This window comes from Manis javanica, chromosome 9, assembly GCF_040802235.1.
Source record: "Manis javanica isolate MJ-LG chromosome 9, MJ_LKY, whole genome shotgun sequence".
Classification (NCBI taxonomy): Eukaryota; Metazoa; Chordata; class Mammalia; order Pholidota; family Manidae; genus Manis; species Manis javanica.
The window spans coordinates 82477981-82622159 of NC_133164.1; the positions used below are offsets into that span (position 1 = coordinate 82477981).

At 39.4% G+C, this 144179-nt stretch overlaps 1 protein-coding gene across 1 annotated transcript; it reads left to right on the top strand.

Annotated features, from left to right (window-relative positions):
- Positions 1-12744: 12744 nt before the first annotated feature.
- AKAIN1 (A-kinase anchor inhibitor 1) lies at positions 12745-60684 on the top strand. Its single transcript, XM_017674144.3, has 2 exons — positions 12745-13117; positions 58660-60684. The coding sequence occupies exons 1-2, from the start codon at positions 13102-13104 to the stop codon at positions 58851-58853; spliced, it is 210 nt and encodes a 69-aa protein (XP_017529633.2). The 5' UTR covers positions 12745-13101; the 3' UTR covers positions 58854-60684.
- The last annotated feature ends 83495 nt before the right edge of the window (positions 60685-144179 follow it).

A 144179-nucleotide genomic window follows, 5' to 3' on the forward strand; every position in this document is an offset into this window, starting at 1 on the left:
TTACATATATGTAGTAAGAATAGTGATTGACCATATAGGCCCTTTTAAATCTGCCTTGTTGGAAGTTTTTATAAGGAGTCTCAGATTGAAATTTTGAAAGCTTCTTGAGGCTAAGAAGTCAAACTGAGGACTTGCCATCAGAGTCTGCCTGCAGTATCTATAGTTTGGGTGAATTCCTCTCTTCCTGAGGTCCCCAGAATATTCTGAGGTTTCTTTGAATTCCGGTAAGTGACTTTCCTTTCTCCTCCAGTAAGGCTATCAGAAACCCTGTAAGAAAGATACCTGTTGATGATTCCGAGGGACTTCATTGGTTTCATAAAGTCAGTCTTAGTTCCTTAAAGCTGTCTGGTTGTATCTGAGTCTTTGCCTGTGTCTCAAATATGACATTCCAGTCATAGCCTTGGTAAAATAACTGGTTTCCATTTGTGTCCTGTTACAGGCAGAATAGGTGCTTGTTGACCTTATGAAAATAACTATATTGTGATGAAAATAAGAATACTTACTGAGAGTTTCTGAATTCCAGAAGGATCATATAAGGGGAAAAATATGTTTCATACTTGTTTACAAATGTAGATTTTACTAAAGTGGTATATGTCATAGATAATTTCCTTAAATCTGAAAAACCAAACATTAGAAACCAGCAACGTTCTAAACAAGAGTCAAAAATTATTAATCCTCCTCCTCAGTTCATTCAGTCTCATGTAATTCTTATTCTGCTTGAATGCAGTTTTCCCATTAGTTCTAGACATTTTTACTTAGTTCAGTTTTATGACCTTATGGTTTTCAGAAATCTGTATTTATCAAAAGTCATTTCAAAGAATCTCTCTAAAGATGCAATACCTCTGCAGCGATACTTTTGTAAAAGCATCTGAGTAAAACAGTAATTGTCAATGACAAAATACTTTAAAATGGCATGGTTAAAGAGCTGATGAGAGTTTATTATAATGCAACTGACAAGGAAATGTAGTTATTTCTATGACACAACATTTCAATAACTAGAAATATAAATGATAGCATACCAGGACATATCAAGTTTCATATAATTTCTAGAACACTGATTTTCATAACACATATCTACACAAATATAATCTAAGAAAATTAGCATCATTTATTTGACAATGCTTCCTGTGTAATGTAACATACAAAATAAGCCTAATTAGTTTAATATCTGGAGAACAAAGTTTGAAATGTTCCAGGGGTCCTTTGGAAAATCTCAAAGTTAGTTCAAGGTCAAAAAGATTTAATTTAGTATTTGATTTGGGGGAAGTTTGTTAAAAATAATAAGGTTTTAAAATACTTGGTCAAGTGGGATCATATGTCACTTTGAAATAATAAGGTGATAATGAAAGACTATAAAACAGGAGGTTACATAGTTATCAGCACAAGTTAGCTCTTTTAATATTGAGAGACCTGATAAAGACTGAACAAAGTGTCTTTGTTTTTCTAGCTCTATTACATTGATCATAAAGAAAAACCTTTGTTTACAAATTATTTTTGAGAGTAGTCTAAAAATCTAAGCAAACTTTGTCCTTTGAATGAGAAAAAGTCAAATTTTAGTACTGCAAGTTTACTTTTGATACTAAACTTTGTTCTTAAATAAACTCATTTTAATCTTAGCTTGATCATACATTAAAATTCCTTTCAAAATTCCTTTTTCTGCAAATTTGCTATAGCTATTTTTTTTACATTCGGATTTTGTCCAAAGTTTTTTCATAACCAGTTTTACTTTAGGACATTACTTTCTTTATCCTCAACAAAAATGCATTTTCATTCCTCATACCTTTGTTTACTGAAAGCAATTGTGAACTGTCTGTTACAACAGCATTTTTAGATTGGCAAATTTATTAATGTATTTCAAAACTTCTAGAAACAGAGGCTTCTTTATAGTACCTTCTTTCAGTAAAGCACAAAACATGTTTACCAACAGACCCAAATTTTTCTTTAGCTTCTCTGTAATAAGAAGACAAAAGTAGGTAAACTTAGACTTGTTTAGCAATTAATGTTTCAATATTTCATCTTATTTGGAAATGATCTAGATATTCAATGAATTCCCATTCATTTAATTTAACAGCAAAATTCTAAGGGTGGTGCATGAGTCACCTCCAATCACAAATCTGCTAATCTGTGACACCGGGCAGGTGCTACTGGAATGGGACTTTTCTATCACTAACAAAACAATAAAGACTGTCATGGACTAGGACCCTTCACAACAAACTCCCTTGAGAATCGGCATGACTAAACAAAGAGGGTGCTGCTTGGAACCCCAGTCTGTTGGACTGGTCACTTAGATGCACCCTTCTGGATGATAGTGACCAGAGAGAATATTCTCACTGGTCACAAAACCAAGTTCTTAGGACATGGAGCAAGATGAAAGGAAAACCTTATTGGGTTTTTCTTTTATGCACAACAGCTTTAGCTAAGCCTTGGGTTTCTCAAAATTAAACTAATCACTCTTGACCCATGCCCACTGGTTTTGTGGCTTTGACTTCTAAGATATCCTTAGCAACAACTTTTAGCTCATGTACACATCAATCCATAGCAAAGTTTGTCTAAACAGATGCTGGTCTGGTGAGAATTGTGAGCTCACCAGTCTGTGAGGCTGGTCCAATAGCAGGTGTACAGGGCCTGTGCCCAGGTTCTGCCCTGTTTCCCTCCTTATGAAAAATGACAAATAGACTGACACAAAGAAACATACTGACCATCTCTGGGAGAGAAAGGATCACCAGAGTTGCTAAGCCCAAGGAACTAGTTCCACATATATTTTCTCCTGGTAATCCAAATTTAGAAAAGAAAAAAAGAGGATTCTGACCACTGTCCTTCCACTGGAGTCTGCAGGTGGAGATCTGGGAGTCTGACCTGGTAAGGATCTTCCCTTCTGCTAGTGCTTGTCAGAGATCCCAGGATCTCTACTGCAGCAGCTTTGGGGTAAGCAATGCCCAGCCAGTGAGGTCTCCTGGCTGGCTCACCAAAACTGTTGAGAGAGGAAAGATTTTCCTCAACCCTTCAGAGATTCATCTGGCTGGCCTCAGAATGAAATTGACATGAGACAGATTAAAAGGAGAAAATAAAAAACCAAATTAATTTTCCTATGTATGGGAACCCCACAAACATTTAAGAAGTTCAAAGATAGAAAGGTAAAATGGGGTATATGCCATTCTGAGCTAAGGAGTGGGATAGGGGCCTGGGTCTTCAAAGGGAAGGAGTGCAATTCATAGGGCAATAAGAAGAGCAGATATTTGGTAGTAAGATGTTTGCCCTGCCCTACAGATGGGTCACTCAGATAAAATTTGTCTCTGGTAATGATGCTTCACAAACACTCAAGGTAGGAGAGCAAGGTACAGGCTTTTATTTAGAAATAAAGTGAGAGAATAGAGCTCCTGGCTCACACCAGGAGGGGACAAAAGAGCCTGTAGTGGTGCGTTATCTAGGGGGTTTTATAGGCAGTTGAGGATTTTTTGAGAACATGAAAAAAACGTAGGGGTGAGGACTTGTTAAGTGGTCCCTGAATATTTAGAATTAACTTAACACAAGCAACTTCCTCTGATGATTTCTCTCTGAGATACCAGTATCTTGGTCTGGGAGCATGTGAAACAAGGCCACCTGCTCAGTCCCCAAGGTGGGCTGAGGTATTGTTTGCTAAAGAGTAAGTTAGGAATTTTTCACATCTTGAGTATTAAAATGCAATCTTATCTTTAAGGTGGAATCCCTCTTGCCTTTTACTGTGTTGTTTATGCCTGGGCTTACTTGCTAAATTAGTTGCCCAGTTTGCGAAATCACTTCATCAGACCTGAAGGAGGAAAGACAGTGCATAGGCCTAGGCCTTTTAGTATACTAAAGTGAATCGTACACATGATTATAAATGGTTAGCATAATAAAACATTGCTACTCTTCTTTATCTGGGGAACATTAACTGATCTCACTGAAGAATGATTCTAGAGCTTAATGTTTGACATAGAGTTTTAGTAGGGGGGGTTCCTTGCATGCATTTACATTGCTCTGATTGCAAATATCCTGCCCTGTCCCCTTCAGAGGCCCTCACCCTACTTTGACTATATCCACGGTCCCTACCTCAGTAATAAGTCTTATTCTGGGGGAAAAAAACCCAATTTAGATTCTTCTAGGTAGTTAAGGTAGGGACAAAAGTTTCTCTTGAGGCTGTAGGGTCTCTACTGCCTTCAGCTCAAAATATTCCATATCTGAAGTGCATGTTTTCGGAGACTTGTCCTGAACCCCTTAGAAGTGGCCCTGAAGTTCATCTGCCCAGACAGCTCATCTGTTATTGGTATTTTATCCCTACCCCTTCAGCCTGGAATTTTTCTGAAGCTAGAGGTTTTTTTGAGATATATATACCCTTGGAAGTCAGATGAAGTCTTGGGATATCTCCAAATTCATCTGGGAACTCAGTCATTTCTCCTGTGGAGCCTCACCTCTCCATGGACTGATGAGGGCTGGGATGCAGCCATGGGTTACAGTCTCCTTTTTTGGAGGCTCTGCTTAATCTATAGTTTCTTATCTATCCTCATTAAAAAACAAAGCAAAACAAAAAAGACTTGTCTCCAAGCCTGGAATGAATTTTCAAACAAAACAAATGCAAAATATTTCCTTTGGGGTGGGAAAACTGGTTATGCTTTCTCCTGCTTTTCTCATACAACCTCTGCTTATCTTACAAACTTCAAAATTTGAGCCCTTCAGGCTAGGACTAAAAAAAAATTTTTGCCCTCCACTCTGACAATGATTGAAAGTCAACTTTTCATTTTAATCACTTATTTTAAAATTTAAATGCCAAGAGTTTATTTTCTGAATTCAGACAGTCTCTTTCTAAAGCAGTAAGATTCAGTTGAAATATCTACTATTATTATGTAAAGTGGTGGAAAAGGAATTACTATGAAGCATCAATTTCAATTTCCAAATGTTATCATGCTACTTAAGCATTATTAGCTTATTCAAAGACCTTTTAACTATTTTTTTTCCTTAGATGTATCTGGCAACATCTCAGCATTCCTAACTATCCACCCCGTCTGCCCCACTGAAAGAAGCCAAGTTGTGTAGGTCATTATCTTCTCCACCTCTGTGTCCACCCACCATCTGGCATGACATTTCACTCTCAGGGTTCTTTTACTTCCCGGCTGCTGATTGTTCAGGGGTCACTTACAGGGGCACTCTCAAGATCTTATCATCCAGAATGGCTCCATCTATTGTCTTGCCAATGGGTTTCAGCCTGGGCAAGTTCGCTATGGATTCAATGTGACCAAAGAAATTGACAGCAGAACGTTCTTTGGGGTGAAAGGGTTTATTGCCCAGCTTGTTCTCTGGTGGTAGGTTGAGTACTGGCATCTCTGCCTCTGCCCAGAGCACTGGGCCAAACTCTCTATATAGCACAATAATAGCTTATTGCCTAAAGGTGTGGAAGCGGTAGCCTAGCAACAGGCCAGTTACATCATCAGGTGGTTTAAGTTCAGTGAGGATTCCGGCCATAGGAATCCCAACTTCCCCACACTATGAAACTTTAAAGTCAGCAATCCTGCCTCCAGTTCTGCCAGTTTTCTTTCTTTGTGTTCATGGTGTTTAGTCTTTAAACCTCATAACTTCTAGTCCAGAATGACCTATTTTCCTCCTCCCTTAGCAAATTCTTTATGGCTTAATGTCTTTCCCTTTCCAATTTAGATTCTACTAGTTTAGTAATCTTGTATGTAAAACTGCAGTATTTCCAGAATCTCTCACCTGGCTTTAGTGCTTCTCCATATCAATACGTGTTTCAAAGGGCTGGAAAGAAGTAGTCCATCTCCATATCAATAGGTAATTACAAGGACCAGCAAGGGCCTCTGTGGGCTGGAGAGGTTAGGTGGGACCTCTTCTTCTGCAGCCCTGTTGAGAGAGAGACCTGGGACGACTGTTTGTAAGAAATAAATGGGTTTCTTCCACTTTATTTCTACAATTGACTGATTTCAGTTTCAAAGGTATTTTGCCCTGGGATTTCCCTCCCCGGAGTTACAAACCTTCTCTGCTGCTAAAAATGAATTCAACAGTCATAAATTTTGAAAAGATCTCATTGGCTTTCTTCAGTGATTCATGAGTTGGGCAGCATCCAATCTAATAGACAGAAAGGAGCGCTGAAGAGCTGTACAAGGTGAGAGATTCTTACAGGCCAAAGTGGTCAGGAACAAGGATATTATACTGGGCACTTGCTGGTGGGTTAAAGCAGGATTATTTTCCTTATATGGAGCCAAGCAAAGTCTTAGAGTCAGGTCAGGTAACTTGTGCTGAGCAGGCAAGCACCATTGGTTGACCTAGGCCCTTCTATTCTGGGAGAGATAAGTGCACAGAAACAGGTTTGCTGACGTGGTGGCTTAGCATGAGTGACTCTATCTTGGGCCTACTCTAGATATTTGAATACAATTTTAACCCTAACCCTAATGCTAAACATATGACCATGCCACCTGACACCTCTGCAAATAAATATGTGTAGACCTAAGCTGGGTCTCACATTCTTCCTTCCTTCCTCCTCTTCTCCCCTGCTGCTTTTTCTGTCTTTTTTTACTATCAGATTCTAAGCTACTCAAGAGTGTACCTGTGTTTTATGCCTATGGATCTACAATATCTAAACTGAAGTTCTTTTTTGATTCCTGTGATCAAAAAATGCTTGTTGAATAAATGAATGAATAAAAGAGTAATGCTTATTCTTAAAATAAATTGCAGCATTTTATGTCTATTTGCTCATTCTTCTATCATTCAGATAAACTAAAGACAATAATTCAATTCAAAAGCATTGACTAGAAAATGTGAAATTATCTTAGAATTAAAACATTTTTTAAAATTAGGAAAAATTGGGTAAGCATACTTTACAGTTAATTCTAGCTCTCAAAGTATTCTATTTTTAGGATATTCTCAACCATATTTCTATTTATTAGAAATATTCCATTGTTGCAAACTGATTTTCAGATGAACTTTATGGCAATATAATTTAAACTAAATATGCACATTATAAGCTTTGACACACTGTGTACACCTGTAAAGCCACCACTAACAGCAAAGATATAGAACATTTTCATCATTCCAGAAAGTTCTTTTGTGTCCCTTTTCAGTCAATCCTAGTCCACCTCCTCATACTACCAAGCCCTACATAATCACTCAGCTGCCTTCTGTCACTGTCGCTTGTACTTTTCCTAGGATTTCATATGAATAGAATCATACAGTATATACTCTGTTGTGTCTGCCATCTTTTGCTCAGTGTTCTTGAGATTTTTCCATGTTGTTGCCTCTATATGCCATAATTTGTGTCACCATATAATGTTGACGGACTTTGAGACTGCTTCATTTTCTGGCTATGATGAATAAAACTTGTCAATATCCAGCATAAGTCTTTGTGACAGTTTCATTTCTCTTGGGTCACTACCTACAAGTAGACTGGAAGGAACTTATGATAAGTATGTGTTTAATGTTTTAAGAAGTTATCAAATACATTCCCACCAGCAATGTGTGAGAGTTCTAGTTGCTCCATATCTTATCAATACTTGGCATTGTCAGTCTTTTTATCTTTCTCCATTCTGCTGAGTATGTAATAATACCTCACTGTGGTTTAAATTTATGTTTCTCTAATGAATAATGATGTTGAGAACTCTTCATGTGCTTATTAGTAATACATTAGTAATATATTAGTAATGATTCCTTTTGTGAAGTGTGTTTAAACATTTTGGCAAGTTTTAATTAAGTTGGGTTGCTGTCTTACTGAGTTGTAGGAATTATGAATATTAATGTCAAATATACATACTGTGAATATTTTCTTCTAGTCTGTAGCTTACATTTTCATTTTCTTAGCAGTGTATTTAGATAACAGAAAATATTAATTTTGATGAAGTTCCATTTATCAGTTATTTTCTTTTGACTCATGCTTTTTGTTTCTTGTCTAGGAAATATTTGCCTGCTCTAAGGTTGCAAAGAATCTCTCTGACTACAAGCTGATTTTTAAAATAAGCTAAAAGGTAACTAATGGGTCAGCACTGCTGTGATTTTAGTTACCATGATCTGAAGAATAATTCTTCTCTGATACTGAAAGTATACTGTGATTCTTAATTCTGAACTGAATTTTTAAATAGAAATGAAGAGGTTTACATGACTGTTTAAAAAAAATAACAAGTATTTCCAAAAGGCAATAATTAAATATATTTGCAAACATACAGACTAAGGGAGCAGGATATGAGAAAAGCACCTAATTTCTCAATTTGGACTATATTGAGGCTTGCCCCTTTGTCAACATACTTAAAAAAAAGGTTTATCATATATGTATATATATGTGTATGTGTGTGTGTGTGTGTATATATATATATATATATATATATGTATATACCTTCCCAAAGAGCTGTTTTCCTGCCATATTTCTTTCCTCTCCCCGTATTCCTTTCCTATCTCTTTTACTTCTCTTCCACCTGTATTTTTTCCAGTCTTTTTTTCTCATTGAGTTTTCTCTTCTGAAACTGATTCAGTGTGGAACCTATATACAAACAGATTTATACATGCAGAATTTATTGAGTAAAGTTTTATAGTGCATATTCACAATTTTGAAGAAGAGTTGAATGTTGAGTTGAATGCTTTATGCTTCTCCTCAAAAACTAAGATAGTTTTAATTTGAATGTTGTCCTTGACTGATCCTCCCTCTCCTATTATCTAGTAAAATCAACAATTTATTTTTTGCTTTGGAAGAACTTTTTATACAAAAATGAATATTGATACATAGTTCTTTGGGAGGAAAAAAGGTCTTCAAACAAAGGTAGTTTTTTTTTCAGGAAAATATTCATTTTGTATAAACATACTATAAGATTTTGGCTGTTCAAATGTGCTTTTTTTCAAATGAGAAAATTTTGGTGATATTTCATTTAAGAAAATATGGCTATTTCAATGTCTCTTTGAAAGCATTTCACAGGACTCATAAACTGCTTCATAAAATGCAAACCTACAGAGAGATTGTCCTGTACTCATAAAGCCTGCAAAGTTTAGTATTTCCCATTTCTTTTCTTAATGTAGTACAGTCATAATTTTTATTCTCCCTTCCCTTTATTACATCTTCTTTCTTCATTTTTTTCAGTTTATGCCATTTCCCTCTTCATATGTATCTTTACCTCGTTCTCTTTAAGCCTTTATAGTTTGAATGGCACAAAGATTAGTCTTTCAGTATCTTCTTCCTCATTCAGATTTTCTATTTTCCTGTCTCTTTATACCATATTCTTTCATTCCTTTTTTTATTTAATTTTTTTATTAATTAACCTCAATGCCCTTCCTTAGGCCCAATTCAATGACTGCTAGCAGCTCTTAGAAGAAGGAAAGAGTGCTTTTTTAGCACTTCATTTCTGTAATCATTTAAAACTTACAAGCCAAGACATTTGGAAACAATTATGGTTTAATGCTTCATGATGAAAATGATTCTTTTCAATCTATTTCAAGTGTCCTTAGAGATGTTAAAAATTATTTAAAAATTTAGCTGGTCGAATAATGCATTTAAAATGAGCATGGAGTGGGAAGAATTGGGGTATAGCTGGTGCCAAGGTGAGCTGCAAATAATGGAAACAATGGGAATATTTCAGAATGGGTTTTCAAACCTTTCTATTTATTAAAGCTCTAAGACAGAGTGGAATAAGTTAATGTTAAAGGGAATGGATAGGAACTTGGGGAAATCTGAAAGTTAAAGCCATTGTCTGCTTATGGTAGTTTCTTTGCAGTCTCCAATTTAATGTTTATATGTCACATGACCCACTACTTCACAATGAATCCATGTTCATTTTTGTATAAAATATTGTCAAATCTCCAAGTAAAACAAATGTTTCTATTAGGTGAATATGTTGTTTTTTTTTTTTCCTTTTGTGCCTTCTAGTTCATCCAGAACCTTGTTCAAATATCTATAGGGGTTTATAAGCTTAAAGCCAAAGCAGTAATATTGGGGCATGTAGTCCAACCTGTTTACTACCTTCCTTCCTATCACCAATCCCATCACTGACTGGAAATGAGGTGCCAGAGCAGGTATAGAGGTATTGGTGGCAGTGGCAGGTGCCTAAATGGTTATTTCATAATGCAATGCACTGTTTGAGTAGAGAGTGGTTTACCCTGAGTGGAGGTGTTTAAACAGAGACAAAGTGACACTATATTGAGAACTTAAGCCTTAGTTGTGAAGACTCTATAAATGATCAATTGAAAAATCTGGCTCTTATGAATAAATAGAACACAAAATAAATATTAAAAGAGTAAAAAATAAATAGAATAAGAGAATTTTTATTTTCCTACAAAATATGCTGTAATTAAATTGATCATTTACATTAAGAAATAAAAAAATCCAGTAGCATTACTAGGGTATTTAAGCAACAGAATAATAACTCCAGTATAGTAAAAACTGGAGATAATATCGCTGAAGATACAATCTGGCTGTAAATAAAAATTTATTGAAGTTCCTTGGTTTTATTGGGAAGAAAAGTAATTGTGTTTACTAAAATATAAACAATCAAGAACTGGGTTGGGGCTAAACTGTCCTCTGGCAGAGGTGTGTTGAGCAGAGAAAGTGAAGAGATGATGAGGGGAAGGACAGAGAACAGCTCAGGATGGGGCAGAAAAGAATTTTTCCTTCTGTTCTTGACCTGTTGCAGTGGTCTTTACTGGATCACATTACCTCCTATTGCCACAGCAGGCTAATCAAAGGAGCTCTGGAACAGTTTTCAGGCATTCTTTCTTTCTACTACTATCTTGGTCTCTGTAATACCTTGGCAGTTTGTGGGCATCCATTTGGGTTCCTTCCTTATTTAACATTTAGAAAGATGTGGTCTGAGGCAGGAGGAAATACAGCAATTTCTTTCTTTTTAAATGCTGACAAATATAATACTTGCTAATCAAAATATAGTCTTCAGGCCAGCAGCACCTATAGTATGGATGTCGCCTGGGAACTTGTTAGAAATGCAGAATATCAGGTGTCATACTGGTCTACTGAATTATAATCTGCATTTTTACAAGATTTCTGTAGAATTCATAGGCATATTCATGTTTGAGAAGTACTGATCTAAGATATTTTCTTTGCATTCCTATGGGGTGCCGGGGTGTCACCTATTCTCTGGATATCAGCAATTTCCTTGAATGGGTTTAACTGGGGCTGTGTGCTCTCTTAATTTGTCCATTAATCCATTATCACATTTTATCCTTACAAAAAACTGTAAAGATACCTTAATCCTCATATTGCAGATAAGACAGATAAGTAACTTACCCAACGTCATACAACTTTTAAATGGTGAAGATGTTCTTCTTCTTGGGCCTGACTGATTCCCAAGTCTTTTCTTTTCATACATTAAGTTGCTTTTTCTTGATCTTAATCATGAGTAATTGTTTATGAATAGGAGAATAAAGCCCACTAAGAAATATTGTAAAAGAGAGCCCTTTTGTGTTAAAAGAAAGAGGTCTTTCAGTTATCCAAAGATTGTTTCAAATAGTGTTTGACACTTCTGGCAAAAAGCAAAAAAGACAGACCAAAGCTTCATTGGTCCCTGGCTTCTGGTGTAACTTGGGGAAGTGAGAGGACTGCATTCTGTCATGCACACACTTCATCCTGCCCATCAGCTGACTTGCACCTTGTTGCTGCTGAGGCAGGCCCCGTCTGTTCAAGCCGTGTTGAGCCAGGTGCTGAGAGCAGTACTGATTGTGTTATGTTGAGGCTGCCCATATGCCTCCATGCAAACTGTGGTTCAAGAGCTGTAAGACTATTTGCAATTTTAATCTATCAGATGGCTTTGAACAAAACCAGTGCTAATAAGGCTATTTGAATGCTTCCTATTTGCCAAAAGAGTGTAGAACTTATGGCCACCAACCAAATTATTAAGAAATACTGTACTTTCAGAATATCTATTTTCCAGAAAAGTACAAGTGGAGAAACCATATGAAACACTGGAGATGACCTCGATCACCCTTTGTTCTTGGAAGACTCCATTTAGCTGCAAAAATCGAAGATACAACCCAAAGCAAATGACATTGCTTTTAGGCTGGAGTATCCTGTGTCACTTTAGCTCTGGGGTTGTAACCTAAATGGACTTGTTTCAAGCTGGGTAACATCAAGTGTTGGCTGTCCACACTGCACAAGCATTTCTTAGGGGAGGTAGATATTGCTTTAAAATTAGCACTGGATTAGAAACATGAAGTAAGTGTGGGGCATGCCCCAGTACCTTTATAGTGGAACTAGCTGTACCTGGGGGCACAGTTTTCATCTGGGTGAAGGCCTCTCGGTTGTTCTCACACTCCAAAGAGACTCTGTTGGGTCACCATTTTGTAGGGTGTGAATTTACAGTGGAGGTGACCTGCCTTACCAAGGTCTCTTTTCGCTGCCCTGGCTGGATCTCAAGGTCATCCAGGTGAAGGAGCTTTCAGAGTGAGATTGGAGGCCTGGGAGCCAGGCCTGATAGTGGTGCTTCCCTCACGTGTCCCATAATCATCCTGTCCTTCCCTCCAGCCCTCTTTCTGACTTTAGCAGAAGACTGGGACTCGGGCAAGAGAGGAGTCACGGACCCCATGGACTGATTAACTTTAAGGGCCCACTCACCCCTCTGCTGAGAGCCAGCGCAACTTGGAGAACTCAGAGTTACCTTCTAGAGTAAAACTCTCTGAGGTACATACATATGCATATATATAAAAGGGCAAACCCATCCTAAATGTCAGTCCAATATCCACGGGAGCGAGCGACAGCAGGTAATTAGAAGCAATTAGCCGTCCCCCTGCCGGGAAGCCAGACAATTACCTTTTTCTCTCTTTCTCTTCCGATCTTCCTTCTCCCGCGGAAGCGGCAGAAGAATTCTGCTCCCCAAGCAGCAGGGTACGCTGAGCTGGCACGGGAGTGAGGGATGAACTGAGCAGGGGTTTCGGTCTCCTCCTCCCGCCGCGGCTGTGGCCGCCGGCGGAGCAGTGCATTGTGGAGACGGCGCGCGCGGCGGCGGCTGGAGCTGCGGCCCTGGGATCGCAGGGCGGGGAGCTGTCCGACGTGCTGACCGTCCCGACCCGCGGAGGGGGCGCCCAGCACCTTCCTTCCAACCTGCGTCTGTCCGTCTCTCTCTCTCTCTCTGCCTAGGGGCGTAGCGGCTGGAGGAAATCATGGTGTTCGCTCCAGGTACACCTGCACCTTGCTGTTTCACCAAGTGCCTGGGAGGGGGGCGGGGAAGAAGGGTGAGGTTAGGGAGAAAAGGCCTTCACCTTACGGCCTGTCTGCCCGTTTTGAAGTTACTGTCTGTGAGAGAGACGCAGGAGAGTGCCTCTGTGCGACGTCTTCGTCCTTCCCCAGTCCCGCCCCATCTGTCTCCTAACAATCTCCAGCTATCGTCCCGCCGCTGCTCCTCCGCCTGGTTCCTCCACATCCCATCGAAGCTCATGCACCGTGAGAACTGGGACCTCCGCCAGCAGCAGAAAACGCCTACGTGGGCAGGAGGGTGGAGGGGTGGGGCAAAGAGTAGTGGGCTTAGGGCTACTTTGGTGGGAATCTCCTTCGCTGCCACTCGCCGTTCCGCAGAAGTGGCAAAGTGACCCGGTTCCTCCTGACCTCGTGAGGAGAGAAGCGGATGAAGACCAGGAGTGAGGGACAAAGGGCAGAGGAGCAATACTCCTTAAGGGATTAGAGCGGAAACTCCGGCCGAAGGCTGCAGCACAGAGGCTGCTACTGCGGCGCCGCTGGCAGGGGTTGCGGTGTCTTTTTGGAGCTGGCGATGAAGGACTTTGGTTCCTTCGCTGCTATCCGTGACTGTAAATTGGCGAAGAGTCAGATTTGTCTGCGGGTTGATGGGCTTACTTGAGTGTGCTCGTGTGTACATTTGTGTGAGCATCCCCATGCCCCACCCTCTCAACAGCAAGGACGTGGGTGTGTTTCAGGTGGGGTCAGAAACAGGGAGCAGAGGGGGAATGCGTGGTGATTGTAAATGGAGGTAGTTGTCCTAGGGATTAATACAAAGTTGGTTTTTTTTTCTTGACTTAAACTCCAGACTCTGCTTTGATTATAGACTGCTGTAGAAAAACGGGAGTAAGGAAGAGAGTACAGGAGCCTCAAACTCTTTGACTTTGTTGTGGTTCTTTAACCTGAAAGGTTGGTTTTCATTTGCTGTGACCATGGACCTCAGATAGCTGGAGGAAAGGTATATATTGCATTTTTAAAAGGGAAGAATTTAGTCTGGGCTTCAAAAAATTCGAATAGCCAAACTTGAGAAGAGGAAGTCCCCACCACAATTCCACCCCAAAATCAGCATGCTAGCTGAGAAGGCAGGAATGAGTTTCTGTCAGTTCTGTTACTCACCTGAGTTCTGACTCAGACTGCCTTAGAGGAAAGACCAGGAGCCCTGCTTCCCACCCCAAATAATCCAAGGGGAAAAACTGTTCCATACAGTGGCTATTCAATCAGCACAAGATCTGTGAAGTTGTAAAACAACAGCTCTTTGTTGCATTTATAAACTACTAAGCGCTTTATAAAGCACTTTTATGCGGTTATCTCATTTGATCTTCAAATTACCCTCTGAGGTAAGCAATATCATCTCTTTCACCACCCACAGGGAGGCTGATTCCAGATAGTCTTGCCAGCCTCAGGTGGAGTTTTGTGACCTCTGATTCTCTCTTCTGTAACCCCAGAGCCTATCTTCCTGACAAATGCCTCACCAGTTTTAGGAGTAGCTGCTTTTTGGTCCGAAGTCAGATGTAGCCAAAAGGCAAGTAAGTGTCCTTCCACTTCCAAGGTGGGGGATGGACTGGTGTTGTCCCGAGTTAAGGTGATATTAACTAGGCATTTTCTAAATTGTGTGTGAAAGATTGTGCAGTGAGCAGTAAGGAATTTCTGGAGTGGATTGACTTGGTGTAAGCAGCCCACTATGTGGACAGGGATTTACAATTCCATTTTGCTTCCAGGTTTTATATTAGTTTAGTTAAGTTTATTTCCTATGGGAAGAATATAAGTAATTCATAACTGTCAGAGATGGCATAAAATGACCTGGATAGGATATGTCCAGAAACCTGTGGGGAAACACTTTTTTAGGTAATTTCTTTAATTTTGCATTTCTCTTGAACAATAATAAGCATTTTGGTGTAATAAGAACAGGGTGCTAAAAATATTATGTCATCTCATCTTCTTATCTACTGATTTATATGACTTCTAACTCATTTAGTGTTATTCTTCTAAAAGAAAATCAAAATAATGGAATGGTTCTGAACTCTGCCAGATTTTCAGCTTTACAACCTCATTTCTAGGACAATTACTCTTCTAAATCTCTATAATCTAGGGACCCAGATGCTTTGTACCAGTCAAGGGAAATACTCCCCCACCCCTTTGTCCAGGTCCATCTAACACTCAGGAAGTGAGGGAACAGAGGCATTCACTATGATCTTCCCAAAATTAATAAAATAAAATAATAATTAAAAATGAATATAGCAATAAATTAACAACGAGCTGTTCACAAATTGGGTCAGTTGTACCATGCTCTTCAAAACCCATTATAACTTTTGGATTTTACCAAAAGAATACAAGATTCCTGGGGTCCAGTTCTGGCCATGCCTCTGTGGATTGGCTTGCCTTTGAATGGTTCTGCTGCCTCTTTTGCTTACTTTAATAGCAAAGGTAAAAAGTGACAGAAGTTCATGAAGCAAATTTCAGTCCATAAGTACAATGAAATGAGGGAGAAATGGAGTGGGGCTTTAGATAATTCTAGTTAGGATTTGCTTTTATCATATGGTATAAAATATGCATTGTCTTGTTTCATTTAGTCTATAATTACAAGGAACAGGGCTTAAGTTGGATAGAGTCATTGGGTGGTTTCTCAGTTTACATAGGGCAGACAATTCAGTTCTACACTTTTCCTCCTTATTATACCATTCATAGACTTTGTAAGTTAGGAGGGTCTTAATTTTGTGCATACCAATTTTTAAACCCCTTAGAGATAAGGGGCCATGACTATTAATTATTTAAGGATTTAGTTACTTGAAGCCTATCAGTCATTTCTTCTTCCTTCTAAAGGAATTATACAGAATTAATAACATTTAAATGATGAATAAAGTATAAATATATTAATTTATCTGTATTTATCATATATCCCTAAATAAAAGTTGAACTAAGTTAGAGCAAATGGCAGAGACAAAAGGCAAAAATGTGGCTTCTTGTTTTTCCTAAATCTCTTATTTATTCCTCCTCCTTTATTGCCCTTAAACTGAGAGTGCAATCTTTGTACAGCAATGTGAGAAGATTTAGAAGCATACAACCAGTGCCAAAGGAAAGACGGTGACACAACCAATAGGGGAAAACACTTTGGCTCCTGTGGATGATACTAAACTGACCCTGGCACTTAGTCTGTGGCTATAGCAACAGCTTCCATTGGGAGGAAAAGGAGTTCTGAGAGGAGTTGTCTGGACTTCTGATATGGTGCTCTGCTGGGTTTGTGGGGGAATATCAAGGCATTCTTACCAATTTGTGGACAGAGTCAAAGTGGAAGAAAGAAGAAGACCATTGGACATTGGTGTTGGAAGTGAAAAAGGGCACAGAGAATATCAGTATATTTCTTGGCCTATTCCAGGATGAGAAAGACAGTAAGTTCACAAATTCATGTTTTTTTAATGCCATCATTTCACCCAAAAAATTCCAGACTCTGAAACATCAGATTAGCAACTCCTCTTCCCTTGAGAAAGAGCTAATAAAGAATAGGTGGAAAGTAAGGACAGAGGTTTCTTTATCCTTGGGCCATTCCCTATTTCCCCCAATGATTAGTATGTACTATAGGGATTAATGCACTTCTCTTTTGTGGGTGGGCCTGGTATATACTTGACTTGCTTGGACTGTGTTCAAATAAGTTGAACTCTCAACAAAAAGTTCTTTCTTCTTTTGCACCTGAATTAGCAAGCTATGATTACAAGGATGCCAAAGCAGAGTAAAAATGGTATAATTTAAGCAATTAGACAGCCAGACCCTTAACTTTTGAGATTAGTATGAAATATATTTAGCAAAGTAGTTCTAAAGAAAGCTATCCAAAATATTTAAGAAAATATTTATTGCAAGGTAGTTATAGCTTTTATTTATATAAACTTCTTACCAATTCCTGAAAGATCAATGAATAAATACATTATATGGTATTCTGTCTTAACTGTAAGGTTTACAATCTGCCAACCCAAATAAATTCTTTTTTTAGCATAAATTTACTTATATTAATTTTTTATTTTAAAAATTTACATACAGCTAAATTGACATTTTGGTGTACAGCTCTAAGAGTTATAACACATGCACAGAGTTTTGTAATGACCACAGAACAGTTCCATTGTACTAAAAAATCTTCTACCTTTTAGTCAAGCCCTCTCCCCAATCCCTAACCCCTAGTGATGACTGATCTGTTTTCTACCCCTAGAGATTTGCCTTTTCCAGAATGTCATATAAATGGACTCATACAATATATAACCTGTTGAAACTGTCTCATTTCACTCAGTTTAATGCCACTGAGATTCATCCATGTGGTCCTGTTTATCAAGAATTTGTTCCTTTTGTTGTTGAGTAGTATTCCATTGTATGGATGTATCTACAGTTGTTTATCCCTTTCCCACTGAAAGATATGTAGGTTGTTTTCAATCTTTGGTGATTATGAATAAGGATGTGGTAAACACTCCTGTATGTGTATATGTGAACATAGGTTTTCATTTGTCTAGGGTAAATACCTAGGCTTGGGAATACTGGATCTTATAGTAAGTATATGCTTCACTGTTTACCAGGAAGGTTGTACCATTTTGCATTATCACCAGCAATGTATGAGACTCCAGTTACTATTCATTTTTGTCCTTCTGATAGGTATGCAATGGTATTCTTTGTCATTTTATTTTGCATTTCCTTAATGACTAATGATTTGGATAACTTTTTTCAGGAACTTATTTGCCACATGTATATCTTCTTTGATAAAGTGTTTATTCAAAACTTTTGCCCATCTTTTGGGCATTATGTTTGTTTTCTTATCGTTGAGTTTTGAGTTCTTTATATATTCTGGATACAAATCTGTTGTTGGATATGTGATTTGCAAATATTTTCTTCCAGTTTGTAGATGACTTTTCATCCTTTTAAGACTGATGTTTTTCAGGGCAAAAGTTTTTAATTTTGGTGCAGTCTAATTTATCATTTTCTTTTCCTCTATAGATTTTGCTTTTGCTGTCATAAACATTTAAGAGCTTTTTGTATAACTCAAGGTCAGGAAGATGTTCTGCCATGTTTTTTTCTGAAAGTTTTATAAATTTACATTTAGATTCAATTGTAATCTAGATGCCAACCCTCATGATTTCATCTAAACCTAATTGTTTCCCAAAGGCCCAAACTCCTAATACCATTACATTGTATGTTAGGGTTTCAACATATGAATTTTGGAGGGACACACACATGCTGTCCTCAACAAGCCGACTTCCGGATGTAGTGTGATTACAGGTCAAGGTTTATTTTTTTCGTATGAATGTCCAATTGTTCTAATACCATTTGTTGGAAAGATATCTCTCCACTGAATTTTGCAACTTGTACAAATTAATTAGGTGTATTTGTGTGGGTCTATTTTTGGGGCTTTTCTTTCTATTTTTTTTATCTGTATGTCTATGCACCCACTAACACCATGCCATTTTGATTACTACACCTTTACTGTAAGTCTTAAAATCAAGTAGTGGAAGACATAATACCCATTCTCCTTAAAGTTTTCCAAAAAATAGAAGATGAGGGAATTCTTCCAAACTCATTCTATGAAGCCAGCCATAGTCTAATACCAAAACCAGGCAAAGACCCCACCAAAAAAGTAAATGACAGACCAATATCCCTGATGAACATAGATGCAAAAATAATCAACAAAATATTAGCAAACCAAATTAAAAAATACGTCAAAAGGATCATACACCATGATCAAGTGGGATTCATCCCAGGGATGCAAGGATGGTACAACATTTGAAAATTCATGAACATCATCCACCACATAAACAAAAAGAAGGACAAAAACCACATGATCATCTCCATAGATGCTGAAAAAGCATTTGACAAAATTCAACATCCATTCATGATAAAAACTCTCAGCAAAATGGGTATAGAGGGCAAGTACCTCAACATAATAAAGGCCATATATGATAAGCCTACAGCTGACATCATACTAAACAGTGAGAAGCTGAAAGCTCTTCCTCTGAGATTGGGAACAAGACAGGGATGCCCACTCTCCCCACTGTTATTCAACATAGTACTGGAGGTCCTAGCCACAGCAATCAGGCAAAACAAAGAAATACAAGGCATTCAGATTGGTAAAGAAGAAGTCAAACTGTCACTATTTGCAGATCACATGATAGTGTACACAAAAAACCCTAAAGACTCCATTCCAAAACTACTACAACTAATATCTGAATTCAGCAAAGTTGCAGGATACAAAATTAATACAGAGAAATATGTTGCCTTCCTATACACTAATGATGAACTAACGGAAAGAGAAATCAGGAAAACAATTCTATAAATGGAAACTCATTCTATGCTCTTTTCTAAGAAGAATTAATATTGTCAAAATGGCCATCCTGCCTAAAGCAATCTACAGAGTCAATGCGATGCCTATCAAAATATCAACATTCTTCAATGAACTGGAACAAATAGTTTTAAAATTCATATGGAACCACAAAAGACCCTGAATAGCCAAAGCAATCCTAAGAAGGAAGAATAAAGCAGGGGGCATCTTGCTTCCCAACTTTAAGCTCTACTACAAAGCCACAGTAATCAAGACAATTTGGTACTGGCACAAGAACAGAGCCACAGACCAGTGGAACAGAACAGATAATCCAGATATTAACCCAAACATATATGGTCAATTAATATATGATAATGGAGCCATGGACATACAATGGGGAAATGACAGCCTCTTCAACAGCTGGTGTTGGCAAAACTGGACCACTACATGTAAGCGAATGAAACTGGATCATTGTCTAACCCCATACACAAAAGTAAATTTGAAATGGATCAAACACCTGAATGTAAGTCATGAAACCATAAAACTCTTAGAAAAAAACATAGGCAAAAATCTCTTGGACATAAACATGAGTGACTTCTTCATGAACATATCTCCCCAAGCAAGGGGAACAAAAGCAAAAATGAACAAGTGGGACTATATCGAGCTGAAAAGCTTCTGTACAGCAAAGGACACCACCAATAGAACAAAAAGGCATCCTACAGTATGAGAGAATATATTCATAAATGACAGATGTGATAAAGGGTTGACATCCAAAATATATAAAGACCTCACACAACTCAACAAACAAAAAGCAAATAATCCAATTAAAAAATGGGCAGAGGAGCTGAACAGACAGTTCTTCAAAGAAGAAATTCAGATGGCCAACAGGCACATGAAAAGATGCTCCAATCACTAGTCATCAGAGAAATGCAAATTAAAACCACAATGAGATATCACCTCACATGAGTAAGGATCACCACCATCCAAAAGACAAACAACAACAAATGTTGGCAAGGATGTGGAGAAAGGGGAACCCTCCTACAGTGCTGGTGGGAATGTAAACTAGTTCAACCATTGTGGAAAGCAGTATGGAGGTTCCTCAAAAAGCTCAAAATAGAAATACCATTTGACCCAGGAATTCCACTCCTAGGAATTTACCCTAAGAATGCAGCACTCCAGTTTGAAAAAGACAGATGCACCCCTATGTTTATCACAGCACTATTTACAATAGCCAAGAAATGGAAGCCACCTAAGTGTCCATCAGTAGATGAATGGATAAAGAAGACGTGGTACATATACATAATGGAATATTATTCAGCCATAAGAAGAAAGCAAATCCTACCATTTGCAACAACATGGATGGAGCTAGAGGGTATTTTGCTCAGTGAAATAAGCCAGGTGGAGAAAGACAAGTACCAAATGATTTCACTTCATAAGAACAAAGAAAAAACTGAAGAAACAAAACAGCAGCAAACTCACAGAACCCAAGAATGGACTAACAGTTACCAAAGGGAAAGGGACTGGGGAGGATCGGTTGGAAGGGAGGGATAAGGGGCATGGGGAAAGAAAGGGGGCATTATGATTAGCATGTATAATGTTGGTCGGGGGCACAGGGAGGGCTCTGCAACAAAGAAGACAAGTAGTGATTCTATAGCATCTTACTACACTGATGGACATTGACTGTGATGGGGGAAGTCTAGTAAACATAATGTTCCTCATGTAATTGTAGATTAATGATACCAAGAAAAGAAGAATCAAGTAGTGGGAATCCTCCAACTTTTTTCTTCTCTTCAAAATCATTTTGGCTGTAGTAGTTCCTTTCCATTTAAATTTTGAAATCATTTTATCTAAATCTATATAACATCCTGCCAAGATTTTGACTGGAGTTCCATAAAATCTATAGATCAGTTTATGGAAAATTAGTATCTTAACTATGTTGTGTCTCCAATCCATTAACATGATCTGTCTATTCATTTATTTAGCTCTTCTTTGGTTTGTTTCATCAGCATTTGTAGTTTGTAGCATATAAATCTGCAAATATTTTGATAGATTTCTACCTAAGTATTTCTTTTGAGAGGAGCATTTAAAAAGTAGCATTTAAAAAGAATTTCCAACATTCATTGCTAGGATAGAAATATTATTTTTGTATGTTCAGCTTGTTTCTTATAATCTTGCTTAACTCTCTTGTAGGAGCAACAATAACTGCTGATCATTGTCAGTTTTTTTCCTTATTAAAATGATATGATCTTGTAGGTAACCTTCTTTAGACTGTTTATATGGTGGATTACATTGATTGATTTTTAAATGTTGAACCAGCCTTGGATTCCTGAGATAACACTCATTTGGTCATAATATATTATTCTTTTTGTATACTGAAGGATTCAGTTTATTAATGTTTTGTTGAAGATTTTGTTGGTCAATGTTGAGGAGAGACATTGGTCTGTAGTTTGCTATTCATGGGCCATTCTTGTCTGGTTTTGGCATCAATGTAATGCTGTCCTCAAAAATGAGATGGGAAGTATTCCCTCCTCCTTGATTTTCTGAAAGAGATGATGTAGAGTGGTATAATTGCTTCCTTAAATGTTTGGTAGAATCCATCAGTGAGACCATTTGGGCCTAGAAATTTGTTTGTAGGGAGTTCTTTAAACATGAATTTCTTTAATATAGGATCATTCTGTATATCTTGGGTGAGTTTTGGTAGTTTTTAAAGGAATTGGTCCATTTCATCTAATTTGTTGAATTTCTGTGAATAAATTTGTAGTATTCTCTTGTTATCTGTTTAATATGTGTGTGGTCTGTACTGATATCTGCCTTTTGTTCTTGATACTGGAAATTTGTGTTTTTTATTTATTTATTTGTCAGTTTAGCTACAGGTTTGTTAGTTGTTTTTATCTTTTCAAAGAAACATTTTTTTGCTTTCATTGATTTTCTTTATTGTTTTTCCTGTTTTCAATATCATTGATTTCTCCTCTTTATTGCTTTTTCTCTATTTGCTCTAATTTTATTTTTCTTAGACTTCAGATTAGAAGTAGGTTGTTTGAGATCTTTCTTTCTTCTAATATAAAAAATCTGATGCTGTAAATTTCCATCTAAGCATTGCACTGGCATATCTTACAAATTTTACCATTGTATTTTCATTTTCATTCAATTCAAAATTTTTTTCTAATTTCCCTTGATACTTCCTCTTTTCCCATGGATTGTTTAGAATTGTGTTAGTTTTCTATTATTTTGGGATTCCCTACATATCTTTCTGTTACTGATTTCTAGTTAAATTTCATTATGGTTGGAGACTAGACTATATTATTTCAATTATTTTTAATTTGGTAAGGTATGTTTATAAAGCAGAATATGGTCTATCTTGGTGAATGTTTCATGTACACTAAAAAGAATGTATACTCTGCTCTTTTGTGTGGAGTACTCCATAAATGTCAGTTTGATATAGTTGGTTGATAGTGTTTTTCATTTCTTCTATATCCTAGCTCATGTACAGCCTATTGGTTTATTGGTTAAGAGAAGAATGCTGAAACATCTAGGCAAAAAAAAATTGAATTTCATTGTTGTTTATCACTTTTTGTTTCATGTATTTTGTAACTCTCTTATTAGGTGCATACACATTTAGAATTGGTATGTCTTTTTGGTGAACTGACCCTTTTATCATTAAGCGGTGCCCCTCATTATCTCTGGTAGTTTTTCTTACTCTGGAGTCTATCTATCTCTGCACTGATAATAACATAGTCATTCCAACTTTTTTTGGATGAGTATTTGCGAGGTACAAATGAGTTGATCCTCATTATCACAGATTCCATACTTGCAAATTTTCCTACTCACTGAAATCCATTTGTAAGATAGATCAATCAAAGTCAATACTTGCAGCACTTTCTCTGTCATTCGGGAACATGCACAGAGTGGCAAAAATTTGAGTTGCCTGACATGAGTCTTGCTAGCTGAGGTTGATCAAGGCAATATACTGTCTTCTTGTTTGAGCTCTCATACCAAACAAATGTGCTTTTAGTGGCCTATTTCATTTTCACACGTTTGTGCTTTTGTTGATGATTTTACTTTTTGATATGGTCCTTACTTGCTGAGGTGTTGTCTAGTGCCCTGAGTGCAAGAAGGTTGTGATATGCATTATGCAAGTAATTGTTAGATAAACTTCATTTAGGCTTGAAATATAGTGCTGTTGGCTATGACATCAATGTTAATGAATCAACAATATTTATTAAAGGAAGTGTCTTTAAACAAAACACACATAAAAAACAAAGTACATAACCTTGAGGTTATGTATTGACCAGTTGACAAAAACATTTTGACCAGAGGCTTACTGGAACCTACCTAACCCTGTATTTCCCTTAGAAGCATGATTCCATATTTGCTAATTCAGTGTTTGCAGCTACTTTGTAGAATATAACTATGTAAATAATGAGAATAGACTGTATATTGTTTCCCATCCATTTATGTTTTAATTACATTTATCATTACATTAAATGTGGGTTTCTTGTAGGCAGCATCTTTTTGGGTGTTGCTTTTTAATCAAATGCAGAGTTTTAAAGGTTTAAGTTAGCATTAAGTTGGCTACTGACTCTCTAGATGTCTTTCTTCTGTAATTACTGTATTTTCCAATTCCCCATTATCATTTAAAATTAAATAATATTTCATTTGAGAAATTTTGTTGTTACAGTTTTAGAAATTTTAGTAAGTGTAATAAAAAAGAAAATAAAAATCACAATATTATCCAGAAGTGACACTGTTAATATTTCATATAAAACTTCTCAGACCTTATTTATATGAATATATGTCCCACTTTTTAAAACAAAAATGTTATCCTGACAAGCATGTTATTTGGTGACATGATTGTTTACAGAATGGACTATTATCATCTCATGCCACTCAGTTGTCTTCTACATATCATTAAAAAAATGACATAGAACACAAGGTCTCATTATCCCTATTTTTACAGGTGATAAAAGTAAGGTTGAGAATGTCTGGCCAATTTTAGGTTCAGAACTGAGATTTGACTTTGGATCCACCTATTTTCTATGTAAAACATAGTTTTTAAATAATAGCAAGCAACAAACGATTTGTACACTAGAATTAGAGACAAAGAAAAGAGATAGGACTGGTCTCCTTTGGAGAAAATCTTACATTGAGCACCTCTTCTTCTATGTTAGAGTATGCATGGTGTTCTCTAAACCACACAGAAAAGGGCTCTGTCCCTTCACACTTCTTGGATTCTTCATCTTCTCCAGCCTGCTGTGCTTAGTGATGAAAAGTGTGAAAAAATAGACAGCTTGGATTACCAAAAATTGATCAGGAGACTAAAAAGATCCAATAAATTGACACAGCACTTTGTAATTTTCAAAGCATTTATGTTAACTAAGTGCCATCAGCAAGGTATTTGTTGAGTTGAGAGTGAATGGCATTGGGCTAAATAGAGTCTCTCTTTCTCTGTATAACTGGTGAGAATATTTCAGTTATTCCACAGCAATTCAAATATGAGGCAAAGTTGATTGCTGTAGAAGCTTGAGTTTGGTGGGAGATAGGCCTGGGTTCCAACAGCTCACATCTGCCATGTCCACACTTAGTGGCATTGGGTAAGTCACCCAGTCTTGCTGATTCACTTGTTTGTAAAATAAAGCTCATAATATCTATTTCCAGAACAGTAATGAAGATAAAGATGAAGGGCCTGGCCCACAGTAGGCTAAATGGTAGCTATTACTGATGATATTATTTTAAAAGGGAATGATTAATAATGTGCTCTTTGTGTACATTATGTAGGTATATGATTTCAAGATTGGACCATCAGTCATGGGGAGCTATATGGTTGATTCTTTCTGTGGAAGACTGACTTACTGGTTCATTATGTTACCTCGGTAGAGGTTATGAAACTTTAAAGCAAAATGCTATGACAAGCTGAACTGATGATAAAGCAGATGTCTGAGTACATCCTGGGATGAATAAGTTATGAATCATGGAAGGCTGCTGTTTAAAGGCTAGCAGCTGCATGCTTAAAAGCAGATGGCCATCTTGCTGATCTGAATAATCCTGATCCTGTCTAAATTTAAAAGCTGAATGATGATTTTCTGGTGAGGGTATAATGCATCATGTTTTATATATTTCACTATTTAGGGTAAATTTCTATTTGGGGATTTGAGAAATTGTCATTCTTTGTGCCTTTTTAAAATACATTTTTTATTGAAATATAGTTGATATACAATATTGGTTTCAAGTGTACAGCATAGTGATTTGACAGTTATCTGTATTGTTAGTTGCAAACCCCAACTAATGTAGTTACTATCTGTCAACATAAAGAGATTTTACACAACTATTGACTATTTCTCTATGCTGCACTTTCATCCCCATGACTATTTGATATTATAATTGTTATTTTGTGCCTGTATTCTTTGAATGTTATCTTTGATTCTACATGAATCTTCTTACGAAGGAAGCTTTTTTTGTTGTTGTTTTCTTCTTATGAAGAAATGTTGTTGCTAAACAACCACACAGTCATTCACTAGAGATGAGGAGAGGGGTTGGAGTTTTCCTTCAAAAGTTTTCCTGACTTGCTATGTCACTTGGAGATATTTAATCTGCTTCCTCTGCCTCTTTCTCGGTCATTTTATAAATAGTTGTCCTCAGCATCTTAGAGGTCTAGTATCTTAGTTCTCAGCACAGATGTTTATCAGCAGAGGAGATAAATGTAAGAAAAGGGAAGGGAGCTACATTTGTAGAAGACCTACTGTGTGCTAGGTATGCCACATGCATTTTTCTTAAAGGAACAACTTTATAAAGTAAATGCCAAATGAGAACTGTATTTCCTTAACTTGTGGCTAAAATGCTGTTTCATGTTCCAAATAGTCACAGATAATCTATTTGCTGAAACTAATAGACAAAAATGAAATGCCTTCTTCAATTCCTTAAACATTTTTTTTCTTTAAAATGAGAGAAATTAGTCATTACGGTACTCAAGAAATACATTCAAATTTTGAATGTAATATCTCTGTTCTGGACACCTCTCATTAACCACATATGTTGGGTCTATTTAGTATTTAGACAGGAGGCCACCATGGAATCCACATCGTGTGTTGCCTGGCAGAAGTTGTTAATTTTTATCTCCATGGAATTAATTTCTAACTTTCTCATATACCTATTTCTGCCCTTACATTTGCATTTTACATTTGCAGTAATAAAAAATGAAATTTTATGTTTATTGCAGTACTGTAGATGAGATTTGATCACCCAAAACCATGGTATTTAGAATGAAGTTCCTATAGTCTTAATTGCAAATTGACTCATGCCTCAGAATAGATTATCTCATCACATCATCAGGCCATGCTGTATAAGTCAATAAATAATAGTTGTCTTGCTCTCAAAATAACTTCTGTCAAGAAGTACAGCCTCTTAAGTTTCATTTACATTGCCATTCTTTCTTGTGCCTGTAGGGCGATGCTAGTTGGGTGGAAGTGTTGATCACTAGATTGGACTCAGTACAAAGAATAAGACCACTCTTCCATCCAACACCTTAGACTAGAGCAGATCTCTCAGTGAGGGTCCCATGCAGCCTGGCCTGGGGAAAGAGATGGTAGTAGCCTTGGTGGAATTGGAGCTGGGACACTGGGGAGGGCCATACGTAGGTGAGTGGGACTGAGGTATAAACACTTTGATTATTTTCATTCATTTCTTCAACAAACATTCATTGCCTCTCTTCTCTGTGCCAGGTACTTTGCTTAGTGGTGAGTATGTGGACTTTAATATAAAGATATACCCTAAAGGGTTAGGGTTCTATATTGAAGGGCAGAGAGTAGATGGGGGTGAAGAAGAGGGATGAACCAACTCTGTGGGGAAAGAAGTGACTGTCTCATCTGAATCTGATTCCTTTTGGAAAGCCTGCTTCAGAAGAAAGGAAAGCCTTTCTTCAGTAGAGAAACCCTCTTTTACCCCAACTGTTCCTTAGTACCACTGGGCCATGAAGAAGGGCTCTGTTGGTGAGTGCTGGGGTGGGAGATGGGAAAGCAGTGACTCCCAAGGGAGGAAAGAGAGTCTGTTTGTCCCTTTTAGGTCCAGAAGTGTACCTTATAAAGAAAGTCTCTGTTACCTTTAGACAAAGATGCCCTGAAGGCAGAAGTATACTGAAGTCCTGAAATGAGACTCTCCAAGAGGAGTAGATGTATTTGATCTGGGCCTGATTCTGGCTACTGAAGCTTACTTATCTTTGCTTGAGATCATCTGCTTTTAATGACCACTGTGACCACCAGGCCTGGATGGGGGTGTGCTATGCTTCCTTTAAAGAATTGCCTTGACCATGGGTAGACATGTCTTTTCCTGTTTCTCCACTCATAGCTAAGGTGGACTTTGATTAAACACGGGAGAACCCAAAGGAAATTAGCATATGAATACATTAAGAGGGTCAGGATTTTGATCTTATCATAGATATTTTACTTCTTGGTCCCTTCAGCCCATCCCATTACTATCTGTCCTGTAGCTCAGGGGTTCTCAGTGGTGGCTACACATAGAAATACCTTGAAAATTTAGTTTATTAATGCTCTAAGTCCAGCCCTTGGGGTAAAAGAAAAATCTCTTATGGCATTTCTTAAGTATAAGTGTTTGTTAAAAGTTCTCCTGGTGGTTGAGTGTGCTTTTGGTCTTGACAATCACCAGTCTAACTTCAAAGGGCAACTACAACAGGCAGGCAGGTGGCCTGACTCTTCTCCTGTTCCTCTTGTGTCTTCTCTTCTCAGAACAGGGTACATACAAGTGCTTGGTATATGTTGAATAAATGAATGAATGAATGAACAAATGCTCACCTTTCTTTTTACCTCATAGTCATCCCATTAAAGTAAAATCAAGAGAGGGTCCTAACTCTGCTGCCCACATGGGGCCTTTCCACCCAAACCCTGCTCTGGTCATTGGCAGGATTGACATTCTTTAGAAACTGGGAGTGGTCTTGTCTACTTGTTCATGATGGGACTGTCACTCACTGGCCATTGCAGTCATATAGCCAGGATTACACTCATCAGTTAGCAGGAGGATCCATATAATTATAGACAGATGAGTCCTACTATGTTTAGGGTAAGGGTCAGAACCTAGTTGGTGCAGTCCTCCAATGAAAGGCAGAAGGCAGAAGCACATGGTCCTAGAGGGACATGAATCAGGAATTTTTACCGAGGGTGGTTTGCCCACAGGCATGAATCTTAGACAGGTACAAAGTCACAGATGAGGAAGAAATAAGGCAGAACCCATGATATCTGCAGGAACTCTATATCTGCTCCAATGACATTCTAAGTCTTTTGTGTTCCTACAATAATTTGGATCAAATAGAGAAATAGTAACAGTTTTCTTGGTTTCACATTGCAGAAGGGCATATTACTGCAAATTTCAAACATAAAAGAAAAGAATCTAGGTAAGTATATAATCAAATCAGTTTTCCCTTAAACCTAAGACTTTTTATCGTTATACAATTTAACTTAGAAGCAAAGCAGTGTTATATGGTGAGATAAGAATAACGTATTTATTATTTATAGGGTATTCTATGCAATGCATGAGCCTGAAAATAAATATTTAATGCTATGTCACATACTAAGTGTTCCACTTTGTTTTGGAAATCCTGAGATTGAGTTGCCCCATGGTTTGTTATATTGCCATAAAAGGTAATTATACATATTTAGTTTTTAAAATGATTAGTCTTCAAATCTTTAAAAAAAGAATTCTAAGTTAATGTGCGAATCATACAGGCAACATGGCTTTGGAAAACATTACTTAGCTTGTCATTAAAGTACTAAATGTGTAAGGCTTTGTCCTTTCTCCTTTGGTCTTCCTCTCCTCCCTCCCCCTCTCCCTGGGCCTCTCTCTCTTAACTTGACATAGTGTTTACGATTTGCTGCATAATGTTTTCGTAAGTCAAGAAAAATTGAAATTTTAAATGATTAGCATGAATTTTACCATTTATTTTAGTTCCTTGCAATATTAGTTTTAAAAACTCATACGCAGAATCGATGAAACCACGCAATTCAAAGTTCATAGGTTGTACGTGCATATGTATTTCTGCACAAAATTTATTGAATTGTTTTATTTTATATAGCAAAATACATATAGTAATTATTATATAGGAATTATAAAGTAATTTATAATTATATAGTGATTATTTATTTATTTTTGGGAAATAGTTGATAAAATTATATAGGAATTTATTTATTTATTTTTGGAAAATAGCTGATACACTATATTGGTTTCTGGTGTACAATCTAGCAATTTGGTAATTACTAAGTGCTCACCATGGTAAGTGTAGTTACCCCTTGTTACTGTACCAACATTATTGGTTATATCCTCTATGCTGTACTTCCATTTCTGTGACTAACTTATTTTATAATTTGAAGTTTATGCCTTTGTATCCCCTTCACCTATTTCACCTGTCCTCCCACCCTCCTCCTCTGTGGGAACCAATGGTCTGTTGTGAGTATTTAGGTGTCCATTTCCTTTTTGCGTCTTTGTTTTGTTTTTTAGATTTGACATATAAGTGGTTTCTTTTGGTATTCATCTTTCTCTGATTTTTTTCACTTAGCACGATATCCTCTAGGTCCAGCCATGTTGTCACCATCGGCAAGATTTCCTTTTTAATGGCTGACTTGCTATCTGACTTGGAGTTAGTTAATCTGCTTCCTGTGCCTCTTACATTATATTATTCATTGTGTATATATGTACCACATCTTCTTTACCCATTCATCTACTGATGGGCACTTGGGTTGCTTCCATATCTTGGCTATTGTAAATAAGTAATATAACATAGCACTGTTGTCTAACTTTTAGAATATGAGCCCAAAAGTTGGTATTATAGAAATCTATAAATACAGTTTTTTCAATTAAGCTTTACTTTTAATCTAATGATATAAATTCTTGTTAAAAGCAAACCATTATGACAATACTGTTAATGAAAAACCAGCATTCCCTACCCCATGCTCCCCATTGTTATGTCTCACTCTCCAGATAAGATAACCATTGTTTATTCTGATATTTACTTCCATCTTTCTAAGTACTATTCTTATTCTGTTGTTTCTTCAATTTTTAGTTTCAGATTTTATCTCTTGACTTTATTTATTTTTTATCTTTTATTGAAGTATCATTGATATTCAGTCTTACTTGATTTCAAATGTACAACACAGTGGTTCAACAGATATTGAAGGTTTTTATTTCAGTTCTTGAAGCACACATGTTCTGCCAACACGCTCTACCTTTGTCTTGCTGGTATGTTAGGAAGGACTGAAAGTAAAGCAATTAAGGATCACCCTATCTTTCCCTTTCCTGCTTTGTCATTTTCAATGTAAATGGTTAGTTAATTCAAGGAAGTAACAAGAGCAAGAAAGAATATGATAGTGTCCCTTGGTCGTTTATGTTCCTTAGAATGCCATTCCTTCTTTCTGTGTTCTAAGTTATGGTTCTAACAGCATGTATGGCCTCTCCCCAGCCCCTCACTCAAGTGTAGACATAGCACACTTGCCTTGAGTACTCACACACACACATCATGATCCACTGGGATTCTGTGTTCACGGGGCACCGCTATAGTGATAGGCATATGCAAATGGGGTGGCAAGCAATGACACACTCTGTGCAGCTTCCCTGTGCAGGCTGCATGCCATACTCCCACTAACCTTCACTCACAAAACACAAGTTCAGATTGAAGGTTATTGAGAATGTCAAGAGGGCAACAGCAGAGCATTAAACCCAGTGCAGGGTCCTGTGATTGCACCAGTCATAGAGCATAAAACTGGCCTGGCTACTGGTATTTAGTCACTAGAGCCTAGGTATGCTGCTGAACCTCCTGCAGGGCCCAGAACAGACCTGCACATCAAAGACACTGCTGGAAAGGCTGGCCTTCTGCCTCTGAAGAGCATCTAAGGCCCGCACACAGGTCAGTTCTCTCCTTTGCAGTGGAGTTGCTTCCCTGGTGGGACTTGCTCTGTGTTTTACAGCGTCATGGTCATGCAACCTAAGACACTGCTTTCTGTTCTTTGAGGGGCTGTTTACTCTGCAATGATCAGGCCCTCAGTGCTGCATCTGAGGGGGCAGTTTTGCTCACTGCTCTTTTCTGTCAATTTGCTGGTGAGGCCAGGCAAGGTCTCCAAGGTGGACCTTGACCACTCCTGGGTGTGGAACATGGACCTCAGCATCACTGTAGGCAGTGACCCCTGGTAAGGGGACCCTCAGGAGCACTGGCTCTCCCACAGGACAGGGCACTTGGAGAGGTAGCCCTCAAGAACTTGGGCCCCTTTCTGTGTTGGTTGCTGGGTTGTCTTAGTCCAGCCACATCATCTCCAATGCCAGGGTACACAGCACTATTATAACTTCCCTGCAAGTCCGAAAGTATTAAAAAAAAGTATCATGGGAGAAAAGCAGGCAGAGACAGCCAGAGAACCCAGAGCAAGGAGCAAAGGGCAGGTGTGGAATAAATGGAGTTGGAGGGCTCCGGGTAAGTGCTCAGAGCATCCTTTTTAGATTGTAGTTTTCATGTGTCATGAAGAATGTTGGGAGTGGGTGAGCCAAGAGCTCAGCCAGCCTAATTTTAATCCATCCTCTTTATGTGGCTGTAATTCCATTTCTAGGTTTCTAAACATGCACAGCAGATGGCAGAGGGGGGATCATGCCCAAGAAGGCCAGGGGCTTTGACAGCCCTTGCTGCTGCTCACCACCATCAATGCCATCAAGTGTTTAATGGTTGCCAACCCCACTGTGCTTCTGCACTACTATAGTTCAAGATTATTCTTTGTGCCTGATCTCTGAATTCCCAGCATCTATAACAGAGCTTGGTTCATATTAATTATTTATTAGGCAAATATTATGTGCCAGGGCTGGGCTATTGCTAAAGAGATGTAACCCTTGCTCTCAGGGGGCTTAGCATGTTTAGGCATAGAGTCTAGGAAAACAACACCACCTGCCAGTTGTCTTGACTATGTTTTCTCCTCCAAAAGAAATTACATATTACAATATCAACTTGCAGGATTTTAAGGATTAGGTATTTTTAACCAATTGTGAAATAAAACATTTTTTCATTCATTATAGCTCAATGTTTACATAAGACTTTTTACCAAATCATTTATCTTACCTCAAAATATCTAATATGCTATAAACTTTAGAACAAAAATTGCATAATTTAGGTGCTACCCGTATTTTCTTCCACCATAACTCTTTTCTTCATAGGCAGGAACCTGATCTTTATAGTCTTAATATATTCCTCAGAGGGATTTTATAGATATAGTATAAATGAATTGAGTGAGACTTCTTAGAAATTGCTTCTCCCAGCAGTAAAATTTTAATATGTTATATTCTTGGGAAGCATAAATAGAAGATGCCAAGAAAAACTCTTCTGATATAGGGTTTTCTTCCCCCTAAAGTATGTTATCAATGATTTTAGCTTTTGGTAACATGATTTCTTTGGGGAAAATACATAAAATTATATATAAATTATTTAAAATATATAATATATTAAACAATTTGGTTAGGTAAGATACATTATGAAATATCACAAGGAATAAGTAGGGCTATGAATCAATGACTAATCATTCTTTCAATAATGATTTATTAAGTGAAAGTAAGCAAAGTGTCTTTGAGCCCAGCCTGTGGAGTCAGACTGCCTAAGTTCAGATTTTTCTTACATGCTGTGTGGCCTGGGCATTTTCCCTAGTCTCTCTTTGCCTCAGTTTCTTCATCTGTAAAATATTGATAAAACATCATCAGCCTTGTTCTAATTATCTATTGCTGCATAACAAACCACCATAAAACTTAGTGGCTTAACAGTAATGAATCATTTGTTTTGGTCATGAGTCTTCAGTTTGGGGTGGCAGGGAAAGGCTTGGCTCTGCTCCTCGGCTCAGATGACTCAAATTCTGGGGTCTGGAATCATCCGAAGGTGCATTCACTTCCATGACTGAGGTTGATGCTGGCTGTCAGCCAGCATTTTAGCTGGGTGCTCTTGGTTGGAACACCTATATGAGCCCTCTCCATGCATCATGGTGACTGGGTTCCTATTCAATCATCCCAAGGGAGGAAATGCCATGTGGAAGCTGTATCAGCCTAACCTTGGAAGTCATGCCATGTACCTTCTACCATATTCTATTAATTGAGGTAGTCACAAATGCCCACACAAGTTCAAGGGGAATGGAAATAGATTTAATCTCTTGATGACTGATGGCAAGGTTCTGAAGAAGACTGGGTGGGGGCAGAGATATTGATGTGTTTGGAAAACACAAAGTTCTAATTATTTAACCTGGTTTTCATGAGGATTCAATGAGTCAATTCATACATAATATGTTTAGTTTATATTAACTAGTGAATATGAATGTGTTTGTGTTATTATGGAGCATATAAAATGTGCTAGGGGACTGTATAAATTCTTTGGTTAGCAGGGACTCAGAATTCTGGAGTAACTAGTCTAACCCCTAATTTAAACATAAGAAAATGGAAGCTCAGAGGTTAAGTTGCTCAGCCATCCAGGAAAATGAGACCAACCTTCTGAGGGCTTATTACCTCAGGCCAGACTGTGAGTTTGGAGGTGGACAGAGCTGGCAGTTCTGGGATTAGAACTCTGAGTATTTAACTAAGACAAGTAATGAATGCTCTGTCTCTAGACATCCTTGGAATCAAAGATAGGCCTGATTATAAAAGGAATAGGTCTTCTCTGTAACTTTCAGTATATTTGTGTTCAGTGCAAAGTAGGTTTTTTGCTTTTATTTTGTGATTGATAAGATCAGATGAATTTTAGCCAAAATTGTTAGTACCATGTATTTTGCTATATAATGCATAATAGCAGTATTTTTGTAAAGAATCAGAATATTTTTTGAATATCCCCCAAGTGTGAATTAGTAATACAGGAGGTATGCTAATCATATACACATATAATTGTACCCAGGGTAAAAACTCAAATGGTTGCAGTTATTAAAACTTGAGGTTGGTACAGGCCTGAAAGGATGCAGGTGAAAAGTAACTGTAAGTGCTGGGCATTGGCTATGATGGTAGATAGTTAGCTTATTTCCTAGAGAATTATGTAGGTAGTTCATTATAAAGCTTTATTTTTTCAATCAGAAATATGTTAATTTGGAAAAAGTGCTTTTCTCACTTTTCATTTATCTTGATTTTCTTAATCTGTCTGTTAGAGCCCCTAGTGACCTCAGAGGAGACTGGAGGTGCCCTGTTAGTTGGTAGTAGGCACGTGGAACATGATCTATGCTCATGGTGCTGGCGTGGGAAGGATCCTACCTACACTCCCTCGTAGGCCATTGACAGCTAGTCAATTCCATTTCATAGTTCAGTTCTGCCTGGCTTCCTGGAGCTGAGCTGTGTGGAACTCACTGGGGAAGAGGGCCTTGGCTCATGAATGTGTCTATTAGGGTCACAGGCAGAAGGCATGGCTGCATTGACAAGCTGTGTCCATGCTGTCCTTGCTGTGAATTTCACCCAAACCCTCCTGTGATGAGTTCTATATGTCAGTTGGCCAGGCAGTGGTACCCAGATTTTGGTCAAATACCCACCTAGATGATGCTAGGAAGGTGTTTTTCAGATGTAATTAACACCTAAATCATCAGACTTTGAGTAGAGCAAATGACCCTCCATATGTTCAGGAGACCTCATCCAGTCCATAAAGGGCCTTAAGAGAAAAGACAGAGGTTCCCTGAGGAAGGAGTGCTTCCTCCAGACTGCCTTTGGACTCCAGACTGCAGCAGCAACTGCCAGCATCTCTCGTCTGCCAGCCTGTCTTCTCACCTGCCGGCCTGTCCCGCAGGCTTTGGACATGCCAGCTCCCACACTGTGAGAGCCAGCTCTGTAAAATCTTTCCGTCTCCCTCTCTCTCACTTCTTCTCTCTGTCCCTCCCTCCCTCCCTTCCCTGTTGGTGCAGTTTCTCTGGAGAACCCTGACTAATACACCTCCTTTAGGTCCCATTTGCATTCACTACTCCCAATCCTCATTTTGGAGAATTGCCTCATATGGAAACATGAGCAAGTTTATTATCCATGTCATCCAAATGCCACGTTTCTAGGATTCTAGACTTGGAGGCAGCAGCCACATGCAGGGGAAGTAGTATTTGGCTTGGGCTGGGGGCAGGGCAAGCGAACAGCGTCTCCCTCCGTGGCAGGCAGCTGCACGGTGACCCTATCGTTCTGCCTGCATGCAGGGAAGCAGCGCTGCTCCTTACGGGTAGGTGGTTAGAGGGGAAAATGAGACAATTCACAAGATGTGCTTAGCTGTGCCAGCAACATAAGCAAGTGTTCAATAAAAGGGAGCTAGAAACAGCAGCAGCAGTGGCAAGGGCAGTAATTTTATTGCCGAGATTGGCCCAGAGCCCTTTAGGGGGTCATGTATAAAGATGCTTCGTGGGAGAATAAATGTGGTGTGTATTCTGGTGCCAACTAGACTGTAGAAAAAGTTTGCCCTGGGGATTAGTGAAAAACAAAATATTAAAGGTAAACCCAAAACGCTGCCATAAACTCAAAACACTGTTCTGTGGCTATTTTTTACCACAGTTTGGTAATGGTTTATGAGAATCTGCCCTGTAAAACATACTTCTGTTGTCAATTCAAGTGTTATAAACTCTTAAGGGCATGATGTTGCCTGGTATTTCTGCAAAGCTAACAGCATTGATGTGACAAACACTGATACTTGCAGACACTATAGCAACTTCTCCATTTGTGTAAAAGAGTCCAGGTGTCCACCTTTCACCATCTGACTCAGGTGAGTGCTCACTGGGCTGGGCTACAGTGGCAGTTCCATTACTGCTGTCAGTAGTTGGTTCAGTGGTGGCCAGACGCCAAAGAGATTATAAAGGAAGCCTGCTGGTTGAGATGTGTGTGGAGGGTGGCAAGGGGGGAAGGCATCTAGTAAAACTTTCCTAGCTCTCACAAATAGCCAAAAGGAGGAAGCGGTCCACTTTCTGCCTGCAATGTTGCTTTTTGAGAATCTGATACCAGGATCTATTGCAGCCATCTTGTGGACGTGAGAGGGAGAATGGCCATCATTTGTTCGTTATTATTGGCTGGCTTTTGCCTGGGGTGAAAAGCATGCTATCATGTTTCTCTGACTGAGGACAGGACTGAAGGATGAATGCACATTACTTTGTTTTCAAACCTTCTGCCTGCCATGAATTCTACTTCTTACTTCTGCCTCCACGATGCTAAGGATTCTGATCCCACAGTTTCTTTCTTCCTGTGTCTACTCAGTATCATATGCTTTCCTTCTTCCAAAGATTTCTAGAGCTTTCTCTTCATTGGTGCATACTGTTCCATTCTCCTTTCTTTTCATGGTTGTGGGTTTATTCCTTTTTGGATTTTTATACATTGGAATGTACACAGGCTAATGCTTGTGCTTAGTTGATCATTTTGACTATTTATTTTGTAAACTGTTCATTATCATTAACTCGTATTTCTATCAGGATTGTTTCAATTTGTTAGACCTATTTACATATTAAGATATCAACCTCTTTTTGCATAGCAAATATTTTCCTTAGTTTATTGCCTTTTAAAGTCGTTATTTATGATTTTCTTGACTTAAAGAAGATTTTATTGTAATATTACAAACTTATCATTCTTCTTTTTTCTTTGTTTTTATTCTTAGCAGGACTTTTTCTTCCCAAGATCAGATATATATTATATATTCACTACATACTCTCTCTTTCTTTCTTTCTTTCTTTCTTTCTTTCTTTCTTTCTTTCTTTCTTTCTTTCTTTCTTTCTTTCTTTCTTTCTTTCTTTCTTTCCTTCCTTCCTTCCTTCCTTCCTTCCTTCCTTCCTTCCTTCCTTCCTTCCTTCCTTCCTTCCTTCCTTCCTTCCTTCCTTCCTTCCTTCCTTCCTTCCTTCCTTCCTTCCTTCCTTTCTTTCTTTTTCTTTTTTTGATCTCAGATGTGCTGAACTTAACTGATCACATTTAACTGATGACACACTGTCTTCACTGGTCCTGCAGAGGCCCTGTGTGTTACTTTATTATTTTTTGTTCTTCCATCCTCCATCCTCAGGGCCATTTCTCTCCATTTCATTTCTCCAACCATATGCAACCATATGCATATGTGTCTATATTACATAGTCTTCATTTTTAAAAACTCACCATTCTTTTCTTCATCTGGAGTTATAGATTTAAAAAAATTTTTTTTAATTATCTAGTTTCCTCAGTATCTTTCTCTGGTTCATTTGAAGTGCCATCATTACCAAATTGTAGGTCTGGGCTTTCTAACCTGTTTCATTTACCCATCTGTCTATTTTGGTGCTAGGACCACACTGCTTTAATTATATTAAAATTAAAAAAATATTTCAAATCACTTACAATGTCCTTCCTATACCACTTCATTCTTTTCTCTTTTTAATATGAGACAGAAGCAGGGCCATTCTTTAATAATTAGCACATCCAGCATGTTAGCATAGCGAATTGCTAGTCACTGTCACCTAAGCCAGTTACATGCTATGTTTTGCAGATGGTGGAAAACAAGGGAGATGTGACTTTAGGAGCAGAAACATATTCTAAAGTGCCTATAACTGATTCAAAAGGAAACAGATGCTCACATGTTTTTGTGAACTGTGGTTTACAGTAATTAAAGATGCTCACTGTGATTAACATTCTTGCAACTTTAAATCATGCTCCGTCAACTTCTGTGAAAACAATTTCAAATGTCTTTTTGAGCAATGGTGAAATAGGAACCAAGAACAAAATCAGGTTCTGACTTTTTCTTTATTTATGTTGAACAGACCCTTCTAGCTGGACTTGACTTTATCAACAACTGTCATCTTTCCTACGTGCTTATCATTGAGATGTGGTTTAAATATAGCTCTTATTCCATGAATTATGTAGAAAGGTGGTGACCCTGAAAATCAATTTTCTGCTTTTGGACACAAAATGGTGCCTTTTTCCATGAAATAGCACTGGATAAGGGAAATGCTGGCAATTCAGTAGTGCTTGAAGAGTCAAATTTATTGATTCAGAAAAGTAATACTGTAGTATTTTGTTGTGACAACAGAGCAAAAACCAAATGCATTGTTACAAGATGTGAGCATTTGAATTCCTACCAGTAGTCAGTAATATAATAATGAATCAGATGGTGGCTTACAGATAAACAACATGACACTTTAAGTAACTTGTTATTTAGGTTGGAGAACCTTCTCACTAATAGGTGCGTATAATCTTTCTAGATACTTTCTAGATACTATTAATAATTTGTTAAGAACAGTTTAAAAGCAATGATAATCATCATCACAATAATTGCGCAGCTTGTTTTAGAATGTTGAAAATCAGAGAAATTTTCCTTTTTAGAAAAGGAAGCTTGAAGGCACACAGGTCAAGTGAATGTCCGAGTTGTTTAGCAGCTTCTGGTGAGGCTGGCTATGAGTCTGGACCTTGAATGTCCATTCTCTGCATGGGTTCTTCTTTCTAGGGACTGCAAACTGCCTTCTGCAAGAATCAGCTGGCAAAGGCCATTTGGAGCACTGTGGGAGAAGGTTCCTGAGGGTTAGCCAAGCTCACTTTTAACAGCTGACATGAAGGGTTGGCAGTGCTTGCCTTAGAAGGAGGTGAGACTCAGCTTATATCTTCTCTTCCTGTATTACACCTTCCACGTAGGCCACGTGGGACCTGTGGATGAAGCTCCCTATTACCTGACTTAAGGGCAGCATGAAGGTAGAGCAAGTACTCAGATCCAAACAATTTCATCTTCAAAAACTCTCATCACTACTCTTTCTGAAAATAGGGCATGGCCCAAGAGTGTTTTATTCTGACACAATCTGAGGGGTCTCAGTTCATGCTATAATTCCAGAGAGGAGATGGAGCACAAGGAAGTGGATGCTTTGTCGCTGCTGTTCTTTCTGCACATTCCTCCTCATTTCCACCACCCTCAGAGTGTTGACAGGCATCTGCCAGAAAGGCCTTCCAATTACGAGCTGAGCATGGGATAGAGCCAGAAGCTGATGGCCCATTTTATCTGCATTTATTAGTTACCAGTTAAAGTTTTGGATGACATCTGCCCTTGATAAGCAGAACACAGAATTTGAAACATTTCAATAGAGTATTTTGCTAGGTTTATCTTTCTTTTTTAATGGCACTTGTACTGATCCATATTTCCTCAGTTAGTTTTCATGCTTTACAACCTATTTGGCAGATTGGAATAAACATAGGAGAGACACCAGTTGTATACAGCAGGAAATGATATAATGAGTTGAAAATTAATTCAATTTTCATAATTAATGGTCTAGAAAGGTGGGAATTAATTCAAATAATTGAGGCTAAAGTTACTTAAAAATTTTGTTGTCTTTAGGTATAATGGAATAAAAATTCGTGTTTTTACACTCCAACTCTTTAATATACATTCAAAAAGACCAGTCAATGTGGCAATCCCCTTACCATCCTCACTGGGAATATGTTATTGTGCCAGTTTATTATGTTATATGTGAGTGACATAAAATGTTACGAGCTGCCCTTTGTATAAAGGATGACACTAATTTACTATGTATTAGTTGTAAGGCAGGTGCTATAAATGTTTCAAATGTTGTGATGAAGCTACTCACTTTCAACAACTTCCCCCATGACCATTGTGGATACACTGAAGGGAGCTTACATGACTAAAAGATGCTATCTGTATTCTGGAAGGGAATGGAGCCTTCTGGCTCATCTCAGATTATCGGCATGATCTTGACCTTCTCAGTTCCATGCAAAGTAGTTAAGTTCATTAGAATAGAGATAATGAAGTAGAAGTTAGATACAGACTTTTTTACTTGATTTTCCAGAGGTAATTTTTTTTCAGTAAATGAAAATTTATTTTGGTAAAATACATACAGAATTGTCATATACCTGCAATATATCTGTGGCTTTATTTTGTGTTACTCATACCCCAAATCATAAGCAGTGAACTGCTTATTCCTCGGAGCCTGTTAAAGCAAGTGAACTTTGTAATAAGAACAGGCACTAATAATGTATATGTCATTATCACTTTGCTATGAAGTAATTTATCCCTCCCTGTGTGGTAACATGATTTTATACAAAATCACTTCCATGTGCACCTTAAATTAAAATATAAGCTGTTTTTTCTTTTTTCACTGTCCTTTCTTCATCTTGCTCTGGAATTTTTGCATGAGGTTAGAGAATGTTTTCCAAATACAGTGGTACCCTCTTATCCATGGGGGATGTGTTCCAAGACCCCAGTAGATGACTGAAATGGCAGATAGTACATATATATATATATATGTATATATATATATGTACTATGTTATATCCTATGCATGCAGATCTGTGATAAAGTTTAGTTTGTGAATTAGGCATTGTAAGAGATTAGCAACAATAATAATAACATAGGGCAATTATAATAATACACTGCACAAAAATTAGGTGAATGTGATCTCTTGCTCTCTCAAACTATCTTATTGTACTTTACTCACCCTTCTTCTTGGGATAATGTGAGATGATAAAATGCCTACATGATGAGATGAACTGACATGAATGTTGTAGGCATTGTGACATGGCTTTGAGCTACTGGTGACCTTTGACTGTGGTAAGGGGGCTACTGTACAGGCACAGTATTGGCCTATGATATATATTCATATGTGTATTGATCTTTTCTGTTCATCTGCTAGTTAGAGTTACAACCCCTCTCCCACAGTTTAAAAAAAAACAAAAACAATTGTTGTACTGTTAGATTTTTAAAATAAACTGCCCAGTACATTATGTGACTCATAAGTATACCAGATGGATCCAAAGGATACTGAGTCATATTGTTCAGCTTTCTGAACCCACATATTGATAATATTATCTGCCAGCATTCCTCTTTTATTATTTGCAAATGTTCTTCATTGATTCACCTGTTAATGCTTCATGAAATTTGGAAGTGTGTCTTCTAATTTTCTTACTTCTTGGAAACCATTTTAATTTTTGGTTGTTAACTCCAATTAAGTGTTGAGGGAAATAACTTGAAGGTTGCCAAAAAGATGTGACATTAGTTCAACATGTAAAGACTTTAAAGCATATATATGAGAGGCAATTTTTCCATAGATAAGAGCTTCTAATTTGAGGGTATTTCTGGTCAATGTCTTTGTCCTCACAACAAAGTAGAATATGAATATTTTCCACTTGGTTTGTTTCCATCTCCCAATGATCCAAAAATTATTGTGGAAGCAGTGCCACTTCCACCCAACAAAAGGTTGTTTCTGTATTGTCCATGAACATGAGGGCTCTGACAAATTTATCTCTAATGAAAGAGAAAAGCCCAGTGATACTGATCTCCATAATGCCAGTTTGGGACTGAGAGATGGGATAGATGAAGTAACAGTCAGAATTTTGAAATTAATGGTCAAAATCTGGTTGAAGATTAAGGGAATCTTAATCTTCAATTATTAAGTGGAAAAGGCCCACCTTGTACTTTAGGGCTTGAGTCATCTGCTTGGCTCTTGTTAATTAAATAAACTGTTAAATGGGCACTTATCCAGTGAACTTCTTCATGCTCTCTATAGACTAAATGTGAGCCTCCAATAACAGGGTGGCCCATCTGAAACCTGCATCAGAATTACCTGTGGTCACTGCTAAATATGTAAATTCCTAAGCTATACCCCATACAATTTTCACTGTAGCTCTCAATCCTAGGGGTTCTTGGGATACAGGTTTTGAGAACCACAAAGGAACAAGAAGTCCAGTGACCTGCCTGAGGTCTGGCCTGTAGATCTTTCATTTCCTGTAACAGATTGCTCTTCGTGACTTCTTTGCTTTCTAACACCTGTGCTGTGATGGGATAAGCCCTTCTTTACACTCTAGTGGTGCTAACGTTAGGTCTTTCCAAAGAGAAATCTATGCAAAATCACAATTTTAAACTCATGGAAGAATTTGAAAGAAATTCATCATATATATATATGTATATATGTATCACATATATATGTATATATGTGTATATGTACACATATATATGTATACATATATATATATATGTATCACATTCAACTCTTCATACCATTTGATGTTTATTATAGCTCTTTATCTTCATATTTATCCTATGAAATAAACCTGGGAAAGCATTTCTAGTGTGATTTGAAAGATGAGTTAAACTAGGCTATGAACATCTTGAGGACCAGGGAATGTTGCATTATCTCAATATCCTTAATGTCTAGCAAATTACCTGGATCTTAGTAGATGCTCAATAAATGTTTGACTGCCTCCATGTATCATTTCTCTCCTCTGGCAGCCCCAGCCCTCTAGGGCAAGAGCAGAGAAGGCCATCAGAGCTGCGAATCTTTATACAGGGGACCAGTAAATGAGATCCTCCTGTCTTGGCCCTGCATTCCTGATCTGAGGTTTCTTTTCAAGAGAAGATGCTTTCTTAAATAGCTGAGGTGAGACACTGTGGCCATGAAACTCCATATTTTGTTATTTTCACTGACTTTGACCTGAGTCCCTAGAATTTCTTTAGAGTGCATGGACTCAAGTTAGCCCTTTTATATGTAAATCCTTTTCTTATTGGTTATAACATAATTTTATTTTTTATCTGTTGTGCATGCTCATCCCAAACTGTTAACAAGGAAGGAACCCAGCTCGGTGTCACAGGGAAGTCAGATATAGTGAGAAGAGAAACCAAAGTCAAGAAAGCAAGGTCAGTTTTAATGCATTCTGCAGAGAGTAACAGAGCTGACCTGCCTAAGGTGAGACAGGCACGGTTGCTCATTCTGAGGCTTTGATGTAGTTTTGTCAGGGCAGAGAGGTCCTTGATTGACAGCTGTCAGCCCTTTAGGCTTGTTCTGACTGGTAAAATGAGGACGGTCCATGCCGTGCCTGTGCCTCTGATGTTCCTTCTCTGGGGGGACCCTGGACATTTCCTGAGTCATTCTAAGACCCTGTGGCTTCATCTGATTAACTCTCTGAGTCATTTATGGCTCTCTGGCTCTATCTGATCAACTCCCTGAATCATTTTTTGGGGCCCTCTCTCCTTTTCCTCCCGTGCATTTATTTCTGCCTAACAAAACCTCCCCAGAACTTGAAGAGCTCCATTTTTTATTGTTATTCCCATCATTTGCATGTACTATCCCCATAAGTTGGTTACAATATATTGGAGTCCCATCAGTACTACAGGGTCAGTCTGCTCTGATGTTTTAGTCACCTTTGGTGGATTCCTTTTGAGTTCCTGGCTACTGTCACTCTTGTGGTTAAAATAATATCAATAATCCACAATTCTCTCTGTTTTCTTGCCTTGTTTTTCTGCCACACTTATTTTTCTGGCTCACTTTTCAAGATATGGCTGAACTGTGCAATTTCTCCAGCTTTTACTTTTTATACCTGTCCTTTATCCTGTTTTCTAGAACCCAACCAATGACAAAATCAAAATGAAATGCTTGTGCCTCTTTCCTCTAATGCAGTAATAAATACTTACATTTTTAATAAAAGCTCTGGCTTCTCACTCATGTTGCCTTTCATCAAGTTAACTTTATTTATCTTCTCTTCCAAAAATCATATTCCTCTTGCCCTCAAAATCCCCAGGATGCTCAGATTTTACTTTGAAAGGATTATAGTCTGAGAATGAGGAGATTTGAGTTTGTGTTGTAACATGGCACATTACTTTGGACAAGCAACTGCCTTATTTGGGCTTCAGAGTCCTTGTAAAATGAAGAATTGGAATAGATGTTCTCTACAGTATTTTTGTTCTTCATTCCCAAGACTCTCCTATTTCCCTGATCTCAGCAAACTAAGATGGAGATTTACTTGCTGTTTCAGTGATAGCATTTAAGGCAGAGAAATTCGTGCAAGTCAAATAGTCCAGTGGGAAAGAATAAATAACCAAATAACAGCTCCCCAAATATGTGGACACTTGATTTATGAGGAAGGTGCCATGGCAAGTCAGGAGGGAAAGGACAGACTTTTCAAAACAATTCTACGGCGATTCACTATCCATGTGAAAATATATTAAATCACATCCCTTTCTCACACCAACCACAAAAATCAATTCCAAGTGGCTTAAAATCCTAAATGTAAAAGCAAAATTATAAAAAATTTCAGAAGACTATAGAGGAGAATAACTTCATAAACTCAGGAGAGAAAGCTCAACCACAAAAATATTACTGACGAGAAATGGAAAAAAATGGTAGATTTGACTACATTGAAATAAACAACTTCTGTTCCTTAAGAGTATTAACAATATAAATGCACAGTAAAATATTAAAGAAAAGCAAGAGAATGATTATAAGAAAATTCAGAAGGTTGTTTACCTTTTTCAGGAAAGACAGGGTGTGATTGGAGAGGGACTTTTGGGTGGGTTCTGAGAGCCTGCCAGTGTCTAGTTCCTATATGGAGTGGTGATCAAACTATTCAACAGGAAACATTTAAAAAGTATGGTAGAAGAGTTTGTGGCTGTGAAACTTGAGATTTCATGAAAAAAAATGAAGATGAAAAGTACTGTAGACTATCTGTGCAAACCCATGAAAATACATTATTTTCACTAAATAAAGCAAAAATGACAGCATTTAAGGAGTATATCAATAGAAACTGATGCATCTTAAACTTATTATAATGTGTCTTATACAATTAATTTCTGCTTACCATAGTAGTGCTCTTGCTAGAAACTTCTTAAGGCACCATCTACAATTTTGATTAGATGCATGTAGTTTATGTGGTAGCTAATTTGCATCCTCAGAGATATTGTTTCTCTTTTCCTCCCTGCCTCCATCTCTCCCCCACTTCCTTCCACGTTTTTTCCATATCTGGTTCTTGAACCAGATGCTCAGTACATTTGCTGTGCTCTGACTTGGAATTTTTGATGTTGGTAGCCAAAGCTCCTTGAGACACAGGATAAGACACGTGAACTAGCCTCCTGTCCCATAGCTCTAACAACACTGCTGAGGTCTGGGTTTATTTTCTTTCAGCTTCTTTTTCCTTCTGAAATATCACTAAAAAAAAAAAAGACATAAAACATCTGATCTTGTTCTTTACTTCCTTTTCTATTTCCAGCCACCTGTTCTCTTTTTCTAATTAACCCCAACACAGCAGAGAGAGCCAAGATTCTGGTAATATATAAAAGGTAAATTAAATTAAAGCCACGATACTAGAATCTTGCCCAAGGAAACTCATGGCTAAAGAAGGAGTTTTGTATTTCTTTGTCCAAGATGTAGATAAAGCAATGGTGACTTGTCTTCTCATTCCTCTACCTTAATAAACTCAGTGTTATGTGACTTTATGAGAAAGCTGAGACTTGTTCAGGTGAACTCAGGAAGGCCCAGAGACGGGATTCACACTCAGTGCCTCTAGGACTGGGGCTTTCTTTGCACTGGCTGATGGCTCTAGAGCCTCCAAGTCAGCAGGACCTACTTCATCATATGTGGGTGTGTGCAGGGTTCAGGGAGTTTATAAACATGTGGAGAGTGTACATGGCAAACAGTTGGCCCATGGGAACAAAATCACCTGGGGATGTGACTGAATCCACTGCCGGGAGCTTGTTTTCACTCTGCCTTGTTCTGAAATCTAATGAGGGAGTTGAGAACTAACCCAGAGAGGCACATAGGGATGCAAAAGGAGGAGAGGATGGAGACAACTGGGAAGACAGCATGTGAGAGATATGACCTTCTTGTAAAATTTCAAAAATGCTAATTGGCTGAGTTACATATAGCCTGGAAATGGGGGCAGCCTTTGTGATGCTCTTGCTCCAGGGCACTTTCTGTGCTGTTTTCATGCCGAGGCTCTGAGCTGGGGCACATGTGCGTCTCTGCAGCTCTTTGCTCCTGTGCTTGAACCCTAATTGTTGCAGAGCAGCAAAAGGTACCAAAGGATGCCAAGAGCAGCAGGAACAGAGAGACAGACAGAGATGGGTGGGTGGGTGGGAGAGGAAAGGACAGACTAGAAAAGGGAGACTGGAAAACCAGTGCAGCATCATTTTTTGAGCAAACACTGAATGTCTAATGTGAGCCAGGGCTGGGCTAGGTCCAGGGCACAGTGCTGAGCAAGGCAGATGGGATTGCTCCCTGGGGACCCAATTGCCCTGGTGAGGTAAGATGGCCAGCGGGCTCAGGCCATGCTGAGACTAGCCAATGTGCATGTTACGTTCATTTCTGACAGCTACACATTTATTCTCTTTTGCGGAGAAACAGACAAAGAGGTGTTGACATGTAAGGCTTCCCTCTTGGTACTTGTGCTGGGAAGCTACCGGCCATACTGCTGCAGGTGGTGGGAGGCCAGCAGAAAGGTTTTACACTTTGGACAAAGTTAGACTGCTTGGAATCCATGTAGATACAAACTCTTTATTTTTATTTTTTATACTTAACAGACACTTAGGTACCACTTTAAGTCACAGCTCTATGCACTTTACAAATCGTCACTTATTTAATCTTCATAACAATGAAGGGAGGTGCTATTATTGTGACCATTTGATAGGTAAGGAAACTGGCCTGCTCAGGGTCCTGCTGTGGCAGGGACTGAATGTTTATGTCCTTCCAAAGTGCATGTGTTAAAGTCCTGACCCCCATGGTGTTAGGAGCTGGGGCTTTTGGAAAATGATGAGGTCATGAGGGTGGAACCCTCATGAATGGGCTTAGTGCCCTTATGAAAGAGATCCAGTGAGAGCTCTCAATCCTTCTACCCTGTGAGGACACAGCAAGAAGAGTGTCATCTGTGAACCAAGAATCGGGTTCTACCAGACACCCTATCTGTAGGCACCTTGATCTTGGACTTAGAGCCTCCAGACCGTAAGAAATAAATGTTTGATGTTTAAGCCACTTGGTCTATGATTTATGTTACACTAGCCTGAAAAGTCTAAGACAAATAGTAAGTGCTAACAGGCTATTTATCATTCAAAACTGGATCTTATCTCTGATGAATTGAATCCAAGTGAGAGAGGGAAGAAGGCAGGAAACTGGACCAGAGGCAGGTGCCTGGCCAGCCCTGAAGGCCAAGCAAGAGGCTGAGTTTTCATTCCAGCTGCGATGGGAGGCCCAGGAAGATTTTGAACAGCGGAGTGACATATTGGATTTCCATTTAAAAAGGTTACTCTGGCTGATGTCAGGGGAGCAAGCAGAAGGTCGAATAGAAGGCTTAGTAAGAAGACAGGGGTTTGAGAAGAAAAAAAAAAAACAATTAGGAAGTGAGCAAGGGCACATGTCCCATGTTTTCCACTTTGTACAAAGAAGGAAATGCTCTTGCTGCTAACCTCCTTGCCTTCCTGAAGACGAGGCAGCAGCAAGGAGGAGTCATACATAGGAGATCTCTGGAGCATGCACTTCTGATCCCAGCTCTGAGACTTACAGGGTGGGGCCCCAAGTGACTCCACATGCTATCTGGGCCTCCATTTTTCCTGTTAAACAATTGAGAGAATTTATTATCTCTGTTCACCTTTTAAATTAAGTCTTAAAATATTTTTTGGTATTTAAAAGCTCTGAGAAATCTTAGAGATCACTTCCACTGTGGAGGTGAAAACTTGGCCTGTTTTGTACAAACCTGGCACATTTAGACATTTAACCAATGTTTCATGAGTGACTAAGAGAGGGTAGAAGTTGAGGATAGCTGGTGGGGAAGGCTTCTAATTTCATGCCATGCCCTGGCCCCTAACCGCATCCCATCATTAGGGATTAGTTTATAATATCTGTCTGCTTTTAACTTCTAACATCTCCAGCCTGGTGTGGGAGCAAGAAAGACCCTAGGGCCATGGGGCTGTTTCAAGGGACAAGGATGCTGTGTTCTTACTTCACACATTCTGTGGTTGGAACACACTCACTTCAATCCTGCAGTTTTTGAGAATTACTTGTAGGCTATTGGGATAACATTCAGATTCATCTAAAAACGTCACTGAACTCATCTCTTCTTGTCATTGTGTCATGAGGGGATATGTGAAATATTTTGACACTATAAAGGAATTGCCTTCAGAAGGTTGGGAGCTGTTCCTTCAAGAAGAGTAGAAGATTTTACTTTATGTCAGAGCATCATCTCCCTCTGGTTAGCCTCCTGAGATACTTGCTATATATGTACATCCTCCAGGGATGAAGAATCACTTTTGGGAGATTATTTAGCTAAACTGTAGGTTTTTACTTTCTATGATTTGTCACAGCTGAGAATTTGATTCCTTCTATAGTAGAAAAATGGTGACTGTGAGGACTGTGTTGTTCCTTTTAGGAAGGAAAGTGTGAGAGGGTTTTCTGTTTTTGTTTCTTAAGGATTCCTTTAAAATCACTCAGACAGCTAAGTTCAGTTCCTTCCCTCCCTCTCTCTCTCCCTTCTTTCCTTTCTTCCTTTCTCTCTTTCCACGATGGGTAGGAAAGGAGAGCATGTGGCTAGTTTTGCCTAGGAACTCAGAATCTTTCATTAAATATTTAAGAGATCTGGTAATTCATTCAAGCAATTTTCATCTGAATGAGGACAGGCAACCTCGGGACTGGATTTCCAGCCTCCAGGGAGGACGAACCTATAAATGGGCTTGCAGGAGTTCTTGTGGTTAGAAAGCGCCATGGACCTGCTCCCTATTCTAAGTGTGTTTGCTAAACTAACCACACCTTTGTCTCACGAATCAAGGATTTCCCCACCACCACTCACCACTCACACATTTACACACTGACACTCCCACACGCTCCCACATTTGTACAGGCACGTGCACAAACTGTCCAGCAGGAACCAGGGCAGACAGCTCCCTGCCAAAGGACAGCCGGTCCCACATCTGCGGCGCTCTACAAGTCACCACCAGGGGGCAGCAGAGGCTGCAGCGTGGGCGGTGGCCCAGGGTGGAGGTGGTCTGGAGGGGGGTCTGTGCAGAGGGCATGAGTTCTGGCTGGGCAAAGACCCAGATTTGAGGCAGGGAAGACAGTATGTAAACCTCAGGATTCCAAGTTTGTCCTGCTTTTCATCCGGGTCTCAAATTGTCACTTTCTTTACTACACAGGCTCGCATGGCTCCTCCTTTTTCTGTGCCCTGGACACCTGACTCCTGTGTTTCGAGAGTGGTGTCCTCACATCCCGGACGGGAACACAGGGAACCGGCGGGATTTGGGCCGGGTTTGTTTGGTGGCTCTGGGACGGGAGGACAGGCACTGGGGGACACGGCCACTCTGGAGAAGCGAGCAAGTTAGAGAGGGTGAGATGCTGGGCAGCGGCTGTCACAGGGTGGCTGGTCCCCATCCTCCCCCTGTTGATTGACGTGGGTATGGTCATCTCATCAGTCCTGTGTGAGGTGCCCTGCACGCCCTAGCTTCGGGACAAGCTCCTGGTTTCCCCTTTCCTCTGGATTGCCATTCCTAAATCCTTCCATCACAGAAATAACAGAGCTGCTACTGACTGTAAGAAACTAGGAGCTGGGGAGGAATGTGATTTGCTTAGTCTTTGGGATTGAAAGGAGGGAAACCTATAGCTAAATTTTACAGAAATCAAGTGGTGGTCAGAGCAGCCTTTTGGGGCTCTCTGAACTCGTAACCCAGTCTTGGTTGAGTTATTTGTTATCCAAGAAATAATAACTTATTTTATTAAATTAAATTATTTACTAAATAAATAATTCAGAAAATTAAATACTTATAGCATTTCCAAGTGGCATTTCACAAGCATTTTCCCTGCCTCAACTTCCTGAAGTGAAAAGCCTTTTTCTCTGTGTTTGCATGACAAAATCCACTTAGTTTAATACAGTCCAATTAATCAATTTTTTCCTTTATATGGTTGTTTTTCGTGTTCTATTTAAGAAATTGTTGTCTTCTTGCAGGTCATAAAGATATTCTCTTTTATTTTCTTCTGAAAGCTTGATTGTCTTTTAAAGGCAGTTTTATTTCAGAGCAGTTTTAGGTTCACAATGTAATCAAGGGGAGGGTACAGGGCTTTTCCACAGGCCCCTCCACTTCCCACATGCACAGCCTCCCCCATGATCACATCCCCACCAGGGGGGGGCATTGTTACAGCTGATGAACACACATGGATGCACCATTGTACCCCAAAGCCCACAGTTTTCCTTAGAGTCACTGTTGGTGCTGTACAGTCCATGGGTTTGGGCAAGTGTCCAAAGACATGTATCCCCCCTTATAGTATCATACAGAGTATTTTCACTATCCTAAAAATTCTTTGTGCCCCAGATTGTTTTATTTATTTATTTCAAATAAAGATAAGAAATCCACCTGGAATAGGTTTTTATGTATATTTTGAGGTAGTCGAATTTCCTTATTCTTCTGTATAAGTATCTACTTGTCTCCACCCCATTGTACGAAAATGCTGTCCTTTCCCCGTGGTGCTACAGTGTCAGGGTTTTCATAAACCAGGTGACCACGAGTGTGTAGGGCTATTTCTGGATGCTCCATTCTATTTTCCTCTTCCTATGTCAGCAGCACACTCTCTTAATGACTACAGCTTTATGACTGGCACTGATAGCTGCTAAATTAGGTCTTCCCTATTTGTTGTTCTTTTTCAAAATTTGTCTGCTCTTCTTGGCCAGAATACTCAAATTTGATTTCTAGATTGTCTTTTCCTTATCAGGCTTTGTTGGCACTATTCTTTATGGCTTTCCTAAAAATAACACATTGCAGCCCAGTGGTACAGTTTAAGTCCAATTATGTCCTAAAATAATTAGGTAGCTCTACAAGGTAAACACTTTTTAGGACACTGTGAGTCAGTGAGTTCCATGTCTGTCCTGCCCTCTGTGGCCAGGGAAAGATTTCCCTTGCTTTTCCCATTGGCTTTTCCAAATACTGTCTGTCTTTCAAGACCTGCTGTAAATCCTGCATGTTCTCACCTCCATAATGATTCCCTCAGACTTCTCCACCACCCTGTGTGGCACAGATTTGATGATACGCGGCAGCTTTACTCTCAGAAACAAACCCTCCCAAGCTCCCAGAGCCTTCCCTGTCTGGACTGGCCTGGCCTGCCTTCCACAGTGTATTCCCCCTTCCCCAGCTCCCACAGACACTTTCCACTCAGGGTTTGAACTCCTTGCCTGACATGTTCTTCCCTTCCTGCTCCCACCTTCCCCTTACTGGTTAATGCCTTGTTAACCTATAAGCCCTCTGTCCAGGCTTCCCTCCCCAACCCCCAGACCAGGTCCCCTTGTAGTGTACAACCTGTGCCCCCTCCATGACATGTGGTGCAGCTCAAAATCACAAACCTGTTTGATTATTTGACCAACACCAGACTCTGCCCCTGCATTGTAAACTCAAATAAGACAGGATCCATGACTGCTCTGCTCCACATTTTAGTCTCTAATACCTGGCCTAGTGTTTGTCATACAATAAGTGCTCTAATTCTTTTATGAATGAATGAAATGCTTTGGCCTAGTGGCCTATGTTACTCTTCCACAGTTCCCTACATAGAGATGTTCAAGAAATATCTTTCTGATTGAGCTCATCTTTTTCTATAGGACATTTTAATAAAGAACTGTGTATAGTTTATGAGAGAAACTTGCCACATTTTGAAATGATGGGCCTGGCCATTGCAGGCAGAGTCAGGGGTGATTCTTAATGCGCTGTCCCGGATTTGCTAGGGGCAGGGTGATAATAGTGGGGCATCACTCCAACTTAAAGTATCCTACACCTGCCAGGACCTGTCTTGCCTTGTCTATCTCCGATCTACCATTTGTGAACTCTAAAATGTCACTTTTGGTTTGGCTATGGTGCGTGCGGATGCAACATGGCTTGGTGTGGTGCACAGCACACTGAAACTCAGAAGGTGTGGCTTTCTGTCACTGGGAAGTCACACAACCAGCTTGTTCAGTGGCAAAGCAGGACAGCCAGAGCTGCTTCATTAGCAGTTGGCATTCATGAGTGAGTGCTAACATCTGGTACTTCATGGAAAATTCCTGTAGTTATGGAGATGGAAAATAAGACTATCATCCCATTAATAATGGACCAGAATTAGTTCTTGGTCTCTGTGTTCTATATCCTAGTCATTGATGAATGACAATACTGTCTTTATAGTCTCAAGTAATCAGAGGGGAAAAGAAACACTGTGTTCTGTGGTCACCATTAGCAGCACTGTACCCAGGAGAGTTTGGGCAGCAGTGATGGCAGAACCCTAGCAGCCCTGGTAGGGCCTCTGTAGTCTGCATATGCAGTGACCCAGAGCAGAGGCATGAGAGGTAGAAATGCTCCTTACCATGTAGCCTCTGCCACACTCTCTGTGTAATCCAGGGAAAATTGTTAATCAGATTCTGCCTCAAAATGGGAACACAGACGTTTCCTAAAACCACCTCACTGGAATATAATAGGGTTATAATGTAAGAGAGGCAAATGGCACTCAGGTTCTTAGGGGAAAACAATGTTCATTTTTATCAGGAGGATCTTCCTATGGTCATTAGAAGCATAATTTTCAAGGATATAAATAAGGAATTAAGATCAATTATTAACCATATTGCAACTGAGTTCCTCAGACACCTTCTCCTTGGGCAGGTGGGTACCATCTGAGTTAGGGAGGCCGCAGAGCTCAGTGTAATTTTTGGAAGGCTGGCCCCATGGGATGGGCTGGGCTGGTGTCACAGGGAAGTGTAACCACAGGAATGCCTGAGTGTGTGTGCATGAGGAGAGGCAGGTAACGATTCAAGGTGGGAAGATACTAAAGACATATTTGGTTATATCACATTCTTGATTTCACTGTATTTATGTTTAAAGATAATTAAATTGATTTATCATCTCTTGTGAAATACCAAAATGGTTTTGTAAATGCTAATTAGGCTAGGGGACATTTGCACCATTTAAAAGTAGGAAATTGGCCACCTACAACATGTAGGTGATTCATTCATTTCAAGTAAATTTAAGGCACATTTCTATATACGTAAATGGCAGAACTCTGAGGATTTCTGTGGCTGGCTCTGCATTCTGTCAGGTCATCATCTCTTTGCACTGTACTTACATTAAAGGTCTCCGCCAGGATGTTCTCAAATACCCTATCCTTTCAAGTGAATGCTGTAGGAGCACCGCTCGGTTATTATACTGGATGAAGCCACTCCAGTGAATACCTGCTCTGCCCGCAGTGCCTTGCCAAGGCAAGGAGCCTGGGTGGTGGCTTCCTCCCAAGTAACCATGTTCTCACCTCTTCATCCTACCTGTCAGGCCACAGCTGATTTGGCTGCAGTGAGCCGTGGGCATTCACACTATGGCTGGCCTGAGGGTGGCCTGGCATGAAGGTGCTGTTTTTCAGGGATAATGGAGGTTTGCTGAGATGCTTAGGGTCTCTCGCAGGAATTTCAACTGAAGATACGTTAACAGCATATGCAAGGAGAGCCTTGGCTGAAATGCCCTTAGAGAGAAGGCAGTATGTATGTAAAATCCTGAAGCACAAAAGTCAAAAATAAGGAGAAATAAGGGTAAGTAAATGCCTTGAAGTCAGGAAGACTCTGGAAGAAAACAGGAGTTATTAGTTGGTAGTAGCTCATGAAGAGTTGAAACTCTACTGGCAGAGAACAATCTGCATAATCCAATTATTGGAGCTATATTGTATTATTCTAATTTATGAACGGTAATGTGAGATTCAGCCAAATATTTCCATGATATCTGGCTATGACATATATATCTCCATAGCAACTACACCCCCCACCCGCAAAAAAACTTAAGGTAACAAACAATAGGAAACTTAAGGTAACCAAACAAAGAAAGAGTATCTTTCTTTGCATGCCAAAATGCCTAACACACAGTAGGCAGCTATGGTCTTTAAACCTTTTTCTCTTTCATTTTTATTGGGATATAATTGACTATATATAATACAGTATACAGTATATAGTCTCAATATATGTAATTGTAAAATTTTAAGGTATAAGCAAAATGACTTGATTTACATATTGTGAAATGATTACCATGATATATTTAGTTAACATCCATTATCTCATATAGATAGAAGACAAAACACACACACACACACTACATTTTCTTTATCCATTCATTTGTTGAGGGACACTTGGGTTGTTTCCATGTCTTGGCTCTCGTGAATAATGCTGCAATGAATGTGTGTATACAGCTATCTCTTCAAGACAATGATTTTGTTTCCTATGAATATATATCCAGAAGTGGAATTGCTGGATCAAATGGTAGTTCCATTTTTAATTTTTGGAGGAACTCCACACTGTTTTCTATAATAGCTACACAAATATATTATCCCACCAATAGTGCACCAAGGTTCCCTTTCCTCCATATCCTTGTCAGCATTTATTTCTTGTCTTAGTCCTCCTAACAGGTGTGAGGTGATTTCTCACTGTGGTGTTGATATGCATTTTCCTGATGAGTGATGTGGAGCATCTTTCCATGTACCTGTTGACCATCTATATTTCCTCTTTGGGAAAATGTATATTCAGGTCTTCTGCCCATTTTTTAATTGGATTATTTGTTTCTCTCTTATTAAGTTGTGAAAGTTCTTTCTTTATACATTTGGGATATTAATCTTTTTTTGATATATATTTGCAAATATTTTCTCTCATTCTGTAGGTTTCTTTTTCATTTTATTGATCATTTCTTTTGCTGTGCAGAAGCTTTTTAAATTGATGTAGTACCTCCTGCTTTATTTGTTATTTTCCTGCTTCTACGTGACATGACATATTATATCCAAAAACTCCTTGCCAAGACACATATCAAGGAGCCTTTTTCCTATGTTTTCTTTTATGAATTTGATGGTTTCAGGTCTTATATTTAACTCTGGAATCCACTTTGAATTAATTTTTGTGACTGGTGTAAGATAGGGGTGTAGTTTCATTTTTTACCTGTGAATATCCAACTGCTTTTTCTCCATTCAGTATTCCTGGTTCCCTTGTCAAACATTAGTTGACTGTGCATGCTTGGATTATTTCTGGGCTCTTGATTCCATGCCACTAATCTATGTGTCTGTTTTTATGCCAGTGCCATACTGTTTTGATTACTGTAGCTTTATAATATAGCTTGAAATCAGGAAGTGTGATACCTCCAGCTTTATTCTTTCTTTGCTTTGGCTATTCAGGGTCTTTTGTGGGTCCACATACAACTTTTTGTTTTAGTCTTATTGTCTCAACACTCTCAGTAGCTTTTACCCCCATCTTTATTCCTCTTTCTGTTCCAGCTAGTTTTGTCTCAGTTCCTCCAATGCAGATAGATATTCATGACCCAGAGGAAAGTGGTAATGAAGGAAGTGAGGGTTAAACCAACCTTGTGAGTCACTAAAATGATCCTCCAGACACAACATGACATAGACTGCCTTTGACTTTAATCAATTTATCTTCATAATGGATGGATGAGGCTCAGATATTAGGTCACAGCAAAATTAGGAGTAGATTTTTGTTTTTTCTCTCTAAGAAATCAACTTACTCTCATCCTAGATTCTTCTTTGCCCCATCCAGACAGAAAAGTAGTTGCAAAAGCAAGGATGTTTGAGTTAACACATATCTAGTTTCACTAAGACAGTCTTTCCAGGACCAGACATTGACCTTTTGAACTTTCTTTGTTTGTCTACACACCTATGCTATGTAGTGGTAGTAGAGCTCCCTGAATTATCAAATTTGACCTGCTACAAATATATACCCTCCCTTTTTGATTTAGCCTTGGCCCTTGCATGGAAGTAAGTTTTAAAGAATCTTTAATTGCCTCTTTGTTTTTGCGTTAGAACCTTCCAGAGTTTAGTAGGGCATATGGCTACACAGTTTGCAATTCTATCTATTAGTATCCCCTGTGGCTTCCTGTTGTAGCTAGGTGTGACCATGTGACTAAGTTTCCCCAATAGAATGTGAGCAGAGTATTTGTAACTTCTGTGATAATTCTTTGAGAGCAAATTGCTTGCCCTTTAAAAGAAAATTTAATTTTCTCTTTGGCTACCTTCCAGGTCTAAATAGAATACTGGTTAACCAGCTCCACTAAGCAGTTGAATGCAGTATAGTAGAAAATGACACAACCATTAAGATGGAAGGAAGTAGACTCCTTCCATAGCCTGGTGGAGCAGAGCCGCCTATACACTGGAGTACCTCTGGACTATTACAGGAGACAGCAATAAATAGCTCTTGTGTGAGCTCATCTATTTTCTCTGAGTTTCTCTGTTACAGCAGCCTAATCCATACCCTAAACAATACACAGTGGTAGACACTGGGTGCTCAGAAACCACACTGAGTGTTGAGTAGATGTTATGTCATTTAATATTCCAACAACTCTTCTAAAAGAGGTCCTACTTGCCCATTTCATAGCTGTGCAAACAAACTTAGAGAGGTGGGGTGACTCTGCCCAAGATGGCATACGTATTAGTGGTGGAAAGAACTTGGACACAGCTCTGAAGTGCTTCAAAACACATGTTCTTAATTGTTGTGCCCTTGTGCCTCTTAATATTACTGTTCACTCTTTTTCTACAGAGACTATCTAAAGTATTCTTCTCTACCAATTTAAAGGTTCAGTCTGTTACACATTGTAGCTCCTGACTCCTTCTTTGATTGGTTTAGTGTTGATTGCTCATTTTGTTTTGCTCTTTTAGAGGGAAGGGAGCTGAGAATTTTAGTCCTTTAATTTTGAATAGATTCATCTTGCCTTATTTGCTAGACTGTAAATCCCTCAGGGGATAGTGCTGGTGACACAAATGCTGCATAAATGACGATTATTTCTCTAAAGAGATAAGAGCTGTCTAGTGTTCCAGAATGACTCAGTATTCCTTTGGGTGATGAAAACCCAGATTTTCTCATGGGTTTATATATTCTGCAGTTAATCAGTCCTGGTTGAAAGCCACCCCCATTTTAAATATATTTTCATGGTAGCAGCATATTTGAATAGAGGAGACACCTGAAAATATTATTTTGAATAAGGAATGATGCCTATTCTATTTATCACTCTAAATATAAGCAGATGGAATTTAAAATTTTCACAATTGCACTTTAGTCAAATGTTAGATTCATGATGTTCTGCCATGTATGAGTTAGTAATAACTTTGCTGCATAATAAAAGAAAGTTCAAATAACATTGTGTCTAATAATATATTTTTTCTAACATGAAAGAGGCCTGGAGGTGAGCAGCTGAGGAATAATCTGGTGGGTTCTTAGTCACTGGGTTCTCAAGCTCCCTCTTTTCCTTCCAAATCCCTGAAAATGATTTCCATTATAAAGTTTCCCTCATGGTTAGTAAGAACCCCTGTAGTGCCCTTCATGGTGTCAGAGTTACTGGCAGTGGGATGGAGAGAGGGCAAGGGGGCTTTATCTGCCTATTCCCTTTTTAAGACATTTTCCAGAATTTTCTGTAAGTGAACTTCCACATCACTGGTCAGAATTAGCTATACCTAGTTATGTAGCTGCCCAAGAAAATCAAGGTTTTGTTTTGTTTTCAACTAAGCAAGAAGGGGAAGAATCAATATTGGGTAGACTACCTGCATTCTACCTAGAAAATTCCCACCACTCTAGATTAGGTGTTGACAAACTATGGCCTATGGGCCAAATCTGGCCTGTAGCCTTTTTTTATATATGTGAATAGTTATTGCAACAAAACCATACATATTTATTTTTGTACTGTCTATAGTTGATTTCATGCTACAGCAGCAGAGTTGAGTAGTTGTTACAGAGATTGTAAGACCCAAAAGTCTAAAATATTTCCTATCTGATCCTCTATAGAAAAAGATTGCCCATCCCTATTCTATATTACAGAGGATGAATGAATGACTTCTTTCCTTGGGATGCTATTCCAGGAGTAGGTTGAGGTTAATATGAATTCAGTAACAATGTATTCTTTTCCAGCCCCATGAAGACATTTCTGTTAGGCATATGTTTGGTTATAAGTAACATAAAATCTGATTAATGGTGGATTAAATAAACAGGAGTTTATTTATATCTCAGATAGAAAGAAGTCCAGAGATACATGGTCCATGGCTGGCACAGATGCTGAATGATTTCAAAACTGGGCTCTTTTTTTCTCCCCAACCATGCCCAGAATGCTGGCTTCCAAATCCATGCTTTTTGTCAGAGAGCTATAGTACCAAATGGCAATTATGTCTGCATCCCACACAGAAAGAAGGGACCAGTGCCAAAGTCCAAAGAAGGTGCATGACTCTGTCCCTTTCCAAAAATTTTCCCAGAGGTCTTCATTGGGCAGGACTATGTCTCATGACCACTGCTAGCAGCCGAGGATTCTGGGTTAGTGAGAATATAAATTGGAATGCCCCATATTCCCGGGGCAAACAAATGGAGATTCTGTTGGAAAGGGTGAAGGGGAGGTGGTAATGATATGGGCTCTATAGGTTCCTCATGGTTAACTGAGCCACTCTAGCATGTTCCATAGTCTCCCTCCCTCCCCGATTCCTCTTGCCCCTTCCTGTCATGGTTCCCAAAATTAATTTCGTTCTTTTCACTTCCCTTTCGTATTTTGGGCTAGGTGAGAAACCTGGAAATGAGCCTGAAGAGGGGAAGCTGCAGAGTGCCAGCAAACAGATTGTGCAGAATGCCATCCTGCAAGCTGTGCGGCAGGTCTCCCAGGAGAGGCGGCAGAGGGAAGAGGCAACTGCGGACAAGCGGGGCAGCTTCCAGCTGGGCGTGGGGGAACTAACCAAGAAACATGAAAAGAAGTAACACAGTGGATTTGGCTCCTGCCATATGCTTGGTTTCTGGCCTTCCTCTTAGTATAGGATGTGTTGCCAAAATGTTGCCAGTAGAGCGAAACCAAAGTGTCATCGGCACCTAGCAGTAGAATGAACTTGCGCTAGCCCTTGGCTGAGAAGCACTGTTTTCAAAGAGTGCATTAGAAGATTGTTTGTTTTAATGCGTGCCTCTGCAACATAGTGAAGCCAAACACGACGTTGTAATTGCAAAAGTAGTTTTGCAGCACAATTTACTTTTAAAGTTCTTTATTAAAAAATGACCTGTCATGTTTATTTACTTTTGTCTTTTATGCATTTGTGCTGTGAATTCAACCAGCAGCCCCTTTTTTGCTGAAATGCTGAGTTCTTTAAAACACTTTAAAAGACATGCTGGAAAGGTGAGGGAATGGAGTTTGTCACCTTTGATTATGGAATTGAAGTTTTTTATAAACCAGGGTCAGGTCCAAGATCGAATTAAGCAAAACTAAATTCTAAGACTGGATCCCTCAAGATCTTAACAAGGCATGCATTTATATTACTCTTTTAAAAGGAGGTGGTTTGTTGTGCAAGAACTTAATTTCAGTTTCAATTCTCTCAATTGTTTGACAGTTAGTTGTGTTTACTCTCTGTGTAGAAATCTTTTGGAAATACTATGGATTTCTTTTTCCTTCTCCAGATTAAAATATGACAGGTGAATTTATATGCATGAGTTCCCAATAACTCTTTAGCAGCCCCATGAAGAGCAACTGGAATCGTAGATTCCATCTTGGAGATACACCAGGGAATGAGTATGGTATCGAGTGTCCTTGGGAGGAGCTCTGGGGCCTAATAAATGTTCTGTTGTCATTAGGTTCTGCATTTGCACTAGTACCTCCTAAAAGAAACTTTTCTTATCCACAAGGTAGAATTATTTTTGTTGAGATTAGAAAATCACATTTATCAGGAATAAGTTACACTTACAATGGGAAAACCATTTTTTCAACTCTTTGAAGCATGAAAATACAGTAGAAACAAAAAAGTGGCAGTGTTTTGAATGCAGTTATGAAAACACATGTGTGTGTGTATGAAAACATCATCTCTATTATAGCAGTATGAGCTCTCCTCCATCCCCATGGGATAACCCACATCTGTCTGGAGTCTTTAGAGCCCCATTTCCCAGACTTCACCAAAGTTACCAAGTTGGTGCTGTTGGGGACAGAAGAAGAATTAGACCTTTATTAAAAAAACTTTTGGCTTTAGAGTATCAATATCTATATAGTTTTCTTGAAAAGCAAAGTATTAGCATAAAGTGTGACTGATATTAAGATACACTTTTAGAATTCCAATATATTACACTTTTCAGAATGGATAGTGTTGATAATAATAGATGAGTGAAAACAATCTCTTTTCAGCTCTTTAGACTAGCTCATGTGATGGAAAATTGACAGGGAGAATGGCTGCAGGAGGGCACAGGGGGGTTAAAACTTAAATATGGTTTATTCATAAATTCTTTTAGCAATTGAAGAATGAATTTCAGTTGACCTGAAGTCACAATGTGATGTAGTTACACAGTGTAGATAGTGGAATGAAGGTATTAAGGGAAGCTATTCAGAAATTTCCACAAGTGAAAAAATAAACCCAATGCTTGTAGTTTGTAAGTGATATGTCACCAGGTCTTCTAAAATATCTGGACATAACCAGCCCTGGATTTTACTATCATATGGCAGAAACACATAAATGCACAATCTTTCCTCTCTGGCATGTCTGTGCAAATACATTTGGGATCTTTGAAAACATCTGATTAATCTCTGTATCTGAATGTTGTTTATAAATAAAATATATCAGCTTCCAAATTCTGTTGTCATTTTAAGGAAATATTTCTATGCCCTACTGTTAAGGCTCATTGTATATTTGGACAATGAGACATCCTAAGGCTGTTTTCCTACATATCATGACCCTGAAAGGGCTTGCACTGCACTGTCTGAGGAAATGTGGGATGATGGTTCTTGAGGCTTGAAAAGAAAAAGAGGTGTGCTAAGAAGTGACCTTTTGATCTCAGGAAGTAAAGGTAAGTGGATCTGGAAAGTTGAGTGTCTTTCATGACCTTTCTGAGATAGGACATCCACAGCAAGCAACAGAGATATTGATAAGTTCTTGGAAGCAATCCCTGCACTTCATAAATTGGTGCTATGTTGGCAGAATTCTAAGAAGACTAAGCCATAAAAATAAATGTGTCTGTTAAACTCTTAATTACCTCTCTCTCAGAACAAAGATAAAGTTATTGGGTGTTCAAGGGGCCTACAGAACTTCATGAGTTTTTGCTTGGTTATTATCATAAGCCAGTACATAGCTTTTGCTTTTAGGAATTAGTAGGAACATGTATTTAATGTCCTTTATCTTTCTGATTTACTCCATGGCAAGGCATATGTGGGCTTCCCACTCCAGGCGTTCAGCTGTTCATCTTTTGCCTTGCCTGTCCCTGGAGTAGACTGAAGAGAGGAATCCTTTTATGTGACTTTGCTCTTTTGTAATCATCTCTCTGGTGTTAACAGTATTGTAAAGAGAAGCAAAACAACTTACTACTTCCTGGGCTTTCCATACACACAAACACACACCTTCTTTTTTTTTTAGCTGCTTAGTCTTCCCTTAGGGTAGCATTTCAGGTCATGAATAAATGAATCAACCAAATAAAAATAATCATTGTATTTATGCCATCAGGAATGAATAACTGGCTAATTTCAAGGTTTTACAGTCTCTATGAAAAAAAAATATACAGAGGGGGAACTTTGAGTTTATCCACTGTAACAATTCTAGCAAAATAGTGAATAAAATATCTGGAAAATCAGGTAACTAGACACTATAGTGCCCAAATACATGTAAAGAGTAAACACTTGAGCAGATTCTTCAGTTTACGTAAGGAGAATGTGAAAACTACAATAATGATATTGTCATTATAATGATATCTCTCAAGTACGAGAAAGCTTTCTGAAGTATATTACTACACATTAGCTCATGTATCTCATTGCCACAACCTCACAATAAGGTGCAGCCAGGAGGATCTTATTTTCCTTTTGCATGTAAAGTCATACTCTCGGAGAGGGCAAGTATACCTAGGTGATGAAAAGTGAGTATTGTGGGCACAAGAATACATGAATAACTTACCTTGAACTTTGTGAGCATCTTCTTTAGCTAGGGAGCTGAAGAATATAAATTCTGGGGGGTATCTATGTTAAGATGGAAGAATAAAACTGCCTTACAGAATAACTTTCTGAATAAGAAATGTAACAAAAATTTTAAAGGGCCAACAAAAATCATCATTATTGGAAGTAGTCCAATGCTATTAACCTGAATAGGTGAAGTGAAAAAAAAAACTGGAAAGAGGGAATAAAAAAGATCATAACAGAGCTGGGCAAGTTCATCCATCTTTCGTCTATTCCTCAGAAGCCACAGTGGTTAAGTCCACAGATCCTGATGCACATGTGGAGAAAGGTGAATGAAGTAGTGACTTTATCATTTGTCTGTTGTCTATAGTGCAGTAGAAATGGCCTTTGGATGGAATCACAGACCTCAAATAGCCAAAGCAATTCTGAGAAGGAAGAATAGAGCTCAGGGGACTACTCTCCCTGACTTCAATCTCTATTACAAAGCCACAGTAATTAAGACAATTTGGTACTGACAGAAGAACAGACCCATAGGTCAATGGAACAGAATAGAGAACCCAGATATAAACCCACACATATAGGTCAATTAATATACAATAAAGGAGTCATGGATATATAATGACAAAATGACAGCCTCTTCAACAACTCATGTTGTCAAAACTGGACAGCTACATGTAAGAGAATGGAAGTGGCTTATGGTCTAACTCTATACACAAAAGTATACTCAAAATATCAAAGGCCTGAATGTGTCATGAAATCATAAAACTCTTAGAAGGAAATATAGGCAAAAATCTCTTGAATATAAACATGAGCAACTTTTTCCTGAACACATTTCCTCAGGCAAGGGAAACAAAAGTAAAAATGAACAAATGGGACTACACCAAACTAAAATGCTTCTGTACAGCAAAGGACACCATCAGCAGAACAAAAACGTATCCTACAGTATGGGAGAATATTCGTACATGACATATCCAATAAAGGGTTAGCATCCAAATATATAAAGAGCTCACATGCCTTAACACCCAAAAAGCAAATAACCTGATTAAAAAATTGGTGGACTATATGAACAGACACTTCTCCAAAGAAGAAATTCAGATGGCCAACAGGCACATGAAAAGATGCTCAACATCACTAATTATCAGGGAAAAATCAAATTAAAACCACAGTGAGATAATACCTCACATCAGTTAGGATGGCCAACACCCAAAAGACAAGGAACAACAAATGCTGGCAAGGATGCAGAGAAAGGGGAACTCTCCTATGCTGTTGGTGGGGATATAAATTAGTTCAACCATTTTGGAAAACAATATGGGGGTTCCTCCAAAAACTAAAAATAGAAATACCATTTGACACAGTAATTCCACTCCTAGGAATTTACCCGAAGAAAACAAGATCTCAGATTCAAAAAGACATATGCACCCCTGTGTTTATTGCAGCACTATTTACAATAGCCAAGATACAGAAGCAACCTAAAAGTCCATCAGTAGATGCATGGATAAAGAAGAGGTGGTACATATTCACTATGAAATATTATTCAGCCATGAGAAAACAAGTCCTGCCATTTGCAACAACATGGATGGAGCTAGAGGGTATTATGCTCAGTGAAAGAAACCAGGCAGAGAAAGCCAAGTACTAAATGATTTCACTCATCTGTAGAACACAACAAAACAAAACTGAAGGAGCAAACAGCAGCAGACTCATAGGCTTCAAGGAGGGACTAGCTGTTACCAAAGGGAAGGGGTTAGGGAGGGTGGGTGGGGAGGGAGAGAGATGGGGGTTAAGGGGCATATGATTAACACACATAATGTAGGTGGGTCACAGGGAAAGCAATATAGCACAGAAAAGACAAGTAGTGACTCTCTAGCATCTTACTATGCTGATGGACAGTGACTGCAATGGGTTGTGGGGGGAAACTTGATAACATGGGTTAATGTTGTAACCACAATTTCACTCATGTGAAACCTTCATAAGATTGTATGTGAATGATGCCTTGATAACAAAAATATGTATTTTCATGGGTTACTGGTTATCAAGGCCATTCCTGGAAAAATTTTTTGACCATGGATTTCAAACAACTAGAAGATAAAGCAAAATAAAGAATCTAGGAATGGGAGAGCTGCAGGGAAAGGATTGGTGGGAGCAGTACCTTCACTTAAATACCAAGTAACTATTACATAATTGTGAAAATTAGGCTAAACAAAAAATGTTCCAAATTGTCATATGTTGGCAATATAAAAATATAACTAATAAAAACCAGGAGGTGAGGCAAGGGAAGTGATGTCATGCTAATGACTTCATCTATTAGAGAAAAAAGAGAATTGACAAGATCTTAGTTGAATGATGTAGTTTAAAAAACCCAAGAATACAAACCTCTTAATCAATTTCATAATTCCTTTTATTATCCTTAGAGGAATGTATTAGAAAATATCTTCTGCAGTGAGAGATTTGCTTAAGGCTGAGAAAATTCATTTAGTTTCTCTTTCATTGAATTAAAAATAAATTACATGATGTATGCAAAATTGAAGTTCCAATGGCCAGGATCCTCACCTGACCCTAAACTACTTGATGTTGTAATTGGCCTCCTGCCAGGCTAATGCTTTCACACCTGTAGGCAATAAGGTATTATTGACTGAGTCACTATGTAAGAGCTCTGCCCAGTGCTCTGGGCAGAGATAGAGATGGAGGAGGGTTACGTACCTCCAGACTGCTGGATGCAGACATGATTCTAGTGCTCAATCTACCACCATGAGAATAAAGTCAGGTATAAACTCTTTTAACCCAAGAATGTTCTGCTGTCATTTCTTAGTCTCACTGCATCCATAGCAAACTTGCCCAGGGCTGAAATCCTCAGGCAAGACATAAATATTACCTATCTGTACCATGCATGACCACTATCCATTTATTCTTCCGCTGAAGCTAAACAGGAACACTCTAGCAGCATTTGAAGCAAGTTACTGTGGTGTAGTAGATCCTCTCCTACCTGATTTCTACTTAGCTAATTAAGTGGTGCTTTCCCTCCATGCATGACACTTGTGTCTAAGAGTCAACTCTCTTGTACACATCTGCATGAACGCTCAACTAATAGAGTTATATGTGTAGCTGTTACTGTTGGTGACCATCCATATGCCCTCAGCACTTGCCGCTTCCCTATGCACAGATGACTTCTTATTGCAAATAGTAGTAGTTTTTTACTCGTGGGATTTTTCTGGCTATAGCTATGTGCTCAGCCCACACAGGTGGCAGCTGGATACACCAAGGAGCTATGGTCCTGAGAGGAGCCTTCTAATGATGATGGTTGGGAGCTGGTGCATAAATATCTCAGCTTCCTTGCCCCTCAGGTGGGCTAACTTTAGGGCATATTCCAGTTTCCTAGAGGTTGCCAGTCTGACGAGTCCCAGGTGTGCACAACCCTTGCCTCCCTTCTCTCACTTTGCTCTCTTCCCACTGGCACTTCCTCAGGTGAGTTTCCACATGAACCACTTTCCCTCAAATCCTTGTTTCAGGGTCTACTACTAAGGGAGCCAAACTTAAGTTGACGGTGTTATGATTGTTTCTTACCAAAGATAACGGGGGTTACTAATGACTTGTGTTTTGTTGTAGGAAAATTGGACCAGCTTTTCTGCAGAGGCAATCTCTCCCGGCTAGATACTGAGCAGTTGCTGGCATCTTCCAAAACAAATCCCCAAAGTAATAGACTATGAGTTTGTTAAGAAATTAGATGTGTATTTTAATTTTATTACCAGTGTCTTTGTTGTCTTGAGATTGATTTATCTCAGTTGTTTTATAAGGTAGCTAATTTATAACCAATGCATCCACATAAATATCAAATAAAGAGGCACCAGAGGCTGCTCTGCTGAAGGAAAGTGATTGAGAGGCCGTTGCCAGGCCAAATGCCTTATAAATCTGAAGCACTGAGGTTTAGAAAACAGGAAACAAATTTCAAGTCCAATAATTTTAGCAGTGTCTTGTCTGCTGACATTAAGTCTTTTTTTGGCAAGTTCGGGGAGGCAGTCATCCCTTTAGGTTTTCTTTTGCTTCTCTTTAAATGTATTTACTGTTTTGCTTAAGTTTTACACTTAAAGGTTGCTCTTTGAAATTGGGAGAAATAAATTCATGTAGATTTATAATCTGCTCCTAGTTTTTAAAAAGATCAGTGTGTGGAAAAAGGAGTGTTGTTGGAGGCAAGACAGTAATAACCCGTCAGCCAGATGAGCTGAGTTCCAGCTTCAGGTGCAATCACTAAAAACACCCTGGGCCCGTCTTTCACGGCATTTATCACAATGTGATTGATGTTTCTTTTTTGGTTATCTGTTTAGTTTCTGATTCAACAGCTAAGCCATAGGCTTCATGAAAGCAGGTCGTTTGTCTGTCTTGTTTAACCTGTATTTTAGTACATTCTCAGCAAAGAGTAACCACCCAGTATTTATTGAACAAATGAAGATATTATTTGTATGACATTAATAAGCATCTTCAGTTTTCTGAAACTCAGTCACCTCATATGTAAGACAGAAGTTGGCCAGGGTGGTCACTAAGCACCTTCTAGTTCTAAAATTAAGTTATTCTTTGTTTTTTGTGTGTTTTAATGAGGTTACATGTGAGTGTGTAGCTTTCATGGATTTTTATAAGTGAACACAGCCAAGTCAGTGCCATTAGATTGATATAGAAAATTTCTAGCTCTGCAGCATGTTCCCCAGGCCTCTGCCAGTTGATGACTCCCAAAGCTAACAACTGCTGTGACGTATATAATCATAGATTCATTGTGTTCATTTTTGAACTACATATACATGGAATTATGCCACATACACTCTTTTTTGGTAGTTTTCTCAACATTTTGTCTGTGAGATTCACTTGTGTTGGTGCAAAGAGTGTTAATTTGTTTTTATTTACTATGTTTTATATTATATAAATGTACCACTACTTATTAATTCTCCCAGGGTTTCCCCTCAATTTTGGCTATTACACATAAAACTGCTATAAATATTTTTGGATTTATTTTTGGGTAGGTATGTATCATCTCCCTTGGGTAAATGGCCAGGAGTGGAATTGCTGGGTCATATTGTATGTGTGTTTACTTCACTCGAGTCTGCAAGGAGGTTTCGAACATAGTAGAACTCATTTATCCTCCTAGTAATATGTAAGAATTTCAATGTTTCATATGTTTGAGGCAGACACCATTCTTCTAATGAACTTCATTTCCTAAGCATCATGAGATATGGGAAATTTCACTCTGCCTTTTGAAGTCCTTGGTTCCCCAGTTTCCTATTTGTAGTGTCAGAATTCAGCAAGAGTTCCTTTGGGGGAAAACTGGCCTCATTTTGGATACTTCAGTTTCCATTCAGTCCACGCGACTGCCCAAATCCTTGCAGGTTTCATTTTCCCTAGTCTTCACCCCTATTTAGCTAACACCCTCTCCCTTCTTCCCCTTAGAAGAAAATAGTTGGTAGTGGCCCACCCTGAAAAGACTGCCCCGATCTGGAATTCCAGCTCTTCCGGTTCTCATGGCGCCCACACTGCTCTGCTTTATTTAGTTTATGCACTTTTTGCAATTTATCCACTCTTTTCTAGTTGCTGTACTGACAGCATTAGGCTATGCCCTTCCCAGAAGTGGAAATCCTCTGGTTCTATGAATTATTAATGCAGACATGTCGGTATCAGTAGTAACGTACCAGTTACAGATCACATTTATGGCACTGGGATCAAGCATAAGAACGAAAACCCAGTGTTCACCTTGTTTTCGAATGACAACATTGGAACAACCTTGAGTTCCTGCTTTCTCAGTTAGTGTGCTTTCTGATGCACAGTGGTTCACGGGGAGGACAGATTGACAGGCTCCTCATGATTATGCTTGTGGAGGGCGGGGCGGAACCTCTGCTACGAGGTAACGACTCTTTTCACCTCATCTTTTTTGTCCAACTTTCTGCAAACTGTTGTGCCCCTCTATAAATCTCTTCCCTATGTGCACCAAGCTTCTGCCTCATCACCCCCTTAACACTGAATCCAACCATGAAAGGAAGAGGTAAAAGAGGAAAGAAGGATGAAATGAATCAGGGAAGGAGTGAGATGTAAGCTCAATGTAGAGATGTGCATTGTGCACGTCCATGTGCAGGCAGCTGTCTATGCGTGTATGTTAGGGCACATTTGTGTCCTGCATCCAAACATGTATGTTTAGGATGAAATTAAACATTTTTTGTCTTTGTTACAAATTAAAAATAGACCTCTCTTGTAACAATTCACCTAAGAATTAAAAAGAAATAATTTGCATAAAAAAGTAGGTACTTACAGACTTTTACTCTTTTCAGAAACTGGCCTCTGTAGCTTCAGGACAATAAAAAGTGCTTTGTTTCAGACATAGGACCTCTTGATCTCCTGGAAATTTGCCAGCCTAGCTTCCAAAAAGAATTCTTTCATTCAAATTGGGTGATAAACTCAGAGTCCTGCTATTGTTTTAGATAAATAAAATGAGACAAAAACACTACACAACAGAAATGTTCTCCATCATCTTTGTAAAACAGTTTTCTTTTGGAGTACCTTAATATCCTGTCTCAAATAACTTATTTTTATTAAAAGTTTATTATTTGTTCAAAACTATTAAATTTGTGACCCTAAACAAATGAGTTTATCTTTCTGGTGCTTCTTTTTATTGTTATTAATCAGAGAAAGAGGATCATTATATCCCTTCCACTTGCTAGTCATGGCGGTATGTGATGGGTATCCGAATGTTGCTATCATTAAATTCAATCCTGTGGGAGTCCCAAGAACTAAATGAGTGGAAAGTTCTGGAGTCAAATGCATTCTTAATACTACCTAGACGTCAGTGCCAAGACCGCTATGTGGTTACTTAACCTGGGGAAACAAGCAAATCTTTTCAGCTACACTAGTAGAAGGACTAAGCATCCTGCTGTTCACGTGCTGCGTGTGTGTGTGTTTTCTGAGCCCTCCTCATTCTCTCCTGGGTCCCAAGGATGGGGGTAATCCTTGGTAAAGCCTTTTCATCCCCTGTGCAGTACAGGCTGAGAACCACCAAGAGTTTGTGTCCATGTGGAAAAAAGTTCCAAGAAAATATTTGTCTTCAATTCTATTTATACCACCCATAAAAGCTACAACCAGTCTCCTAAAAGCTATATCCTGTGGTTAACGATCTAGTTATTTATTTATCTATGAGGATTCCCTTTTGTCCTTGACCCACAAAATAATAATTCTTTGTAGAGGGAAAGGAAGTTCCTCGTGCGCCCTCTGGAGGGAAAAGTGAGCTATTAACCTTATTCAGAGGATTAGTTCAAGAAAACGTGTGAATGAATGTGCTCAGCTAAAGAAGTTGTCTAAGTAGCACACAAATTCACTCAGAGGAGAACCTATGATCCTAGGCACTGTGTGAAAAGCCTAATTTGCAAATGGATTTAAGATGTAGGGAAAGGAGGTAAAATATTATTTTGCTAATGTGTATAATAGAAAAACTAACAGGTTTATTAGGATAGAAAATGGAGGAGAACAGGAACAGTTCCATGGAAGAAAGGAGAGTTCAGTGGAAATCTCTATAAACTAGAGAAATGGAAGACAAGAAGAGAAAAACCATTGTTTTCAATAAAATTTCTAAACTATTACCTTTTTTATTTCAAAAGTACATTTTTGGTATATCAAAAATATTTTGTCAATTGTAACTGCCTTCTAGCTGTTTAGTTTTATCTGCCACTTTATAACTAGCACTTTATACTTTAGTTATTCTAAAATACTTGTAGTTTCTTTTTGATTTTACACCTTAGTGTCTGTGATCATGCAATCCCCTCTGCCTGGGATGCTTTCCCCAGCCTCTATCTTGAAATCTTTATTCACTTTTAGGAATGAGCTTGAACATCTTATCTTCCTGAAAGTATTACTCACACATCTCCAACGTCATTCATTCAACCAGTGAGATTAGTCTAAATACCATCTTCATTGCCCTAAATTCCCAAGAATGCCTCCACCTTTGTATCCACCACATATGCTTGTGATTGTGTACTGAAGTATCCATCTGCCCTGTGGTGATGAGTCCTAGGGCAGGTCTTATACCCATATGATAAAAGTGCAGTGCCTTGAATACAGTTTGTACTCAGCCAACGTAGAATTTTTAGTTGTACTTTTAGACTTTCCAACATCTCTTCTGAGCTGTGCTGCATATTAGGGGTGGGGCACAGATGACAGTGTATCCCACTCAGTCCAGCCTTTCTTTAGTTTGCTTGTGTGATGAAATGGGAGAGGGAATTTTATTACATCAAATTATGGTGATCTTTGGCAGCTACTAAGAGGTGTAGGAGGATGAAGATTTATGTAATCTTGTGACAAGAGTTACTTACATGAAAGGAGTATTCACTCAAGTCCCTGAATCAGAGAACTCAAAAGGCTAATATCTATTGCATATTGAAAAAATGTTGAAAAAAAATCACTTTTATGTGTTGTTACAGTTGAGAGTGATCTGACTACAGTTCTTCAGTGGCCACATAGAGAGGTTTCTAGAGATCCTCAGATCTCATAAGGATTCTAGTTCTTGGTATCATCTCCCATAATGTCAGCCTCCCTATATTGCTCATACCTACCCCCATCTCTTCTGCTGTCATTAAATAGCACCCCTCGAGTGTACTGAGAGCATTACCAGACCAAAGACAAGAACATGACTGCTGAGCAGAAGGCAAGAAGTGCTCAGGAGGCAGAGTCTTAATTGTGATTTGTAAAGACCCCTCAAGGTAGAAGCCAACCAAAGTCTGAATTAAAATGGGTTTGCTCAGTCCTTCAGAGAAACTATTTCTGTGCAGTCAAGATGTAAAGACTACCTGCAATTTCCACAGGGTATTTTCCCAAACGTTAGGATGTCCCTTGAGTTTTTTTCCTCTATTCAACTGAACATTTAAGATAGTGGTTTAAGTAACTTATTCTTTAAACCTACAATTCTGCTACCAAGAAATCAGTTTGAAGAGATGAATGGAAGTTTTAGAAAATAGAGGTATGACTACTATTAGAAAAATGAAAATCCTAATTTTTCTGATTTTTACTATTATTTTCAAATACTGTGGCCTACCTAGGTATATTCCATCCCCCTACCATGGGGTACTACTTTTCATGGGGTACAGCTCTTCTCTAGTCTTCAGTTTTCTGGTCTTTTCATCTGTTAAATGCTAGTGGTGCTCATGTAAATCATAATAATTATAATAAAATAGCTACAGAATCCATGTGGGCAGTGACTGCAACTCCTTTGCCTGGTACAGAGTGATTGTTCAGTGTACATGATTTAGATGAATAAATGATTTAAGTAATTATTAGAACCTTTAATAAGCATTCATTACATACCAAAATCCATGGTTAAAAATCCATGGTTAATCTCTTGTGTGCACTAACCAGTTTCATCCTTATCTCTCTATAAATTGTGCACCACAATATGCCATTTTAAGTTTGGGAAACTGAGATGTGCAGAACTTATGTAACTTGACCAAAGCCATCCTCTTACAAATGGTGAGATCAGAAATGGAAGGAGAACACCCTGCTTGTGCAAGTCGTGGCCACAGCCTGCCATGTACCCTGCCATGTACACAAGTAGGAAGCACCACAGGAACAGCTAGAAAACAAGGTCTAATTTTTCCCACCACTGGACATATGACCTTTCCCTTTCCCAGCCTGAGTGTCTTCAATTGTAAACCTGGAGGGTAATAACTCATCCCTGTTTTTTTTTTTTGCCAGATTATGAGGATTAGATTTAGAACAAAGTGATTAGAAAATGTCTGTCTGGCAAAGAATAAGTATATTTTTGAAATGCTAGGTAAATAGAGATGTGGAGCTGAGAATATAGGCAGGGAAAAGGTGGAGATGTTACCTTCTCTCATGTTTACTGAAATTGAGGGCCTGGGGGAGTCTCATATTTCCCTGAAAATCTTGGTCAGAGTCAAGGGCACTGGGACTGGGATGTGGGAAGAAGAGGAATCCTTTGTTTTTTTAAAATAGATTGATTTTTGCAGAATCTATATACATATATAGAGCATAGATGTTAATTGGCCCTATGTTAATTGATCAATGCCATAAAGTATTTTGTTAATAAGCCTTAAAGTGCATATTAATGATTTAAATGTGGTTAGATAATGTTTTTATAGCATGATGTCTAAAGTTTATTCCTATTCCTTTTGTGCTGCATATCTGGAACATATCTCTGGGTTCCTTTCAAATGTGGAATAAAGTTAAAAGGCTTTTCTTATCGAATTAAGGATGCAGGATTACCTAACTGAATTATAAACAGGCTGATCACTCCCCACCCCCCACCCCCCACCCCATCCTCCTGCTTCTTTTTGTAAGTGAATTACCACACAATTTAAATTGAATGAATTATAGCCTACCAGGAGATACACTTTAAAAGCTCCTGCAACAAAAACTAATAGGAAAATAAGCTTAACTGAATCTAAATTTGCCTTCAAATTTAGTTTGAAATTGGGTTTTGAATCACTTGATATATAAGTTTCAGAGTTCAAAAATATGACGTATTTTGGTTTTTATTATTTATGTGTTATGTGTGAGAAAATTTGACACAGCCTTTTTAAACTATGGGATTTAGTTGTAGCGATAGTGAATTTGACTTTAATGGGTTATAATTAGCCATGTATAGTCATAAAACGTTAGAACTGAAAGGGACTTTCAGCATAGCATTTCTCAGTGTTCTGTAGAAGCCTAGTCCTATAAGATGCTCTGGAAAAAAATTCTCTGTGAGACCAAGTTGGGAAGCACAGTACACCACAGCACACTTTCTGGAAACTGACAATGCACATGAAATTTTTAAAGACTCTGAGAAGTTCTGCAGTAATGAAACCTGTTGATCATTAACCACCTGTTCTTGTAGATATTTCATAACGGAACCTTTCTAGACAAATAGCTGTTAGTGACTTGCAGGAAAAACTCTGGAATATTTAGTCCCAGGTGAAATGATTTGCCCGCAGCCACACACACCCAAGGTTCTTGAATCCCAATCTCCTAAAGCTAGCTGATGTCCTTACTAACAAGAAAAGGAAAGGTGGTTGTTATGACCTATTTTTAGAGTACATAGGGTTACAAACTAGTAATTGCTTTTTTTTGAAATGTTCACAAACCATCTCTTTAATAACCTGTTCTGAAATGTGGCTGGCTATTGATATCCAGTTCATCAATCTGTAATACTTTTTGAAACTTGAAAATTTGTCAATTTTTTACTCCTCTGATAAATTTTTCATTTGTTTTGGTTTCTGAAAGATTATTGATAATCATTCTATAAACATATATTCAAGTCTCATGATAAAATTTTTCTGGTTTGGATATTTAAAATCTCTTGAGGCAACAAATTGCATACAATTACCTTACATATCTTGGTTTCTTTTCCCCTTTAACCTTTGTTTTGCTTTTTCTAATTCTTCTTCTAAGGGAAAAAAAAGAGTGTTAGCTTTGTTTCTGTTTACTTTCAATTCTATGCAACAATATTGTGTGTAATTTAATCTATTATATAATACTTGTTTTCTGGCTTTTAGAACTTTAGATTAAAAATCATTAAATATTTGAATATTTTGCTCATCATATATTTATAATCTGACTTTAACCCTGTAATAGTTGTAGACCTTAGCCAGAAAAAATAACTCCTACATTTGGATTAATTTCTGATTTGTTAAACATGTTAGTGTCCCCACCCTACAACAAAAAGGAAAATTAATATAATGCTGAATATCACCTGATTTAAAAGCAGAAAATATCTCTTATTTAAAATACTAGCAGGTTCATACCTAGGATACTTGTGAAATTCTTAAGGTAAGGCTTTCCTAGGGCTTATCAGAGCTAAGAGAGTCCACAGGCTGGCAATACAAAGTAAGAGAATTTGGAGGGGCCCACCTCAAATGACATTAAATAGCGAGAAGCCGTGGAACCTCAAGCCTAGAGGGGGTATGTATAGTTCAAAAGTCATGTAGCTTTGAGAAGGCAGAGGTCCAGAATGGTGCCCCCTACAGTAAGAATTCTGTTACTGTACTAATTATTGATTGATGGTCAACCATTGAGAGAACTTTTCTTTTAGACAAGTTAAGAGCTTGGTATCACAGAGGGCTCCATTTTAAATGTGAAATGATGAGGCATGTGGGAGTGGGTAAGGAGCCTGATGAACCTGAGAGAGAAGCCAGTGGGAGAGTTGAGAGGTAAGAGGTGAGTGGTCCCCAGATTTCAGGCAGGAATTGCTGGAGACCTACTGATGTAAGTGTTAAGGCCGATGCAAGGCCAGGCACCAGGTGCAAGCAGCAGAGCCATTGGTAATAAGTAACACTGTCTAAGCTTCTGCCCCTCTAAACATTTTCAAAGTATAATTTCATTTAATCCTCAGCCCTGCCACATTAAATATTACCTTCACCCTTATGGTACACATTTGAAAGCTCAGGCTTAGAGGTTAAGGAATTTGTTGAAGATTCTAGAAAGTAGCAGAGCCAGAGTGTAGGTCTGAGTCTGTTGCCTCTAGAGTCCAAAAGCTTAGCCGGGTCCTGGCTATGCTGTCAGCTGATAAACCATCAAGGCAAGCAGTTGACCCTGACTGCCCAGGGTATCTAGACAGAACAAATGTAGCAGCAGGGCCATTTGACAAAACATTCATTCAGGTACTGTGTTCTGAACTTTAAAGGTGGTGCTAAGCAACAGGACTATAATGAATGAAACATAGTATTTTGCTCTGGGCAGGTGTCAATCTAATGCCTGAGACAATACATACCTTCAGTGCACTTGGATAGCAGGGAGAGAAGATGTTAACGCATGTGATTTGGCCGGTCTTCTTATGAGACACGCCCTTCTCAGACCCTGAAGCCTTCCCCACTTCCTACCATGCTTCGATTCACCCATTTTCAGTAGGGCCCCGACTCCTAAGACTTTTGAGCTGGCAATTTGGCCTCAGGATTTGCTGCACGGAGGAGGGAGGGGCAGCATTTAATTAGTTCTGGTGCAGTGAGGTGGTGAATAGATGAGCAGGAAATAATGCAGCACATTTTCTAAATGTTTATGAATATTTTCTTCCTATGCAATTTTATGTATGATTTCTCCACCTTTGGCAAAACATCAGTCATGCTTTATTTATCTAATTTATGACAATTTAGTGTCTTCCAGTCCAGTCATGCTTTATGTCTCTAATTTATGACAATTTAGTGTCTCCCAGGTTTCTTCTTATATAGATTTTGCCTTTGGTCAACAAATTTTTAATTGCAGGTTTATTGCAAAAGCAACATATGTTTACAAAAAAGAGGAAAAAGTTACCTTTGGTTCTATTGCTCTGAGGCAAACACTGTTATTGTAGACTTCTGGTGTTTTATGTGCAGATGTACACATTTTTAAGGTCTTTACAGAATCTTACATTTTTTATATGTTGTTTTGTAACTCATTTTTTTCCCACTTACGAGATCATAAATATTTTCCCTGTATCATTAAACATTCTAGATTTAGAGTAACATACAGTTTGGTTGAAAGGCTATGTCATAATCATTTTCTATTAATTAACCACTTCTATTACAGGATATTTCTTGACCTTTATAGTAATGATTTTATCGACTTTGAACCTGAATTTGCAAATAAATATCCAATATGCATTGTCTGATTGTTAAGAAAGAGTGAAGTTTCTCCATGATTGTTAACATTGTCAGTGATGGTGACTTCTTGTTAATGTCTCTGAGATGAAAGGAGCCAAAGGGAGTCCATTTCAACTCACCCTTGACAGAAAACCATGTGCAAAAGTGAAGACGTCTTCAGGCAACTGAACTTGAGAACTGCCTCACTTCCCCTGCTTGGCACTAGGTGTCACTTTCGTCACAGAAAAGCAGAATCAAGTCATCTTTAGAAACAGTTTTACAGAGCAGACATTTAGGTTTAGTTTCTGCCTAATCTTCACAGTGATAATTTTTTGACCTTCTTTCATCTTTTTTGAGTTTCCTCCTCTATGGCAACCCTGCAGTAGCACCACTCAGCTGGCTTAATCAGACGAGCACATTGCTGCCTGATTTTGTCTTTTAATTTCTGAAATAAGAGTTTTCCTCTCCCTCTTACCTTGTTAGTCTGAGCTGAAAAGCAAGAACAAAACCCAAAATGAACAAAAACCACCCCACCACACAACCTCATTGAACGTGCTAGAGGATCTTAAGTTTGAAAAGACTCAATTCAGTTGTAACATTTAGCATAAATAAATTTTTCTTTTAGTTTTCTATTAAATAATGAACATGAACTTTCAAAAACCATGCTTATGAATTATCCATGTGTTTAAGGATTTGTGGGATGGGGTGGACTAGGTTAAGTTGCTTTTTCATCATTAAATATTATGTCTCTGGGTGACTTTTGTATAAATGGAAGAAAGCTTGCTTCAGGGACACAATACAAGTCACATGCTACATTAAACTTTTAAAATATAACTTATTAAATGACTTTATGATTTAATGATTTTCCAAGTGGTTAATTTCTTGGGTTACCATATGATTAGAATGGTATTGAGTCTCCTTTGCAAAAGGACAGATCAATGGTAACTGACCTATATATTAGTTAGGTTAAGTTTGGTATTGATGGACACACCAATTCCCAACCAGCTCGCTTATCTCTCTTGTTGGGACAATGAGATTAGTTCTGATTGGTCAGGGAAATGAGTGTCTTTGTGCGTAAAGTTTTATTTTTTCCTATTTTTCAACTTATTTGCCAAGGATAAAGTCCAATAAATGTAGTTAACAGGTCAAAAGGTATGCAAATTCTTAAAGATCTTAATATATATTACATAACTGATTTTGAAACAGACCAGCTGATTCATAATGTAGAAGGGCCATAAATTTGTTCTTCCCTGGTAGATTCTTAATTTAGCTGTGGTTTAATTACTCACGACATGACCATTTTAGAGATGTTTGAAGGTTTCTCTCTTTCAGTGCAGATTTATGGGACTCTCTTCTTTCTTTCAGAGAAAATTAGATTTCTCTCTTTTTTGCAACCTACCGTTTTAGATCCAATGTGACTGCAATAAATTACAAGGCTTTGGTAGACCCATTTGCTAGTTCCCTCATTATCTTGGGTTTGTGCTGTAGGGACTGCTGCTTTTATGGATAGATTGTATTTTTCAAACATCCTTGTATACTTTTCTTGACAAGATTTTTCCAGCCTTGACTTCTATGAGGTAAAAAGCAGGCTTTAAATATTAATAAGAGGACAGATCTTTAAATTAATTTAGTCTGCTTCTTTCCTTACTTGATTTGTAGAAGTTGAACCTCAGATATTCTTGGCTTCCTGAAAATCTTTTTGGATAAGCTCTGGGGTTGACATCTATGATACCTGAAAAAAAACACTCTACCGCTTCAAAGGTCAATGGGACTGGGATGAGTCAGACAATCCCTTAGACTCTGTATCATGTAATGGGTCTCACTGACTTGCAGAGTTCCATCCCCTGGCTGATAAGGAAAATCTGGTTTATTCTTTTGATGCTTTCAAGCTGCTTATAAAAGATATACTAACATGATACTATAGCCTAGAAGTAAGAAAAAGATGTAGTAGACTTGTTAGAATTTGCTGACAGTTTGTACAACTCTAACCAGAATCTTAGAATTGCCTATGTAATTCTCTTTAAAAAAATAAGCATTTATCTATCTATCTATCTACATCTATCTATATCTATAATAAAATAATCCGGTTACAAAAATAATATATATCTGTAATAAAAATTGGAGAAATGAAAAAAGTACATAAAAGATGTATTAGGCAAGAATCTCTTGTATTGTGACAGAAACCCATCCAAAATAATATGCTAACAGGAGAAATGTATTGCTCACATGCATAGAAAGCTATGAGGTTGATGAAGTTTCAGAAAAATCTGGATCTAATGGTAATGTTGGAGCTAACAATATTCTTTCTAGAGAAAATATTTCTCCAGGAAAACATTCTCTCTTTTTGTCTCTCTCCCTGTTTGTTTCTACTTACCTATGTCTTGGCTTCATGTCAGAAGGCTGTCTTATAAGGAGGCAGAACTACAACAAGAAAAGGTCACACTGGCAGCTCTAGGTTAACAGTGACTTTGCCAGCTAGTTGTGATCTCTGGAGACACCGCTTCTTTCCTGATGGGTCCAGCGAAGGTGCTGATAGGCCGAGTTCAGAGCCTGTGCACTTCCCTGAATTAATCGCAGCGGCCAGGGATTTATGGGCTTTCTCTGGCTGAGCCTGGGTCATGTGCCTTCCTCTGCATTAGTGATGGGAAAGGTGAAGCCACCTAATGCTGGCAGAAGAGTTACCCACAAAATAGAGGGGTGGTGTCCCATTAAGAAGTGGGAAAGCATGTGTGCTGGGTAGGGGGAACAATAGTCCTCCACTTACCTACAAGAGAAGAAGTTATAATGATACCACTGAGACTTAATCAGCAGTCACATTTTTAGGCATATCCTTCCAGTTAAAAAATATATACATTTATAAAAGTTCAGTCCGTCCTGTTTTGTATGTGACATTTTGTTATGTTTTCTTTTTATTTAATAATATATTGTCAACTTTGGCAGTATCATTTCCTTGTACATTCAAATGCTTTTAACACCACTGAATTTATCTTTTAACATTATAATTCATGTTTATGATATAATTAGAAAATACAGACAAGAAAAACATGGAAGAAAAATCATATACTACCACCAGAAATAACCATTGTTCACATTGTTCAAATAACTTAATGTGCCAATACACATTTATACATGCATGTTATCAAACATGTTTCTGTGTTAGTTAAACATACCTACTTCATCATTTTAAAGTTTCTTTGATTCTTATAACCCTGTCACCCTGCCTTTATTCCCCATCTCTGCAAAGCAGATTTTTTTTGTGATCCAGTCATCCTTATCCTAATCTCAATCCCAGCAAAGACCAGTTGTTTGTGGGTAGAGATGGGGGTAAAACTGGGATGGGTTGGTATAATTTTGCAAAGATAGAGGACCTGTCTGGTCGCAGAGGGGACTCTGGTGAGGAATTGATTCTTTAGGTTCAACCCGTTCACCCTATCCTTCCACCCATATCCATTTTAAGGTCTTTGGCTCAAATGGCTATTTTCAGTCCTGGCATGAAGTAGATTAGATCTCCCAGACAACCTGTGGTTAGGTGGAGCCATGTGACATGTTTTGCCCACTGAAATATGGGTGGACATTATAGGGATCTGCTTCTGGGCTAAAACCCCAGAGCTTATCCAAAATCTTTACAAAATCCTAAAATCTCTCCTCCTGAGCAGGGAAAACAAAGTCCTGTTACCAGAACAAAAACTGCAAAGGTGGGTAGTTTTTACAGCTGCTGACTTCACATGTGTGAGAAGCACCCCTCTACTGGGACACCTGAGATTCTGAGGGGGATTTTCATCACGGTACAGTCTATCCCGTCCTGAACTAATGCGTTTACTTTGATGGTATCACCTTGAATAATAGCTGCCCTCGTTCCCAAAAGGAAATCAATTCCAAAGCTGACTTGGGAAATGTACTAGTCTAGGAGCTTAGAGAGCCTTTCAGGAGATCCATAAACTCTTTCAAGTTCAAGGCTGGCTTGGAAAACCCTTCCTGATAAGATTCTACAATTTTGAATCCCACAAGGAAGGAAAGTCTAGAAATTCTGGTTTCTTCAGGCAAGTCATGAAAAGGTGAGGAAAGGAGCCTGCAGAATAGGCACCTGAACACCAGAACGTACTGTTCCCTGGGGTGTGCCTGGAATATGTGAACGAGCAGCTGGTGGTAGGAGGCCATTTTTGACTGCAGGTCTGGGGCACTTGCTAGCAGGGGTAGTGCGGCACCAATAAACATGTGCTCTGCTCCCCACCATTACTCTTCTTTGTCTCTGAAAGATCAAGGGTCAAATTTGGGAGAAAAAAATTTTAAAGTTCTGCACTGTTGAAAGAACTTTAAGCAGAAAAGGACATAATGCACCTGAATCTGGATAAAAGTAATGGGAAGCACCATTCTGATTTCTTTAACGTTCATCTCACATTCTGACATTTTAAACTACAGTTATTGTATTTTGGACACCTAGGGCATGAGCAAATGAAGGAAAACATTTACTAAACTATAGATATTTGTGTCTAGAACATTTTGTCCTGACTAGGCCACAAGTTCCTTCAGGGCAGGACCTGGATATCTTGTTTATTTTATTTACCTGGCATTTGACAGAGTGACAGGCGCATTGTAGGTGCAGTTTAAACAATTGGATGGATCTAAGTAATTCTTGCTAGATACCTACCACAGGAGGATGGAAATGTCAACTGATCCTCAAAGATTTATGACCCACAGATGTTCATGCTGTTTCAGCAAGGACATAGCTTCCTGCTGCACGAAACTTTCGGCATTTCTCTGCAACTCCCACCCAGAGAACACCAGGGGAAGGAATGCTCCAGAAACAGAAGGTGGAATGTCACATTCTCCCCCTTCCCATCCATTGGAATTCCACCTCTTTTAGTGAGTAGATAATTGGGGTGATATTTTTGATCTGGATTTAGTAAAGGATCATCTGCTGATGCATTTTTCTATTTTTGGGGTGCTCATGGGCAGGAGTGGGTTTCAGAGTTGTGTGGTGGGGGCATGGAAGATGAAGGAGGGAAAGATTGAAGGAAGGAAAGATTAAGAGAAGAGGAAAGAGAAAGCAGGGCTCTTACACATCAGAGGTAGATAGTAGTAGAGGTAGATATCTGTCTGCAGCAATGTGGTCAAATAGAATTTTCAACCATTTCTATAATTTACATCTGAGTTTCAATGACCCAATTCGAGTGGGGATGGGAGAAGACTTGAATTAATAGTGCCTCCAAATTATACTTCTTATTGAAGTTCTATTGCTTTGAGAGGCAAGAAGATTATGCAAAATCTTTTGCAAAAAATATTGTCCTTCTCCATCCCAGACTTAAAAGCATAAGTGTGTTCTGGTTTGTGAAATTTGTGCTCAATTACTCACTGAAGACAGAATGACTCATCACTCAGAAAAAAAAAACTATCCTTGTGGGGCCTTGCATGGTTGTTTGTGTTTAAGCCCATGAAGATTTTTAAATTGTTTAAGCTTTAAAGCAAGGAATTGATTCTGAAGATTTTAATAAGTGGGTGCAATAAAACAGATAATTTTTACTTGTCTGTATACTCTATAAGACAGAAAACCTCATTATGGGCTGATCTGTGTGCTACTAGCTCAGGGGCAGCTGCTATGGCTATTGATGTTTTGAATAAAAAATAAGCACATGGGACTTATATGATACATAAAGAACAGTGCTTAAGTTTACAGTTTTTTGCCTCTAAATGTGTCAATTGATTTTGGTTTTCAACTGATTATGAAATTCAATTGATTTTCATAAAACCATATGAAACTGTGTTTTATTGGCTTGCAACACACACCGCAGGCAAGCTCATGTAGGACTCCACATCTTCTGCAAGGTCCCATTGGGATTTCTGAGCATCCACAGACAGGTCCAAGTCCTCACCAGCAGTATGGGTCAGCTGCCACGAGGAGACCCCTGGCGCCCCACCCTTTGTGTCTGACATCGTAGCCGCTGCGGGGCGTTACAGCTGCCATCTGCTTCAGTGCTGCTTCTGCGGTGTCCCGTTTAACTCTGCCGCTGGCTTGGTAGGGATTAAAGCAGAGGATCTGCTTTTGTAGATACTAGGTTTTGAATGAGCTATCCAGTGCTGAATCCTGGACCACGGTTTCCTCATTTTTTGTCATTTTTGGCCACAGGCACCTCCAGGTTCATGTCAAAACTTCACTCTCATAGCTCAACCCGTCCATGAGTGGTCTGCACCCTCATGCTCTGTAAGGACAACCCCCTGTCGATGCTCCTAATTCATTTCTGCCCAGGTCAATTCATTGAGAGTCCCTTTTTTCTTAATCTCTTAGCTTTATGAGATTACATTATTTTAAACCTCTTCTAATTGACTTAATCCCTGTATCAGTCAGGGTTCTCCAAAGAAACAGAACTAATGAAGGCAGAGAGAGACAGGGAGGGAGGGGAAAGGGAAAGAGGGGGCTTGATTAAGAGACTGATTGATTTGTTTTTTAAGGAATCGGCTCACATGATCATGGGGCATGGCAAGTCCAAAATCTGTAGGGAGGGCTGGCAGGCTGGCATCTCAAGGAGGATTTTTGTGTTACAGCCTTGAGGTAGAACTCCTTCTCAGGGAAACCTCAGTCTTTGCCCTTAAGGCCTCCAACTGATTGGCTGAGGTCCACTCACCTTATTGGGGTAATCTATGTAATATCAGCTGATAGTAGATATTAATCCCATCTACAAAATGTCTTCACAGCAACATGCAGACTGGTGTTCCGTCAAACAGCTCGCCACCGCAGCCTAGCCAAGCCAATACGTAAAATTAACCATCACAGTTCTCTTCGCAGTTCTCTTTCTTAAGCAGGCTGCCTACCAGCCAGCCCTCTCAAGCACGTTTGTTGACTTTATTCAGTTTCATCCCTATAGTTCTGTCCATCCATACCCAGACTCTCAGGTAATTAGCAACTTCAAATACATGTGTCCATCAACTTCCTTCACATAACGTATATCTTCCACGGAAAGAGGAATACTTGAACATATAACTGAAGAAGTATCTTGCTCATGAAAGGTATATGCAAAGAGGACAGGTTTAAGTTTGGAGATTAAAGGCTGTAATTACAGAGTTTCAATTGCCAATGGGTTGTATTTTAAAGACCAGTTAGGATTAGTTTTGAACCTTGATTTTTAAAAGACAAATGATGGTTAATTATCCAGCACAAAGACAACTTACGATGTATTATTCTAATAGCTCTAGATTTACAACATCTACATATATAATAATTTTTTAACAAACAAATACATTTGTGGCTATAAATGCATTGCTTTACAGATACACTATATATTCCCCATGAGATTGTAAACATGCTGAGAGGGAGGGCCATGTCTTATCTGGTTTATTTCTCCGCACTAGTGCAGGGCCGAACATGAAGCTGCTATTCAGTCAGTACTAGTTCATCCAGTAAATGGCACACCAGGCCCATATACCCCTCATCTCGCTTTCCCAGTACATCTTTGCAAATGGGATGATGGATTTCCTGGATGGGGAGAGGGATTCATCCAGCAGGATGTCCTTAGTGGTGGCTTCCAAGCTGTAGACAGGTAAGGTCAGAGAGCAGGACTGGAGCTTTCAGGGCCCACAGTGAGGAACCGAGGGGTTGCACCTCCTGCCAACATCTCATTTTCGAGATCACCCTCAATTATTGAATAAGCACATAATCCTTTTGAGGAAATAAGATTTAATAAATAACAGGAAAAATGCTTTTACCTAAGCCATTTCTATACCTCTGTATTTTTGTTGAGAATATGACCCAGGGACATACAGATCTAAGTAGGAACAATAACATGTCATGAGACTCAAAATTAACCTTTCTGTAACAGAACACCAAAATTTGGGACCTAGAATTGAGGAAGTTGAGGAAGTTTTATGTTCATTCCACATTTACTTTTTCTTGCCCTTCCCTTCATCTTCACTCTTGTCCTGTTTTCTTGTACATGTTTCTTCATTCCTGATATAAGCTCCTTTGAGGCTAGGATTGAAATGTATTGGTTTTATTCAGAACAGCTTCTAGGATGGTTCTTTCTTAGTCAATGGTAAATGCAACTTTTGAAATAGATCTTTAAGGGAAGGAAAACATCTGTAGGTGCTGAGCAGACCTTGTTAACTGCCTACTCAACTGCTATCCCTCTCATTTGCCTTGCTGAAAGAATCCCAGTACTTAAAGGATATGGATAGAATGGGCTCAGGAAAGATAGGCTCATCTCCAGGGATAAATTGTAGTTGGTTTAATCCAGTATTGTCAATCCCATTCTTTGCCAGTCATTGATTTAGGGGTGACTCAATTCTGGCCAATGAGACATAATGGAAGGACAGCTGGGGTTTGTGGGAAGGCTTTTCGTCCTGTCAAAAGATGAAACAAAGGAGATGTCCTTTTTCATTCTTGCCTTTGGACCTTCTCCTGTGAGGATGAGATTGTTTGGAGCTGCAGCAGCCCTCTTGTGACCATGAGGAGAAAGTCAAGAGAACTGTGTAGGAGCCCATTCAGAGATCTGAACTGAGTTGCTCAACTAAGAAATCTTGAGAACTACTACTGAATTTCTTGTTATATGAGATGATACACCACCATTTTTTAAGTCTCACTCAGTCTAGATTCCATAACTTGTACCCAAAGAACTCAAACTGTTATAGAAAAATATTCAAGTATATTTTATGATACAAAAACACAAATACCTCTTAAAATAGTTCTCCTGCAGGGAGAAGTCCAAAATTCCCCATGGGTAATTCCAAGTGTTTTCCCTAGAAACATTATCACTGTTCACTTGGCAAAATCACCCCACTAGGGTGACTAATATACATTCTGGTTGGATTCCTTAATAGGTAGCCAGGAGGAGGATACCTAGTAAAAACAACTTTTTATAAACAATATCCTTTGTACCCTACAACATTCTAAGTTTGAAATGGAAAAGGCATCCCCAAATTTGGCTTCTTTATCAATACCAGTTTCCTTTTTAAAAGAGAAAGAACCTAATGTTTTGTAAAGTAATATTCCAAACTAATTTAGGAAATGGAACAGTGGGGTCTCTAAATCATGGTCTTTCCTTGCTGCTTTTTACTCTCCTTTTAGCTTTGATTCCTTCCCCTACCGCTCAAGTACAGCAGCTCTGACTGATGGATTCAATTATTTCCTACCCCTGTTCAATATAATAAATCTTTTACTCCATTAGGTTTTATACCTTCCATTATGCTCTTGCTGATGTCTCCATTTCTGTCTATTTTGGGTCTCTAGATCTTACAGGCACACCATTTCCTCAGGAAATCACCTACTGCTGTCATCTAACCTTTAAGTCAGTCCCAGAGTAGGCAAGGTGGACGTAAGGCATTTATGAGCACATACTCTGAGAAAGTTCCTTTACCTTTGTAGCAGCCTTGAAAGTGTCTCTCTTCCTTAGTTTCCTATTGGTAGAAGTTAATGAACCAGATGTCCTTTGGACACTATAAAGTATTTTTCAAGCTTTCTTCTATAGTTAAAATGAGGCAAATCATGGAATTACTGAAGAGTCTCTACTGCTAAGTCTTCTAGCTGTATGATCATAGATATCTCATTTAATCATGTGGCTTAGTTTCCTGATATTTGGTAATGTGAGCATGTTCTTCCTAAAGATTCTTTCTCTGCACCAATAACATCATTGACAAGAAATTATGCTTATTATTTTCCCTGACCATGATATACATACCACCCAAAAGGTTCCTGAGCTTTGAGACATAACTTACACTTTGTGCTACTGTTGCTAATTTTCCCACTCAGGACATTGTGCAAGGGGTGTAACCGCCTCCCCAGCTCCTCCTCAAGATTCCTTGGTGCGGAGCCGGTGGACATGGTATGCAGCTTTGCCTTGGGGCAGCTTTGCTTCATGTGCATTTGATCATGTTTGTTGTGCTCCTTTCAGTGTTGCCCCCAGGCTATGGGGTTTGTTCTGAAATAAAGAGGAATGACGTGCCCTTAGTTCCTGCTTACAAGAACTTGGCATCCTTGTTCAGAATTCACTTGTGATCTGGACTGGCTTCAATTTTATCATCACAAGACAGCAAACCATTCTGAGTTCTCCCTCTCCCCACTGTGTTTCTCTGAAGTCTCATGGACTTAGATAATTTTTAAAAATATATTTACCTATTTAATTCATTATATTTACACTAACTTACTTTTCCCATTTCCAATAGATTCCACTTCTTACAAAAAAAATTCCCCTCTCTACAAGAGCTATGATATTTGCTCTGCATACCTAAGGATATTAGAAAAAATTAAGAGGTATAATATACATAATAGCACTGGGTCCATAGCTCTTTACTTTTTCATCAATAAAATTAGTACTAATATAATATTAGTTGAGACCTACAATCATCAAGATTTATTTTCTCTTCCTTTTATCAATCCCTCATAGTTGTTTGTCTAAGTCAGCTTTTTGCTATTGTATTTGGGTGGGAGCCTGGGCCTGTGGAGCCAGAAGAGCCCTAGATTTTATTTCTCACCCTGTCATTTACTAGCTGTGTGACCACGGACAAGTTACTTTATCCTTAGAGGCACTCTCAAAATATGAAAATATTATTGCTTTTGCTAGAATTAAAAGCAATAGATAAAATAAAATGCAGAGTTCTTGGTGCAATCCCTACATTCCACAGGCTGTTAATGATCCTTACAAGTATCTTGTGAGTTGTCTTGTATGAGCCAATATTTTAGTTTTCTTTTGTATTGGTAGATCTTTTCATTTTTCTTCCTTTCAAACAGATTAAAAATAATTATCTACACAGCTCACATGACTCTACTCCATTTCTTCACTCTAAAACTGAATCCATTTTTGTGCTTAATTGTGATAAATTCTTGTGTATTTCTCTGGATAGGCTAGTGTGCAGCCTGAGATATATTTGACTTGGCTCTTTCTGTCAACCTTTAATTAGTCAGCAAGCTCTACTGCTGCTTCACGGTCTTCTTCATGTCTAGTGCCGCTCTGCCATTGCCACCCGTTTCAAGTACTTATTGCACCATTTGCTTAAAGTATTGCACCTCTCTCCTCTTTGGTAGCTGGCCTCCCTTTTACATTTTTTTTCACATCTACCAAAGCATAATTTTGCTTCAAAGACTGCTTAAAAACCTTAGTGGCTTCCACGGGCTCTGGAATAACGTCTAAATTCCTTGAGGTATTTCTCTGAGAACCTGGAAAACTGAAGTGTATTTTGTCTTCTACTTTATCTTCTGCCACACTTCTGCCCGAATCCTCTGTTACCAAAGACTGTTTTACTCCCTCTCCCCCTTCCCAGATCTTCTCACAGAACCCTGACCCTGCTAGGAAATGTTCCCAGAGAACTCTTACCCATAAAATTATCTTCCCTTTTCTAAACTTAAGTAGTTTTGCTGGAGGGCCACTGAGTTGACAGTGAACATTGTGATTTATCGCATTTGTTTTTTACACTTGTTTCACTTATTAGGTGTTGAATAACTTCCTCATTTCAGGACCTTTTTTCCCTGTTTCTAGTGTCTTCCCACTAGACATAATTATGAGCCCTTTTCCTTACTCAGCCTGGGCCCTACAATTAATCATCTGAAAACTCTCTTACCAGTACTCCAATTCTTTACATACTTTTCCTTTCTCATCTTCCCAGTAAAACATAAGCCCTGAATCTCTTTTTTTACGTGCTACCCAGACAGCTGAGTACTGCTAAAGAGAAATCTGGAACCACACAGATTAGTTCAGCCACATAACTTCAAGGGCAGGAGGAGACCTCAGCTCCTTCCTCTCCCATCTCCATCAGCTATCGTGTCCGATTCGCATCATTCTCACGTAACCTTCTCTTCTCCAAGATTTCCCTTTCAGAAGATGAGCTTGCTTCCAACTTTATAGAAAACACAAAAGCCTTAAAGTACAACCTCCTTTGATTCTCTCTTTCCATCCCAATGCAGTACATAGAAATACATGTTCACCAATTGTAATCTGCTTTCCTACAAGCCCAGGGGATCAGGTGTCTTCATTCTGACTGAGCCAATTGCTTCACCAGGATCCTACTTCTAATCTTAACCTATTATTTCAGAATCTTGCTTTATAAGTAATTCCGTCTCTGTCCTATCTCTATTTCTCTTCTGGTTTCTTCTTCATAGACTATAAAAATGCTTCAGGTTTTCACTAAAATTTCACTAAAATTGAATAATAATATTAACTGCCATTATTAACTACTCTTGGAATGAGCTAACTGCTTAACATATATTCCTCCAAATAATTCTGAAAGGTAGATATTATTAGCCTCCTTTTATATAGAAAACTAAGGTTAGGAAGTGACTTGCACAGGGTGCCTGAAATGACAGAGACATGGTTGGCACCATGGTCTCAACCCTTCCAAAGTTCACATCCATCTGTGCTCATAGAGGATATAACTTGGGGGACATTTCTCCCAAAATGCCATCTGTGACCATGCCTTGGGTTAGATGTCCCTCTTTGTACTCCTGTTTTGTTCTGCATATGTCTCTATCATTTCAGTGAACACATTATATTATAACTTAGCTGTTGTTTGTGTCTTCTCTACCCAGAGGTTTCCTCACTGGGGAGAGATTAATGGCTTAGTTATTGTCTGATCAGTGCTAGCATATATGTTTTCCAAATGCTCATTGGTGGCAGACAACATACCAATACTTTACATTCCCCAAGAGGTGAAACAGGGTCCTACTCATGCTCATATTGTTCATTCAGTTATTTGATTGAATAAATATTTCTTATCAAACACTCCCAGGCCTCAGAGTGATAAACTCTTTTCAAGTATCCCTTAATCAATGAAAACTGTTGTGGCTGCATCTCCCTCCCTTGATCTCTCTGCTTGACATGTCAAAATGGATTTAATATCTGGCTAAGGATGTACGTAGGAAGACTACCAGGACACTGCTTCAGTGAGACCATCACCAAAAAAGTTAATTCTTTGGAGAAATGACACTGTTTCTTTTTTTTCTTTCTTATTTCCCCTCCAAAGCATTCCTCATGTCTGTCTCTTAGAGATAAATTCTGAACTTCTGGCATATCAAGAATTTTCCATTAGTTGAGGAAATAGTCTACCTTCCTTCCTCATCCCCTTTATGCAGAAGCTAGAGCAGCAAGCTGTGAGGGCCTAGGGATCTGCCGGGTGACCCCTAAAAGCCTATGAGCAACCTTGTCTGGGACCCTAACGCTCTGAAGTGCTGAGGAAGCCTGTAGGAAGCAGCATCTCATAGCAGGCAAGGTCGGATTTCAGAAAGCAAACATTCGTCCTTTCTCCTGCAAACCCAGCTTTCATGCTTTTCCTCTTTGCTGATGAGTAAGGATCCTCTAGGCTGTGACCTGAGCAGAAGTGGCTGAATGGCCATCTCCACAAATTTCTGGGCTTGTAAACTGTGGCCAGTAATTCTTAGACTGGGGTTGAAAATTTCAACATTATCCGTTCACTGAGAGGGCATTTTCCTCATGCACTCCATGCTTTTCATAAATGTGGTGCTGGCTGTCCTATTTGTTTTGGGACAGAGGCCAAAGTGAATTGCTTCTCCAGCAGTAATGTTGAGCAGTGTGTAATGGAGTAAATTGGTAAAATAGCCATGGCTGGTAATGTGATTCTGTTTCAGAATATGGCATACTCTTTGAACCAAAGGATTGTCTTTTTTGAGGCCAGGCATGCAAACAAATCATGGAGAGCTGTAAGCTTGGCTCTTATTACACCACACACACCCTTTGGGTAATGTTGGCAGACATGCCAAGGTGCTGGCTAGCAGGGGACTTGCCCTGAGCTGGCAGAGTCCTCTTAGACAATCCCTGCTCATCCTCTCTGTGGACCCACTTGGAACAATTAAAGCTGCTTGCGTTGGCCTAGCTGTGAGCACATTTGCACAGAGTGCAAATGAAACAGACAGAATGCTTTCCTCACAAATCCACCCACTGTTCATCAGGAGAGAAACACAAGGGAAGACTGGGAAAAGCAGACTGAGTTCCTGTAAGTAGAGCACATGGTCACCACTGTGATGTTCAGGGAAGTGGAGCAGAAGCCGTGTCAGGGCACTGCCTCCAGCCGGAAAGCCAGCTATGTGGTGGCAGATCGCCCTCCAAGCTGTCTGTGGAGCCAGGGCCTGAACAGAAGCAATTCTTAAAGGAATCTTTTTTTTTTTTTTAGTAAATTTTACTTTTTAGAGCTCTTTAAGTTTATAGCAAAATTGAGCGGGAGGCACAGAGCTTTCCCATATACCCTCTGCCCCCACATGCACAGCCTCCCCCATTATCAACATCGTCACCAGAAGGGTCCATCTGTTAAGTCCATGAAACCGCGTTGACACATTATCACCCCGCTTCTCTTTAACAGACATTGTTAATAATTCTTTAGTGCCTGGGTTTCTTTAGCTTTTGGGAGAGAAAACTAGGATGAGTTTTTCTTTCCTATTTTATTCTTGACAGGTTTTTCTGCTTTGTATTCATCATTAGCCTGTATTGAAATAGCCGCGGCAGTGTCCCAGTGTTTCCCTGAACCCCCCCGTGCCTGGGAGGCCCCACTGACTCCTCGAGCTCATCTGGAATGCTCATTGCTCTTCTGGGTCCATTAGTCTTAGCTTTGCAAATAGCCGGTGAGTTCTTTGAGGACTGGGACCACGTCTCAGTGCTGAGCTCATGTGCTCTCAATAAAACATAGGTTGTTGTTACTGAAGTTTGTGCATTTGGGAGGATAAACATCAGAAGTATCCAAACACTGGGATAGTTCTGAAAGAATTTTGTTATGATCATCCATTTGTAATCACACTGCTACAACAGTGGAAGGACACAGTCTGCTTTAGGGCATGACAATAATGTCACATTGCGTACTGCGGAAATGGAGGGCTATATCCCAGTGGCCCAAGGTACATGATCCAGACAGTGTGATGGGGTTTGTAATAGACATGAAAAATGCCCCTGTCAGATGCTGTTTGCTATTATGAAAATCTTGTAAATTACATTGGAACAAAGGTCATTTACTGCAGAGCAAGAGATATTCCAGGTACACAGATAAAATTCCTAAAGGAAGATATAGTAGAGCAAGCAGAGGACTTGGATGGATCTTTCCAAAGATCACTTCTGATGGGTGATCCTACCCATGGGTCAATAAAGATTTCCAGAAACTTGAAATTTCCATACATATTTTGCAACTGTCTTTACCTTTTAAAATGAAATGAACATGTTGTGCTAATTTTGGTATTTTTTCTGTAAGAAATTATGTTAATGTATTCATTATGTTTATGATACTAAATATTTGGACTATTATATTACTTTTGCTCATTTATAGATAAAACCAAGCAGTTTCAATTGATATGAACTTATTGTAGATACTTGATACATTCCTTAATCCATCTGTACTAAACAAAAGACTTTGTGATTCTTACTGCACCACACTTTATATTCCATTTTTTGGTGCATTGCCTTATGGGCTAAAGTGTCTTTCTAAAATACTGTGTTATTTTCATGCTAAAATTTCTAAACTTCGGATATGTCATTAACCTGGAAGCAGTCAGTTCCCTGCATTATGAGTAAAACATGCTACTATATTTCTGTTTATCAAGAGACTTAAAAATCATGATAACTCATGGGGATGATCATAGAACACAGAGAATATAGTCAGTAGTTTTATAACATCATTCTGTGTTGTCACATAGTAATTACACAACATAAAGTGAGCATTTAATGTAGATTACTTCCGAATCACTATGTTGTATGCTTGAAACCAGTATAATACAAATATGAATGATACTTCAGTTAGAAAAATCATGTTCACTTGAGTCACCATCTCTCTATGATGTTTTTTACTACCAATTCAATTAGGTAAACTTAAACCAGAAACTCAAGATTTGTTCTTGACACATTCTTCCCAATTCCATGTCCACTCGCCAAGTCCTGCCAATTCAAATTCCTAAATGTCCCTCATGTTTTCCTATCTCTTCTCGTCCATGGACTCAGGCTCACCAGCTCCAGGGGCTTTTCCTCAGAAATGCAGCAGCCTCTAACCTTTAACCTCTGCTAATCCCTAGCAGTGTACCAGACGAGTACAAGATATTGAGTGAATTGAAAAATCTGAGGAATGAATGAATGAATGAAAGCTCTATGTCGCTTGAATTATCAGAGATTCTGAATTAGTAAATCCTAACATATGAGGTTCAATTAAACTTTACAAACAGTTTGTACTACACAGTACCTATCTAGGTTGAAAGCAGTTCTCTATTGTTTTATGTGTCTGAACTACCTACTTTATAGATTCAAAGAGCACCCTTTGTTTATTATTGCTGGGGTTTGGGGGCATGTGTCTTCTGAAGCAAATTAATATGTTGGCTTGAAATGAACTATCATGTCAAGGTTGTGGGCTATATGATATTTTCTCCATAAAAGAGAGGGGGATGACAATTGGGATCTGTTTGAAAACAGACAATGAGATAATGGCATAGCAGCTGTGTTGTCTTTAATCCAGGAGTAAAAGTAATGGTAAGTGGTGTGCTAGGGTCATGAAACTGTATCCTGCAGGGCAGGACATGCCAATGACAGAATCAAAGAGGTCTGCAGAGGTCGTGAAAGTCTGGGATCTCATTTGCCTCCTGTCTTTCTCAAGCCTATGGAAGTTAGCTTAAAATTTTTTAAATGCCAAGGGCAGGCATCCTTCTCGTCTAGTGACAGACAAACGAATGAGTTTTTCTAGTGGGCAGGGTGACTATTTGGGATCCCAAAAGGAGCCCTACAGATGTCAGAAATAGCATGCCCTGTCATTTGTATTTTTAAATGACCATTACCTCTTTAAATAGCTTCCCTGTATATTTTACCTTTTTTTTCTGTGTGTGTGTGAGCATTATGTTCTTTCTTCCCTGGGATCTCTCACTGAAATGAAATTTGAGATTATGAATTGGCACTATGCTCTCTTTACTCTTAATAGGTGGAGTTTAGTAATAGTCCTTGTGTCATTACAGGCATGTTTCTTATCTGTGCTGTGTGGTTACTCAATATTTTGCAGTAGAAGGAATGTTTCTGAGCCTTATTACCTTCTAATCATAGAAATCCTACATTTCATAGCTTACATTCACAGTGGGGATTTTTATACATCATTAATCTTGGGTCCCTTTTCTCTGGATTACCATGCATAAGAAGCACCTGTTAACTTTAGGAGAATCAGATGGGAGCTGCCCAGGCTGCCCTGTCTTTATGCTCAGGGCTCCAGGCTGAATGCGAGGGAGAGTGTCCCTGGAATCCTTATTTCCCATGTGGAAGTTGCCCAGATAGGTCTAGAATTAATTGAAAACAGACAGAATGTGAGTAAAAGAAGTGATCTCTGTGTGTTCAGAAATGTTTCATAGTGGATGGAAAGTCTTGGATATTTTAAGACAGACATTTGAGAATTTAGGTTAAGGAAAAAGTATTTCCACAGATGTGTCTGCATAAGGCTGAGAAAGGTCCCCAGTTCGAAATAAGCCAGCCATTTTTATTAGAAAAGTAAAGTTGATCCTTCAACCACATGGGTTTGAACTGTGTGGGTCTAGTAGATTTTTATGGGTGGATTTTTTCAGTCAATGTATTGGAAATTTTTTGAGATTAACAATTTGAAAAACACTTTTTTCCCTCTGGCTTACTTATTTTAAGAATACAGTATTATTATACAATGTACAAATATGTGTTAATTGGCTTATTTATGTTTATGTTATGAGTAAGTCTGGTCAACAGCAGGCTATTAGTATTTAAATTTAGGAAGAGTCAGAAGTTATACAGGTTGACCCTTTGACCACAGGTTGGGGGAGGTTAGTATCCCTCACTCCCCAGATTGTTCAAGGGTTAGTATGTTTCTGAAAGTACTATTAATAAATATTTTTAAAAATGCAAATGCATTTTTATAAATCTCTTAATGAACTTCCAACAGCAAAGCCAGACAAAGGCCTCTAAATGCCCTAAGCAATACAAATACTTCTATACCCAACCCCAACACATGTAAATTAAGATAAAATCAATTTTAAATGGTAAGATAAATGTAGAGAAGTCAAAGAAATTCTGACTTTCTCCAGAATTGACTTTCAAATGTTCTTTTTTAATTTGAAAGATCAAATTATTTAAAAGTAATTGGGAAAAAGGTGTGGGGAATGTACTTTTTTGCCCCAAGCTTATATGCCATCTGCAGTTTGGATAATTCTGTGCCAAGAAGAATGCTTCTAGGAGAAAGAGACTTACTTTCATAATAGGCACATGGGCAGAGTTACTTGGTGGCAAAATGTGTACTTGAGAACTATGTCAAAATGAAGTTCAGTGCTGACACCTGGTGACAGCATTCTGCAATTACAATAATATCATCCTCTGGGGCTCCTGCCTGTTCCTGCACCCCTCCCTGATGTTAGGTGACATCATAAAATTTTAGAGCTAGAGCAACATTAGGCCAAATCACATGGAGCTTTTGCAATTTACAGATGGGAATTGGAGACCTTAAAAGTTAAAGTGAAACCGCTAGAAGGTGGCCCCAGGTATATGCCTACTTAATGGTGTGCCGAGTGGTAAAAGTAGGCAATTGGAGCCGGCCAAGTTGGATTTAACTGGCAGCTCTACAGTCTACTAGCTGTGAGATCTTGGGCAAATTATCAAACCTTGCAGACCCTCAGGTCCCTCACATGTAAAATGTTAACTTCATGAAACTATACCTCATGAGATTATTGGGAAGATTGAATGACATAATATGTGAAGTTTGTCTGCTACATAATCTACATAATTTGCTGACATGTTGAGACATGCCCAGCAGAGGACAGAATGATGTCAGAATAAATGAGAGAATGGACTCAAGAGTGCCATGAAAATTTACAGAACTGTAAAATATAGGACAATATGATTCATGGTCAGTTGAAATCGAATGACATAGAATAAAAAATAATATTATTTCCCCAATTCCATCTTCCCTTTGGGAAGATACCAAATGGCTCTTGATTCATTTCATTGCTTTATTCCATTGTCTCTCTTCTAAGTTCTAAAGATGGGCTTCACTGAATTTCTTGCAAAGTTTCACCCCTTCAGAGTAACTAGCATGCTTGTCACTATTGTCTAAACTGAAATCCCCGTGAATTATTTTGTTTTGAATCTTGAAGTGCCATATCAGAGTTAACTGGGTGACACTGACATTAGCAGATCACTCAGCCTTGTTAGTATACCAAGTCTAACTAGGCACAGCATGAGGACTTGCTTTAAGCTTCCTCTGCATTTTGTGAGCTTGTACAAATGTGGCCTGTGTTAGGGTCTAGGACTCCAGGGTTTCCCAGAGAACAAGACACACGGACACGGAGATGAAAATCCAAGCAAAGTCTTTATTCAGCCAGCAAGCTGGGGTCGACAGCACCTCCCCTGACACGCAGGCCGAGTCCGAGCTGCAGAACCCTGAAGCAACTTTGGGTACTGATTATATAGGATCTTCACAGCCGTTACACCAAAGCCCGCGCAGTTCTACAACTAATAGGTTTAAAACACACTCTATATTGTAACCAATGGGAAACATTGTAACCTTTTTAGGGAATGCGCCAGTTGCCTGCCCGCTTCAATTGTTATCTCTTGCTTACCCAAGCATGTCTATGTGACTTATCACGGGTTACATCCCCAGGTGTTCCCAGGCTGTTGCCCACTTCTAGTTATCTAACTTAGGGTAGACGCATTTCTCAGAAGTCTTGGGTAATTTACACAAGAAAAGACTGGGTGGCTCTTGCTCTAGGCAGTCAGGTTAAGTGTCATTAGTTCTTTTTCCTGACTCTTGATGCTCTCTGCACTCCGTTACATTTCCCCCCTTTTCTTGATCAGACTAAGGAATCTTCTGCAGCGGTGTCTAGGGCCTGATATTTTTGGCGAAGGACCAGGAGTTGAATGGTGTCAAATCTCTCCTGCACAAACTTAAGCAGCCTGTTTATTATACACAGGCTGATGGTAAGCAAAAACAGCAGGATGACCAGTGGCCCTGCAACGGCCGAGAGGAGGGTAGCAAACCATGGCTTGTGCTTGAACTAAGACTCAAACCAGCCTTTGCTGCTGCTGCTTTCATATTCTTTACACCGCCTGTCAAGATCTTTTTTTAGTTTGGCTAAGGAATCTCTGACTGCACCTGTCCTATCTACATAGAAACAGCATTCTTCTTTTAGGGCTGCGCATAGCCCACCTTCTTTTAAGAACAAGAGGTCCAGGCCTCTTTGGTTCTGTAGGACCACCTCTGACAAGGAGGTGAGGGATTGCTCCAGGTCTGATAACTGACTGTCAGAGTTGTTCTAGGTCCCTGTCGACTGCCAGCCTCAGGGCTGTGAGCCCTTTTTCCCGTGTCACAAGGGCTGTGACCCCAGTGCCTGCCCCTGCTATCCCTAGGGAGAAGAGGGTCCCAATGGTCAGGGCGGTAACAACCTCCCTCTTGCTCCAGTGGGGGCTCGGCCTTTCTTGCCAATAAGAAAGGAGAGATTCATGAGAATGATACATTAGGCGAGGTAGATTGGCCACCAGCACACAAAACTCACTGTTAGCATTGAACACAGAGGTGGATAGGGCCGGAGTGAGGCCTGTCTTTGAGCAGAGCCACCGGCCCGAGGAGGGTATAATCCATTTTTCCTGCTCCCACGTAGTGTTATTATAGGAGGAGCATAACTGGCTCTGGGTCGTCGGGACTGTGCCTACACACGTACCAACGACTGAGACTTGAGCGATTGTAAGTCCCCATGGTCTCCCGTCCCAGTAAGTGGGATGGGAGTTGTTGATAGTGTAGGAGCCATTTATCCCGATTGCCTCATAGAAGGGGGGTGAACCTGGGTAGCATAGCCAACAGGGATCGGTGAGGGAGGAAGTGGTGTGGTTAAGAGTCTCTACTACTGCCTGCACCATTTCCCACATGGGATTATCTAACCCGGAGGGTGTGTGCTGGGCCCATAACCCAGAGGTCGATGGACCCAGTCCTCTTGTGGGCTCTGGAGCAAGCATTCTGGTCGGCATTTTCTCATCCTTTTTGCTCAGGCCCTTGTCCTGGATTGAAGGTTTCGGGGGATTTATAACCGGGTTGGGACCTACGGCGGCGGTGGGAGTTGACACGGTTAATTTAATGATGAGGGTCGAGCCGGCATGCCCCCCATATTTATAATACACCATTCCCCACGCTAGTCCGTTTATCCAGCGCGATACCTCAGTGTTTTTGCCTGTCTCGGTGAATTGAACTCTTACCCAATCCTGGTCCGTTTTGTCACAAGCCTTGGTTTTGTAAAGGGTCATAGGCTGGTGATGAGGGATGCCCTTGTTGACATAAGTAAATTTGACAGAATCGATTTTTGTAACTGTCCATCTCCAACCCCTATGGTTCGAGGTTACACAGTCCCAACTGGCACAAAAGAAGTCATGCCTCCCCCCACAGTGCCTTCCTTTACCTGTTCCTGGGCAAGCATAAAACCCATGGGAGCGAGCCAAATTTGGAGGGATGGATCAGTAAACGGGGTTGATCTGCCAAAAGCAGAAATACAGGTCAGGCCACCAGGTTCTGATTGGCGCACTGTGTTGTGTGGAGTTGATAACTTCCCTATTGTCACTATCAATCAGCATCCAGGTCAGGTTCCTTGGTTGATGGGGGTTGGTGCCTCTGATCCCCACAGATGTGGCTCCGTGAAGATCCATACTAAGGAGCTTATTAGCAGCATCTCTTTCATCTTCGGCTTAAGTGTAGTTTTAGGGGATTGGCAGGATTCTCCTGCACCTTCCACTCTTCTTTTCAGTTCCTTGGATCGTTACGAGGTAGGATCCGAACGTGGGTGTGGTGCACCCATGGAGCGATACCATCAACCTTGAGAGCAGTGGGGGTGGTAAACAATACAACATAAGGTCCTTTCCACCTGGGCTTGAGAGTCCTCACTTGGTGTCTTTTGACCCATACCATATCCCCTGGGACTATGCCATGTTCCGGGCTCAGAATTTTCCTGCCCTCGTAATATGCTCTGATCAGGGGCCAGATTTCCTGCTGCACTTTAGCAAGAGCTTGCAACACATTCAGATCGTCAGGGGACGGGTCCTCTGCACTGGGAAGCTGCACTCGCCGGGTTATGGGTGGAGGGGCCCCGTACATTATCTCAAATGGAGTTGAACTATGTACATAGGGGGAGTTCTGAGCGCGGAAGATGGCTAAGGGAAGGAGGGTCACCCAGTCCCCACCAGTCTCCAATACCAATTTAGAAAGGGTCTCCTTCAGGGTCCGATTCATTCTTTCTACCTGCCCAGAGCTTTGTGGGTTATAAGCACAATGTAACTTCCAATATACTCCCAAAGCTAGGGCTAGTCCTTGCAGAATTTTGCGAACGAAAGCCGGGCCGTTATCGGAACCTATTGCTTCAGGGACCCCATATCTGCGGATGATTTCCTCAATTAATCTTTTTGCTACTACCTGGCTAGTCTCATGCTTGGTTGGAAAGGCCTCCACCCACCCAGAGAAAGTATCTACCATAACCAGCAAATACTTGTATCCATACTTCCCTGGTTTTATTTTGGTGAAGTCTATTTCCCAATTCCTCCCTGGAGTCTTCCCCTTTCCCGGGTACCTGCTGGGTGCAGCCCTCTTGGGGCTGGTCTTAGCATTGCACAGCTACTGCATTCTTTCGTGATCTGACGAGCTGCCTCATTCTGGTGGGGAAACACCAACTGCGCGGACTGGAAAAGGCTGAGCAGCTTTTTCCAGCCTAGATGGGTGAACTTATGCAGATTAGCGAGCATGTACTGCCCCAATGCTTCTGGCAGGATCAACCTACCTTCTTGGTCCCTACTCCAATTTCCCTCCCCAAACACTTTCCCCGAGACTTGTTTCTTAATCCACTCAAGATCCTGGGGGGAATACTCAGGTTTGGGTGGCAAGGTGGGCAGTTCAGGTATGGTTATTTCGAGGGCTGCAAGTACAAGGGAGTCCGAGAGGGCTGCCCTCTTAGCTTCCACATCAGCATGGCTGTTGCCGATGGCCTCAGGTGTCTTCTTTGATTGGTGGCCCGGTACATGTATAACTGCTACTGCTTTGGGTTTTTCGACAATAGCTGGTAGTCTTTGGACTTCTTGCAGATTCCTCAGTCCCTTCCCTTCCACGGAACGGAATCCTCTTTCTCGGTAGATGGCACTGTGGACATGGACAGTGCCAAAGGCATATCTGCTATCTGTGTAAATGTTGGCCCGCTTGCCTTCTGCTCTTTCCAGGGCCTCAGCGAGAGCAATAAGTTCCGCCTTCTGTGCTGAGGTGCCAGGAGGCAGAGCTGCGCTCCAGACAACTTTGCCTTCGTGGGTTACTACTGCTGCCCCTGCTCTCCTGACCCCCTCCTGCACAAAGCTCCTCCCATCTGTATACCAATTTAGCTCGCAGCTTGGTAACGGTGTGTCTTTCAGGTCTGCTCGCACCTGGATAATTTCGGAAAGGATGTCTATAGTTATGGATGGGGGTTGTCAGATCTGGGTCCGGCAGAAGGGTGGCAGGATTTAGGGTTACCAGGTCAGAGAAGGTGATTCGTGGAGAATCTAGGAGGAGCCCTTGGTAGTGGGTGAGTCTTGCGTTCGTCATCCATTTTCCTGGAGGATGCTTGAGGATCCCCTCCACGGTATGTGGGGCTGTTACTCTCAGGTTCTGGCCAAAAGTCAGCTTGTCTGCCTCCTTTACCAGTAGAGCGATGGCTGCTAGGATATGCAGACAAGTGGCCACCCGGAGGCCACTGGGTCTAGCCGCTTGGACAAATAGGCCACAGGCCTTTTCCATGGGCCCAGCTGCTGAGCCAGGACTCCTTTAGCCACTCCCTTCTTTTCATCTATAAACAGGATAAAGGGTTTTTCTGGGTCTGGCAGAGATAGGGCGGGGGCCCAGAGGAGAGCTTCTTTTAGTCTGTCAAAAGCCTCTTGTTGTTCCTGAGTCCATTGCCAGCCCGGCCCTTCTTTGGTCGCTTCATATAGCAGTCAGGCTATTTCTGCGTACCCTGGAATCCAGAGCCTGCAAAACCTGGCTGAGCCAAGAAATTCTCTCACTCCCCGGGGTGAGGAAGGGACAGGGATAGTCAGGACAGTTTGTTTCATGACCTGCATTAGCCACCTGGCCCCATTAGATATTTTGTACCCCAAGTAGACTACTGACCTCTGACAGATGTGGGCTTTCTTGGCGCTGGCTCGATATCCCAGTTCGCCCAGTTCAGCCAGTAAGTTCCCCGTGGCTTCTTCGCACTCTTCATGGGTTTCCGTGGCCCGCAACAGGTCATCCACATACTGCAACAGTGTCACACGGGGGTGGCTCCTGCGAAAGGGGTCCAGGTCCTGGCTTAGGGCTTCATTGAATAAGGTGGGAGAGTTCGTGAAGCCCTGTGGTAGTCTAGTCCAGGTAAGCTGCCCTTTTCTTCCCCCCGCCCCGGCTCTTGCCACTCAAAGGCAAACAAAGGCTGACTAACTTCAGAGAGTGGGATACTAAAGAAGGCGTCTTTCAGGTCCAAAGTAGTATACCACACATGTGAGGGTGGCAGGTGGCTGAGTAGGGTGTAAGGGTTGGGCACTGTAGGATGGATGTCTTCTACCCTCTCATTGATGTTTCGCAAGTCCTGTACTGGTCTGTAATCTCTACTGCCAGGCTTCCTCACTGGAAGCAGGGGTGTATTCCATGCAGATTGGCAGGTTTTAAGGATTCCTGTCTCCAACAGTCTATGGATATGGGGTGCTATCCCTTTCCTAGCCTCTTCTGGCATTGGATATTGCCGGACCCGGATGGGTAGAGCTGCGGCTTTGAGTTGAACAATGACCAGGGATAGGTGTTTAGCGAGACCAATTCCTCCGGTCTCGGCCCATGCGGAAGGGAACCTCTGCAACCAAGAGTCCATTTCTCCCCGGCCCCCCTTTTCTTGATCTGCCTGAAACGGACGATGTTCGTCGGCCAGGGACAGAGTTAACACATGCGCCGGTCATAGGGGCTGCCCTTCTTTGTCCATGATTTTTATCCCTTTGGGTTCAAAATGAATGTGCGCCCCAACCTTGGTTAGTAAGTCTCTACCTAACAATGGTGCGGGGCTCTCAGGTACAACCAGAAATGAGTGAAAGACCTGATGCCTTCCTAGGTCCACTTTTCTGCTAGTGGTCCAGGAACATTTCTTGGACCCTGTCGCTCCCTGGACTATACTTGTGCGTCCTGGGTTCAGGGGACCATGGGCCTGATTAAGAACTGAGTATTGTGCCCCAGTATCTACCATGAACCCAATGGGAGTCCCCTCCACACACAGGGTTACCCAGGACTCGCGGAGGGGTGCCGAGCCCCATCCCCTTCAATCCTCCTCTCCTAGGTGCAGGGTCTTAACAGGGTTCCCTCTTCCTTGTTCCCTCCTTTGGGGACACTCCCTCTTCCAATGTCCATATCTCTTACACAGGGCGCATTGATCTCTTCCTATTCGGGATTGGTGGGGTCCTGTTCCTCGAGGTGGCCTAGGGCCCTCCTTCACCCCGGCCAGGAATATCCTGGCCATCTTCTCCCTCTGCTTCTTGTTCTCCCTCTTCTGAAATTCTCTGTCTTCCTTCCTATTTTTCTCCTGCATTACCCATTTCTCTTTCTTCAGCCTTTCCTCTCTATCCTCCGGAGTTTCCCTAGCATTGAAGACCTTCTCCGCCTGCTGCAGCAGTTCCCTAATAGAGATCTCCCCCAGGTCCTCCCGCTTGTGGAGTTTTCTCCGGATATCGGGGGCTGCCTGGTTGATGAATGAGAGGACTACAGCTGATCTATGTTCCTCTGCTTCCGGGTTTATGGGGGTATACTGCCTGTAAGCGTCAAACAGCCTTTCCAGATATGCGGCTGGGCTTTCCATTTCCCCCTGAACAATAGTTTTTACCTTAGCCAGGTTAGTGGGCCGTCTGGCGGCCACCCGGAGACTGGTCATCAGAGTCTGGTGGTAGACCCGGAGACGCTCCCTACCTTCTGCAGTCCCAAAGTCCCATTCCGGGTGCGTAAGTGGGAACGCCTCGTCGATGATGGGCTGGAGGGTAGTGGGTCTTCCATTCTCTCCCAGGACATTTTTCCTGGCCCCATTGAGGATACGCTCTCGCTCTTCCATCGTGAAGAGAGTGCGGAGCAATTGCTGGCAGTCTTCCCATGTGGGACGATGGGTAAACATGATGGACTCCACTAGACCTATAAGACACTTGGGGTCCTCTGAGAAGGGAGGGTTCTGAGTCCTCCAATTATAGAGGACACTAGATGAAAAGGGCCAGTATTGATATTGTTGAGCAATGCCTGTACCGATGGCATGCACAGGCAGAACCGGCACTGCTCCTTCTGAGGTGGAGGAGGGAGCCTCCCCTTCTTGTTCCCTGGACCCCGAGGACTTAACTGCATTCTTCCTGTTCTACCTGGTGCCCAGCGTGGGGCCAGGGAGGGGGAGTGTGAGGAAGCTCTTTCCAGCCTCCTGCCTCCCTCTGTTGAAGAGTCTGGGGAAGCTGCGGCTGCCTGGTTCCCGCTGGGTTCCCCAGCCTCGTTTTCTATCCTCCCAGCAGCTTCACCCCTCTCCTCCGCATATGGAGGTGGCTGCTCAATCAGCAGAAGGGGGTAGAGAGGAGAACTGTTGGGGAGGACAGGCGGCGCACTCGGGCACACAGGATTTCTGGCCCTGCGATCAGAGGGCTTTGATTTTTCCTGAGCAAGTAGGACGGAGGTCTTTAGTGGGTTGGTATGAGGTTTCCCCACCAAAAAGGGCCTCAGCCAGGATGGAGGATTCTCGGCTAGATTTTCCCAGACCAAGATATAGGGGAGTTGGTCAGGGTGGCCCTCAGGGTCTGGTCGGGAGATAATGGTTTTGACTTTGCTGATAAGGTCCAGGGAAAGAGGCCCCTGGGTCGGCCAACCTACTCCAAAGGAAGGCCACTCGACCGAGCAAAAGGTGTCGAGCTTACTCTTCTTGATGCCAAGGCTCATATTTAAGGCCTGTTCCTTGACCTTCGGGAAATGGGAAAGGATCAGACTCTTAGGAGTAGCCTGAGTCTGACCCATTGTGAGAAAGAAGAAGAAAGAGAATATGAGGGAGACAAAGGCAAAGGATGAAGATGCCACTTCAAACAAGATGACTGTTGTATGTGCTTGTGAACGGGAGCCTGTCGTTGCACAGTTTTTCTTCTGCGGGGGATGCAAATTTATCTGGGATTCGCGGCTGTGACCCCCTTATCCTGTCACGGGAGTCTTCTAGCGGCGGGCGCCCTAATGGCTCTTAATTGCCCGACCTGTGCCCGCGGGGAATGATGTAGTGGCAGAAAGGAGGAACGGAGAGAGCAGAAGAACCTTAGAACAAGGAAACTTAAAATGAGAAGTGCAAAAAAAAATATAAACTGAAACCAAAACACAATAAAACAATCAATGATAACACCAAGCACACACACCACATCTGATCACACTCGTTCGGACCGGTCCTTCTTTCACTCTGGTGCGCACCACCCTCACCACTTTCAGGTTCCTCAAAAACTCTTGTGATTCTCCCGAAAGGTGTCCACTCGGACTGCCGCAGGGTGACGAGCTTGATCCTTTCCTCCTTGAGCGCCAGGTTCCTGCCGATCGGACTTGCTTTCCTAAGGCCAAGTCACTCAGACCCTAGGGCCAGGATTAGTCACCTGGACTTCACCCAGGGTCACTAACCCGGGGGCCGGGACTACCAACCCGGACTCTCTCACTCGGGGTCACTAACCTGAGACCATACACGGGATGGCGACTCCTGCTTTATAATGGATTTATGCAGACATGAGGGGGCGACCCTCGAATTACACTGCCCCGTCCAGAAAATTAGACCTTGCCTTCAATTGTCCTTTGTTCTCAAGGAAGCACACGGATCCCGGATGAGCCCCCAGATGTTAGGGTCTAGGACTCCGGGGTTTCCCAGAGAACAAGACACACGGACACGGAGATGAAAATTCAAGCAAAGTCTTTATTCAGCCAGCAAGCTGGGGTCGACAGCACCTCCCCTGACACGCAGGCCGAGTCCGAGCTGCAGAACCCTGAAGCAACTTTGGGTACTGATTATATAGGATCTTCACAGCCGTTACACCAAAGCCCGCGCAGTTCTACAACTAATAGGTTTAAAACACACTCTATATTGTAACCAATGGGAAACATTGTAACCTTTTTAGGGAATGCGCCAGTTGCCTGCCCGCTTCAATTGTTATCTCTTGCTTACCCAAGCATGTCTATGTGACTTATCACGGGTTACATCCCCAGGTGTTCCCAGGCTGTTGCCCACTTCTAGTTATCTAACTTAGGGTAGACGCATTTCTCAGAAGCCTTGGGTAATTTACACAAGAAAAGACTGGGTGGCTCTTGCTCTAGGCAGTCAGGTTAAGTGTCATCAGTCCTTTTTCCTGACTCTTGATGCTCTCTGCACTCCGTTACAGCCTGGAGCAGTCAAATAGGGAAAATCCAACCTAACCCTCTGAGCCTGACATGGGCTGAATTTCCTGTTTTGTCCCTCTGGTTCAGGCTGGCCAGGCAAATGATCTAATGCCCTTGATCCCTTTTTTGCTTGTCAAGGCCAAGACTTTTTTAAGTGAAAAAAAAAATCTTGTGTTTCTTTTTGTGGTTACTTCTAATATCTGCAAATGAAAGCTCTTTCACTCTATTATGAATGCCTATAAAATGTGTAGAGGATTGCAGTGTGCATGGCTGATTCTGATCCAACTGCATTTATTGAGCACCTGCTACATATTAGACATGGGCTGGTTGCAGTACATCCATTACGTGGGGGGTGGAGAGGGCAGATGCTATTGGCTGTTAATAGCCATGTTGAGTCAGTTTGAGATAGAAACAGTATTTCAGTTTGTGTTCCCACAGAAGCAGACCCTGACACAAGGATTTAATTGCTAATCAGTTATTTGAGAAGTGATCTCAAGAGACAGCAGTAGGCGAGAGTGGTGGATAATTTAGAGAAGGAAGCTGACAAAGGGTGGATAATCAAACAAGTTTCCGCTGTGAGCAAATGGAGCTTAATTCTGCTGCAGATCTCTGGGGTACAGAATATGCTCCTCAGAATTCTCTCTCCATCCATCAATCACTTTGTCTTGGTGGCTGTTCCCAGGCCTGTTGAATCTCCAGTCTGCCTTCCGGCAAAGACTGCAGGGGCTGGCAGCCTGAAGTTGGACCAGTATGCATGGAAATGGTAAGTGCCTTGGCGATGTAACCATGTTTGCCACACTGAATACTATGAAGAGGGAGAAGGCCAGAGCCATACTCTGGGAATTCCCCAGCACTCTCAATCTACAGATCCAAATTTGGTTGGAAGGGGGCATACAAAGATGCTGGTGAAGAATTAGACGAAAACCTTTATTTCTTTATGTGGATAAAATTGCAATATTTCCAGAATCTCTCACCTGGCTTTAGTGCATCTCCATACAATAGGTGTTTCCAGTGGGTGGAGAGGAGTAGTCCATCTCCATATGAATAGGTAATTAACAGGTGTGAGTGAGGGCTTATCTGGATTGGAGAGGTTGGGTGGGAACTCTTCTTCTGCAGCCTGGTTGCAAGAGACATGGGGAACAGAAGCTTGTAAGAAATAAAATATTATTTCTCCCTTTGACTGATTTCGGTTTCAAAGGTAGTTGCCCGGGATTTCCACCCCGGAGTTATACTTTATTTGCCATCTTTACCTGAGTCTCTTAAGCAGGTCTGATCTATCACCTGGATAATGTCCTTGTGCAGATTAATGTTAAAGGTAAAGAGATTATGTTAGGCTGGGACTTAGGTGCTCTGAAGCCTGGACCACAGGTCCCTGGGGGATATGGGCAGAGGGAATATCAAGACATTTGTTTTTAGTATAGAAAGCTTTTGCTCCATATCCAATGACATCTCCTGATGATCCAGGAGGGATCATGCGGGGAGGGAAGACATGCAAACCAGAGGCAAGAAATGCAAATGACTGGTTAAACCAAAGTCCTCACTGAAAATAAACCACAGGCCTCCAAGACCCTCTTCCTAATAGCAAGCTGTAGATTTTATACCTCTGATGGTAAAGAAGGGTAGCCAAGATGAATAAATGAGGAAAGTCTCCCATACCCAATGCTTCTAGAGCCAAACGGAGGCAACAGAGTCGTTTAGTTTCCTGCAGCCAAGTTGGTTCCAGGCCTGGCTCAGCACTAAGTGGTGTTGCAGTCTTGAACTCTCTGTGACTTGGTCTCCTCAGCGTGTTCCTACCTCACAGGGGGACCCTGACGAGTAGACTAGGTAAGAGTTTAAAACTGAGCCTGTGATCCTGCAGTGGAAGCCACTATTGTGTACACTGCCCACACCCAGCAAACCACCACCATCTTACTATATCTAATTAGGGTACAAAAGGAGAAAGCAATTAAAAGAGGAAAATCCAGAGTTAGTCCTAATCTCTAGCTTCATGATTAATACATCTTCTTGATCCTGACTATCCTTGGTGGCAGTGAGAGGGGAAAAGGATGGGGGTTTAGGAAGGGAAAGAGAGAGGTTTAAACTCTGCTTATAAGTTCGAATGTGCCAAGAAAACTATTCTAATTTTTTTTTCCTTTTTGGCAATTTTACCATTCATTTAATGTGGTGTGTAGAGGAGATTAAAAAAATTTTAAGTGTCCTGCCTTTAAACTGTGGACATTCTTTGATATTTACAAAGATGGGATTTCAATCTCTATCAGAAAAATATGGAGAATTTGAAGATTGGATAATCACATGGATCAATATGTGTGTATGTATGTGTGTATATAAACATATAAAATATTCATTGAGAATTCTTGCTTCTAACCTATTCTCATCCTCCACTCCCCATCCCCAAGGTAACCACTTTTATGAGCCTTTTACATATACTTCCAGAGTTTCTTTATACAAATGCAAGCAGATATGAATATGTATTTAAGTTTTCATCCCCCAAGAGATGTTTAACATGGACAATAATAAAAGGGATAGTAATAATAATTAATAGTAATGCTAATTTATTCTCTGTACCTATGAGCTCTTTTTTTTTGGATTTCACATATAAGTGAGATTATACAGTATTTGTCTTTCTTTGATTTATTTCACTTAGCATAATGTCCTTCAGGGTCTAATGTTGCAGCAAATGGCAAGATTTCCTTCTTCCTTATAGATGGAATAATATTTTATTGTACATGTATATCACATCTTCATTCATACACTGATGGGCATTTAGGATACTGCTGTGTCTTACCTATTGTAAATAATGCTGCAGCTGACATGGGATATGTATATTTTTTCAAGTTAGAGTCTTCCTTTCCTTCAAATAAGTACTCAGGAGTGGAATTGCTAGATCAAAAGGTAGTTCTAGTTTTAATTTTTTGAGGGAACTCCATACTGTTTTCCATAGTTTCTGCATCCATTTACATTCTCAGCAAGTGTCTGAGGGTTACCTTTTCTCCTTTTCTTTTCCAATACTTCTTATTTCTTGTCTTTTTGACAATAACCATTCTGACAGGTATGAAGTTATAACTCATTGTGATTTCAATTTACATTTCTTTGATGAGGAGTGATATTGAGCATCTTTTCCTGTACATGTTGGCCATCTGTATGTCTTTAGAAAATTATATTCATATTCAGATACCGTGCTCATTTTTGACAGGATTTTTTTTTCTTTGCCATTGAATTGTATGTATCCTTCATATATTTTGGGTATTAATCTCTTACCAGATATAGGGTTTGCAACTATTTTCTCCCATTTGGTAAGTTGCTTATTCACTTTGTTGATTATTCCCTTTGCTGTGAAGGTTTTTAGTTTGATATAGTCCCACTTATTTATTTTGCTTTTGCTGCCTTTGCTTTTGTTTTTAAATCTAAAAAACTATCACCATGACTGATGTCAAGGAACTTACTGTCTGTTTTCTTCTAGGAGTTTTAATGTTCAGGTCTTATGTTCCAGTCTTTAAACCATTTGAGTTAATTTTGTGTATGGTGTAAGATAGGAGTCCAGTTTCATTCTTTGCATGTAGCTGTCCAGTTTTCCCAGTATTGTTTGTTGAAGAGACAGTCCTTTCCCCCTTGTATAATGCTGGCATCTTTGTTGTAATTTATCTGTTATAAATTAATTGACGACATATATGTGTATCTGTTTCTGGGCTGTTTACTTTGTTAATAATCACAAGAGACAAGGGACATTATATAATTATAAAAGGGTCAATGCACCAAGAAAATTATTAAAAATTATAATACAATTGTAAATATAACAAAAATTACAAATATATATGCACAGAACACCAGAACTTGCTACTATATGAAGAGAACATTGACAGAATTGAAGACAGCAATCCAACAGTATTAGGAGACTTAAACACCTCATTTTTAATAATGGAAAGAACAACTGGACAGAAGATCAATAAAGAAACAGAATACATGAGCAAAACTATAGAGCAACCTAACAGATATTACAGGATGTAAGAACAGCAGAATATACTCTCTTCTCAAGTGTACATGGAACACTGTCCAGGTTAGACCACAAATCAGGCCATGAAGCAAGTCTTAATGATTTAAGAAGACTGAAATCATACAAAGTATCTGTTCTGACCACATGGAATGAAACTAGAAATCAGTAGCAGAAGGAAAATAGGAAAATCTACAAATATGTGGAAGTTAAACAACATACTCTTAAACAACCAATAGATCAAACATGAAAACACAAGGAAAATTAGAAAATATCTGAGACAAATGAAAATAAAACATACAAAAACTTACAGGATACAGCAAAAGCAGTACTAAGAGGTAAGTTTATAGAGGTTAATGCTTACATTTAAAAAGAAGAAAGATCTCAAATCAGCTGCCTAACTTTATACTTCAAGGAACCATAAACAAAGAACAAACTAAGCCAAAAGTTAGCAGAAGGAAATAATAAAGATTAGAGCAGAGGTAAACAAAATAAAGAAGAGACAAACAATAGCAAAAAACAATGAAGCTGTGAGTTAGATTTCTGGAAAGATCAACAAAAATCACAAATCATTAGCTAGATTTAAGAACAAACAAGAGAAAACTCAAATCATTAAAGCCAGAAAAGAAAAAGGGGATGGTACAACTGACGGCACAGAAATAAAAAGGATATTAAGAGAATGCTATGTATAATTATATGCCAAAAAATTGGAAAGCTAAAAGAAATAATAGTGCCCAAAGCATAAAACTACTGAGAACGAGTCATGAAGACATAACAATTATGAATTTACCTATAACTATTAAGGAGATGAATAAAACACCTCCCAAGAAAAACAAAAAATAACAACTGCAAATTCTCAGGACCAGCTGGCTTCACTGGAGATTTTTACCAAACATTTAATGAAGAATTAACACCAATTCTCCTCAAACTCTTCCAAAAAAATTAAAGAGTAGGGAAGACTTCCAAATTCATTTTATGAGGCCAGCATTACCCTGAACACTGCATGCCAATATCCTTGATGAACACTGATGCCAAAATCCTGAACAAATACTGGCAAATGAAATTCAACAGCACATGAAAAGGATTATACAACATGACCAAGTAGGATTTATTCCTGGAATGCAAGTGTTTTTCAACATGAAAAAATCAATCAGGGTAATATACCACATTAACAGAATAAAGGGCAAAAACTACATGATCACCTCAACTGATGCAGGAAAAGTATTTGACAAAATTCAATACCCCTTCATGATGGACACATTCAATGCACTAGAGATAGAAGGAAACTGACTCAACATGATGAAGGTCATATATGAAAAGCTCACAAGTAACATCATACTCTGTGGTGAAAGACTGAAAGCTTTTCTTCAAAATCGGGAACCTAATTTGGAAGAAAATATTTGGAAGCCTCATACCTTTTGACTCCACTGTCCAAGCATGTCCACTGTCATTGTCTTCTGTCAAACATAGCCCCAGAAGTCAGAGCCAGAGCAATTAGTCAAGAAAGAAGAAAAAGGATCTCTGTTCAGATGACATGATGTTATATGTAAAAATTCCTAAAGATCCCACAGAAAAAGTTAGACCTAATAAACACATTCAGCAAATTTTCCAGATACCAAATCACACAAAAATCAGTTGCATTTCTATACAGTAACAATGAACAGTCCAAAAGGAAATTAAGAAAATAATTCTATTTATAAGAGCAACAAAAAGAATTAAGCAGAAATAAACCAAGGAGGAGAAAGATTTGTACACTGAAAACTATAAAACATTGCTGAAAGAAATTAAAGAAGGCACAAATAAATGGACAGACATCTCATGTCTATGGATTGGGTGACATAATATTGCTAAATGTACACACTACCCAAAGCAATTTACAGATTGAATGCAAAATCCAATGGCATTTTTTTTTTTCAGAAATAGAAAGAAGTCCTAAAACTCATATGGAATCTCAAGGGACCCTGAATAGCCAAAACAATCTTTAATAAAAACATATTTGGAAGCCTCATACCTTTTGACTCCAAAACATATTGCAAAGCTACAGTGTGGCACTGGCATAACAATAAATATATTAGACCGATGGAACAGAAAAGAGAGCTTAGAAATAAGCCTTCATGTATATGGTCCAGTGATCTTTGACAAGGGAGCCAAGACCACACAATGGAGAAGGGCCAATCTCTTCAACAAATGATGCTGGGAAAACTGGATAACCACATGTGAAAGAATGCAGTTAGAGCCTTACCTTATATCATGTACAAAAATTTGACTCAAAATAGACTAAAGACCTGAATGTAAGACCTAAAACTATATAATGTTCCTGGAAGAAAACAGGGAAAAAGCTTCATGACACTTAATTTGGCAATGATTTCTTGGATATAACACAAGAACACAGGAAACAAAAGCAAAAATAAACAAATGGGACTACATCACACTATAAAACTACACATCAAAAGAGACAATCAACAGAAGGAAAAGTCAAACTACAGAATGGGAGAAAATATTTGCAAACCATATAATTAGTAAAGAGTTAATATATGGAATATGTAAAGACCTCCTACAACTCAACAACAAAAACAACCCAATTTAAAAAAATGGGCAAAAGACTTGAACAGACATTTTCTCCAAAGATATAGAATACAGATGGATTCTAGAAGCTGCAACATGCAAGGAACAACATGCAAGGGACATTATTCCTCCTGCAAAGCCTCCAGAAAGAATGTAACCTTGCCCAAATTTTGATTTTAGAACTTTTGACCTCCTGACTTGTAAAATAATAAATTTATGTTGTTTAAAGCCCCTAAGTATGTGACCATTTACCTTCTGACAAATACTGTCAAAATCAGCTAAGTGTTTGTTATGTGATCTTCATGTTCATTAGATTATAAATTCATTTACATTAAGGGAATTTATCCCACAAAAGGCTAACAGAGTTCCTTTCATATAGTAGAAACACATATACACACTCACACAGATACATACATATACATGCATACATATATGTATACCTATTATATATGTGTTATATGTATATATGTACATATGTATTTTGTGTGTATATATATAGAAATAATCAGTCAATATACATATTCAGTCTCTGTGTGTGTAGGTATAATGAATTGAATAGTCATGACTGATATTTCCTGGCTTAAGTAGAGGGCATGTGATTCCTCTATGGAAGAACTGAGGGAGGGAAATGAAAAGCATGTGCCAGAGGGCTCTCTGTTCATGACCCTCCTAACCTTAGCTTTAGAAAGGGAAGAACTGAATTAGACATATATAAATGGAGTGTGTATTTGCAGCATTAGGAAGAAAATGAGAAACTGTTTTTACTAAGGAGGCTATTTTTTTAGTCTTTTTAAGAAAGAAATTTTATAAAAATTCCTTGTGCCTGAACTTTGCTCTTGGGTCATTATTTCCATTTAGGGAAAACCTAATTTTGCAAACTTAACATAATCCATCCATTTTTAAAATTTAGAATTCTGTCTCTTTGGGGTACATAGTCAAATTTTAACCCCTTTGTAAGTAGATTTTATGGAAGAAGAAAAGATCTCCTTGAAGTAAATATTTTGAAAACAAACTAAAACCTGTTTGACTTCCTAAGTCTCCTAGAAACAAGTTACATAAAAACAGTCGTTAGGAAAACCACTTAAAACAAAGGATACTGAGTTTGTTTTCCTCAAGGCCCTAAAATCCTCTAAAGGTAGCCACGGGGTAAACAGCTTGTGTCCAGCAACGATGGGCCTTGGCTGGCAGCCTGTGATTTCAGTAAATGGTGCTCCTTAACTTCAAAAACCATAGGCTTTTGACTGATGTGACTCAGAAACAGAAATAATAAAGACAGCATTTTCAGAGCTTATGCATCCTGACTCTATTGAAAGCATCCAACATGTGAATATTTCTCCACCTTTCCCCTCCTCCACTTTCTTCATCCTCCCATCTTCTTTTTCTTATAGGAAAAGGAGCTAAATAATTCATAATGAAGATCTCTTGCCCTTACATGATGGAACTGTTGTCGGGTAGCTGAATCTGGGGAGATGTCTCCCTGTGTGCTAGGTGAAACCTCAACCAGGACAGGGGAAGATTCCTGACCCTGATCAAGAAAAATTTCTGCACCAGGTTGGACAAGTGTAGGGAAGGAAGGAATTCATTAAAGGAAGAGTAGAAGCGAATGGCAGCAGGCTTGCAGGTAGCAGACAGCAAGGAAGAAGAGATGGAAGAAAGGAACGTTCATTGAACTCCTTCTTGGCATAGAGCAAATCACTTGCTAACTCCTAAAGGAGTTAGGAGTGTCCAGTGTCCACTTGAATCTGCACAGCATGGGAACTCAGCCCCTACCACCCCAGGATTTGGGGGAGCCACGGAGCACTGGATGGAGTGAGTTTATGTTCTGAGAGTTTCCACTTCCCCACTGGTCTGAAATAAAACAGGGAGAGAGAAAAGGCTTGTGTTAAAACTTTGAAAGATGAATGAAATAGCAAAGTGTCAAAGACATTTACCACCAGAGGTGGACGTTGGAGTGTTCTTGTCTTTATCATGGAGAAGAGTTCAGAGACAAGTGCAATCAGCTTATGCAGCAAGAAAGCTTATTTGATATAAGACAGTACACACTCAGATGGGAGTGCAGGTGACCTTAGAAAGGAGTCGTGCTTAAGGGTTTAGGGTTTGAGGTTTTATAGGGCCTTTTGGGCAGGGGTCAGCATAAGGCATGATGTATACAGGTGACTCATAATTCCTTTGAAGTTTTGTCTTAAGAACAGGGTTATTTAGGTGACTGTTTTCACCCAGATCTCAGCATTCTTTAACCACATAGGTTCATTTACACTTCAAGAAGGTGACCTTTTGTCCTGGTTATAAAGTTAGTTATTTGATAAAGGGGTTGGAGGAAAACTTAAGTATATAGATTAAGTTAAAGAATAGCTGGGAATTTTTTGCAGGCTAAGTAGATTTTACAATGGCCTGATCCCTGTCCCATTTCCTGTTCCATCTCAGAACCACTGAGCTTTTCTGAAAATGCCAATGTAGTTGTGACCACATCAGTTTTAAGGAGATGAATTTAAATCAATTGCCTTATTTCTCTGATGGTGCACATGAGCACACTACTTCTCTTTTCGATCATGACTCTAAGCAGTTAAATGCTTTTTTGAGCCAGGATTAGTCAGTGGCCCACACCAATTGCAGACCTTTCTGCAAATTCTGCAAACTTTTGGTGGAAAGAAATACGTAGGTGGGAAGTTACTGAATTTAGCCCTCAGTGCTCTTCCAAATTTCCCCTTCCTTCATATGTATGGTGCTTGACCAATCTCCCTCATTCCACTGAACCGCTTGTGGAGGCTGCACAGCTTCCAGTGAAATCTGGCACGGCTGAGACTCTCTTAATTCCTGGGGACAAAAGGGGCCCTTCTTAGGAACTTGTAAACTGTGCATATTCCCAGAAGTGGCCAGAGCTTTTAATGGGGATGATTCTTTGCAGTCTTAGGCTTGGGCAAGCAGAAATGGGAATTTGGTTCCTTGTGCCTGAACTTTGCTCTTGGGTCATTATTTCCATTTAGGGAAAACCTAATTTTGCAAACTTAACATAATCCATCCATTTTTAAAATTTAGAATTCTGTCTCTTTGGGGTACATAGTCAAATTTTTGTTCTTTCCATTGCCTTTGCTGTCCTTGTCCTTTTGCTGGGATTAGCATAATTCTGTGGGGCTTATGTAGCATCCTGTGGTTTGTAGTGGCAGCTATAACATGTGACACGGGCATGGTCTCAGAAATGACTGCAATTCTGGGGGAGCTCTGTGGCCTCCTCCTGCCAGCTTGGCAATTGCTCTCTTTACAACTGCTCTGAGATGCAGCCACATCTGCCATCTGGTCTGGACCTTAGGTTTCCACCCCCAGACTTGACCATGGGTCCTCTTACCAGCCTCTCTGCTGAATCTTGACTGGCACTCATTTTGCACCATTCTTGGCTATGTGGGAATTTTCACCCCCCCCACCCCCACCCCAGCTTTATTGAAGTATCATTGACATACAACACTGTGAAAGTGTAAGGTATACAGCACAATGCCTGGACACATATATACTGTGAAATGATTACCACAATAAGTTAACATCCATCACCTCATATAGTCACAAAGATTTTTATCCTTGTGATAAGAACTTTCAGGATCTATTCTCTTAGCAACTTTCAAATAAACCATACCATAGCATTGACTGTAGTCACCAGGCTGTACATTACATCCCCAGGAATTACTTATCACTGGAAGTTTGTGCTTTTTCACTCCTTCACCCAATCCCCCTACCTATTCCTCCAGCCTCTGGCAACCACAAATATGGTCTCTTTTTCTATGCGTTTGGGTTTTTTAAGATTCTGCATACAAATGAGATCATACAGTATTTGTCTTTCTCTGTCTGACTTATTACACTTAGCATGATGCCCTCTAAGTCCACCCATGTTGACACAAATAGCAAAATTTCTTTCTTTTTTGTCTGAATAGTATTTCATTGTATGTGTTATATACACACACACACACACACTCAAGTGGGAACTTTTTAGAATTCACTTATGCCCCAAGGGAGACAAGAGGGGCTCATGGGGGACTGAAGGGGAAACTATCTAAAGCCTTTTTTAAACCTAGAATCACCTTGCTGCCCTGTCAGTCCCCCACCCCTGTTGCTAGGAGGTTCTCTAGGAGGCTGCCACATTCCAGACTTCCAGGCCTTCCCAGGCCTTCAGAATCCCAAACCTCTGGGGGCCAGAACCCTGAGGGAGTGGACTGAACATGACCATCTAACTGCTTTGTTCCCCTCCTGAGTCTAGAAAGGCTTGTGCTGGCCTCTCGGTGGTGGGACAGCTGTGTGTCCATCTTGTTCTTTCCCAGCCAGAAACTGAGACCACACAGCTCTGCTTTCAGTTCTCCAGGTTGTTCTTGATCGACAACAAGAGCAAGTTAGTGGAATCCCAAACGCTTTTGTCTCCCAAGTGCCTGGCTCTTTCAAATCCTCCTTTGTTCTTTGAGATTTTTGCTTCACCCTTGCGTTTAAATGACCCATTCAGAAATTGCCTGTCCTGCCTAGGCTGGCTTAGCTCTCCCCTGTGACCATGGATGCCACCAATTCACGGGTGGTAGGGGCTCAGGAAATAGGAAAAATGCAGAAAAGAAGAGCCTGGTTGTTATCTTCATGTATTTTCTGATATGAGCATATTCACACTGCCTGGCCCCAGCTGGGGTAACAACTGGTCATTTGTGGCTTTCCCTGGCCATCACCTTGATGATGAACATACTTGCTAACTGTATTTGTATTTAAATGAAAACTAAAGAAGAAATGATTCAAAAATATCAAGATGATGCAGAAGTGATGATTTTCACCTCTAGGAATGGATTCAGGTGCTTTAAGTTTATATATAAAATATTAGATATGAAAGTGGGTGGCAGGAGTATTACCAGTAAGCATGCTAAAACTGAAGCAGCCAGCAGCAACTTAACTATACTCACAAAGTGACCGTGAGCCCCTTAACTATATCCCACGAAAACCTAACCTAATGCCTGCTGGACTCAACTCCCCTTTGAGCCTCAGCATTCTGATGGCAGGTTCAGGATTACCCTACATGAGGGGGGATGGGATGGGTAGGAGTGGAAGGATATAGATGTGTTTACAATCTATGGCTGAAGTATTTTATTTTTGCAAGTGTTATAAAAGCATACCATCATTTGGGCCCCTCTCAGGACAGTGAAGGGGTTTGTACAAATGGGGCCCCCAAGAGTCATCGCTTCATAGTAAATCACCTCTGATTGCCTATGCACCCAGGATAATCAGTTGGCACTAGGATGATTCTAACAGACAAAGAAAAATCATGCCAGAGGTGGAAAGTGTGTGGTTATGTAATCAATAGCAAAGCGAGAAACAAGGAAAGGTGATTGGCAAAGCAACGTGCTTTTGCAAGCTTAACTAGCTTCACCCAGGGTATTGCTGCTACTGTTGGGCGCTTATTTATCCAGTGTTCATTCAGGACAAAGCAAGGAGTTTATTTCAGAATTTTCAGCATACCAAAAGGACTTCTGTTGCTTTTTTCATACACTTGGAAACCAGTGATGGCTTTGCTGATTTGAAACACTTCTATTATGCATCCGAGTGAGCGGTGAGTGGGTGGATGAGTCAGGGTTCTTCAGCCGGGCTTCAGAACTGGTCCTTGCGCCAAGTTTGGTGGGCCACCTATTTCTATAAGTCAAGTTTTATTGTCAAACAGTCATGCTCATTCATTTCCTCAGTGTCTGTGGCTGTTTTGGGGCTACAATGGCGGAGTTGAGTAATTGTAGTAGACAGCGTATGGCTGGCAGAGCTTAAAATAGTTGCTCTATAGCCCTTTACAGAAAAAACTTGCTAACCCCTATTCCAGAAGGAAATAGTTGGTATACTCCAAAGGGTTTGATGAAAATTATTCAATTATGGAACTATCTGTAGAGTTGTAGAAAGGTGCAAGGGAACCGTGAAGGACAGCCATGGCGCCCATAGATAGAGACTTGGAGGTAGGTACTGCTTGTCGTGTGCAAGGATCTGGGGTGTGAAATGTGTTACCAGAGCTGGGGAGCTGCAGCCACGGGAGAGCCAGGAGGAGGCAGGGGAGTGGGGAGAGGAATGCGTGACCTGCCCTCTTCACCCCTTGTTATGGGCTGAATTGTGGTCCCCCACATTCATATGCTGAGGCTCTAACCCCCAGCACTCCAGAATGTGACTGTGTGTTGTGGAGACAGGACCTTTATAAAGGTAACTGAGTGAAGATCAGGCCATTGGGCAGCCCTAATCCCATCTGACTGGTGTCTTTGTGAAAAGAGATTAGGACACAGACACAGGAAGACCATGTGAGGACACAGGGAGAGGGGGCTGTCTGCAGGTGAGGGACGAGGGTTTGGAGAGGTACCGACCCTACCAACAAATGCATCTCTGCTTTCTGCTTTTAGAATTTCTAGAAATTAAAGTATTTTTAAGCCTCTCAGAATGTGTTACTTTATTACAGCGGCTCTAGCTGACTGATACACCCTTAATCTGAAAATGTTTTCCCCTCTCACGGGCCCAACCCAGTAGGAAGGCAGAGAGCAGGGAGCTCAGAGAATTCTGTCTGTGTGGATCAGCACCCTGGCCACAGACTGAGGGAGAGAATTGTAATGTGCCTGGGAGGTAATTCGGAGTGGTGGTGGGGTTTGTGCAAGGAGGCAGAGAACTATTAGGATGAAACGTTGGTGCGGAAAATATAGTTGAAGAAAAAAATGAAAAGTTGCCTTTAGAACATATGTTCACAAGGAAAATGAGAATGCACCTTGTTTTAAAATTTCAAAGGGCTGATTCACACCCTTATTTAGTAGAAATACAGCCAGAGACTGCAAGCTTCAATTTCTTATAAAATGCATGAATCTAGAAACAGTCTTTTGGAATCTATTGGTATGCAAAGAGCCCCGCTTTTGACTTGAAGTTAAGTTGCCCCTTAGTTAATTATAAGTCTATGGTTTGAAGAGCTAGATCCAGAATTTTCCAGAACGTTTATGAAAAAGCATGGAGCTGTGTGCTCTGCAGGGTAGAGGGCTTTATATAAAATGTTTTATGAGACTGATAACCCAATGTCCCTGCCAGCGATAGTATTTGAGCAGACCCAGAACTCGTATTTGAGCAGGACAACCAGTGAAGGCATTGTGCCTATGACAGCTTTTAAGCTACCTTATCTACAGTCAAGGGAACAAAATCTTGGTCCTTAGGTGATGTACTATGTCCTGGTGTAATTACTACTATGTCCACAAGATGGCAGGCATGACCAGAAAGAGCCTGAAGAAGACAGAAGCCCCGTCTGGCTGTCAGTCCCCAGGGCTAGAATCATAGTCTTTGGTCTCTCTGGAATCTCCAGGGAGGTTAGTGGGTGGTGGCTGGGAGACTGGACATCAGTAACAGCTCTTCCTATGAATAGGCAAAAGGATCAGCTCAGAGCACAGTGAAGTAACTTGGAGGCTGTCATGGGGGAGGAACAAGATAATCAAATTTAAATAAAAAGGCTGGAGAGGGGAGGTAGGGTTGTTTTGATACAGAGTTGAGGCATGGAGGACAAGCCAGAGGGCCGAGGAAGGTCAGAGGAACCAGAATATGAGGTGAAAAGATAAAAGGCTGAGGGATAAGCCAGGCAGCTGAGTCTGGGGAAGGCGGCAAAGAGGAGGGGAGTGTGTTAGGGCGGGGGGCTGGAGAAGCTGAGCCTGAAGTCCATAATGCTGACCTCCGACTCCCATCTGTACGCTTGGTGAGAGACGGCTGCTAGGATGGACTCCAACTTACTGGATCTTGAAGAAACAGAATGAGCCAAGGTCACAGCCAGTTCAGGGAACGGCAGTCCTCACGGGCTGGAGCAGCTCTGCACAAAGAGGCGGGGAATGAGACTGCACGAGGGGTGTGCCGGGTCCGGGGGCATCCCTGAGTGGTGAGCCAGGCAGTGTGGACTACTTGATTGAACGGAGAATAGACAGACATTAGAGAGTTTTTAAGAAAGAGAAAGGACATATGCTGGTATTTTGGGGAGACTAATTTGAGGCTGAATATAAAATTGATTTGAAAGAGAGTGATCTGGGGCGGTGGGAGTGGCTCCAGAGCTATGAAAATGGGTTAGAGGCACACAAGCGTTCAACAAGGCAGTGGCATTTGAAAGGAAGGAGAAATGGGAAAGGGATTAATGGCTTACGTGTAACAGAAAAAAAAGCCTAAAGTGTTTTTTATGCTGATTCTTAGTAGAACTATTAAAATATCTACCTAATTAACAGTGACTGCAATGGGTATGGGGGGGACTTGGTAATATGGGTGAATGTAGTAACCACAATGTTTTTCATGTGAAACCTTCATAAGAGTGTGTATCAGTGATACCTTAATTTAAAAAATCTACCTGATTATCTTTTATAAATTTAGAGCAAGAGTTAAAGAAATTCTAACATCTAAACACATTTAGTTATTTCACTTTTACTTAACTATTTTCTACCACTGGTTTTTCTCTAAGGCATGGATATCTTACCCCAAATGTTTTACCTTATAACCAAACCTTCAGGCCTATATACATAGCCTTGGGTGGCTTCAAGGTTTCAATGTGGGTTAGAAATGTTTGTACTATTAGGATACCCTAGACATCCCACACCAGGCTGTGCGTATCCACGTAGATACAAAAGAATCTTGTCCCAACTCAGAACATGACCCTTCCTCCCAGACCCCGCCCACCTCTATCTTAAAGAATGTGCTGAAACAAAAACTGCTGGGCAGCCCCTTCCCTCCATTCTCCCCCAGGCTCAAAAGCTCTACTGTTGTCTTTCATAGGGAGGGTTTTAAACCATAATAATGTTTTTTTAACCTATTAACTTCCTCTTGCAAAAGACAAAAGTCTTGATATCTTTTCTTTTGAACACACAGATCCAAAAAGAAATAGGGATCCCAATATTTATTACAGTTTTTGATTCCATTAGGACCAAGACTTTGTCTCCTGAACTTACAAATTTAACTCGACTGAAATAAAAAGAGTGTGAAGTTTACTGCCATGGAGTGAATCTATATGCAACAATATAAAACAGAAATAATGTCTTTCCTAATCAGAAGTACGTCCATCATGTTTTTCTCTTTTAAGTGATTGCCAATATTGATTAGAGGTGTGGTGGGCTAGCCACAGTTACTTCTAAAGTTATAAAAAGCCATCAGGGCATATTTTTAGATATACATTTAAAATCTGCATGATGGTAAATCTGAAAGACGCCTTTGAGATAATCTAGTGTGTTCCAGGTCCTTGCAAATCCTGTGGTTCCCTAAGTGACAGGCGCGTACTGGGTGGGAGACTCGGGTGTGATGGCAATCTGAGCTTTGTGGGCCAAAAAAAAGGCGTATGTGTAAAACAATTAACTGCATTTATTTGAGATCTTAGGGATTGCAGTCCAGGAACATAGATTCCGAAAGAAACCCCAATGTACGTTCCAAAGAGGAGAAAGGATTTAGGGGTTTTAAAGGCAGAAAAGGGAGCTCTGAGGGACTTACAAGCATTGTTTGGAAAGAATCATGATTGACTAAAAACTACTGTAACCTACACTTAGTCATACATAAATGGCCACTAAGGCTAGGCACTAGGCAAAAAGTCCGCTTTGTTGCAGATAGCAGATTTTGCCCAGGATGCTTATGGTTTGACAGAACATAAAGATTTTTGTTCTTCAGAGAAGAATCAGTTTCATACAAGAGGACACACATAGGCCCTCTTTTCTTAATGGTGCCCTGACTAATTTATTCTCATTGTCAATGTTACCTCCATTTTGTCTACATTTACAGTTTGATACCCATCTTGACATGATGCACATGGACCTGAAAGAGGACTGTTCTTTGGGTGTAAAGAGCAAGAACACAGGCATTTGACATGTGGCCTGCAGGATTTTAAAAAATCAATCCATTAATTAAGTCAGTAAACATGATTTTATTATTTTGTCTGTAAAAGTAGTTTGAATACAATAAAATTTAGACTACTGAGCTATTTCTGACTCAGTATTGGCAAATACTGAACAGAGCTTTAATCCCCTCCACAATTAAGTTGCGAATGCACAAACTGGCCCCCAAAAGGCAGGGATGACCTGTCTGTCGGTGTCTGTCCAGGAACACAGCCAACACCACTCACACCTTTGGTAGGTTACAGGCACATTGCACAATTCATGACCCAATCGATCAACACCCAAACAGAATATGGTTTATATGTCCTTAGACTCACTTTGAATTCAAAGAAGACTCATTTGGGCACAGCCACTGCAGTTGTTAAAATACAACGTGAAGAAATAAATTCTTCACAGTGTATTTTTAAGGATGACTTATTTTGTCTTCTGCCCCCAATTACTACAAAATTGGGAAACTATAATTTGGCCATTAAGAAGCATATTCTTGGGTTATAGTGTCAGTTCAGCACATAATGTGGTATTGAAAATCCAAAATCTATTTTGAACCATATTTATAAGCATACAAAGTTGCAGACTTTAATTGCTTAGAAGAAAAAAATTGAAGAAGGACATAGAAATGATTTTGCTTGGGTTACCTGACCCTCTTCAAAGATGAAATACACAACAACACATCCCTACCCTTTAGGTGTTGAAGGACCATTTTTCACATGCTTTCTTGCTTATGTCATCATACTGTACCCCCCAATTTCAAGACTTATATTTGCACGGGACTTTGAAATACCCATTACTGAACCTGTGGTTTTAAAATTAAGATGAAAACTGGTTTATGTCAGTGGAATATCTTCATTCTTCCAGAAACTGAGCTCCATTTTCATGTTCTAAGTCTCTGCTTCATCTTTATTGTCACTACTATTTTCCTTTGAGGATTTTCCTCATTAGCTCTTAAAGTTTCTGCCACATCCTTGCCACTATATTAACATGTGTGTTTGTTCATCCCAACCCACTTTGCACTGAGATATGGCTGCAATTTATTCTGACTTTTCTTTAGATATATTGTCACAAATTTGTTTTAAAGTCAACAAAATAGAAATAACTAGAAAAGCTTAGCTGGAGACATAGGTTTAGGTCAGCCCAAGAGAGCTATGGTTTGTCATAGAGTTGTTGTCTCATCAAATGTTCTTGTGGCTGTTAAATCCCTATTTTCTTCACTTTTAACTTTGCTGAGGCTGAATTTTCTGGGCTGTCTATAGTAGAGCATGAAATTAGGGCAGAATGCTTACCTCTTAGTGTCACCAAGCAAGTGTATGAATAGCAACAATACTCAGTATTATAAAACTGGACATTGTTCATTTGTGTTTATAATTCTAATCAACTACCATGGGGACTTTTAATAGTACCTAAAAAATAGACAAAGGTTAAATCTTAGGAAAGCATACTAATCATTTAGCTACAGGAAAGCTGAGAAGGAAGCACTCCTACAATAGCAATGTTTCAGCCTCAGGCTGCACTGATTCTAATTTTATGATAATTCTCATAGGACTTGACGAAATTACTTTTACAACAATTCACTTCAGCAAACCCATTCATGATTGACAAAGGCTCCGGATGGGACTGTTCATGAGCAGGTCACTTATTAATTGACAAGCACTAATCATAAAAAACTGCTTGTCTGTTTATTGTGAGGGATTTCCTAAAGATCTGTTCCATCTGCCTTTTGGTAGTTTAGATCCAGTTGCAGTGTGTATTTGAAAACATCAGTAGCTATTCTCCGAAAATCTTTTGTTGTTTATTTGCTCATTTATTGTTCATTAAGCAGATGTTTGACTACCTACACATTTATCAATTTAGTGTTTTCCTTTTGAAGCAAAAATTCATAAAGTTTACTGAGTTTAGGAAAACACAGTTAAGAAGAATATGTTAATTAGTTGTAGGGGTTAAAAATCAGTTTACCTGAGTTCTTGTATGGATGCACTCTTTATTAGTTGGCTATGTGTAGGCAAGTCACCTAACTAGCTTCAGCCTTTGTTTGCTTACTCGTAAATTGAGGGTGTTATTACTTGTTTGGCATCATAGGATTTTGGCAAGGATAAAGGGAATGATTTGGGTGCAAAAATGTTGTGCTGAACTGTAAAATGTTATGTAAGTGTAACAATACTGGCACAGGCTTCCGGCAGCTGAGTTGGATGATATGATGATGTCCTTCCTTCTCTTTCAACTTCTTTGATTTTAAGCTTATTTTTAGAACATAAAAAATTGAATCTGTCAGCAAAATGATCCATTTGTGTTTCAAAAACAGCACCTGGAAAAATCTCTCGTACCCAAGTTGACTGTACTGGGGCAAAAAGGCTCTCAGAACTTCCCTGTTTTGAATATTCGTACCTTGTGGGTAAAACCAAGGCTGACGGCTTCCCTGGGCTGCTCGGGAGTTCCGGTGAACTGGGAGGCTTCATGCCTCGGGTGCTGGGCCCAGCGCCCAGAGTGTCCATCTAGTCTTCAAAGGGCTTTATTTATTACTATTTACTGACCTTTGCCATTGTTCTCAGATGAATGATTGAAAAAATTATTTTATTTATATTAATGTGCTATGATATAATGTGACCAACAAGATCAAAAAAATTTTTTTAAAATAGAATAGATACCCATTATGTCTCTGTTGAGATATCAGGCTGATAATCTGAGTGTAAACTTTTTCTGCTTTTCTGAGAGAAAATGTTACCTATGGCTACATTCATAGAAGCCATGGATTTATCTATATTTATGGATTTATTCATGGCCTTTAAAGGTTCCTTGTAGCAGGTAAAATGGTCAGACCGAGAAAAGGACTGTCCTTCTTACCTGACCCTTGTTCATATGTGCCATCCTGACGTGGCAAGATCATGCAGCTAGAATCACACTGGTTTCCCAGGGACTAGACGTTCTGCCCGCATAAAAGTTTTTGGGAGCAACTGACAGGGAACTGGGGTTATTTATCAGAGTTTTCCAGAGTAACAGAACAAGTACGGTATGTGTGTGTGTGTAAATAAATAAATATTTATGTATATTTATATTTTAAAAATTATATGAGTATATAATTAATAATAAGGAATTGGTTGATACTATTGTGGAGATGCAAATTCAAGTTTTGCAGGCAGACCAGCAAGCTAGAAACAGGAAGAGCCAGTACTGCAGTGCCAGTCTGAAGGTCAACTGCTAGCAGAATTCCTTCCTACTGGGGGAGGCCAGTCTTTGTTCTATTCAGGCCTTCAACTAATTAGATGAGGTCCACCCACATTATGGAAGGTAATTTGCTTTACTCAAAGTCCACTAGCTAAATCTTAATCTTATCCAAAAATCGTTTTCACAGAAACATCTAGAATATGTTTGACCAACTATCTAGGCTGCATTTCCCAGCCAAGTTGACACATAAAATGAATCATCACAGGTATGATATTGAAACATTTATGTTGTTGTCCCTTGACTTTTAATCTGCCTGGTTCCATCAGAAGGAAGTTATAATCTCTGATAGCCACTCTGAGATAGGTGTTGGCAGAACAGAGTCAAGGTTCACAGCAAGACGGTGATGTCTGTGAGCACAAATGGGCCTCAACCCCTTGCCTTATGATGGCAGCCAGGAGGAGACTAGTATGAGATGTGGGCACACCGACTGCCTATTGCTGTGAAGCCAAGTGTGATGACTACAGACATATCTGGGATCAAGAAATGTTGCTCAAATGTGCTGAGGCAAAATTTCAAAGGCATAATGGGACCAGTTTTTAAGTCGGTACTTTTCTCTCTGTTATTTTGCTCAAGGAGGTAAGTAGTTTCTGTGGCCTGGTTAGTTTGCCTTCAGGGCATTGCTTCTGCTTTAATAGACTACTTGCTTAGAGATGTTACAGTAAGTTCACATGCAGTCTAACTGCCCTTACTGAAACACTTGTTGATGTTCTGGGCTAGATGTTGTATGGACCGTTAATAACCAAAAATGCTAAATACAATTGTAAAGATCTAAAAGCTAATGCTTAATTCCATTAGGCAGCTTACTGTCCAAAGTAATGATTTCAGTAATACTTTTAAGTTTGTCAAACTCGTGATGAAAACTGCACTTATTTACTACTTTTAAGGTGCTTGGTTTGAAAGGCCTGGTGGGGGATGTGCACAAAGATTCATCAAATAAGCTATTGAGCATATTGCTTTTAAGTTAAGTCTCTGAATGTCTGCTAATCTCAGCTACCTTGGTGTGATTTATGTTTCTAACTTGACTTTGAATTCTCTGTTGAATATATGCATATGGATAGTGCTCATTTGCCACATACATGCTGCTGACATGGATGGATAGTCCTGATTTAATGGTTTGACGGAGGAAACATACTATTCAACAAAATGTCACATTTTAAATAGCAAGAAGTTTTTCAAAACACAGACAGAATACTGACATCATGTTCTGAACTAGACTTCAGATCTATGGTGGTTTATTTGGAGTTGAGAATCCTAGGTCTTCCAAATGTTTCACACCCATTATTTGAATATTGGTAGGTACCAATTACATGTGTATACAAAGTCCTCTTTCAAGTGGTTTCCTGAGCATCACAAATAGAGATCATATCAAACACGGGAGCTTAGACACAGATGACTGGAAAAGCCATAGTACATGTGACTCATGCATCACAAAAAATGGTATTAGGATGTCTGTAATTTATTCCAAAAAATCTTCAGCAGAGACAGTATGACATAATGAGTGTAGTAGTTAATTTTAACTGAAACTTACCCATCTCTAACCCTTGGGGGGTACACACACCACTATTAAACCTGCGCAAGATAATTGCTCATGATGGACCTTATTTGTCAATGTCCTAAGGGCTAATAAACAGTAAACTATAAACTTCAGGCTCCTTAGGGTCACCACAACTAGTTGTCATTTTATTTGTGAATTTGTCATGTTTCCTTGGCCCTTTATATGTTGAGTGATTTTGGATTATATTCTGGTTGTTTTCAATATTACATTCTAAAACTTTGGGTCTTGGTAAAATCCTCTGAAAAATGTTGAATTTTATTGTTTTAGCAGGCAATCAAACCAGTTAGGGTCAGATTATATGTCCTGTCTACTCTTCTGTGGGTGGTAGTTCCAATGTGAGTTTAGTTTTGAAGTCTTTGCTGTGAATGCTTGGTCCCCTAAGGGTGTGGTCTGGACTTCAGTAGAGTTATATTACTTAAATTCCTTTTTTTAATTTATTGATGAATAATTGATAAATACAATTGCATATATTTGAAGTGTACAATGTGATGACTTGATATACATTGTGGAATGATTACAGATTAAATAATCAACACATATATCACCTATATAAGTAACTGTGTACGTGTGTGTGTGTGTGTGTGTGTGTGTGTGTGTGGTGAAAAAGCTTAAAATCTCAGTATTACTCTTAGGAATATACAATATACAATACCATATTATTAACTGTAGTCACCATGCTGTGCATTAGAACCTTAGACCTTATTCTTCTTATTACTGAAAATTTGTACCCTCTGATTTATATCACTCTATTCCACTGGCAACCACCATTCTATTATCTCTTTCTGTAAAATTGGCTTTTAAAACAATTCCCATATAAGTGATATCACACAGTATTTGTCTTTCTGTGGTGGGCTTATTTCGCTTAGCTTAATGCTCTTAAGTTTCATCCATATTGTTGCAAATGGCAATATTTCCCTCTTTTTTTTTATGGCTGTAAAATATTCCACTGGGGTATGTGTATCCATTCATTCATCAAAGGACATATAGGTTGTTTCCATATCTTGGCTATTATGCATGATGCTGCAATAAACGTGGGTGTGCTGATATCTCTGAGATACTAATTTCAGTTCCTTCGGATATATACCCAAGAGTGGAATTGCTGTGCTTCATATTGTAGTTCTATTTTCAAAGTTTTTGTTATGTTAGTTTGAGTCATTGCCACACAAGTGCATCTTAGGTGCAAGTCTAGGACTTATGTCGGTCCATGCAGGACTGAGGGGATGTGCTTTCCCGCTCTCCTCTTTCTGGGATTATTCCCACACCCTGGCTCCCAGTGGTTCCTTTTCTAGTTCCCTGGCCAGTAAATCAGAGTGTAGGCTGCCCAGCATAACTGGAGTCACCCTTGCCACAAAGTGGCAAGAGAAAAACAATTTCCCTTCCAACACTCACTGGATCACAGGGTCTGCTCTTCCTGTTCTCCAGGCCAGAGAGATGGGCTGAAAGGTTGGCTGCCCCTTTGGCTGTGCAGTTCCATGACTGGGGTCAGCCTCTGGTCAAAGCTGGGAGGAGAGACATGAACAACCTCACCGACACATGGATTGTTTCTTCCAGTTTTGATTCCCTTCTTCAGTTACTTTCTTGAATCCTCACGTTGCTTTTTCTGTTTTGTCTTGAGGTTTTAGGTGTAATCACTGGGTGTAGTGGGCTGACCTCACCTTGGCTGGCATCCAAAGTCCCCAGTAGAATGTTCATGTTGGTCATTGTTAGGAATACTAGGGGATCTTACAAACATCTTAATTGTTGGGACCAAGAAGATCTTTTAGATAAATAAATTATCGGTTAAACAGGAGAAAAATTTGAGGACTGATTTAAATTTTTACTTGTATGTTTGCAACAAAAAACATTAATTACAGACCCTACTCTCAGCCTAAAAGATACATTGGATTAAAAGGCAAAACCCACAAAGGTATGGTGAGAAGAAATCTTCTCATTGTTCACTTTGGTAAAAAAACAGGTTTCTTTTTTTTCAAAGTGAAGTGTAGTTGACATACAATATTATGCTGGTTTCAGCTGTACAAGGTGATTCAACATACATGTACATTATGAAGTGATTAGCACAATAAATCTAGCTACAATCTGTCACCACACAAAGTTGTTACATTCTGTTAACTATATTACCTATGCTGTGTATTGTATCCTCAAGTCTTACTTATTTTAATACTGGAAGTTTGTACCTTTTAGTCTTCTTTATTTGCCCACACTACCACCCTGCTCCCTTCTGGCAGACACCAGATTCTTTTCTGTGAATCTGTTTCTGTTTTGTTTGTTTTTTTAGATTCCTCATATGATTGAAATTATACAGTAATTGTCTTTCTCTGTTTGACTTATTTCCTTACTATTTTCTATAGTGGCTGTACCATTTTGCCTTCCCACCAACAGCACACAAGGCTTCCATTTCTCCATATCCTCACCAACACTTACTATTTCTTGTCTTTTTGATGAAAGCCATTCTGACAGGTATGGGATAATAACTCCTTATAGTTTTGATTTACATTTCCCTGATGATTAGTGATATTGTACATCTTTCCAAGTGTGTTGGTCAACCGTATGTCTTCAATGGAAAAATGTCAATTCAGGTCCTCTGCTCTGCCCATTTTAAAATTGGATTGTTTTTTGATATGGAGTTGTGTGAATTCTTTATATATTTTAGATATTAACCCCTTATCAGTTATATCATTTGCAAATATCTTCTCCCAATCAATAGGTTGCCTTTTCATTTTGTTGACAGTTTCCTTTTCTGTGCAAAAGCTTTTTAGTTTAATGTAATACCATTTGTTTATTTTTGTGCTTAGTGCCCTTGTGTGAGGAGACATATCTGGAAATATATTGCTCACACCAATGTCTAAGAGCTTACTGCCTATGTTTTCTTCTAGGAGATTTATGTTTCTAGTGTTAGACTTAAGTCTTTAAGCCATTTTGAGTTTGTTTTTGTATATGGTGTAAGAAAGGGGTCCAGTTTCATTCTTTTGCATGTAGTTGTCCAGTTTTTTCAGCACTATGTATTGTAGGCTGTCCTTTCACCATTGTATGTTCTTGCCTCCTTTATCAAAGGTTAATTGACTGTGTAAGTGTGATGTTATTTCTGAATTATCTGTTCTATTCAATTCATATGTGTCTGTTTTAGTGCCAATACTAGACTGTTTTGATCACTATAGCTTTTATAGTGTAATTTGAAATCAGGGAGCTATGCCTCCAGGTTTGTTCTTTCTCCAGATTTTTTTGGCTATTTGGGCTCCATACAAATTTTGGGGTTATTTGCTCTAGTTCTGTAAAAAATGTTATTGGTATTTTGATAGGAATTATATTAAATCAGTGGATTTAATGCTTTGCATAGTATGACCATTTTAACAATACTAATTCTTCCAATCCCTGAGCACAGTATATCTTTCTATTTATTTGTATCTTCAGATTCTTTCTTCAGTGTCTTCTAGTTTTCAGAGTAAAGGTCTTTCACTTCCTTGGCTAAGTTTATTCTTAGGTCCTTTATTCTTTTTGGTGCAAGTATAAATGAGATTTTCTTAATGTCACTTTCTGATAGTTCATTATTAATGTAAGGAAATGCAACAACTTTATGTATATTAATTTTATATCTTGAAACTTTACTGAATTCATTCATTAGTGCTAACAGTTTTTTGGTGGAGTCTTTAGGGTTTTCTATATACAGTATCATGTCACCTACAAATAGTGGAAGTTTTACTTCTTTTTTATCCTATTTGGATGCTATTTCTTTCTTTCTTTTTTATCTGATTGCTGTGGCAGGGGTTTCCAGTACTTTGTTGAGAACAGGACTCCTTGTCTTGTTCTTGATCTTAAAGGAAAAGTTTTCAGCTTTTCATTGTTGAGTATGCTGTTAGCTGTGGGTTTGTCATATATGGCCTTTTTATGTTGGGGTATGTTCCTTCTATACCACTTGGTTGATAGATTTATCATAAATGGATGTTAAATTGTATCAAATGCTTTTTCTGCATATATTGAGAAGATCATATGATTTTGTTAGTGGTGTACCATGTTGATTGATTTATTGATAATGAACCATCATTGCATCCCTGGAATAAATCCCACTTGATTGTGGTGTATAATCCTTTTAATGCATTGTTGAATGTGGTTTGCTAGTATTTTGTTGAAGATTTTTGTATCTATGTTCATCGGGGATATTGGCCTATAATTTTCTTTTTTGTGGTGTCTGATTTTGGCTTTAGAATTAGGGTAATTCTGGCCTCATAAAATGAATTTGCAAGTATTCTTTTTTTCAGCTTTTTTTGGAGTAATTTGAGAAGGATAGATGCAAACTCTGCTTTAAATGTCTGATAAAGATTGGCTGTGAGGCTCTCTGTTCCTGGACTTCTGTTTGTTAGTTTTTTGATTACTGATTCAATTTCATCAATTTGTTCAGATTTTCTATTTCTTCTTATTCGGTCCTGGAAGATTGTATATTTCCAACAGTCTAGCCATTCTTCTAGGCTGTCCCATTTGTTGGCATGTAATGTTTGTAGTAGTCTTTAATCACCTTTATATTTATGTGGTATCAGTTGTAATTTCTTTCATTTCTGATTTTATTTATTTGGGCCCTTTCTTTTTCTTTATGAGTCTAGCTAACGTTTTATAATTTTTAAAAATCTTTTCAAAGAACCAGTTCTTAGTTCCATTAGCCTTTTCTATTTTTTTTTTTAGCTTCTATTTCATTTATTTCTGCTCTGATCTTTCACCTACTCTGGGCTTTGTTCTTTTTCTAGTTCATTTAGGTACAAGGTTAGATAGCTTATTTGAGATTTTCTTGTTTCTTGAGGTGGGCCTGTACTGTTATAAAGTTCCCTCTTAGAATTGCTTTTGCTGTGTCCTATAGATTTTGGACTGTTGTGTTTACATTTGTATTTGTCCAGAGGTATTTTTTTATTTCCTCTTTGATTTCTTCATTGACCCATTAGTTTAGTAGCATGTTGTTTAGCATCCATTTATTTTTTCCCCGCATTTTTCTTCTTATAACTGATTTCTAGTTTCATACAGTTGTGGCCGGAATAGATTCTTGATATGATTTCAACATTCTTAAATTTACTGAGACTTGTTTTGTGGCCCAACGTGTGATCTATCTTGGAGAATGTTCTATGTGCACTTGAAAAGAATCTGTGTCCTGATGTATTTGGAAGGAATGTTCTGTGCACATCTAGGTGCAAACCAGTAATTCTTCATGATGCAAGTCAGCAATATATTTATTTTCCCCTATTCTTGTAAGAATAAGAGACTTGCAGAAAATGAGCTTATATTTTCTTGTATTTCAGAGAATAGAGTAATGCATAAATAGTGGTCAATTTAGAAAAAGTGAAAGAAAATATTTCTGTTTTTCATAACTTATATTGAAGTCCAAGTCTTTCAGAATATGCCATTGATACTGTGTAGCTGTGATAGTGGACATAGTTAAGGGTTAGAGGCACCTTTTTATTCTGAGAATAAGGGAATTGTAGAACTTTGGCAGAAAGAGCAAAATATAAACTCATTTTGGAACATTGTACAGTGTCAAAAGTTCAGTGGTAGCCAACAGGAAAATAATATTTAGAAATAATATGTGAGGAAATATCTGAGATAGTACTGTTCCAAGTACTATTCTAAGCACTATACATGCTTACAATAATTCCACAAGGTGCTTATTGTTACCACCATTGTACAGATGAGGGAACTGAGCCATAAAGACATAATGATTTATGTAAGCCTCATAGCTGATAATCATTAGAATTAGAATCAGAAAATAGGCCGTCTGATGTCAGAGCCTGTGCTTTGACTATTTTACTATATTTGGGAAAGATTTCTCTGACAAAGTAGCATTTGAAAGAGAACTAGATAACATGGAGAAGCAAGAGATGTGGATATTTGACAAAGAGCATTCCAAACAGAAAGAAAAGGATCTCAGTGTACAAGTATTAGTACACATATCTCTCTATGTTTGAGCATGTCTTTCTGTAATATAGATCTAGAAATTAAATTATATTTGTGAACTTAAATTCTAATAAAAACCAGTGGGTTTCTGAAAAATATTTGCATAAATTTGAAGTAATTGATTCTATTACCTCCAAATATTTCATTAAGCAAGAGTTTCAAAGTTTACTTATATTTAAATGTTCTAGGAAGCCTGGCCGCTAGCTCCAGGTCAGAATTATTTGTTCTTGTTTCCTGCCAAAACTGATGGAAATATTCAATTTGCCGGCAAAGTGGGAGCCATCCAGTCTCTAATTTCTGAATGAGATTGAAAAGGGAAATACATTTAGAAAGTGAAATATGTTTCATTCAGAAAAAACTGAATTCATTTCTTGAATGATTGATATGAACTGACCTAAAGTTATTCAATAAGACAACAGGAATTTGAAATACATAAACCAAATAAAAAATATTTCTTTTTAAAGTAAAAATCAAGAAAGCCCGAAGTATTAATTTTATTCTGTTATATTCAACTCTTTTTCATTCAAAACCTGAGTTTAGGAGTGGTTTTTGCCTATTAACTTAGGAGAACTATTTCCTCTAGAGAGGAGGATCGGGAATTCCTATGGAATGGGGAGCAGTGAGTATTCAGTCATTATTGGTTCCTGTGGGGCGAGAAGGTTTGGGAAGGGGCAGTGGTAAAAGCAGGCTTCGATATTCCTGGTATTCTCATTACTTAAAGTCTTTCTAGAACACAGTTTTGAAGGCTTCCTTGAAGCCTCTGGGATTTCTTGGGTGATTTATTAAGAATACCTTCTAATGTAGCAATTTTTACATATTATAGCTTTGTTGGTATATTTGTGTTTTTTTCTCATGCTCTCTATGTCAATAACAGGTATTACATATAAACTTTCATGCATAAAATAGCCCTTTACATATTATAAAATACTTTATAAATGCCATTTGATACACAATTCTCTTTAATTTTCATATAATAGTGAAAATAAAAACATTTACTGAATGCATTAGGCCATTTTGTCTTTATTGTTGTTCCAAGTCTATAGATGAGAAAGCAGTCTTAGCAAATTCAAGTAACTTTCAAATAAGTTTGGACATTTGGAGTGACAAAATGGTCCAAGATTATGTTACTAATGTAATTGGATATGAGACTCTTTCTCTTTCAGATTCAGTTGTGATTTCTGAGTGCCCCCTCAAAAGTATGTCCAAATTCAAGATCACAGGGACAAAACAAGATTAGTTAGCACTGTTGATCATTCATTTCCATATTTAAAAAAAGAACATAGTCTAAAGAGACTTGCAGAGAAATCCTTTAGAAGAGAGATGTGTGATGACTACATTTCCTCTATCCATTTGCTACAAGTCAGAAATTCTTTCTCCTTATTTCAAGCCAAGTGAGAGGGACTTCAAGGGAATCACCCAGGAAGTTTGATATGTGTTCTCAGTAGTTTGGAGGACACAGAAAAACAGGTTTCACATATGGCCTAAAAAATTCTAAACCGAAATGTTTCTGATAATTGACTTGAGAACAACTTATATTTGGGTTAAAAGGTACTCTCATGTACTAGTTGTAACCAGTGTAGTGTCATAAAGAACTCTGCCCAAGAGGACTACCTGGATGGGTGAATGGATCAAGTAGAATGGCAGACTGCTGGAAGTCAGGGCTAAGGAATCAAAGTAACCAGATAGAGTAGGGGAATCTCAGAAGGTGAGAAGGTCTTGAGGATCTTGTGACAGTGCCCTGTGTGAGAAAGAATCAGTTTCTGGAAATTGCCACACCCAGAGGACAATGCATGATTGCAGCCATTGTAGCTAAGTAAGACTTTCTATTGGTATTAGTCAAGGTAGGGTGGCTTATGCTGCAGTCATAAATTAAATGTAAATCATATCAGCTTAACACAATGAAAGCTCTTTCCTTACCCATTAAAGATGGATGGAGTTTCACTGTCCTGCCCTATCCCATTGCTGTGATCCCACTGCTATATCCTTGAGATGATCAGTGAGGAAAACAGGCTCTTACCTGCCTTGGTCTGGAGATGACATTTAATTAGCCAAAGCTAGTTGCCTGCTTCAAACTAACTGCAAAGGAAGCTGAGAAATGTAGTCTACCTGTATGCCAAGGTACAGGAAATAGTAAACACATAGCAGAATCTTTACCAACTGTTCCTTACCTCTATTCCCAATTCCCCGTTTTGGCACTAGCAGAGCTAGACACAACCTAGTGAGTGGAAGGAGCAGAAAACCAAAATAGGCTAAGAATAAATGAAAACTATCCATGGCTTCTTCCCTAGTATCGGCTGCAATGCCATAGATCACATAAGAGCTAGAGAAGTGGAGGTGTTTTTAATTATACAAGTTATTTAACATTAGATTGGACATTTTGGTTTTTGAAATGAAATGGTTCTTATGGCTGAGAATTACCAAAAAAAATTTATTATTTGAACTTGTCCATAACATTAATGGAAATTGAACAAGGTTGTACTTTATCCAAGGAATGGGAAAGTGTAAGTCTACAGGTTAGACTTAAAGGAACAGTTGAGTATAGGCAGTAAGTTTACAAATAGAGTGGCTTATTCAGAGGCTGTTGTGGTAGAGGACAGTTGATACAGGATATGGGATTCACTGATGCTGAAAGCTCTTTGACCTCTGTAGAAGAGAGGCTACCCATGGTCACCCGCCGAACTGCCAAAGGTCCATTTGGTGTGTGGGAACTGCTGGGAAGGATAGCCAGCCAGTGTTGTGGCAGATGATCTAGTGCTATGGACTAGAATATTTGTGGTCCCTACCTCCCATTCATATGTTAAAACTTAATCCCCAGCGTTTGGGGGAGGGCTTTTGTGAGGTGACTAAGTTGTGAGGACGGAGCCCTCATGCTAGGATTCATGCTTTTATCAGCAGAGACCCGAGGCAGTGCCTCCACTTTCTCTCTGTCATGTGAGGACCAGCAAACAGAGGACTCTCACCAGTAACTGACTGGGCTGGCACCTTGATCTTGGGTTTCTCAGCCTCCATATCTATGAGAAATAAACTTCAGTTAAAAAAAATATTTATTTATTACTAAAGTATAATTGACATATAACATTTTATTAGTTTCAGATGTACAATATCATGGCTCAATATCTGTATATATTGTAAAGTGATCACCACAAAAAGTCTAGTTAACATCCATCATAGTTAGAAAAATTTTTTGTTGAGAGCTTTAAAGATGTACTCTTTTAGCAAATTTCAATATGTAATACAGTGTGTTATTAATTATAGTCAGCATGCTATACATTACATTCCATGAATTATTTATTTTATAACTTGGAGTTTGTATCTTTTGATCCTTTTTACCGGTTTTACCCATCATCACCCCCTGCCTGTGGCAACCACAAATCTGTTTTCTGTATTCATGATTTTAGGATATTTTTTTTTAGATTCCATCTACAAGTGAGATCATATGGTAGTTGTCTTTCTCTGGCTTATTTCCTTTACATATGCACTCTGAGTTCATCCATATTATCACAAATGGCAAGATTTCATTCTTTTTTATGCCTGAAAATACTCTATTGGTATATTCACCACATCTTTATCCATTCATCCATCAAAGGACCCTTATATTGTTTCTATGTATTGGCTATTGTAAATAATGCTTCAGTGAACATGGGGGTGAATATATCTTTTTGATTTAGTGTTTTCACTTTCTTCAGAACTGGAATTGCTGGATCATTTGGTAGTTCTATTTTTAATTTTTTGAGGAAACTCCATACTATTTTCCATAGTGACTATATAAATTTCCATCTCTACAAAAAGTTCCCTTACCTCCTTGGTTATTTTTATTCCTAGTCATTTTATCCTTTTCTGATTCAGTTGTAAATGGGTTGTTTTCTTAATTTCTCTGATTACTGTATATAAATACAATAGATTATATATATATATTTATTTTGTATCTTGCAACTTTACTGAATTCATTTATTCATTTTAAGTTTTTTTGTTGGCATGGAATGTCATGCCATCTATAAATATGACAGTTAAAATTTTCCTTTTCTGATTTGGATTTCATTTATTTCTTTTTGTTGCCTAATTGCTCTGGCTAGGACATCCAATATTATGTTGTATAAAAGCAGAGAGAGTGGACATCCTTGTCTTGTTACTGCTGATCTTAGAGGAAAAGCTTTCAACTTTTCACCATTGAGTGTAATGAGTTCTATGGGTTTGTCATGCATGGCCTTTATGTTGAGGTAGTTCCTTCTATACCCAATATGTTTGAGACTTTTACCAGAAACTTATGTTGAATTTTGTCAAATTATTTTTCTGTATCTACTGATATGATCATATGATTTATATCCTTCATTTTGTTAATGTGGTGTATCACATTAATTGATTTGTGGATCTTTGCATCCCTGGAATAAATCTGACTTGATCATGGTGTATGATTTTTTTAATGTATTGCTGAATTCAGTTTGCTAATACTGTGTTGAGGATTTTTGCATCTATGCTCATCAGAAATATTGGCTTGCAATTTTCTCTTCTTGTGGTGTCCTGTCTGGTTTTCCTCTTGGAATTTTAAGAGTAATTCTGGCTCTTAAAATGAGTTTGGAAATGTTCTCTCCTCTTCTTTTGTTGGAACAGTCTGGGAAGGATTGGTCTTAATTCTTTAAATGTTTGGTAGTATTCACCAGTGATATTGTCTGGTCCTAGATTTTGTTTGTCAGGTAGCTTTTGATTATAATTTAATCTCTACTAGCAATTGGTCTGTTCAAATTTTCTATTTGGTAGGATATATGTTTGTTATATATAACAAATCTATCAATGTAGGAATTTATCCATTTCTTCCAGGTTGTCCAGTTTGTTGGGATATAACTTCTCATAGCAGCCTCAATGGATCCTTTGTACAGGCATTGTTGGTTCTGCTCCAGACCAAATTCCATGCAATAAAGTGAATATCACAATAAAGTGAGTCTAGTTGATTTTTTTTTTCTGGTTTCCAAGTGCATATAAGAGTTGTTTTTCTACTTTACTGTAGTAAATTAAATGTGCAGTAGCATTGTCTAAAAAATGTACATGCCTTATTAAAAGTACTTTTTGCTAAAAAATGCTAAGTATTGTCTGAACCTTCACTGAATCATAATCACTGATCATAGGTCACCATAACAAATATAACAATAATGAAAAAGTTTTAAATATTGTAAGAATTACTGTAATGTGATACAGAGACATGAAGTAAGCAGATGCTGTTGGAGATATGGTCCAATAGACTTGCTCAATACAGGGTTCCACAAACCTTCAATTTGGAAAAACACAGTACCTGCAAAGCATAATAAAATAAGGTATACATATACTCTCATGGTATCAGCTATAACTTCTCTTCTTTCATTTCTAATTTTACTTGAACCCTTTCTCTTTTTTCCTGGTGATTTTAGCAAAAGGTTTGACAACTTTATCTTCTCTTATAACCAGCTCTTAGCTTCATTGATTTTTTCTATTGTCTTCTTAGTTTCTATTTCATTTATTTCCACTCTGACCTTTATTATTTCCTTCCTTCTTCTAACTTTGGACCTCGTTTGTTCTTTTTCTAGTTCTTTGAGGTGTAAAGAGAGATTTTTTATTTGAGATTTTTCTTGTATCTTGAGGTAGGCATTTATTACTAGGAACTACACTCTTAGAGTTGCCTTGTTGCATCCCATAAGTTTTGGTATGTTGTATTTTCATTTTTGTGTTCAAGGTATTTTTTTATATATTTATTTTGTTGGTCCATTGGTTTCTCAGTAGCATGTTTAATCTCCACATATTTTCCAGTTTTCTACTTGTAGTTGATTTCTAGTTTCAAACCACTGTGGTTGGAAAAGATGCTTGATGTGATCCCATCTTCTTAAATTTACTAAGACCTGTTTTGCAGCCTAACATATGATCTCTACTGGAGAATATTCTGTGTGCATTGAGAATGTGTGTTTGGTTGCTTTTATATGGAATGTTCTGTATATATCTGTTAAGTCCACCTGGTTTATCATGTTATTTAAAGCCTATGTTTCCTTATTGATTTTCTATCTGGATGATTTATCTATTAATGAACCTTGGTATTAAAGTTGCTTACATTTATTGTATTGCTGTCTATTTCTTCCTTTAGGTCTGTTAACATTTTCTTTATATATTTAAATGCTCCTATGTTGGATGCATACACATTAAAAATATTGTATCCTCTTGTTGCACTGACCCCTTTATCATTATATAATGCTTTTTTTTGTCCCTAATTATAGTCTTTGTTTTAAAATCTATTTTGTCTAATATAAAAATAGCTACCTCAGCTTTCTTTTGGTTTTCATTTGCATGTAATATCTTTCCCTATCCTTCTACTGTCAGTATGTATGTTTCCTTACAACTGACACAAGCCTCTTGTATGTAGCATATAGATGTCTTTTTTTTTGTAATCTCTCAGAGACTCTGTCTTTTGATTGGAGAATTTAGTCCATTTACATTTAAAGTAATTATTGATAGGTATGTTCTTATTGCTATTTCATTAAATGTTTTCTATTTGTACTTCCTCTATTCCTTTCTTGCTTTATTTCTTTGTGATTTAATGATTTCTTTAGTGTTATGCTTAGATTCCTTTCTTTTTATCTTTTGTGTATCTTTTATAGGTTTTTGCTTTATTTTTACCATGAAACTTACTATTAACAACTTATATGTACAACTGTCTATTTATGTTAATAACAACTTGTTTGAATGCATTCTCATGTACATTTTTAATCTTCCCCCAACATGTTTTTGATTTGACACATTGTCTTTTTTTTTTTTTTTTGAGAGGGCATCTCTCATATTTATTGATCAAATGGTTGTTAACAACAATAAAATTCTGTATAGGGGGGTCAATGCTCAATACACAATCATTATCCCTCTCAAGCCTAATTCTCGTCAGTCTCCAATCTTCTGAAGCATAACGAACAGGTTCTTACATGCTGAACGAATTCTTACATAGTGAATAAGTTCTTAGATGGTGAACAATACAAGGGCATTTATCACAGAAACTTTCAGTTTTGATCATGCATTATGAACTATAAACAATCAGGTCAAATATGAATATTCGTTCACTTTTTATACTTGATTTATATGTGGATCCCACATTTCTCCCTTTATTATAATTATTATTTTTATTTTTAATAAAATGCTGAAGTGGTAGGTAGATGCAAGATAAAGTTAGAAAACATAGTTTAGTGTTTTAAGAGAGGAATTGTAGATGATCAGGTGTGTGCCTGTAGACTATGTGCTAATCCGAGCTAGACAAGGGCAATAAAACATCCACGGATGCAGAAGCTTTCTCTCAAAACAGGGGGGGGGTGAGGTTCTAAGCTTCACCACTGTTGTTCCCCGATTTCTCACCTGATGGCCCCCCTGCGACTGTGCCTGTCTTAGGTTGTTCCTCCCTTGAGGAATCTTACCCGTCTCTGGCTAACCAGTCATCTTCCGGGGCCATACAGGGAAATGTGAAGTTGGTAAGTGAGAGAGAAGCCATATTGTTTGAAAAGGTGAGCTTTTTACTTCTTGGCAGATTTATGCCCTGTGGCTTCTATGCCCAGCACTTGTTTCGAGGTATCTTTACCACCTGGAGGAATTATGATACTCGGTAAATTCTATATGAGGCACGAATTCTATGTAAGGGTTGTAATTAGGAAGGAAGAAGAAAAGCTATAGAGGTAGCATATGGAAGAAAACATGGGAGGATTGATTATTTCTTTGACATATCCTCTTGTAGAGTAACTTAAGCATGTATAGGTTTAAAACTACTAACTAACTTGGCACACATATTAACATAATAGGAATACGGTGACATAAACAAAGCAAATCTATAATTACCAGCCATCTCCAGTGAAGCCAAGAAAACCATTTAGGCACCCTAGGCATTTGTGAAAATTTGTCTATGATATGATGGATATTGTCCAATGACACATTGTCTTTTTATCTTGCGTATCCCTTAACAAATTATTGAAGTTATAGTACTTTTTACCACTTTTGTATTTTACCTTTCATACTCACTTTATGAATGATTACCACCTTTACAACATTAGATTATTTTAAATTTTAGTACTTATTTTTACCAGTGATATTTATATTTTCATATGTTTCCCTGTTATTAATTAGCACTCTTTCTATTTAAAGCTTATGAAGCCCCTTAACATTGCTTGTAAGGCTGGTTTAATCATGAATTCCTTTAGCTTTTGCTTCTGTGGAAACTCTTTATATATCTTTCAATTCTGAATAAAAATTTTCTAGGTAGAGTATTTGTGGTTGGGTATTCTTATCTTTCAGTACTTTGAATATACTGTTTCACTCCCTTCTGACTTATAAAGTTTCTGCTAAAAATTTTGCTTATAGTCTTATTGGGGTTCTCTTATATATAACAAATTGCCTTTCTTTGCTTCTTTTAGGATTTTTCTCTGTCTTTAACTTTTAACATTTTAATTATAATGTGTTTTGATGTTGTTCTTGTTTGGATCTTCTTACTTGGAAATTTCTCAGCTTCCAAGATTTGGTTGGCTGTTTCCTTCCTCATGTTACAGAAGTTTTCAGTCATTATTTCTTCAAATAATTATTCTGTCCCTCTCTGTCTCTTCTCCTTCTGGGACACCTACAGTGTGACTGTTGGTCTGTTAAGTTCCTTTTTTATTTTGTTTTCTTTTTGCTACTTTGATTGGTTGAGTTCCACTGCCCTGTCTCCACATTCACTGGTCCTTTCTAGTACTTCATCTTGTCTGCTGATGAACTGCTCTAATGAATTTTCCAGTTCAGTCATTGTATTCTTCAGTGTTGTGATTTCTTTTTGGTACTTATATTTTCTATCTCTGTTTAATTTCTCGCTGTTTCATCCATTCCTCTCCTGAGTTCAGTTACCATTTTATGACCATTATTTGAACTCTTTTTCAGGTAAATCACTTATCCCCATTTGATTAAGGACTTTTTCTGAGGTTTTATCTTGTTTTTTTAATTTTTTCCCTCTGGAACATATTCTTCTGTTTCTTCATTTTCCTTACATCTCTGTTTTTTTATGCATTTGATTAATTAACTACCTTTCCAAGTTCTAAGAAGTGGCCTCATATAGGACATGAACCTTATCATCGAACTCTACCCCACTTCAGGCCTCTGTGACTGTCCAAGCAACCTACTTTACTTTTAGAGGCTCTCAGTAGCTGAAGGTGTGCAAAGGGCCTGTCAGTGTTCAAAGGGGAAAATCTCAGTCAGCACCTATCTGCAAACTGCTTAGAAGATAGATTTAGGCAGCAGCTAAAGTGTGGGATCACTAGCCTGTGGGACTGAAAGTATAGGTTTACTGGCCACCAGAACCAGGAGATCTAGGGGAGTTATCTGGGCAGAAATCACAAATATCAGGTGCCAGATAAGTGTACAAGTTCCTTTCTGGGAGACCTGGAGTGAGGCTGAGGAAGAGGGAAAAGATGGTATCCACCAGCCTCTGTCCCCAAAGTCCACCTCAGTTGGCTACTTGATTGTGACAAACCTGAAGCCTGCCCCTCAGACTGAACATGTAGGGCAAACTAGTAGGCCTCTTTTACAGAAGGACTCAGGGTATGTTTCAGTCTGCTGTGTGCACAGTGCTGTGGGGGTAGTAGCCAGCCAAGAACTGCCTCTGTTTGCTATAGTCCTGTGGAACCCAGGAAAGCAAGCCCTGCTAGCCACCAGACCCAGACAATCCAGGGCCATCCCCAGGCAGCAGCCACAAAACCTGGGGCACTAGACACATGTACAAGTTCTTTCTGGGAGATACTGGCAAGCTGAAGGAGACAGAAGGAGAGTACAAAGATGACATCCATCTTCCTTCATCCCCTGAGGACCTCCGTGGGCCTCTAAATGTGTGCCAAGCCAGATGTCTTTCCTTTAGGCTAGAGCCCCTGGACAAGTAAATAGGCCTCTTTCACAAAAAAGGCTGTGGGTCTGTATAATTCCCTGGGGGTAGTAACCAGCCAAGAACTGTCTCTCTGATTGTTATAGTCCCATGGGACCCAGGAACACAAGCCTCCCTGGGGATCAAAGCCAGGTGATTTAGGGGTCTCCCCCTGAGCAGCAGGTGCAAAACCAGAGCACCAGACATGTGTAGAGCTTCCCTCCAGGAGATACTGTCACTTGAGTGCAGCAGAGAGAGAGAGCACGAAGACAGGACATGCTCTCCGAGGTCTCTGGAAAAGATTACAACAGGCGCTTAGATGTGTGTTTAATTTGGAGTTTGCCCCTCAGCCACAGCTACAAAGATAAGTTAGAAGCCTCTTTCACAGGAAAACTGGGCTCCTAGGATAGCTGTTCTTGCTGTCCCCTGGGGGCAATAGCCATGTAAGAACTCTTTCTCCTTGGTTACAACTCAGTACAAGCCCTGCTGGCCACCAGAGCCAGGAGACCTCTAGATTTTATAGATTCTGCAAAAATTAGGTGCCAGAGTCGGGTACAAGCACCTTTCTGGGAGACACTGATGAGCTGAAGCAAAGCAGACAGGGTGTAAAAATGGTTCCTGCCAGCCTATCCCAGACAGTATCAGCAGGCCTGCCTTTGGGCCAGTACTTTAAGATTAGCAAATAAGCCTCTTTCACATAAAGCCTGGATGCTTCTCAGTTGGCTGCCTCTTACTGGCCCCTGGGATGGGTGAATTCAAGTGTGCGAGCCCTTTAGGAGCCATCTTTCAGTTTGCTACTGCCTTCTAGGTCTTGTGGACATGAGCTTGCTGGCTCAACGGTAGCTGCTTTGGGAGGTGGGGGTTCCATATCTCAGGTATTCAAGTGTAGGTCTTAGAGCCTGGGTTGACCAATGTGGGGTAATATCCCTTTGCTCCTTGGAGAGAAACTCCATGTTTTGATTTCCCTCCCAATTATGAGTTGCTCTACCAGGAGTGTGGTTTATGGCAAAAGTGAGTCTCGGCCTCTAATATCCACCTACGTGTAGGATTTTTTCTCCTGTTGGCCTGATGTAAGAGTTGATCACCTAGTTTGGGGGTTTTGGTTTTTTTAAAGGAAATTGTTCCATATGTAGCTGTAGATTTGGTGTATCTATGGGAGGAGGTCCATTCAGGATCTTTCTCTGTCACTGTCTTGAAAAAGAACTCAAATTTCTGTTGTTTCAGCCACCCACTCTATTGTATTTTTGTTATGGCAGTCCAAACTGACAAAGACCTCTGGTGTCCTTTGTTATAGTTTCTTTATTCCTTTAGTTCACATTACCTCTTGGGGTGATTCACTTCCCCACAGATAGTTTTTACAGTTGCTCTGGGGTTGTGTGGACAGAGTTCCTCTTTGTGCGGACATTTCCCCCCTAAGATATTCTTGATAAATAACAGGGCAAGATCACAGGAACTGGAGAGGCACTTTCTTTCCATAGTTCCTTTTATTCAACTCTTCCCAATCCAATAAGTATTAGAGTTGGCTGTGCTGGAAACCACTTCTTGCAGATATTTCAAAGAAATTTACTCCCTGTGTGTCACTATTAAGTAGCAGACTGGGATTCAAATCCAGTTTTCTCTAACTCCAAAGCCAATGCTCTTTACCTCTGTACAAAGTTACCTTAGGTATGTCAATCAAAGTGTGCAGCTATCATGACTTCCCCAGTCTATGGTGACAAGAAATAGAGAATTTTAGAATCTTATCCCAGTGTGCTATCTTTTATAATCATGTAAAATCTTGATTGCTTTTTTAAGAACTCAACATGAAGATGGGTTACTATGATTACCTTGGGTGGCTTGATTTTTGTTTGATCAGCTTCAGTTCATGCTCATCAAACACTATGTCCCCAGAATGTTTGGATTCTTCCCAGGGTCTGCATGTCTTCCCACATTGAGAGCCTGCATATCCTAAAGGGCACTGAGGGCACCTGCTGCTAATTTTGATTTGAAGTTATTTTGAGGGCACTTCCTTAATTTTCCTTTTCTGAGCATGACTGGATGTGTGGCTTCGCATAACACTTGGAGTCCTAACTTTGCATCTCTTAGTACCCCATGACTATCAGCAGTCTGCTAAGAGTTTTAGCCCTTGTTAGCTTCTACTGTGGGTGTATAGGATCCAAAGGTGTGCCAGCTACTTCAGCTGCAGGTAACCTCTGAACATTTGAAGACAGTCAGCTTCCCACATGGTGATTAATTTTCCTGCCAGCAATCTCTCTCCTCGCCCTTGTCCCTCTGCCTTCTCCTTATTGGTAAAGACTTTCAAGTTAAGAATACTCATTTAAGTTAGGGAGAGGGACAGAAGAAAAGAAGGAGAGAGGGAGAGGGAGAAAGACTCATGGACACTATTAAACTCTAAGATAGTATATCCATACAATGGATATATATATATAATTTAGTCATAAAAAGAAGTAATGAATGATGTTACATGGATGAACTTTGAAAGTTATGTTAAGTGAAAGAAGTTAGACACATATTATGAAAATGCTGCATATCACATGATTAAATTTATATAAAATATTCAGAATAGGCAAATTCACGGAGTTCGGAAGCAGATTAATGGTTGCTAGGGGCTGGGAGGAAGAAGAAATGGGTGGGTGGGAGGGTGACTGCTTAATGCCTACAGGGTTTCTGTTTGGGATGATGAAAAGTTTGGGAATTAGTGTTAATGATTGTACAATATTGTAAATGTATTTAATGCTACTGAATTATACTTTAAAATGGTTAAAGTGGTAAATATCATGTTATGTGTATTTGCCACAATTAAAAAAGATATCTGGCAAGTCTTCCTCTCAAGGACTGGCCTGTGTGTTTCCCTGCAAGCCAGAGTTAGGGTCAGCAGGATAATCCTCCCCCCCACTGCTGCAGGATAGTGGCTGAGCATTCTCAGCAAGCCCCAGTTTTACATGGGCTTAAAGGTGGGAGATTGTCAAATACAGTGTGATTAAAAGAAACACTCAGATTGCCGGAGAACTACCAGCTACCTCTCCTGATACCCGGGCCCGGCGGCAAAGGCAGCCTGTTTCCATGTGGGTAGCCTGCTTCCGAGTTTATCAAGGGCTCTCTGTTGTGCCCATAAGATTTGGACAAATACCCAGATTTTGATTTAAAATACCATTCTGAAATGGAACCAGGGTCAAGGAGACACTTCTTGGAGAAATGTTTTACTCCAGGGTCAGGCCAGGGAAAGCACAAGAATGAACTTTGAGCATCTAAAAGGGTCAGAAAATAAGAAAGTGCTCCCAAAATCATGGGATATTTTAAAAGAACACAGAAG